The 144,179-nt window shown below is 38.5% G+C and overlaps 2 protein-coding genes, 2 long non-coding RNA genes and 2 pseudogenes across 11 annotated transcripts; 5 read left to right on the top strand and 1 right to left on the bottom strand.

Moving 5' to 3' along the window:
* The first annotated feature begins 23,834 nt into the window (after positions 1-23,834).
* LOC116569484 lies at positions 23,835-24,565 on the top strand (annotated as a pseudogene).
* A 707-nt stretch (positions 24,566-25,272) lies between these two features.
* LOC116568767 lies at positions 25,273-26,256 on the top strand (annotated as a pseudogene).
* An 8,779-nt stretch (positions 26,257-35,035) lies between these two features.
* LOC116568973 lies at positions 35,036-44,947 on the top strand. Its single transcript, XR_004276802.1, has 3 exons — positions 35,036-35,138; positions 40,227-40,297; positions 44,797-44,947. It is a non-coding gene; the product is annotated as an uncharacterized LOC116568973 (long non-coding RNA).
* Positions 42,064-43,999, top strand: LOC116568971 (actin, cytoplasmic 2-like). The gene has a single exon (XM_032304853.1). The coding sequence runs from the start codon at positions 42,148-42,150 to the stop codon at positions 43,273-43,275; it is 1,128 nt and encodes a 375-aa protein (XP_032160744.1). The 5' UTR covers positions 42,064-42,147; the 3' UTR covers positions 43,276-43,999.
* A 46,201-nt stretch (positions 44,948-91,148) lies between the features above and the next one.
* On the bottom strand, positions 91,149-133,251 carry LOC116568974. Its single transcript, XR_004276803.1, has 3 exons — positions 132,931-133,251; positions 110,148-110,370; positions 91,149-91,310 (listed from the first exon to the last, which is right to left on the bottom strand). It is a non-coding gene; the product is annotated as an uncharacterized LOC116568974 (long non-coding RNA).
* On the top strand, positions 133,178-141,732 carry TAC1 (tachykinin precursor 1). Of its 8 annotated transcripts, XM_032304854.1 has the most exons (8): positions 133,182-133,464; positions 133,850-133,981; positions 134,483-134,527; positions 134,983-135,079; positions 135,588-135,632; positions 136,099-136,122; positions 137,865-137,918; positions 141,157-141,732. In XM_032304854.1, the coding sequence occupies exons 2-8, from the start codon at positions 133,859-133,861 to the stop codon at positions 141,204-141,206; spliced, it is 438 nt and encodes a 145-aa protein (XP_032160745.1). In that variant the 5' UTR covers positions 133,182-133,464; positions 133,850-133,858; the 3' UTR covers positions 141,207-141,732. The 8 variants fall into 8 exon arrangements, with proteins under 8 accessions (XP_032160751.1, XP_032160748.1, XP_032160747.1 ...); XM_032304857.1 differs by lacking the exon at positions 137,865-137,918 and having other exon boundaries at positions 133,179-133,464; XM_032304856.1 differs by lacking the exon at positions 135,588-135,632 and having other exon boundaries at positions 133,181-133,464.
* The last annotated feature ends 2,447 nt before the right edge of the window (positions 141,733-144,179 follow it).

Below are 144,179 nucleotides of genomic sequence, written 5' to 3'. Positions count from 1 at the left end.
TTGAATGGAGACCCCCCCATTAGGCTCCCTGCCCAGCAGGAATCCTGCTTTTCCTTCTCCCACTCCCCTACTCTTCCCTCTCTTGCTCTCTCTCTGTCAAATATATAAATAAAATCTTAAAAAAAAAAGAAAAAAGAAAAAAAGAAAGTGAACAGGAAGCTCCATCTCAGGTGTGGCATGGCCTCTCTACTTTATCTTTATTCCTCTGCAGACTGACTTTTTTAATGTCCACTATAGACACGGCTACTTCAGTACTTTCATGTTATTCTTTCAATTCCACTACTGAAGGAAATGGATTAGAATCTAACTCCTAACACTCTGGAGAAAGCATCTGATTGGCTCAGTTTGTTCCATGTGTCCTTGGGTGTCCTGAGGTCCAATGAGCAATGGCCAGTGCTTAGGAGGTGGCCAGGAGTTGGGCTTTCTAGCTCGGCCAGAGGCATAGTTGTACTGGAAAGAAATATACACAGGACAGGCAATGTGACCAATATAAATGACTCATCAAAAGAAGATGCCAGAAAGGCATGCTATGGACAAAGGGCAAGAGGGGATGGTGATTACAATGTATGTAACACCTACAAACAATGATAATAAAAATAATAGTAAGAAAGAAGAGAAGAGTATTACTTTCTTTTTAAAAAAAAATTTATTTATTTGAAAGAGAATGAGAGAGTTGGAGGAGAAGAAAGATTAGCAGACTCTGTGCTGAGCCTGACATGGGGTCTGACACCACAACACTGAGATCATAACCTGAGCCAAAATCAAGAGTCAGATACTTAATGGACTAAGCCACCCAGGTGACCCCAGAAGAGCATTACTTTCTTAATCTCAATTAACTTCTACCATAATAATTTATTTTAAATAAAAATAAAACCAGTCTCTTCCTATGTTAGTTGATTCGGGGATTTATAAATATTAATCTAGTAAGATATAATTGTGTTTATTTACATTTCAGTTCTGAGTTAGAGTCTGGGGCATGAGGTGAGTGGTGGTACAGATGTGTATATGAAAAAATACATAAAATAGCCCTTGTGTGCAAAATGCTTAGTTTTATTGGGGAAATAAAACTTTCCAAGGTGAAACAAGTATAGAAAAACACATTTGTAAGTTACCTATATCATATATTATCTATATTAGTTGATAGAAACTGTAAGATCTATATGAAAATTAAAGAGATCATGAGCCTTCTGCTTATATTAATGGAAAGAGAGAATTCAAACCAGCACTCGAACAGATGACATTTTAAAAAAATGAACACAATTCTTAAAAAATACATGTTGTCATCATAAAAATACGGATATACTGAAGAATTCTCAGGCCAAGATTTAAGAGAAAATGAGAAAACAGAGACATATGCATTTGGAACTGTTTTCCAGGAACATCTATTGATTCTGAAAGAGGCTGCTTCATCAGACTTACTTAGCTTGGCATACAGAAGAAAAAGCAGTGTCTCCCATAACTGGGGAATCTCTACAACCCTGTGTTTGGGTTGGGACCCAAATGACTTAATCATAGAAGGAAGGACCAGAGGCAAACTGTCCCCTAATAGGCTATAGCCCAATAACAAGTGATCAAATTTGATAAAATTCCGAAGTTGGATTAAGGTAATACCAGGCAAGAGATTACCCTGACCACAAGTGCACAGCAGAAACCAACAAAAATACTTTTTGATTGGAAGTTAACATTAGCTAGGCCTCAAATTATTTCTATAAGAAGTTTTTCCAAGTGTCTGGTACACAATAAGTGATTAGCAGGCAATGATAATGCAACCAATGACAACACAGAGACAGAAAAATGTGTATGGACCCACAAAACAATAGTTAGTGAGACCCTCTGAGGCTGGTTCATGTATGTGAGCTAAGGAACACAGAATTTAAATAGACTTTAAAACAAAAACATTGGTTATATTCATCAAGATAATGATGTGATTGAAAATTTCAACAGAAAACTGGAACACAAACACAAAACTGAAATACTTGAAAAGGAACAAAATAGAAATTTTAGAGCTAAAGATTCTAACAATTAAAATCAAGAACTCAGTAGATGAGTATAATCACTGATTAGGTACAGCTAAAAAGAATCTATGAACTGGGGAGGTAGACCAAGAGACACTATGCAGAGTAAAAACAGGGAGATAAATGAATGTTGCATGCCAAAGAGGGGGTAAGAGACATGGATAATACAAACATGTATTCATTTCCTTTCTCAGAAGAAGAGAGAATGCGGCAGAAGCAATATTTAAAAAAATAACGGCTGTGAATTTTCCAAAACGGATGAAATACATCATCCACAGATTTAAGAAGTCCAAGCATGAAAAATACAGAAATCCACACCTAACATATCATAGCAAAATTTCAGACAACCAAATTTAAAAAGACAATCTTAAAAGAAGCCAGAGATTAATTAAGATCGGACTTCTTACCCCCCCCAAATACATATATAGTGAAATTTTCAATATCTGAAAGATATTGAAAGATATTGACTGAAAGAAAAAATTGGTTTTTATGCTACTGAAAGTATTGTTCAGATTTAAGCTGACGTGATATCTATCCTCAGGCTAAAAAAGAATTAGAGAATTCATCATCAATGAAACTACAAAGGAAATAATAAAGAATACTCTCCACGCAGAAGGACATGATCCTAGGTAAATCTTACAAATGCAAAATGAAGTGAAAACTAATGAAAATTGTAAATATGTGGGTAAACTAAATTAAAATTAGCCACATAAAACTGTTATAATAATATCTTACGGGGTTTAATACATGGGTGCGCGCATGCACGCACACACACACACACACACACACACACACACACACACACCCCTGTTCTGGAATGATCTGTAAGTCTGAACCTGGCTCACTGGTTATTCTTACAAACAATGTACTAAAAAGAGATGGCAGGAGTGTTTTTATTTTGAAGCTTATGAAGTTTGTTAATAAAATGCTTCCTTCCCCACCCCCTTTACCCACCCTTCCACAAGAAACAGAAGGAAGTTGTCCAAAGCAGTCAAAGCTGCGACTGACATGTCTCACTATTCCAAATGCATGTATGAACCTAACATCCAGGGAAATGGGGCTAGGACCTCCAGCTTGCTTCACTGCGCAGCAGGGAGGAAGTTACAGTGAGAGAGTGGCTGGTAGGAACCTCTGACTGTATCCTGAATCATGAACCCCCAATCATGCAGTGACCACCCAGGTTGGTCAGGACACAATTCTCACACAAATAAGAGTCTTAAAAAAGCACCAGAAAGAAAGAATATAGCATTGTCTTTAGCAACTGAAAATGGACTTATAAATGATTCTCTGGGAGCATTTATGATCTTAGAAGAGAAAATATACATATGTACATAAGTTGAGAAACTTTGTTTACAGATCACCAAAACAAGATTGGTTTTTAAATCATATTTTACGTGGCTCAGGCAAAACATAAATTCTCCATGTCACAATACACTTATCATAAAACCACAAAGTAGTCCATTTGCAAAGGAACAATGGTTGAAACTGGGCTTCTGCTACTTTCTTCTCTCAAAAACCTCATTTTTTAAAACAAGTTACTACAATTGTTATGGTGAAAACATAAATAGAAAAATACAAACACATATTTGAACCTACAGCTCTTAACCATCTTTCCGACTCGTTCCTCTCCCTTTTAAATCATTCCTCCCTTTTAAAAATTGGATTAATGCAATCATTTTCAAAGGGACATGATGGGGAATACTCAAAGTTACAAAGAATATTGTGATTGTTTAATTGGAGTTTATAGATGCTGAATATTAAATTATAGGTGACACAATGAGCATAACTTTTCAGAAATATTTCACTATAATTTTGGCCTAATTCATGCTTCCACATGAATAAATTCACATGTTTTCACATAAATAGACTAATATAAAAATAGATTGTATTTTTAAATTTGTCAAATGCGTGTGTAGATAACCCATGTAGATAAATTTTGTTGAATTCTAGATAACAAGTAGAGAAAACACCTTTTATCTAAGAAATATTGTTATAGAAAAACTGAGGAGGGGATGCCTGGGTGGCTCAGTCGGTTAAGTATCTACCTTTGGCTCAGGTCATGATCCCAGGGTCCTCAGATCAAGTCTTCCTCTGCTTGCCACTCCCTCTGCTTGAGTTTACTCTCTCTCTCTCTCTGACAAATAAACAAAAAATCTTTTAAAAAAAGAAAAACTGAGGAGACAAAGGGGCTAATAGTACATAAAATGCTCTATTTCAGTGAATGCTACATTTCTGTAAAGAATATTAGGGTTTAAAATGATGATAATTATTTTCCCCTGGGGAAATATTTATTGAAATATTTAATATTTTCTGAAGAAGAACACAAAAATGTGGTTGCTGAAGAGAGCCAATAAAGACAATTTCATTCTTCAACTACTGAATTTTAGATTCCTCTTGATCATCTATAGACTTCATCATCACTGAGAAAACAGGATTAGGCACTTTGAATCAGACAAAGACTTCCGCAGAGTTCTCAATGACAGGGACAATGTTAGAGATTGCAGAAAAGCTCTCATCATATATAACATGTCTCAATTTAAAATTCCAGCACTGACATATTGTAACCATGACAGCAAAGGAGCCCTTTCTCCAGTTGTACAATAAAGAGATAGCATGATATCCATTGAAAAGATTAAGTAATAAAACAGGACACATTTCTGTCACTTCTACTTCCGCCTGCTGTGCAAGTACATGAAGAGAGAAAGAAGACGTCAGGCTGAACAGCATTTTCCAATCTGGAAGCTTTTAGGAAAATTACAGGGCACTGAAGAATTACAGTTCACATTAGAACTGATTGGTGTCATAGTCAAAAAAGGGATAGATTTCTTGTCCTTTTGCAATAGGAATTTGTCATTCATGAGCAAAGATAATCACCTCCTGTATTCACAAAACTAAAGGTACAGCTAATCAAAGAACTCACCCACTGATTTGTGGGTTATTGATTTAGTATGAAATTGATTCTGATTTTCATAAATGACAAGCAGCTTTGACTATGTTGTCAGCATCAGCACAAGTAATAATGTTTTTGGACCAAGTTGTTCCAACATTCTGTCCCGGAAAGATATCTGGCTCCTGTTAATATTGGGAGAAGTTCTGATTCAAAATAAACTAAATTTTTTTTTATTTTCCAGAGTAGCATCATTAGGATGATCACATTAAGCAAGACTGACTTCTCATCCTTCCTAGTCAAGGAAGAAATGTTTGATAAGGGAAGCTGCTTTACTTGGAATCACTAATCATGATTCTTAGCACTGTTTCTTTCTGAATTTTAGCTCAGAGCTAACAGAGAACAGCAAACACAGAACTGTGTTATTCAGCAAAGAAAGGAGAAGAGAAAGTTGGCAATTTAATGATTTAACAATACCTAAATCAATTGTTTACTGAGGACAAGAGGTTTTAGCAGTGCAAAATCATTTAAGAAAGGCTGGAGGAAATCCAACCAAACTAGAGAAGGCATATTTACACCTAATAAATAAAAATCTGACCAAGCTAGAGAAGGCGTATTTATACCTAATAAATAAAAATACTGGCGTACTTGTCAAGCTGTCCTGCCTAAATTTTATGAAAATGCTAAATGATAAGTACATAAACCTACAGGGATTCTGGGACCTGAAAAGTGAATTCTCTATTACACTTGGTAAAGGAAGAAAAAGAAATCATAGAGAAGTCAAAGTCACAGTTAGAACAAGTCAAAAAGCTGTACAAAATGTATTTGAATGACTAAATTAAATTCCAATTAATATTAGAAATACAGTTATCATTCTAAAGATATCCTCACAAAGAGTAAAACTAAAATGTCTAAAGCAAATCTACACAAATTACTCGATGGAAAATGGTCAAATGATAGCAACTGAGAAATCTGTTTTCAGATGTACTGGCCTAATTTTATTTTGCTTGGGCTTTGTTTTGTTTTGTTTAAGATTTTATTTATTTATTTATTTGACAGACAGAGATCACAAGTAGGCAGAGAGACAGGCAGAGAGAGAGGAGGAAGCAGGCTCCCTGTTGAGCAGAGAGCCCGATGCAGGGCTCGATCCCAGGACCCTGGGATCATGGCCTGAGTCGAAAGCAGAGGCTTTAACCCACTGAGCCACCCAGGCACCCCTATTTTGCTTGTTTTAATAGTAGAAAGGTAAAACTGTTCTATGCAATTAGGAATATTGCAGAAAGACCACAGTGGATCTGTCTTGGTGAGAAACAAAATTGTGTTAACATGGAGTAATTCAAGAGACCTTAATAAAGGGACTATTTACAGAAGTGTGGGCAGAGTTCATAAAAATACTAAGGGATGTTGAAGTACCCAGAAGTAGCGGAGCAGAAGCTATTACCATCCCAACCCGGAAATAAGGAAGTAAATAATGTTATTAGAGCCCAATAAGAGCTGGAGTCGTGGAGGAGAGGTTGCCCAATAGAAGAAGCGAAGGGTTTGAGTGTCCAGAGCGACTGCCAGAACCCTGAAACAAAGCAAGGAAGACATGGTAAAGACATACTTCTATCTCGTCTTCCTTTTTTCATTCCAGTGCTGTCAGTGACTTTCACTGGCCAAGTTCAACAGGTTTATGGTGCTAACAAAGGAATCTGGGCAATGCTGGCCCTAAAAGTCAACTATGCAGGGCAGTAAGTAGGGAATAGAGGGATAGAGAATAAGTGAAGAAGGCAAATATGCAATAACCAATACACAGTGTGTGTCTATTGGTTGTTAAGTTTCATAACATGAGTTGCAAATTGATGAATAGGTATTTTTGCTATTTGTAGTAACTTTAATTTTTCCCACCACCAATCTTTTGTGGCTATAGTTAACTCTTTTTCTATGGTAGGATTAATTTATTTCCAATCTTTTTACTATTATAAGCAATATTGCAGTAAATATTCATTACTGAGAGTTAACAGTTACATGAAAGGTGTTTTTAAAATAACATTGATTGAGGTTTATATACGTATAATAAAAGTATCATATTTTAAGTGTACAGGTTGGTGACATTTGACAACCGTATACAACCTTATAAACACCATACCAACCAAGATATAGAACATTTACACCCCCCCCAAAATGATTCCTCATATCCCTTTGTTGTCAACCTCCCTCAACCATTACTTACTCCTAGCAAGAGTTGATCTGATTTTTATCAATACTAGACTTGCCTATTCCATAAGTTCATAAAATGGCATGGTTAGGCAAATGTCTGTGAAACACAGTCTTGTTGCATGTTACTAGAATTCTGTTAAATTACTTTTGTGTCTTCATCAGCAATCAGTGTATACGTGTAGCTCTATTTTGGTACTCTGTATTCTGTCCCATTGACTTATATATCTATTGTAAGACATACAGTTCAACACTGATAACCATAGTTTCATAGTAAGTCTAAAATCAGTAAATATAATTCCTCCCACTTTGTTTTCTTTTTTAAAAAATTACATTGGCTATCCTCAGTCATTTGCATAACTATGTAATTTTTAGAATTAACTTGTCGATTTCTTAAAAAAAGCTTACTGAAATTTTTATTAGGTTTACATTGTATTTATAGATAAATGTGGGAAGAATATATATCTTAATCTTACTGACCTTGCTTTTTTTGTGGATATCTTCATTGATTCATAGTAACTATGCATTTCCAAAAATTCACAGTATATTAATAATGTTTTTAAACAGAATAATTTCTCAAACTGCTTACTCTGTACTATCTCTTGATAAGGGACATTGATTATGATGGAAATTTTATGGCCAATGGGTTTATGGTAACAAAAAATTAAAAATTTACAACAAAAAATTTAAATGCCAAAAGACAAATGACAAACTAAAAAAAAGTCTGTAATGTCTCTCACAGAAAAAAATTAATATTCTTAAAAATAAAGAGTTCTTAAAAACTGAAAAGAAAAAACAATGGAAATACAGGCTAGAGAAATGAACAAAGATTGCACAAAAGACACAAACAGCTGTTAAGAATAAGAGAAGATATTCAAATTTTTTCATAGTAAGAAACACAAATTAAAACTGCAGTTATATCTTTTTCTCACTTACCAGTTTGATAAAAATCCACATTTTGCAAATATTTTGTTAGCAACACTGTGAAAGAATGACACTCTTGAATTGCTGATTGGGGTTGTAAACTAATTGAACAGAATTACAGGATAGTAATTCTATTACAGAATATTATATTCTGTAAAATTATAGAATATAACTATTATAGAATAGTAATATTCAGAACAACTATTACAGAATAGAATTTAACAACATATAGCAAAATTATATGTGCATTTACCTTCTTAGCAATATTAACTACTTCTGTGAATCTCTCCTAAAGATGTATGACAAAAAGACAAAAATATGTATACAAAAAATACAATGACACATTAGACCATCTATTCTTTGAAATAGTATTTCTAAGAAAGTAAGACCAAATTATGCTTAGCGAAATAAGTCAATCAGAGAAAGACAACTATCATATGATCTCCGTGATATGAGGAAGTGGAGATGCAATGTGGAGAGTTTGGGGGGGAGAAAAAGAGTAAATGAAACAAGATGGGATCGGGAGGGAGACAAACCATAAGTGACTCTTAATCTCACAAAACAAACTGAGGGTTGCTGGGGGGAAAGGGAATCAGGAGAGGGGGGTCTGGTTGTGGACATTGGGGAGGGTATGTGCTACAGTGAGTACTGTGAAGTGCGTAAACCTGGCAACTCACAGACCTGTACCCCTGGGGATAAAAATACATTATATGTTCTCCTCTAGGATTCTGATGGATTCCTGTCTCATGTTGAGGTCTTTTATCCATTTTGAGTTTATCTTTGTGTACGGTGTAAGAGAATGGTCGAGTTTCATTCTTCTACATATAGCTGTCCAGTTTTTCCAGCACCATTTATTGAAGAGACTTTTTTCCGCTGTATATTTTTTCCTGTTTTGTCGAAGATTATTTGACCATAGAGTTGAGGGTCCATATCTGGGCGCTCTACTCTGTTCCACTGGTCTATGTGTCTGCTTTTATGCCAGTACCATACTATCTTGGTGATCACAGCTTTGTAGTAAAGCTTGAAATCAGGTAACGTGATGCCCCCAGTTTTATTTTTGTTTTTCAACATTTCCTTAGCGATTCGGGGTCTCTTCTGATTCCATACAAATTTTTGGATTATTTGCTCCAGCTCTTTGAAGAATACTGGTGGAATCTTGATTGGAATGGCATTAAAAGTATAGATTGCTCTAGGCAGTATAGACATTTTGAAAATGTTTATTCTTCCAATCCAAGAGCATGGAATGGTCTTCCATCTTTTTGTGTCTTCTTCAATTTCTTTCGTGAGTGATCTGTAGTTCCTCGGGTACAGATCCTTTACCTCTTTGGTTAGGTTTATTCCCAGGTATCTTATGGTTCTTGGTGCTATAGTAAATGGAATCAATTCTCTAATTTCCCTTTTTGTATTTTCATTGTTAGTGTATAAGAAAGCCACTGATTTCTGTACATTGACTTTGTATCTTGAAACGTTACTGAATTGCTGTATGAGTTCATCATCACTAGCCATCAGGGAGATTCAAATTAAAACCACATTGAGATACCACCTTAAACCAGTTAGAACAGCCAAAATTAGCAAGACGGGAAACAACATGTGTTGGAGGGGATGTGGAGAAAGGGGAACCCTCTTACACTGTTGGTGGGAATGCAAGTTGGTGCAGCCACTTTGGAGAACAGTGTGGAGATTCCTCAAGAAATTAAAAATAGAGCTTCCCTATGACCCTGCAATTGCACTACTGAGTATTTACCCCAAAGATACAGATGTAGTGAAAAGAAGGGCCATCTGTACCCCAATGTTTATAGCAGCAATGGCCACAGTTGCCAAACTGTGGAAAGAACCAAGATGCCCTTCAACGGACGAATGGTTAAGAAAGATGTGGTCCATATGCACTATGGAGTATTATGCCTCCATCAGGAAGGATGAATACCCAACTATTGTTGCAACATGGACGGGACTGGAAGAGATTATGCTGAGTGAAATAAGTCAAGCAGAGAGAGTCAATTATCATATGGTTTCACTTATTTGTGGAGCATAACAAATAGCATGGAGGACAAGGGGAGTTAGAGAGGAGAAGGGATTTGAGGGAAATTGGAAGGGGAGGTGAACCATGAGAGACTATGGACTCTGAAAAACAATCTGAGGGTTTTGAAGGGGCGGGGGGTGGGAGGTTGGGGGAACCAGGTGGTGGGTATTAGAGAAGGCACAGATTGCATGGAGCTCTGGGTGTGATGCAAAAACAATGAATACTGTTATGCTGAAAATAAATAAATAAATACATTATATGTTTATAATTTTTTTTAATTAATTAAAAAAAACAAAAGAAAGTAAGACCAAAACCAACTCAAATGTCGATTCAATGGAGTTGGCTAAATGAACTTTAGTACATACATTGGGTACAGTGTATGGAACTGTACAAGGAATTGAGACTATGTTTATGAATGTCCTTGGAAGAATTTCCAGAAAGTACAGCTAAGTAAAAAAAGCAAAGTGGGGGAAATATATAATAGTGTATTATACTACTGGCTATGAAAGAAAGGGAGAGGAACACACACATTTGTTTTTACATACATTTTAAACTGAAAGGTAATAAAAAAAATCATTACTTCTAAGGAGTGGGATGAAATATAGTAGAGAGGACAGGGTAGAAGCTACATTTCTCTGGGAGTCAGATGTTCTGCAATATAGCTTGCAGCTTCTTTTCCAACTAAGCATGGAATCACTCATCTAAGACTTAGTTCTTAAAGAAGGAACCACAGTATAGGACAAAGGTCATGCACTTTAGAATTAGTGACACCAGGGTTAGGATATTAGCTCTTCCTCCACTGCCCAGTGGGAGTTTGGACAAGTTACTTAACTTCTCTGAGCTTCAGATTTTTCATGTAAAAAATGGAGATAAAATTAGTACCTACCACATAAGATTGTGCAAATGATTAAATCAAACGAAGTGACTTTACAAAGCAACACTTCTCAATGGGAATATTAGTGCCCATAGTCATGGTCAGTTTGGAGATATGGCTAGAAATATCTTTAAGTATGTGAATAATTTAATTAATGAATTTTTTTAGTATATTGTTTTTTTCTGGAAAGAGTATCACTACTGTACTCAATTGTTCTTTCTTGAGTAGAAGGGAAAGCATTGCAGTTAAGTCCATTGGGACTATGAGCCCACGGCCACAAGTGTGTCAGGTCTATGCATACTCATATGCATACTTGTGTTCAATACAGAGAAAAATGATAAGAGCAGGTGTTTCATAGGCTAGAACTCAGCGAGAAAGAACTGGGAATGCTGGATACTCAATAGCCATCAGAATGGGTCTGTGGATATGCTGTGGTTACCTCAGGATTCTACCCTAAGCATGATAGTCCCCAAAGAAAATGGAAATTCAGTGAAGAAGGAGGGAGAAACATAAGGTTTTAAGGGTTGTCATAAAAACAATTAAACCATATAAGTAATGGTCATGTATTTAGCAAATCGTCTTTCTGTGTGACTTAGGGTAAAGTTTCAAGTTTTTCCTCTATCCTATTGTTTTCATTCCTCTCAAAAACATGAAAACAAGGAAGCTGGATTAGAAGTTTCATAAGATCTCTCTCAGCTCTGCTTCTCCTGAGCTGATTATGTAATAACCCCAAACTTTAAAATTCCCATCTAGCACAGTCTTCAGAATGAAAGGGGAGCAGGCAATACTTAAAAGATAAAGTCATTCCCTTGGCATGTAGAAGTGAGCCTGTGTGATTTGCCATCAGGAGTGAGGTCCTGTGAGTGCAACTGTTACCTAAATTTTTTTGTGCAGAATTATCATTCATGTTTCTGACACATATAATTAATTTTTCTTGGCCTTTAAATTTGATATCATTGGGTTTTTGCTGTGTTTTTACCTGAACAAGAGTCAACCGGTTGTCTTTTCACAGAATCACATAGAGATAAGTAGAAGTACTTAATGTAAACACTTAATATTCCTCCCAAAAAAGAAATATTAAAAAGAAACACAATTTCTCAGTGGTAGCATTACACGTCACCAATTATCAACTTTGTTTTAGGATAAAAGGATGGAGGACATTAAAGAATTTTTTGTGCTAGTTTCATTTAAAAATTTTATAATTGTTTTAGTCATTCAAGTTCCAATCTACTTAATACTGGTTTAGATTACATATAAACATGGCACTGGGTCTTCCTACACAGTCAATGGCACATTTTTCCTTTAAAATCTACAGTAGTGCTTTAAAGAAATATAGGCCAAAGAACTCCAATGAAATCAGCTCTGTAATATGCCATATAGGTCAATCACTCCTAAAGGTTGGGTTCAAATGTCAATACATTGATTTTCAAATGGCTAGGATATTCTGTCCTCTATACAGGAATCAGGAGTCTAGTTGCCACAGGAGTTGGCTAAAAAATAATCTACATTTACCCAGGTGCAGGAGAGTGCCTCAGGGATCTGTGACTCAGGGTGGAGGAGTTTTTGGAAGTGCTCTCTACTGCTAGGGTATCTCTGCCCACACCAATCTCCTCAAACTCACTGGCCCCTCACATCTCTGATATGTTTCCTCTCATCCTAGATTCTACTTGCCAAATTAAGTCCCTGCAAAGGTAGTTGTGTTGTAACTTCTCCCACATCATTCTCCTTAGAATACTTCCTGCAATTTTACAAAGCAAACTGAACTATGGTTCATATTGCCTCCTTTTTAAGACTTACGATATTTCTAAGAAGGCACAGTTCAGGAATTAAGCATATTAAATATAATGACTTTACAGGTTTCCTTTGATAAAGCGAATAATTTACTTATGTAAGCCACAAAACACCTCTCTATTCTAGTTTAAGATATTATTCCATTAGTGCTTAAAATATAAGAACTTTGTGGGAAATTATTCTGCTTTTACTGACAAAATTCTCTATATTCAATTGAATCAGTTGTCCACACTGGCTGGGTGTGCTTTTTTTTTTCCTTCTGCATATGTAACATGTTTCTTGGGCTTGTAAAATTGATATATGTGTATAGGAGAATATCTGAAAACTACGGAAAAGAACAAGTAATAAAAAGTGCTTATAATCCCTCTGCCCAGGGATAATAAATTTTGACATTTCAGTATACCTCTTACTTTAATCGCCTATCATTTACAAGGTTTCACATACATCCTCTAGAGCAATCATTGTTTCCAAAACCTCCCTTGTCAGCTCTCAAATATATATCAGGAGACCAGTACATTTTCCTTGGCTGAAGTGGACTGAGGAGTTGAAGCATCATGAGTGAGAAGAAAGAGAAAAATAGAGCCTCAGAATCTTTGCTTCAGGGGCGCCTGGGTGGCTCATTGGATTAAAGCCTCTGCCTTCAGCTCAGGTCATGATCTCAGGGTCCTGGGATCGAGCTCCACATCGGGCCTCTTTTTTTTTTTTTTTTAATTTATTTTATATCTTTTCAGCATAACAGTATTCATTGTTTTTTGCACCAAACCCTGTGCTCCATGCAATATGTGCCCTCCCTAATACCCTCCACCTGGTTCCCCCAACCTCCCACCCCCTGCCCCTTCAAAACCCTCAGGTTGTTTTCAGAGTCCATAGTCTCTCATGGTTCGCCTCCCCTTCCAATTTCCCTCAACTCCTTTCTCCTCTCCATCTCGCATCGGGCCTCTTTGCTCAACAGGGAGCCTGCTTCCTCCTCTCTCTCTCTGCCTGCCTCTCTGCCTACTTGTGATCTCTCTCTGTCAAATAAATAAAAAAAAAATCTTTAAAAAAAGAATCGCTGCTTCAGTTATGAACTTATTACAGCACAGAATTAACTGGCCTCTTCAAAGTCATTCCCAGAAGCCTCACCTCCCATGACCTCATTATTACCCGATTCTTATCTTAAAGAAGAGAAGAATTATGAGAGTTAACTATTAATACTATTGTCACAGTCAGCACAATTCTTTTTTGTCTTGCATTTGGATAAAATGCCACCTCCCATTTTATTTTGTGGTACCAAGCTAACCCCTCTTTACTTGCCCTGATTCTGAGCCCTCTGGGTATCCTCTCCTTGCCATTCAAATCTTCTCCTACCACAGTGCCTACTTACGTCAGCCTCGGGCAGCCCAGGAGACATGAAATAATATGGACTGGTGCTTGTCAAAAGAATAATTGAATACAAAATATTCTCAAGAGGGAGACTAATCTGAACTATGGGAAAATCTACAGATTTTTAAAGTGTAACCCTAACATAGTTATACACACAGTAAAATGCCATCTATGAGATCCTGCTAAAACCATTTGAATAAGCAGAACAATGTGTATTTGGTATAATTATAGTATATGTAAATAAAAGGTATATCTATGGAACACGTGTTTTCAAGAGGAGTTAAAAATCAAGTTGTATAAGAAATAATATGGTAAATTTTACCATATTAAGTAAACTTATCTTGGTTGTCTTTACTTTCAAACTTGATGAGTCACCCAGTGATTTGTTGTCAGTGAGTTTCCCATCATTTGAAAAATTGGAGTACTGAATGAATTTTCAACTGCCAATGAGCATAGATGTCAACAATTGCCAATTAGATCACGACAAATATTTCATAGTATGTCAAAAAATAGAAAAATATGAACCAATATTTTGTAACTGGTTGTAATTTGCAAAAAAACAAAACAAAACAAAACAAAACAAAAACACCAAAAAACCCATGAACCAGTGTTTTGTATTTTTGAGTAAGTTTTTAAAATAAAAGTTTGGCATAAGAATGTCTTATTTTAAGAACTCAATTTAATAGAAGGTGATAGTGATTATTTGATGCTTTTATCTTATGATAGCAACAAATCAAAAGTTTGCCAATCCTATGTCAGTCTCTCATTTCTATTTCATTTTTTCCAGAAAATTTCCTGGTCTATAAATCCCAAAGTCTGGAAACTACTAGACTATCTGACTTCTTTAATTTCTCTGAATTCTCACAGTATATCATTGCATATATCTAGATATTAATTGTAATGTGGATATTACTTAATTTTTCTGTAAAACCCAATACTATTATAGTAGGCTTAACATTCCTTACAAGTTGTATGCTAAATGGCCAACAGGGAGTCTATGAAAGGTGCTTAAAATCACTAATTATCAGGGAAATGCAAATTAAAACCACAGTGAGATATCACTGAAACCTGTTAGGATGGCTTTCATCAAAATGATAAGAGATAAGTGCTCACAAGGATGTGGAGAACAGGGAACCCTTGTGTTATCCGTAGAATGAACAATGGTGTAGCCACTATAGAAAACAGTATGGAGGATCCTCAAGAAATTAAAAGTAGAACTACCATAGGCCCATAAATCCTACTTCTGGGTATATATCCAAAAGAAATGCAATTACTATCTCTAAGAGATATATGCCTCCATGTTCATTACAGCATTATTCTTAATAGCTGAAATACAAAAACAATCTGGTTGTACATCAATAGATGAATGGATACAGATGTCACACACACACACACACACACACACACACACACACACAGAATATTATTCAGCCAGGAGAAAGAAAGAAATCCTGCAATTTGCAACAACATGGATGTACCTAAAGGACATTATGCTAAATGAAGTAGGTAAGACAGGGAAAGATACATACTGTATGATCTCACTTATATGTAGAATCTAAAAATTTTAAAAAGTCAGGCTCATAGAAACAGAGAATAGAATTGTAGTTACCAGGGGTTGGGGTGTGGGGGAAAATATGCTGGTCAAAGAGTATAAGCCTTTAGTTGTAAGATGACTAAGTTCTGGGGATCTAATGTACAGTTTTGTGACCATAGTAAATAACTGTTTTACACTTGAAATTTACTAGGAGAGTAAATCTTAAGCATTCTTACCACACATACACAAAAGGTAAATCATATCAAATCATCATATATCAAATCATCACATTGTATACTTTAAATATATGTGACCATTTTATCTGTCAATTAGACCTTAATAAAGCTGGAAAAATAAAGCTGTTTTCTTCCACAGTAGTCAAAATTTTTGTCCTGCAATCTGTTTATCCCACTATTTTGTTTATGACACTAACTTGATTAAAACTGTCTTTTTGACTAGTTTGTTTTAACTTCAGAGACCACATCTCTGAAATGTTCATACATCCACTGAAATAGGAGGCTGCAACATACATTATTTTATTTAACCTTATGCTATGAGCTGAGGATTATCACATTTTAGAAGACAGGGCTTAGAAAGGTTAAATAATTTCTGAAGTTCACTGTGGCTTCCCTCAGATGATTCTCATGCTTCTGACACACACATATAAGATTCTATTAATTTAAACACTTTTTATCCATTCCACTGTGCTTAAGTTTTACATAGTGGATTCCAATTATAATACAGAGGAATTATGTCAATGTTTCATGAAATATTCATTACAATTATCTTTTGTTTCTATTTATAAAATGTTTCATTTGTTTTTGAGTACTCTTTGAATACAAAATTGGGCTTTCCCATGTGGCTCACTTATCAATAAAATATTTCAATAAAGTATATTTCAGGACAATTAAAATTATCATAATGCAGTCCATCTTCTGACTCATAAGCAATATGAACTTAAAGAACTTACTCTTTTTCTTAATAACTTTTGCATACCAAAATATTACAAATAACTACAATTGGAGCATACATACATTTTAGCCCATTAACTTTGGTATATTTTTATAGTCTACTAATCTAAACTAAGCTCTTTTCATGTTGGTGAAATACAGTTCTTATTTTCTTTATAACATGATCCATTCCTCCAATTGCAAAATCATCTCCTCCAGAAGCCTACTAAGGGCTTCTTTCCATCCTAATACTCTTTCCTTCTCTTCCAGCACCTCCTCCTGCTATTCTACATCCAAAATACATCCCAGATCAATCCTTTCCTTTCCATCTGACGCAGGAATAGCATCACTCACCCATTAATGCACAATCATCAATGCACAGACTTCCTAACTGGTTTCCCCCATTTCAAGGCAATGCTTCACACTGAACCTAGAGTGATCTTATTGCGATGTGTGTATTGTGATCCTGTCTTTCCTCTGTTTAAATATCTACCATGGTTTCCCACTGTGCTCTTCACCAAATTTAAGGCCTCAAGCCTTCATGCAATAGCCCCTCTTACTACTTCCAACTCTTCAGTTCTCCTCCTTTCTTTTTCCTCTAAACTTCAACTCACTGGGCTTTTGGCTTCTCCACCCCACCAAGGTCATTCCTGACTCAACATCTTTGTCCATGCTGTTCCCTCTGTCTGGAAAGCTTTTCCTTTGCATCTTTATACTGGACTGGCTTTTTCTCATCATTCAGAGCTCAGCTTCCTCAGAAAGTTCTTTTTAGAAACATCCCCACCTTGTTCCTCTGTATAAAACCATGCTTTATTTTCTTATAGCCTTTCCTTTATCGCTGCCTGCAACTATTTTGCTTCTTGAACTGTTTACTAGCTTCCTAATGGTTCCTGCCACCTGCCCACACCCCCAAGGAGAATGAAAGCTCCATGAAAGCATGTCCTTGTCTGCCTTATTAACCATTTTATTTTTCCCCAGTGCCTAAAATAGTCAGAGCCTTATTATGACTATCATGGGCCTGAGGCACTTTTGTCTTCCTGGGCTTCTCTCCGCCAAAAAAAAATATATATATAAATTGGAGATAAAAGACCTGTGCTCCAAAAATATAAAATACTAATGAGAGAAACTGAAGACAATACAATTGGAAAGATATTTCATGCTCCTGGGTTGGAGGAGCCAATATTGCTAAAATATCCAGACTACCCAAAGCAATCTACACATTCAATGCAATCCCCATTAAAGTACCAATGACATATTTCACAAAATTAGAACAAATAATCCTAAAATTTGTATAGAATGACTGAAGACCCCAAAGTAATCTTAAGAGAACAAAGCTGAAGGGATCACAATCCCAGAATGAAAGATATCCTACAAGCTTTAGTAATCAAAATTATATGTCAGTGGCACAAATGTAGACATATAGGTCAAGGAAACAGGATAGAGAGTCCAGAAATAAACTCACACTTATATGGTAATTAATCTATGATGCAGGATGCGATAATATACAATGGGGAAAAGGCAGCCTCTTCAACAAACGGTGTTGGCAAAACTGGACATTTACAAGTAAAAGAATGAAACCAGACCACTTTCTTACAACACATATAAAAATAAACTCAAAATGGATTAAGGATTTAAATGTGAGACGTGTAAACATAAAATTCCTAGAAGAAAACACAGATAGTAATTTCTTTGACATCAGCCTCAGAAACATTTTTCTAGCTATGCCTCCTCAAGCAAGGGAAACAAAAGCAAAATTAAACTATTGGGACTTCACCAAAATAAAAAGCCTTTGCACAGCAAAGGCAACCATCAACAGAACAAAAAGGTGACCTACTGAATGGAAGAAGATATTTGCAAATGATCTATGGATAAGGGGTTAATAATAAAAAATATAAAGAACTCGGGCGCCTGGGTGGCTCAGTGGGTTAAGCCGCTGCCTTCGGCTCAGGTCATGATCTCAGGGTCCTGGGATCGAGTCCCGCATCGGGCTCTTTGCTCAGCAGGGAGCCTGCTTCCCTCTCTCTCTCTCTGCCTGCCTCTCTGACTACTTGTGATTTCTCTCTGTCAAATAAATAAATAAAATCTTTAAAAAAAAAAATATAAAGAACTTATACAACTCAACACCAAAAAAAAAGGAATTCAATTCAAAATGGGCAGATGATATGAACAGACATTTTTCCCAAAGAAGACATAAAGGTGGCCAACAGACACATGAAAAGAAACATCAGCTTTTACTCATCAAGGAGAAATGCAAATTAAAACCACAGTGAGGTATTACCTTCTATCTGTCAGAATGGCTAGTAACAAAAAGACAAAAAAATAACAAGTGTTGGAGAGGATCTGGAGAAAAAGAAGCCATTGTGTCCTATTATTAGGAATACAAATTGGTGCAGCCACTGTGGAAAACAATATGGATGTTCCTACAAACAAACAAACAAACAAACAGAAAAACCCCAGTAAAAATAGAAACACCATATGACATAGTAATTCCACTATTGGGTATTTATCTAACACTAATTCAAAAAATATATGTACCCTTATGTTTATGCAGTTATTATTTATTATAACTTATGGTGTATATATAGATAATGGAATATTACTCCAACCTAAGAAAGAATAAAATCTTGCCATTTCAACAATGTGTATGATCCTAGAGGGTATAATGCTAAGTGAAATATGTCAGCCAGAGAAAGACAAATACCACATGAGTTCACTCATCTATGGAATTTAAGAAACAAAACAAATCAACAAAGAAAAAAAGAGACAAAAAGACTCTGAAGTACAGTGAAAAAACTGGTTGCCAGAGAGGAGATGTGTGTGGGAGATGGGTAAAATAGATAAAGGTAATTAACAATACACTTGTCTTGATGAGCAATGAGAAACATACAGAATTGTAGAATTATTATATTGTATACCTGAGACTAATATTATACTATATGTTAATCATACTTGAATAAAAAAAATAAAAATTTGAAACAAAAAGAATGAAATTGGCATGAGACAGATTAACAGGAAAAAATAAAATTTAATTATATACATGGAAGCAGTCCACATTAACATGAGAGATTCCAAAGATAATTTGACAAAATAAGATATATATGCCCTCCTAAACTAAGGAGAAGAGCATAAAAGTCTGGAACTTCAAAGGAAAGTAAAGCAATTCACAAAAAGGTGAAAAAGGGTAAATGTTTGGTAAACAAATGTTTGCTGGGCCTTGCCTGTATGGGACATAGAGAGGACTTCAATCAAACAGATCTTGCCGGCTCTCGCCTGTCTACTATGTTCATATTCTATGATTTTTATATTATACGACAGGCATATGGTGATGGCTCCTTTCCTGGAATAGGTCCTCTAATTCCTTTAGGCAATTAGAGGGAAGAAAAAAAAAAAGAGAGCCTTCTGTTTCTCAAAAATAATCAGCCTAAAACAATCCACATGCCAAAGAGATACATTTTGAGGTGGCAAATAAAAATTATTAAAAATTATAATTTATTACTGCATTGGTATTAAGACAAATATATTAATAGCATATATGAAAACTTTTCTTGAACCTAAAATCTAGGGATTTTTTCCCCTCTGATTAGAAAGAAATTAAAACTTGTTTGTGAGCCCGGGGCACTCTGTCTCTTAATGGAGAAGTCATCGTGAGAACAGTGTCCTGGGAAGGAGAGCTGCTCAAGTACTGAGTGGATTAAATGGATGGCATGGAATCTAGGACAGTGGGATTCTGCCTCACTTCCACTTAACTGGTTAATAATCATCATAAGCTCTGTATTTATAAACCAAGAGGGTAAAATCAGTTGTGTTTCCTTTTGCTTTCTCAACTCCTCTGAAATTCAATGACAGTTACGGTCTGTGCCATAACATTTCACCTTTTATTACACACATCCTCTATGTTTTATTGCTTTTGTGATTGAAGTATTAGTCTTACCTCTCTGCCTAGATTATAGAGTTCTTCAGGGCTGGGGATTTTATTGTACCCTTCCTTATAATTTTCCGAAAGTCTATGGCACAGCATATGTGATTAACATTTCCTGGATATTTGTCTGATTGCATTTTTAGGTTATTAAATACATAAAAAGTAGAAAAAAGGATAAAATTAATTGATACATAGATACATAGTTAAGCACTGGATCAAGAGAGAAATGGCTTGAAAGGAGGTAGTGCATATTGGAAGTAAGACTCCTAAGTCTTATTCAAGTGAGGTCCTGGTACCATAGGAAATGGCCCCATTTGCAAGGACTTGGCTAAATGAATAAGGCTGCCAGAGGTGACTCAGACCCAAGCACCCATGCAGGATATGAATGTCTCCATGCAACTGTACCATTTTTATGCAGTTGGGAAGGAAAAATAATTTCCCTTTCTACCTTCTAGGATTTTGACTGAGATCCCTCTATAATAGAAGATAGATTAATAGGAGAAAAAGACAAACACAAGTTTAATAACATACATACCTCCTGTATACATGGGAGAGACTTAGGAAAAAACTTAGTAACTCTTAAATGGCCCAAACTACCATTGCCTTAAATGGAGATTTAAGGAAAATCTCCATTTCTAGGGGTGTCCCCCTCTCTTGGAGCAGGAAAAGAAGAATGACTACATTTCTAGAAATTCTTATCAGTGGAGAAAGCAGCTGACTTAAATTTGTATAACTACTTAACTGTTGTTAACTGTGCCTTGCCTGATAACTGACTCCCCACCCCTCTTGTCAACTTCTTTTGTCTCTAGCTGGAAATGATAGTGGAGGTGGTAGCATATCTTGAAGTGGCAAATTCTGCTCCCCTGGAGTGGCATAACTACTGGAAAGCCTTTTCTGAGATCTGTGGTAATTGCTGATGTAGAATTATTAACTAATCTCCAGTGGTATACCAGATATGTCTCCTATGGCTTGGTGAGAGCCTTTTGCTAAATTGTTGGGAATTTTGCCAGACCATCGTTAAATAGAGCCATTGTTAAAAATTAAACTATATAAAATTATAAATAAATTGTATTAAAAACAAAGGTAATAAATTCTCAAATCCTCACATTTTACCATTTTACTATTGTACACTCCTTCCTTTCTTTGTCTTTCTTTCCTTTTCTTACGTAGGCTGGGAACCCAGTGTAGAGCTTGAACTCATGACCCCAAGATTGAGACCTGAACTAAAATCAAGAGTCAGACATTTAACCAACTGAGCCCGAGCACCCTAATTTCTTATATTTTATTGTTAACTATGTTTTTGAAGTTATTTATGCCTATTATATGTGTATGATGGAAACAATATAATATTGTGCTACTACTCAGGCCCTTCCAATTCTGTGCTCAATAATGTCAAATTGGTAGCCTGAAATTGGCCATTATCCCAGGGAAATCAGAAAATGCTGAAAATCAGGGCTTTTTCTTTCTACAGAAAGAAAAGAGCTGTGTGTTAAGTATCTATCACCACAATACGTTCCTTATCCCTCCCTTCTTACACTGAAGGTGTTCAGAACAAGTCTTCCCAAAATGTAAACCATTTTGAGCTGAAGCCAGTCAAGAGCCAGCAGACTCAGGAATAACTTTTACCTCTCCTTGAAACTACTTAAAAGAATTTAGGTAGAGGCCTGGCACAGAAAGAAAGCTATTACCAAGAGATAACATTTTTATCTGAATGACCTATCTGTATGACAGGACAAAAATATAATTACCATACATCCTCTCTCCTTATCGTCCTGTGAATCATCCTCCTCTCCTTCAAAACCCCAGGTCCCTTTTCCATTCTGTAATTCAAGATGGCATACAAACCTCAACTACCCAGCTTGTCCTTGGGTCTCATAATCTTATGGGTCACCCATATATACATAATTAAATTTTTTTGGTCTTGTTAATATTTTATGTTAATTTGATTAGTAGAACAAAGAACTTAGAGTTAAAATTTTTTCCTCTCCAGTGCATGCTCACATATGCACACAAACACATGTACCCACAACAGGTCTAGATCGAGGACAAAGAACTAGGAAGGTAGAGTTAAAATTTGTTCCTCTCCAATGCATGCTCACATGTGCACACAAACACATGTACCCACAACAGGTCTAGATCGAGGACAAAGAACTAGGAAGGTAGAGTTAAAATTTGTTCCTCTCCAATGCATGCTCACATGTGCACACAAATACATGTACCCACAACAGGTCTAGATCGAGGACAAAGAACTAGGAAGGTAGAGTTAACATTTTTTCCTCTCCAATGCATGCTCACATGTGCACACAAACACATGTACCCACAACAGGTCTAGATCGAGGACAAAGAACTAGGAAGGTAGAGTTAAAATTTTTTCCTCTCCAATGCATGCTCACATGTGCACACAAACACATGTACCTACAACAGGTCTAGATCGAGGACATTCTGAGGAGCTATGCAAACTGGTAGTCAACAAGAAATGTTAGTAAATGTCATAGGCTCTAAGACACTGGAGTGATCCTCTGGGCCAATGAGCAGAGGCTAAGAAAGCACCTTCAATTCAGTCTTCAACTTGGCTACATTCCACTGCAGACATACTGATTCCTATCCCCCAATTCTCTACACCTCCAGCTAAAACTGTAGTGTTGTTCTTAGGTCCTTGGAACCCTGTTTGGTGACTAATCTGGTGAACTAATTTATGCTTTGTGGTTAACAGTGCTTCAACATATTACTTCTCCTAAACAACACATGTTTGTGTCCATAAGACTCTTCATGCCCTACCTCCTGTGAACCAGTGAGAAGAAGCTTATTTAACTTCATATAAACCATATAGTGTTTTGTCTATTGATTTCAAAATATCTAAAAGTTTTGAAATTTTGTCATAATGTTAACAACAGAAAGGAGTGATTGCTTACCCACAGTGAAATGGGGCAGTGAGGAGAAGCTATAAAGTAGTAGATGCCCATGAGGATGGGTCTTGCCACTAGCAGTTCATCATGTGGACTAGCTTAATACTTACCCTCTTTAGTTGTTATCCACACCCTTATTTCATAGTTAAGAAGGCCAAGACTCCTAGGAATCAAGTGACTTGCTGAAGATCACAAGATGCTAATCCTAAATTACTACTGCATTGTAACAATTCACTTTATAATTTCGTGGCATAAAACAATCATGTTATTGTATGGAGTTGGTATTTGAGAAAGGTTCAGTTGGGCCATTGTCTCTTAGGGTCCTTTATAAGGCTGTGGTTAGATAGCAGCTAAATTGAAACACTTAAGAGCTAGAGCAGCTAAAAGCTGGTCTCCCTTTTTCTCTCAAGATACACTGATATCAGGGTATCTGTTTATAGCTCTTTTCTGGCTGGAACCATAGAGATTATGGAAGAGAAGAGAAAGAAGATTCCTGCTTTGCCAGAAACCTTTAAGGAGAAGCAAAGGAATTTCACAAAGTTGTAGATAAAGCATCAAGAGAAAGAAGTTTGCCCAAAAGGTGCTTCAAAAGGAGGACGCTTACTGATGAAAAAGCTAAGCATTGTCACAAGGAAGGTGTACAGAACTGAGATTCAAACAGTTAGGATAGCAAGAAAAGCTGGCAACTTCTATGTACCTATGGAACCCAGACTGGATTGGTCATCAGAATAAGGTATCAATGGTGTCAGCCCAAGTGTTTCAAAGGTATTACAGCTTCTTCGGCTTTGCCAAAAATTCCATAGCACTTTGTTAAGCTCAATAAGGCTTCAGTTAACATGCTAAGGATTATGGTATATATAGCATGGGGGGTACCCAAACCTGAAACCTGTGAATAAATTGATCTACAAGGGTGGTTATGGCAAAATCAACTAGAAGCAAACTACCTGAAAGACAACACACTGATCGCTTGATCTCTTGGTAAATATGGCAGCATCTGCAGGGAGGTGGCTCTGATTCAGGTCTATACTGTTGGAAAACATTTCAAAGAGGCAAACAACTTCTGAGGACCCTTCAAATTATCTTTTCCAAGATGGGGAAGGAAGATGACGACCTCCCATTTTGTGCAAGGTGGAGATGCTGGCAAGGTAGAAGTTCAGATCAATAGGCTTATCAGAAGGATGAACTAAGGTATCTACCATGATTATTTTTGTCATCTGGTCAGTTAATAGACTAATAGATTATTTCTGTCATCTGGTCAGTTAACTTGACTACTTTTAAGTTTATCTACCCACCTAACCCACTTACCTACTTATCTAGAGAGAGAGAGAGAGAGAGAGTCTCAGAGCTTCTCCATGTGAGCTAGTTTGGGCTTCCTCATAGCATGGCAGCCTCAGCACACTTGGACTGGTTTACACAGTGACTCGGATTTTCAACACAAGTGTCTTGCAAGCAAGGGGAGCTACATGACCTGTTCTGACCTAGCTTTTGAGTCACACAGTGTATTTCTATCACATTCTTGGTTTCAGGAAAGTCACAATCTACCCATTTTCAACTAGAGGATAATTCAGTTACACCTCCTGATGTGAGAATGGGAAGGTTCTAGAAGGTCACGTGGGATGACAGACATTGTGTTCATTCTTGAAAATTATCTGACATAGGTAGTTATGTGACCAATCAGAATTCTCAGTGTGGGCTATTTTGTGTCAAACTCTGCTCACCCCGCCACACTATATACCATTATCAAAGCTCCACATGTGTGTTCATGCAGTAATTGTCCAATGAAGCAGGTTTCTCAGAAGAGAGTAAATGAGGGGAAAAGAAGTGCACAGAAGGGTCAAACCACCTTGCCCACCAGCCCTCATTGCACGCCTTGGTTTGGGGGGACCCCACAACCATGCCTCCTCCCCTGGCTCCAAGCTGCAATGCCTGTCCCCACCCACCACATAGAGGTGTGGTATGGAGCCCTTGGCCTCCACCCCATGGGAAGCTGCAGTACCTGGGGCAGATCCAGCACATCCTTCACTGAAGGTTCCAGAAGGATGAGAGCACTGGCACCAGCATGCTGGGGTGTTTGGCATGCAGGTGCACTACAGCCTGAGAGATGAATTTCCTCTGCTGATTAACAACACATATTCTGAAAGAGTGTTTTGGAGGAGTTACAGTGTTTTATCAAGGGCTTTACAAATGCTAAGGAACTGTCTCCTAAGGGAGTGAAAATCTGGGAAGTCAATGCCTCCTGAGACTTCTTGGACAACCTGGGATTTTCCAACAGAGAAAAGAGGATTTAGATCCAATTTATGGTTCTCAGTGGAGAAGGCATTTTGGGGCAGAATACAAAGATGAGGATTCAGATTATTCAAGTTAAGGAGTAGACTAACTGCAAAAGATGTTTCGCACAGTTGAAATCAAACTCAAGGACAGAAGAATTATCTTGTGTGGTTGGAATCCCAAAGCACTTCCTTTTATGGCCCTATCTCCCTGCCATACCTTTCCCAGATCTCCATGGTGAGCGGTGAACTGTCCTGCCAGCTGTACTGGAGGGAAGGAGACATGGTTTTGGCTGTGTCCTTCAACTTGGCCCTCCACACCTGGCCCTCTATATGATCACACACATCACAGGCCTGAAGGCAGGTGACTTCATACATATTTTGAAGATACACATATTTGCCTGAATTATGTTGAACCTCTAAAAGTGCAGCTTCAGTGAGAACCAGCACCTTTCCTGAAGCTCAAAATCCTTCAAAAAGGTGTGACCATCCATGACTTCAAGGCTGAAGACTTTCAGATCAGAGGGTACAGTATTCACCCAACTATTAAAATGGAAATGGATGTCTCAAGTGCCTTTAAAGGAGGTGTTCCAAGGAGATGCAGTCTTTAAGGGTTGGATGGAATGCCCAGGGCAAGTTCATTTGCCCTAAAGGAAGAAGGGATTAGGTAAAAATTCTATAGGTGACCGGCAGTCATTGTTCATTAAATTTTAAGGATGTTTCCTCTGGCAAACATAACCTTGATTTCTTTTAGTAACAAAAGGTCCTGAGTTTGGCTAGCTTACCAAGGACATGTGAAAATGCTGAGATTGGGAATAAAGTCAGAGAGTGAAAGTTTATATACTCTTAAAAACATACACATGCATTTCAATCCCATATTTTTATGAAGGCCAGTGAATTTCTAGAATTATATATAAACTATACCCCTAAATTTGAGCAAGCTGTTTAACACCAGTTATACTAACATACAGTTGTGTTTATAAAATAAACATTTAAAGTTATGTTTGCTTTATATATTGCTATAATAAGGGAATGTTCTAGAAAAAAAAAGTCTAAATGATTCACAAGGGTTAGTTATTAGAATTAAATTTTAATTACTCTTCCCTAAAGAACTGGTAAAAACTTGAATCTAATATGAAAAAGATAATTTTTTTTTTGTTTCTTTTATGAATTTCTCTGCTGTGGGTCTTCAGCTGTCTTACCTAAAGCTATACTGTGATGGAATCTCGTTTTCCTCAAATTGATGATTTCATTGTTGCAAGAAAATGCTTAGTTTTTCCAATGCATGTGTTCAAGGTTCACCTTCAGTTCTGCAAAGAAGGTATGTCTTCCCTGGACAACACTTTGCAAAATCTCTACTACTAGCATTTATTAATGGAGAATTTAACCCTTCTCTATTTGTTTGTCCATCCAATTTGGTTCCCTATGTCTGTATCTATGACCTGGTTCAACGCTGTTGTTCTTCCTCTTTGCAAAGGGGAGATTTTATAGTATGTGCCTTTATTGGGTAAAGTAACCTCCTGTTGGGAACTTAACTGAACAAGAACCCTACTTAGCAAAAACTAAGATGTCATGTCACCTCCTATTAATACTGCTCACACCCTGCCAACACGCACACATCATGCACTATAGCTAAATGGCAGTTTAATAACTTCTTACCTAAAGATATGCAGAAGGCTTGTACCTCATCTAAGAACATTTAGAATACCAAGTGAGGTACTGGAAGAAAAACTTAGATATAGGAGCAAGGCCCAAGAATGGGTCTTTATTTAGCACATCTTATGATCCAGGCATGGCTCTAAGTATATTCCATATATTAACTAACTTAAATCTCACAACAGCCCTTTGAGGCAGGTTCTATTTTTGTCCTTATTTTGTATGTGAGTAAACTGAGGCACACAGAGGGCAAGTGAATTCCCAGACTCCCTCAGCTACTAAGTGACAGAACCTGGCTTACACAATACACAGCGCTCACCACAACACATACTCTCCCCAGTCTTCATCACCTAGTCACTCCATGCCTCCCACCTCCCTCCACTCCAGCAACCCTCAGTTTATTTTGTGAGATTAGAGTCTCTTACAGTTTGTCTCCCTCTCTGGTTTCTTCTTGTTTCATTTTTTCTTCTTTTCCTTTACAACCCTCTGCCTTGTTTCTCAAATTCCACATATCAGTGAAATCATGTAATTGTCTTTCTCTGACTGACTTATTTTGCTTAGCATAATACCTTCTAGTTCCATCCAAGTCATTGCACATGGTAGGACAGGTTTTGATGGTTGCATAATATTCCATTGTGTATAAATACCACATCTTCTTTATCCATTCATCTGTCGGTGGACATCTAGACTCTTTCCATAGTTGGGCTATTGTGGACATTGCTGCTATGAACATTGGGGTGAAGGTGCCCCTTCGGATCACTATATTTGTATCTTTAGGGTAAATATCCAGTAGTGCGGTTACTAGATCAGAGGGTAGCTCTGTTTTTCAACTTTTTGAGGAACCTCCATACTGCTCTCCAGAGTGGCTGCACAAGCTTACATTCCCACCGACAGTATAGAAGGGTTCCCCCATCCCTGAAAAAAAGGATTTTAAAGATGCTCAATTTACCACATTCCTGCTGGCCCTGGTAAGAATCATTAATACACAAAACCAAATTTTATATATATAATTGGTGTCAAGAAAAACACATTAAAACAGCAAGCTTATTGTTACCCATATATACATATATGTTCATACATATATTGAACTGATATATTGTTACCCATATATATGGGTAACAATAAGCTTGCTTATATTAATCATTAATACACAAAAACAAATATATATATATTTTTTTTCTTGACACTAATTAATTCTTTTATTTGTGAAAAACATATTTCTTGAACACCTATTGTTCTTAGGATATATCTGTGGGCAAAATAGGTAAGGAATGATATGTCAGTTTCTAATTCTAGTCAAGTATTTTTATTGGAAATACCATTGTGGCAGCTTGTGGAAGGCAAACCAGTGAGAGGGGAGAAATATTTGAGGAGGGGAGGACAGGTTCAAACACTATCTTAATGGAATGAATAAGATAAATATTCAGCAACTGAGTCATTTGAATAAGGGCACAATGAGGTACATAGAATATAAAGTATCACAAGCTCCATGAGTTACTTAGATCTTTAGTTCTGGTGGAATTTCCTTAGGAGGAAGATAGCACCAAAGTCCCCAACCCAGGGAGTTACATTTGATGAGAACATTTTAGGTAGAAGCAAGAGATTTTCAAAGCTCATCTTCACACTCACTTCTCTTCAAAATTCTCAAGACTGTGGCCATTGGGTTGTCATGTTGTATAACTCCAAACAGAGGTAGCATTTCAAGCAGGAGTGACGTGGTTCTGATCAGAGATGTTGATTTGGGTTTGGGTAGCATAAGAATAAAAGTGAGACAGCTCTGTCTCACGGCTCCCCCGGGGGGGGGGAGGGGATGGTCATCCATCGTTCCATTTCTGGCTACAGCGTAAGCATCATACAGCCAGATGGTTTGTTCTAGAGTATGGCTGTCACACAATTAAGTGCTACTTAAATTATATGGTAACACAATTGATTATTGTCATTGTAGAGAGTGGACAGTGATGAAACCAATCATAGTCTGTTTCCAGAGACCAGTCATGTTTTAAGACAAAACTAGCTTGCCAAAGAGAAGATGTTCTTATTCCAAGATCATGCTTGCTGGATTTATATATACACACACACGTATATGTATACATGTGTATATATACGTGTATGTGTGTGTGTGTATACACATTTTTTTTTTAGTTCAATCCCTGGTGCAATGTAAAGGCTCAATAAATATGCACCACTTTTGTAATATTAAAAAAAAAAAAGAGTGAAAAAGTCTAAGATAGGTCAGTTACCAGAATAGAGACACTGCTAGGTAAGAAGAGGGGCCACAGTTCACAAAATGACATTCGAGTTCAAAGGTCACCCCAGTCTCACTCACAGTGAGTAGAACCCAATGGCTTTACCACTGGAACAACACAGAAAGGGAAAAGAGATAAAGACTGTGAGATTAGGTACTTAGAACAAAATGAGCCTGGGTCAGTTCATTTCTGTGGGCCATGTTTATCATCTAAAAAAAAAAAAAATGGGTAAAAATAACTATAATTGTTAGAGTATAGAAAGCAATTTTTCAGGACTACTTTGGCAATAACTGGAACATAATCGGCATTTCTTTCTTATTTCTCCTTTACTTCTCCTCTGTCTTCTCTTAGGATGGATCTAAGAAATGGGCTACAATTGAGCCTGTGGTTGGGGATTAACAGGCTCGGGTATAAGACATTGGGCAGGCAGAAGGGGGGCTGACATATTCAGCTAATCCAGAAGGGTAGATGGGGGATGACAGCAGCTTAAAGTGGCAGGTAAACTGGTAGACATTTTTTAACAGATATGACTGCAAAATTATATAAAGACATGTGTAAGGATGATCATTGTGGCATTGATTTTAATACAGTACTTACAAACTGGAAACATTTTATACGTGTCTTAATAAGGACGCTGGTTAAAAAATTATAATGTATCCACATGATGGAATGATATGTATCGTTTAAAAAGAAGAAGGTCAAGCTGTATGTGCTAATTGAAATATCTCTAAGATATGTTGTTAAATGAACAAGCAAACCAACAGAATGTGGTTTGATTGAATTTGAGTGTTTGTGTGTATTGTGTGTTTATGTTAAGAATATCTATGATGGGGTATATGCATGGATAATTACCAGGTAATGAGGTTGGGTTTTGTGGAATGGAGTAGATGTGAAGGATGTGCAGAGAGGAAGTTTTTTACTTAAACTCCTTCAATCTCTTACTTGGTTTAAAAAAATTAAGCATGTACTTATTTTGCAATAAAAATAAAATAAATTTTAAATGTTCCTTAAAACTACTTAGCAGAGAGAGGGGGAACAATAAAAAATAGCCCCATGATAGCAAGTGATGGTTAAGAAATTAAAATTCCTATGGAGCATTTTCTGCTCACTTGCGGCAGAGGGTCTCTAGGATATGTTCATGCTGAACACAGGCAGGATATAGGATAATGAAAATCATGTAGTGACCTGAAGGAACCCACTGGTAGGCTATTTAAAGAAAATGTCTAGAGGTTTGCTCATACTCATTTTATTGGTTCAATCCTGGTTGCTCATTAGAATCACCTGGGAAGTTTTAAAAATCTACCAAAACTTACTGGCAGAGATGCTGATTTAATTGTTCTAGGGAAGGACCAAGGGTATGTTTTAAAACAACCCCAGGCAATTTTTGTAGCCAGGGTAGAAAACCACTCTTCTAACACTGCTTATTACTATAGGATAACCAACATGCAATTCTTGACCATCTACTGCCCACCAGGTTCTGTGCTAGGCATGAACTGTACAAATATGAAGTGATTAAAAAACATTTGGGAATGGACTAAAAAACTGAATGGACATTTTTCCAAGGAAGATATACAGATGGCCAACAGACACATGAAAAGATGTTCTTCATCACTAATGATCAGAAAAGTGCTGATCAAACTACAATGAGCTTTCCCCAGACATCTGTTAGAATGGCTAAGAGATAACGACTGAGTATTTGACAAGATATGGAGAAAAGAGATCCCTTGTGTACTGTTGGTTGGGATTGGTGCAGCCTCTACAGAAAACATTTTGGAGGTTTCTTTAAGAAGGAAAGAAAGAAAGAAAGAAAGAAAGGTAAAAGAAAGAAAGAAACAAACAAACAAACAAACAAACAAAACTACCATATGATTCAGCAGTTCCACTTCTAGGTATATATCCAAAGGAAATGAAATTACTATCTCAAATCTGCACTCTCATGTTTATTTCCAGCATTATTCATAACAGCCAATATACAAAAACAACCTAAGTGTCTATTGATGGAAAAACAAAGAAAGAAAATATGGTATAAATATATAACTAAATATTTTCAGCCACGATAGAGAAGGAAATCCTGCTATTTGCGACAACATAGATAGACCTTGACAGTATTATGCTAAGCGAAGTAAGTCAGACAAAGACAAATACAGTGTGATCTCACTTACATATGGAACCTAAAAAGCTTAATTCATAGAAGCAGAGTGTGGTTAACCAGGGCCTGACGGGTGGGGAAAATGGAGAGATATTGGTCAAAGAATATAAATGTTCAATTATAAGATGAATAGGCCCTGGGGATCTAACGTACAGCATGATGATTACAGTTAACAGATTTGTATTGCATACTTAAAAGTTGCTAAGAGAGTAAACCTTAAATGTTCTCACCACACAGGTGCACAAAATGATAATTACATGACATAACTGAAGGTGTTAACTAATGCTATGGTGGTAATCATTTTGTCATATATCATATCTCAATAAAGCTGGATAAAAATCAATCAGTCAATCATTCAATCAATTGAAGGACACCCCCCCACCACCACCAAATATTTAACTGACAAGGATATTTGGATTTGGTACATCTTAGTGTTTCTGTAACTGTGCAATTTGTGGATGACAAATAGAAAATAATTTTAAAATAAGGAATGGCATATAAAATAATGTGTTCTATTTTTAATAGTAGGTAACTGAATAAAGTAGGTTCAGAGGTATGTGTACCAATTTAAAAGAAAACTACCTTGTATACGATAATAAGTATCCCAAGAACTTGCCTAGTACATGAGCCATTTTACTCCAAGTGCAGTCCATGCACCAGCAACATTATCACTATTGTTGAGAGCTTGTTTGAAATGCAGAAGCTCCAGCTTCAAGCAAACCTACTAAATCAGAATCACCATCAAACAAAATCTCCAGGTGGTTCACAGGCACATTTAAGTTGAGAAGCATTGTGTTAGTTCTTTGAAGATTTTAAAATATTTTAGAGCTCCTTGACCAAATCCTATTTTACTGACATTAACTACAGATTTGACTATCCTGAAATTGAATGGGTTGCTTTATGGAGAATCAGAAATGGTATACATCCCAACCACTTCTAAAACAACAATGACATTAATAGTTTGACTTTTTTTTTAAGCAGCTACTACATCCTGGGCACAATAGATGCTTTATAAATACGGTTTTCATAAATACTCTAAAGAGGTAGGTATTATTTTTCCCCATTTATTGATGAATCAATTGAGATTCAGAAAGATTAAAGTCTCACAGCTGATAAATGGTAAAACTAAAATTTAAATTTAAATCTGATTTAAAAACTCAGTTGTCTCACTATACTCCACTGGCTTTTCAATGTTGATCATAATTGTGATGCCATAGCAGAGTATTTACTAGACTTCCCAAAAATTATGAAAATTTACTTCTAAATTATTTCAAAAAATAATTTAAGTGATCTCTAATTAGTTTAAAGTTATAGGCATTGCAGGACTATACAATAAAAAAGGGAGTAGGTTAGATCATAACCCACAAATTGGCCAGTTATATATTATATTTTATTTCACACACACACATGCACAATATTACTTTGCATAGTAATTTGATCTATCAAATTCAGTGTATTCACTGATCTATCAGTGTATTCAGAAACCTCGCAGTGAAAATACTCAGGACCCGAAATGCAGGCAAGAGGAACATTTTGTTCAAATTGCAATTAAACATTAATAAAAATAGATTTCTATAAAAACAAGGATGGAGCTTTTCAATACAGAAAATGTGCAAATGTATATAGACTAGCTTCTAAGTGGATCTTATCTTTCCTGAAAAAATGCCAAAGTAGAAAATCTGTCTGAGATGAAAAAGGTCTTGTCATCATCTATCATAAAAAGATGACATTTAATCCATTTCCTTACTTTGAAGACTGATTAAACTTCAGATGGAATTCAGTTAATAAATGCATATTAGCACAATACATCCCCAAGGCTATCTCTCATAGTAACAAAGCTTCTCCCCACTAATCTGTGTTAGTCCCTACCTTGGACTTAGGACTTGAACAACTTTTGTGGCAAACAGGTGTTGTTCTAGCCAGGAAAATTCAGTCTTTTCTTATTGCTACTAAAAAAAAAAGCAATAGAAGGAAGAGGACTCATTGGCTGTAGAAGTTATATATTTTCAGCATGGTTGGACCTATCTGGATATACATATGAATATGTCCAGTCATGCTAAACATATTCAAAACAGGGAACTGTACACCAAGGTGATATGAAGAATTTAATTCAACATGAGCCCTTTAAAGCCTCTCTTACACTCTGCTTCTGTGGTTCATGGTGAATGTTGAAGAACTGATTGAATATGGCATTGTGCTCAACTAGTCACCACATCTTTTAAGTTCTGTGTGTGGCTGAGAGGGAAAATTAATTAAAAACTGAATAAGAAAAAATGTAAAAATAATAAATAGATCTATATGACAAGGGAGATTTTTTTTTTAAAAAGGCCAAATGTGTGACAATTCCCAGTGACTAGTAAGACCATTACTCATCTAAGTGTATAAACTGTCAAAATTTCATCCAATATTAATAATCCCATACAAACAAACATGGTAACTTAAATTTCAAACATCTGAGAAACACCTGATTTTCTGTTTTAGAAAAGAGGGTGAAATTAATGAATAACTGATGTGGGTATTCAAGGGAAATACAATTAAAAACAAATCTCCGAACCGAGAAAATCTCTCCCTGATGTAGAGAAAGCAAACAGTTTTATTACTGAATATGCATTAAACCAGAAAGTGATACCCATCACAAACAATCCTCCAAGTGACTGCAGTGATGAAAAGGAATCTCACCATTTTGTATAAAGTCAAGCAGATACAACCCATTGTATGCGTGCTCTCAGGATAATCAAGAGTTCTTGAGTGAGAGGACATGAGGACACCATTTGTCACATAGAGTACATCCTAACTTTACCTACTAATTTGGGTAACCATCTGTGTTAGTGTAGTGAGTACGAACCTTTAATAAATAAAGTGTAATAAATAAATGAATAAATAAATAAATAATATGTAGTAAGTGCAAACCCCTACTAAATGAAAAACAGGAACAAATTGCAAACTAACCACATAGCAAGTAAGCCTAGACCATATGCGTGTAGTGATAACAAACTAGCCTCATAGCAAATACCACATAGCAAGTAAGCCTAGACCATATGCGTGTAGTGATAAGATTAGTGCAGAGTAACAAGTTGCAAATATTTTTAATTTGTTCGAAATATCGTAGACCAAAACATGTTTGCGACGTGTGTATGTTTTTGGTGTGTAAGCATAAGAAAAATAAGTGATGTAATATGTTTATGAAGGAGACTTAGCACAGTATATAAAGAGGCATCGGGTTGGACTGAGGTGAAGCGAGTTCCCTGTCGGGAGAACATCATTGCCGGTGTTACCGACGCCCCAGCAGTTTCGGTGCCAACCACTCGCTGGTTCTCAGTCTCAACTTCTGCAGTGACCTCTCTGTCTAGATTGTGAGGCGACCTCTCCTTCTCCGTGACAACGTCAGCGGACGGTGACCGGGCCACGATAGTGGTGCGGACCTCGTCCCAATAAAGATCAAGTGAGTTACATCATATCCATCTCTCTATCTCTTCTTTACACGTTGCGACCTCCTGGCGGGACACAGGGGTTTTGCTCGCGACAGTTAGTTTATTGGCTTTATCCAGAAGAACAAACTCATACATTCATGACAGGAGGTAGTTTTGCAACTAGAAGTAAGGCAACAACCAAAGTGAGGCTCCTACAGTCTCCCCTAGAACTGGGAGATAGGGATGTTATCTCCCTTGGTGTTTACATTTCAAAGAGATGGCACCAAGGTCTTTTGACTTTGTTCTGTCTTAAAGCCAAGAAAAGACCTAGTTTTCAAAAAGATTTATATACATGTCAAAAGATTTATATACATTTCAAAAAGAGAAAGTATGTATGATGACAGATTTTCTAAAACATTAAAAAGTTTTTATTTCAATTCCAGTTAGTTAGCATACAGTGTTGTATTTATTTCAGGTGTACAATAGAGTGATTCAACAATTCAGTACATTACTCAGTGCTCATTCCACACACCCTTCCCCTTCCCCTCTGGTAATCATTTGTTCTCCCTAGGAATCTGTTTTATGATTTGCCTCTCTCTTTTGCTTTCCCTTTGTTCATTTGTTTCTTAAATTCCACATAAGTGAAGTCATATGGTATTTGTCTTTCTCTGACTTCTTTCACTTAACATTATACTCTCTAGATCCATCCATGTTGTTGCAAATGGTAAGAATTCATTCTTCTTATGGCTGAATAATATTCCATTATATATCTAGATAGGGAGATAGATAGATACATACCACTTCTTTATCCATTTTTCAATCCATGGACACTTTGGATACTTCCATAATTTGGCTATTGTAAATAATGCTCCTCTAAACATTGGGGTGCACATATCCCTTTGAATTAATTTTTTGTATTCTTTGCATAATTATGCAACTACTGAATCATAAGGTAGTTTCTGTTTTAACTTTTTGAGGAAAGTCCATACTGTCTTCCACAGTGGCTACACTAGTTTGCATACCCATCAATAGTGCACCTGTGTTCCTTTTGTTCCCTATCTTCATCAACACCTGTCATTTCTTGTGTCATTGTTAGCCACTCTGACAGGTGTGAAGTGATAGCTCACTATAGTTTTGATTTCCGTGATGATCAGTGATGATGAACATCTTCTCATGTGTCTGTTGGCCATCTGGATGTCTTCTTTGGAGAAATGTCTGTTCATGTCTTCTGCCCATTTTTTTTAAATTGGATTATTTTCGTTTTGAGTGTTGATTTTTATAAGTTCTTTATATATTTGGGACATTAGGACTTTATCAGGTAGGTCATTAGCAAATATCTTCTCATTCAGTAATTAATTCTCATTCAGCCCATTAATTTTGTTGACTGTTTCCTTTGCTGTGAAGAAGTTTTTATTTTGATATATTCCCAAATAGTTTATTTTTGCTTTTCTTTCCCTTGCCTCAGGAGACATATTTAGAAAAAAACTTGCTATGGCTGATGTCACAGAGGATATTGCCTTTGTTCTTTTCTAGGATTTTTGTGGCATCAGGTCTTGGACTTGGTCTGTAGTCTATTTTGGACTTATTTTTGTGTATGGTAGAAGAAAGCAGTCCGATTTCTTTTTTTGCATGTTGCTGTCCAGTATTCTCAACATCATTTGTTGAAGATGCTGTTCTTTTCCCATTGACTATTCTTTCCTGCTTTGTTGAGGATTAATCAGCCATATACTTATGGGTTCATTTCTGGGTTTTTTATTCTGTTCCACTGATCTATATGCTTATTTTCAGTACCATACTGTTTTGATTACTACAGATATGCAACATAGCTTGAAGTCTGAAATTGTGATGCCTCCAGCTTTGCTTTTCTTTTTCAAGACTGCTTGGACTATTCAGAGTCTTTTGTGGTTCCATACAAATATATGAATTGTTTCTTCTAGTTCTGTGAAAAATGCTGTTGGTATTTTGATAAAGATTGCATTCAACATAGATCGCTTTGTATAGTATAACCTTTTTAACAATATTTGTTCTTCCAATCCACAAGCATGGAATGTCTTTCCATTTCTTTGTGTCATCTTCAATTTCTTTCATCAGTGTGTTATAGTTTTCAGAGTACAGGTCTTTTACTTTTTTGATAGGTTTTCCCCTAGGCTTCTTATTATTTTTGCCGTAGTTGTAAATGGGATTGTTTTCCTAATTTTTCCTTCTGCTGCTTCACTGTTGATGTATAGAAATGCAACAGATTTGTGTATATTGAAGTTATACCCTATGACTTTACTGAAGTCATTCAATTATTATAGTTTTTTGGTGGATTCCTTCAGGTTTTCTATATATAGTACAATGTCATCTGCAGAGTAGAAGTTTTATTTCTTCCTTACAGATCTGGATGCCTTTTCTTTTTGTGTCTGATTGTTGTGGCTAGGATTTTCAGTACTACATCAAATACAAGTTGTGAAAGTGGACATCTTGTCTTGCTCCTGACCTTAGAGGAAAGTTCTCAGTTTTTCCCCATTAAGGATGATATTAGTTGTGGGTGTTTTATATGTGGCCTTTATTATGTTGAAGCATGTTCCCTCTAAACTTACCTTGTTGGAGATTCTGGTCATGAATTGGTGTTGTACTTTGACAAATGCTTTTTCTGCACCTATTGAAATGATCATATAACTCTTATCCTTCCTGTTATTGATGTGATGTATCACACTGATTGACTTGTAAACACTGAACCATCCTTGTATCCCAGGGACAAATCCCACTTGATTGTGGTGAGAGATTTTTAAAAAAACATATTGTTGAAGTTGGTTTGCAGTATTTTACTGCAGATTTTTGCATCTATGTTCATTAAGGATAATGGTCTATAGTTCTCATTCTTAGTGGTGTCTTTATCCAGTTTGGGTATCAGAATAATGCTGGCCTCACAGAATGAATTTGGAAGTATTCCTACATTTTCTGTTTTTTAAAATGGTTTGAGAAGAATTAGTTATTAACTCGTCTTTAAATGTTTGGTAGAAATCACTTGTGAAGCCATCGGGTCCTGGACTTTTGTTTGTTGGGAGTTTTTGATTACTGATTTAATTTCTTTGCTGGTTATCATTCTGTTCAAATTTTCTATATTCCTGTTTCAGTTTTGGTAGGGTATATATTTCTAGGAATTTACCCCTTTCTTCTTGGTGGTCCAATTTGTTGGCATATAGTTTTTCATAATATTTTTTTTCATAATATTCTCTTATAATTGTTCGTATTTCTGGGGTGTTGGTTGTTACTTCTCCTCTCTCATTTGTGATTTTATTTGGGTCTTTCCCCTTTTTTAAAAGTTTTCTGAAGTATTTCTAAAGTAAATACTCTGAGAAAATGAGGAGGTCTCATCCCTTGTTTTCATCTAAAAGAATAAAGCCTCTTGCTTTTAATTTGTGTTTGTCCTTATAGGTAGCATAACAGACACAGAAAGTCCACTTTTCCCACCCACCCAAAGGAACAGTAAGGACACCTGATGAAGAGATGAACAATCTCTGTGAGGCCATAGCAAATCTCTGGCTTTGTAAGTTGGATCAAATCACTTAGATTTTCTGGTCCTTAATTTTCTATACATAAAGTGAGGAGGATATTAATTCCTACCTCATAGCCCTGCCACAGAGATTAGATTAAATATAAAACATTGAGTGCACATGAAGTGCTTCATAAACCACAAGGCCCTATACCGGTAAGCAGTTTCCGTTTATGTGTGCCCCCAGCAAGTCTAGGTCCGTGTCCTTACCAAACCCTCTGGTTATTTCCTGTTATACAAAATCCCACTACCAGAGACTTATTTTTTATCCCCTGAAAATGCAGATGCTCTCAGACAACTAACACATTAGTATCACGTTCAAGTCAATGAGAGTGTGTTTACCCTCTATAAGCTCCAGAGAGCAGGCTATGTGGAGTTCAAAGCCACAGTGGGCTGCTGGGTCTTTTAGCTGGAGAGAGGAATGGGGAGTTGTGTCAAAAATATCACAAGGACTGTAGTCCTTCCCCAAAGAGCCTAAAGAAAAATGAGTGGGAGTTAAAAACTTCCATCACTCTGGCAGATTATTTCCTCTTCTGAGGGGAAGACCCAGGAATACATATTTCAAAACATTCCCACTGTTCAAATTATCTCTATCCAAATTATAAAGTTTTCTATTTCCATTGTTTCTGAATCCTGAAATTAGAGTTCATTAAGAGTGGTGTAATTATAATATCATGTATGAAAGGGAACCAAAAGATTCTCCAATGCTCAGGAAAGGATGTTGTTGTTGTTTTATTTGGCTTGAGAAGAACATACATAGTTTTCACAGATGTGTGGCTTTAATAAGAGTCTGTTTCTCAGAAAAGCTAAGAAATTACTCTGGGCACCACAGTATGACTTTCCTTTTAAAAACCCTGAATACATCCCATAAAAGTAAAGCATTAGTGTAGAGCTGAATAGTTCAAAGAAGAAGGTAAATTTAGAGCAAGGTGGTTCTGGCATAGGGCTCTATTCCAAAACACACCAGAAGGTTTGCCAACATGTGGAAAACTTGTCAAATGGAAACAGAGGGAAGTACTCAACGACATAGAAATCCAATTTCTATATGTTCTATTAGATAAGGGGCTATGGGAATCAAGTTTTACAAATATAACTTATTGCATCATTCTATCTAACATGGAGCATACTACATGCACACATGTGCTCACACATACTAATACCCAAGGTAGAAAAGAGAAAAGTGTAAATAGTCCTGATTGGTAACCACTACAAAGAGATACATGTGGTTGAACTTTAAAATAACAAGCCAACAATAGCTGACATTTATAGATGTCTAAAGATCAGGCACTATTCCATGGGCTTTACATATATTAATTCATTTCATCCTTACAGCAATCCTCTAAAGTGAGCACTATTATAACTCTATTTTAAGGAGAAGGAAGTGAAACAGAAAGGTCAAGTACTTTCCTGAGTTTGCACAGCCAGTTAGGGTAGAGTTGAGACTCTGACTCAGGCAGTCTGGCTGCAGAGTCCAGGGTTCTTTAGCACAACAATGCATTTCTTCTCAGAAATCTTACAAACAGAACTTTCTGTGCAAATTTAGTACTTATGTTCTAATTCACATCTTCGTTTTCTGTTCTAGGTGGTTCAGAGCATAAGCCTCTTCTGTTCCACACACAGCCTGTTCACTCGGTAAAAATATACATCTAATCAGTAAGTTGCTTTATCTGCATAGTAGAATATAAGATAATTTCATTTTTTTAGTTACCAAACTAAAGTTATTAATTTACTCTAATATAGTTTTTGTAATTTCAGTGTTTTTTTTTAAGATTTTATTTATTCACTTGACAGAGAGAGATCACAAGTAAGCAGAGAGGCAGGCAGAGAGAGAGGAAGGGAAGCAGGCTCCCTGCTGAGCAGAGAGCCCCATGTGGGACTTGATCCCAGGACCCTGAGATCAGGACCCGAGCCGAAGGCAGCGGCTTAACCCACTGAGCCACCCAGGCGCCCCTGTAATTTCATTTTTATGTGCTTTTGATACTGCCAAAATATCACCAAACTTCTTTAAATAAATTGACTAAATTAACAATTTAGGCTAAAGGCAACTATTTATCTTTTATCAAATTAGCTCATTCCTAAATGATGCTAAGGACAAGCAATAATTAAAATCGTAGTGATTTCAGCATCATTAATGTGCTTATTTTAAACTTTTTATATTAAATAATATCACTGAGTAAACATGTATTTTACAATTTATTCCACTTTGACTTTCAATCCCCTATTCTATTCCTGGGTCAATATAATACTGGCTCAAATTTAAAGGGGAAAAACGAGGCACCTGGGTGGCTCCGTCAGCTAAGTGTCTGCCTTTAGCTCAGGTCATGATCCTGGGGTCCTGTCTGAGTCCTGCATGAGGCTCTCTACTTGGCGGGGAGTCTGCTTCTCCCTTTCCCCTGCCCTGCTCATGCTCTCTCTTGCTGTCCCCCCACCCTTTTAAATAAGTAAATGACTTATTTCGCTAAGCATGATATAAGTCAAGCAGAGAAAGACAACTATCATATGATCTCCCTGATATGAGGAAGTGGTGATGCAACATGGGGGCTTAAGTGGGTAGGAGAAGAATAAATGAAACAAGATGGGATTGGGAGGGAGACAAACCATAAGTGACTTTTAATCTCACAAAACAAACTGAGGGTTGCTGGGGGGAGGGGGTTTGGGAGAAGGGGGTGGGATTATGGACATTGGGGAGGGTATGTGCTTTGGTGAGTGCTGTGAAGTGTGTAAACCTGGTGATTCACAGACCTGTACCCCTGGGGATAGAGTATTATGCCTCCATCAGAAAGGATGAATACCCAACTTTTGTAGCAACATGGACGGGACTGGAAGAGATTATGCTGAGTGAAATAAGTCAAGCAGAGAGAGTCAATTATCATATGGTTTCACTTATTTGTGGAGCATAACAAATAGCATGGAGGACATGGGGACTTAGAGTGGAGAAGGGAGTTGGGGGAAATTGGAAGGGAAGGTGAACCATGAGAGACTATGGACTCTGAAAAACAATCTGAGGGTTTTGAAGGGACGGGGGGTGGGAGGTTGGGGTACCAGGTGGTGGGTATTATAGAGGGCACGGATTGCATGGAGCACGGGGTGTGGTGCAAAAATAATGAATACTGTTATGCTGGAAATAAAAAATAAAATAAATAAATAAATAAATAAATAAATGAAATCTTTTTAAAAAATTAAAAAAAAAAAAAGGAGAAAAAAACATTCACTCTTCTGAATGGAGATATAAAAATCTCCATTCTTTTTTTTTTTATAAGTAGGTTCCATGCTGGTCTTGAACCCAAGTCTTTAAGATCAAGACCTGAGCCGAGATCAAGAGTCAGACACTTGGACTATGTCACCCAGGTGCCCCTGTAAATCTCCATTTTGTAATATTCAACTTTCATTCATGGTTAAAAATAATAAGTAAGTCAGGGTCTCACTCGCCGCCGCCGGCCCGTGCTCCGCGCTCTCCTCCCGCTCGTCCTTCGCGTCCACCGCCGCCACCTCCGCCGACCGCAATGGAAGAGGAGATCGCCGCGCTCGTCATCGACAACGGCTCCGGCATGTGCAAGGCGGGCTTCGCTGGGGACGACGCCCCCCGGGCCGTGTTCCCGTCCATCGTCGGGCGACCCCGGCACCAGGGCGTGATGGTGGGCATGGGCCAGAAGGACTCCTACGTGGGCGACGAGGCCCAGAGCAAGCGGGGCATCCTGACCCTGAAGTACCCCATCGAGCACGGCATCGTCACCAACTGGGACGACATGGAGAAGATCTGGCACCACACCTTCTACAACGAGATGCGCGTGGCCCCCGAGGAGCACCCCGTGCTGCTGACCGAGGCCCCCCTGAACCCCAAAGCCAACCGCGAGAAGATGACCCAGATCATGTTCGAGACCTTCAACACCCCAGCCATGTACGTGGCCATCCAGGCTGTGCTGTCCCTGTACGCCTCTGGCCGCACCACTGGTATTGTCATGGACTCTGGGGACGGGGTCACCCACACTGTGCCCATCTACGAGGGGTACGCCCTGCCCCACGCCATCCTGCGTCTGGACCTGGCTGGCCGGGACCTGACGGGCTACCTCACGAAGATCCTTACCGAGCGCGGCTACAGCTTCACCACCACCGCCGAGCGGGAAATCGTGCGTGACATCAAGGAGAAGCTCTGCTACGTCGCCCTGGACTTCGAGCAGGAGATGGCCACGGCCGCGTCCTCCTCCTCCCTGGAGAAGAGCTACGAGCTGCCCGACGGGCAGGTCATCACCATCGGCAACGAGCGGTTCCGCTGCCCGGAGGCGCTGTTCCAGCCTTCCTTCCTGGGCATGGAGTCCTGCGGCATCCACGAGACCACCTTCAACTCCATCATGAAGTGTGACGTCGACATCCGGAAGGATCTCTACGCCAACACGGTGCTGTCCGGCGGGACCACCATGTACCCCGGCATCGCTGACCGGATGCAGAAGGAGATCACCGCTCTGGCGCCCAGCACGATGAAGATCAAGATCATCGCGCCCCCTGAGCGCAAGTACTCGGTGTGGATCGGGGGCTCCATCCTGGCCTCGCTGTCCACCTTCCAGCAGATGTGGATCAGCAAGCAGGAGTACGACGAGTCGGGCCCCTCCATTGTCCACCGCAAATGCTTCTAAACGGACTGCGGGCAGATGCGTAGCACCTGCTGCATGAGCGAACCCGGAGTAGCAGTTGCCCCGGCAGATGTGCACACCTCATGCCGGCCTCGTGAAACTGGAATCAGCCTTTGAAAAGAAATTTGTCCTTGAAGCTTGTATCTGATATCAGCACTGGATTGTAGAACTTGTTGCTGATCTTGACCTTGTATCCAAGTTAACTGTTCCCTTGGTATATGTTTAATACCCTGTACATATCTTTGATTTAAGCCCTTAGCACATGTGGCTCGGTCAGTTCGTGGCTGAGGTTGAGAACACGTTTCTGGAAGAGAAATCCATTGATTGGAGAATCCGCAAGGCCGTGAGGTTCTTGATCTGTGCAGGGTATTAATGTGTAGGAGCTGCCTATTCCAGGATTTCTCTAGAGGCTGGCAAGAGTCCTGAACGAGTTGTCATTTCTGTCTTGCCGGTCTAACAGGGTTGGGAAGGTCCGAGCCTTAGGACCCACTTTCCTTTCTTACCCGATGTTTTCCTGCCAGAACACCGTGGGTTAATTGCCTTGAGTTGGAAAACGGTTTGCATTTACAACTGTAAATTTATTCATCCTTTTAATTTATGTAAGGTTTTTGTACACAATTCTCAATTCTTTAAGAGATGACAACAAATTTTTGGTTTTCTACTGTCATGTGAGAACATTAGGCCCCAGCAACGCGTCATTGTGTGAGGAAAATAAAAAAGTGCTGCAATGAAAAAAAAAAAAAAAAAAAAAAAAAAAGTAAGTCAGGAATATAAGGCATTATCTTTAGTCAGATAAGAAGCATTTACTGTTGTTCTGAAGGTCCAAGGCAATGAACAGGAAAAGAAAAAATAATGAGAGAAATAATCCTGGGAAAGAAAAAGACAAAAATCATCACCTTCAAATAATATGATTTTCTTCCTATACAGTCCAAGACTAGCAATTTCCTTATTTTTCATCATTGTCTTGGTAGTGTTGTTTCTAATTTCTTAGAGGTTTCCTCAATTTTATCTTCCATCATTGTTTTAATTTCCAGGAGCTTTTCTTCTTCTCTAATGTTTCCCCTTTTGCCCTTGCCCTGCTTCTTTTTAAAAACTCAATCTCCTCTCATATCTTTGTCAATATTAAAACAGTTGGAGTTTTTCTAATATTTTTTTATGTTCCTTGGATTTTTCTATTTCCTATGAATTTCCCTCTGCCTTGCCCTTCCCACTTTGCTCTGGGCCTGTGTTTTTCATTCTAAAGACTCTCCTCAAATGCCTGGTGATCTTGATGGATCCGTTCATATTTAAAAACCACAATGGAAAGCTCTTGGGTAGGGGCAGAGTTTGTGGATTTCTGCACTTTACTGCAGGCCAACCAAACAAGAAATTCACCATTTTTCTGGGTCACCCACAAGTCACTGAAGATCTTTCTCTTGGGCTCATTTCTTTCTCACATCTTCTATTTAAGTATTAATTTGACTTGTAGAGATACTAATGCCAAGCAGGAAAGAAAATATAATGCATTCTTCATTCAATATGCAGATCTTCACTCAGTGATCTCTTTTCTGGATGTGCTCCCAACCCCGTCTTCAGCTGTGCCCAGTTGCCCTGAGACCATATCCTGCCTGGTTCAACTTCTCTATAGAATAGAAGAATCTGGCTACACAAGGTGAGAGACTTTTATATACTTTCATCTCCCCAAATTTTCTTGACATCTCTTATTTATTATTTTATCCTTTCCATTTTAATCATATCCTGGTTTAAGAAAGGAGTGGATACAAATCCCTTTGTCACTCTGCCATGTTTAACCAGCAATCCATGCTTGAGTATTAGTTCAAGGGGCCAATTTCCAGCTTTATCCTATAGCAATTCCTCCATATGAATGGGTTATGAGTTTTGGATACCAGAAGCTCAAACCCACGTTATTGTGAGGTAACCAAGAATGAAAGATGTAGCACCTAAAAGTGTTAAATTCTGAGACATCACTGCAGCCATTGCAGAAACTCTAGCAAAGTTATCAACAGGAGCAATAATAAGCTTGCTCTCGGAAATAGGCCAAAAGAGGGAATTTCAAGGCCAGGTGTTCTTGAATCTCTGCACCTCAATTAAAGCTCTTTAATTTACCCTTATTTCACTAAATTACAAATTCTTGCCCTAAAGATTAGAAACCAGACAGCATCATCCTACAGAGAAGGATGAGAAATCCAAAATTTTCTCTAAATCTATTATAATAACAGGTTGGTTTGATGACACCCAAAGCCCTATGCTTAGTTTATGTGTTTTGGATAGAGGTAAAAATCTTAAAACTTTAAGGATTCTTAAATAGAGGCCCAGAGATTACCCTAATTCTAGTCAATCACAACTAGATGAAAGGGACTGCTTTAACTATGAGAGAACACAGAGGAGAAAGTAGTTGGGGTTACCAACTTTGTGGAGTAGCACAAAGCTTACAAGTCAATCACAGAAAATCAAAAACACTCCCTGTAGTCATTTTCACCTTCCTTGAATGTGTTATTGGAATTGATACATGGTCATTAGCTTCCGCCATAGAAAAAGTGGCTGGGACCGAGACGATTATTCCTAGATCTCTAGAAGTAAAGTAAGGAGGATTCAGATAATATATAGTTGCACTAAATCAATATTTGTTGGCAGTACATCTAAAATCAAGCTTCCCAGGAGATGAAATTCAGACGGCATAAAAAAGACTAACTGCTACCGAGAAAACCCTTCAAAGTTCTGTACATAATTCAATATGATATTTTAAAACAAAACAGAAGTCACTGCAGGGTTCCTTAAATATCAAATACTCCAGAGTAAATAAGAAAGAATTCAAATTATAAAGCCTGAAGCAAATAGGATTTTACAGTAATCATCTATTTTCACAGGAGTGAATAAGACACTCCTGAAGCTCCTCCTATGGGGAGTTAGGAAAGAAAAAGGAACTGTCCTTTAGTCAGTAAGACAGGACAGAGTAAAACATACCATCAGCAACAGAAAACACCCACAACTGACAGAAACATAAAGCTTACACAAATAAACATTAATCAACACTACATGTTAATTCTATGTGTGAGAAGTGTTGAGGAAGATGATGAGGGCTTCTGTATGATGTATGTGTGCCTTTTGGCCCCCATTTTTAAGATCTGAAAATGAGAGCTTTCCTGGTCTTGTATCCCCCTTCCACTATCAGGTGGTCAACCTACACATAATTCCTCAAGATTAATTCAATCTCAACTGTGGCATATTGGACTCTTGAGTTACTTTTCTCTTTTTCCTGTTCCTGACAGGAAGAAGCTGAGGCTTATCTAGCATTCAGACTGCTACATGATTGCTCCATAGGCCCCTGAAAGTCCTGGAAGAATCTCTGGTTATTACGAACATTGTTGTCTTAGCTGTATGGGTAATAGCAGCAGCCACACAGACCAATTTTAAATGGAATATCGGCAGGATATATAGAGATTATCCTGTCAAAAGTCAACAAAGATACACTGATGTTATTTACCTGTGGAGGAAGGCCATGTTTTTATCTCATTCATTTTCAACTTAATGTAGCCTGGAAAAACCTAATGTGGTGCTTAATAAATAAGATGGGAAGTAGGACTTTCATTAGAAAACAAAACAGAAAGATAGAAAGTAGGATGTATTAAAAAAAACTCTCTGAAATTCTGTTGCAGAAACATTGTAGCCAATGCCTGCTATTCTTTTAGATCCACTTGGTGATATTGCTATCATTTTTCTGATTTATTTTCATATAGTAACAGACATAAATCTGACTTTCATAACAGTTCGTCTTGCTAATAAATGAAACATCTCTCTTCTTTCTCTTTCTTGCACTCTAAGAGGAGGGGAGTTTCTTCCCAAATTTTATGATAATGATAGCTTAAATGAGGTTCTTCCTTAAGCAGACCCTGAGCCAACAATTTGGCTACAAGTGATTTATTCAGGACATGCTATTCAAAGAGAGAGTGAGAAAGAGAGTGAGGAAGAGGATTGGAAAGGGGAACAAGTCAAGCAAAGGTTATGTTACAGGGAGGAAGTCCTAGGCCTGGCCTGATCCTGAGGGTAGATCATAAGCAGAAATTACACCTCCCTATTTCTTAGTCTGGAAATAGACAGGTGAGCTTATGTACTCCATCACCCAGTTGTTGGTTGCTGGTGCCCAGAAGGATGGGAAGCGACACCTCTAGGTTCCTTCACCTCTCTGTTCTAAATACATGAGCAATCCTGTAAAGGTACAGGACTGGATTGTTAGCAAGGTCAAATTGGACAGCTGGAGGATCAATCCAAAGACCTCTGGGCAGAGAACTTTGCATCTTCTGGAAAGGGTATTCATGCCATATTATTTTAACCTGGAACAGAAAGTTTCTCTTCTTCTTACGTTACTATTTATGATCTATATCCTATTCACAATGTCCTTTTGAGGACCCCTACTTTTGAGCTCTGCCACTTGACAGTCTCTAAACTCTAAGTCTTTCTCTTACACTACATCATCTCTGATTCTGCAACAAAAAGGATTTTTATCATCAGCCTGTATCAAAGGACACCAGCCAAGGCATTCCCTAATCTGAGGGTGAGGGGCCAGTTGGGCCACCTGTGAATGAAAGCTCTTTAGATGCTTTACTTGAAGTAGGACTGAGAGGGAAGAAGATGACTGGAGACATGTGCATGCTCTTCAAACTAGCCTAGGGCCAGAAGCACCTAACCTGTGTACTGCTGGGCTTGGAGAGAATCCAGATAGCTTCACGAAGCTCTCAGAGAGACTTCTTTGCCCGACTCCCAGAGTGCTAGCTTAGGGCCCATGTGGGTTCAGGCTTGGCAGGGAAGATAGGACAGAAGGAAGAGAAAGTCTTCCTCCGTAATTACCAAGAACCATAATTCCATCAGGAATGGAAAAGATCCAAGGATGCTGGCCTCTGGGGCACAGTTTGATATTTAATGTCCATATTTCATTCTTTGTTTTTTAAAATGAGTCAAATTATAAGAACCAAATTATATATTTACTTCACTTCAGCTAAGTAGAAAAGTCTTCCCACCCTGCTTTTATTTCCCTTATAAAAATCTTTTAAGAAAAGGTAATGATTATTGTTCTATTATGTGTTTACAAAATCTAGGAAAAACTTACAAATGAAGATAACACTTAAGAATAATGAATTATTTATTAGATCTTTGAACTCTGAAATCTGATCAAAGAAAAACTTCTGATACTTACTCTATTAATTATGAATGGCAAAACTTCATGCTTTCTGCTAAGAGTATTAAATGTCACAAATCAGCCCAATTCCCCTTAATCCTTTTCCTCTACCTGGTGATGGGTGGGGAAACTCTCCTTACTCCGAGTTTAGATCATGCACCTCACAACACTGGTTAAGGTGATGCTCACCTCACCTGGTAAAGGGCTGGCCCAAATTCTTCCCAGCCTTGAGACCAATTGAAATGCACCTCTTTGAAGAACACATCCCAGGTTTTTCCCATTGAAATTAATCTTTCCCTCCAATGATTCTTTGGCATCTCTATGATCTCACCTTTGTACTCTAATCTGTGTAGTTAGCTGTTTTCCCAACTATCACAATAGATTTTAAATTCCTGTTCATTTTGGCATTTCCATTGCACCCAGAGAAAGAATTTACATACAGATCTTAACAGATGTTAAGTTGAATTTGCTTATTGAAAAGAATATTTGGGGGGCACCTGGGTAATCAGGCAGTTGAGCATCCAACTCTTCATCTCAGCTCAGGTCTTGATCACAGGGTCATGAGTTCAAGCTCCACATTGGGGTCCATGCTGGAGCCTACTTAAAAAATAATAATAGGGGCACCTGGTTGGCAGGTGGGTTAAGCCTCTGCCTTCGGCTCAGGTCCTGGTCTTGGGGTCCTGGGATCAAGCCGGTATTGGGCTCTCTGCTCAGTGCGGAGCCTGCTTTCCCCTCTCTCTGCCTGCCTCTCTGCCTATTTGTGATCTCTCTCTCTCTGTCAAATAGATAAATAAAATCTTTAAAAATAATAGTAATAAATAAATATAAATAAATAAATATTTTTAGTCCATACAATGTGCTGGGAAAATGTGTATAAAAAGATGAAAACAACAGTTTTTGAGCTTCTGGTCAAGGTTTAAAGATGACCATTTGAAAAAAATTGCAACAGGTTTTACTATGCTCTACTCAACTACGAAAAAACTACAAAAAGAATTGAGTACAAAGTGCCATGGAGTATCACAACTTCTTATAAGAAGGGTAGAAGGTATACTCTCCATTAAATATAAGGAAGATGAGGTTGATGGTCATCACATGGTACCATGGTGGGTCAGGACTTGAAGAGTGCTCATCAGGCTCCTAGACCAACGCTCTTTCTACTCATGGTGGAAGTTCGACCTTAGACAAGGAATGGAAGGCTTCCCCTTGGATGAGAGAGTACACAACATGGCCCAACACTCAGTTTGCCCAGCATGTGTATAGGAAAACAAGAACCCAGTTTCTGGATGTAGTCAAGCTTAACCTTCAATGTGGCCAGAGTAACCAGTCCTAAAAGATCCCATGAAACAAATTCATGGATGTGAGATCCACTAATATTGATTGCTATGAGTTCCTTTTAATGTGATTCTCTTTTTTAAAAAGGGCAAATACTTGTATTTTTTTAATATAATAAACTAATTTGTACTCAGGTATTCTAACATGGTGTTTTTGTTCTAGTGGAAGAACCATGATATTGATGAAAATCCTAGGTAGTGGGGCGCCTGGGTGGCTCAGTGGGTTAAGCCTCTGCCTTCAGCTCAGATCATGATCCCAGGGTCCTGGGATCGAGCCCTGCATCAGGCTCTCTGCTCAGCGGGGAGCCTGCTTTCTCCTCTCTCTCTGCCTGTCTCTCTGCCTACTTGTGATCTGTCTGTCAAATAAATAAATAAAATTTAAAAAAAAAGAAAAAGAAAATCCTATGTAGTTTGTTTCAAGATTTATGTGAGCAATTAAAAGCCCTGAGAGAATAACAAAATACAGGTCCTAAATATGTTAAGGGAACATAAGGGAACAAATATTCCAAATATTGGAATATTTGGGAAAGCAGAAATATATGGGTAACTTTTAGGACTTCACAGTGAAGAAGAGCAAAGTAAATTATATTAGAAGTAGAAAAATTACACAAAACTAAGACTCTTCCTCTAAACATCGGGATGGAGAAAAGTGAGTAGGGGGAGAAAAATAACTACATAGGAAAAGACGAGTTTGTTCACCATCACTGAGTAGTTTTCCATGAATTCACCTTCAGTAAATGAAGTCGGACTGCTACAGAGCTCATGGCATCAAAGGACCAGTGTTATTCCCTTCATAACTCCTTCCATGGTGTTTCGTTCTACAAACCTTAAGAGGGCTCCTCTTCCTGTTTAAATGGCAGATTATGATTTGGTACCTCTCCCGTGGCAACTTAAGAGAAAAGAGCTGTTACGCAGTACAGACTCACACAAGCACTGATCTACCTCAACCTCCTTGTGAGTCTGAAGAATTAGTCACTGTGGATCTTCATTACAACACAGCTAATGAGTAAATAAAATCAAGAGGGAAAAGGATAATTTGGTTAAATATGCACTGGGGATGGAAAAACAGACAGGGACATTAATCCTACTTACAGGGTTTGGCTTCAAATCAAGTCACATCATGACTAGTTATCAGCTGCTATTAAACATAATCATCAAAGATTTTACTATAAAACTCTTCAGTTTGGTCAGATGCTGGGAGAACCAGGATATAAGTGTATTTAGGTACCAGCGCCAGTTTTTGGTAAAATTCACAGTAATGGGAAGTCCATTATAGGTTTCTCCACAGGCCTTTGTCTAAATAGAAAATCAACCACCATAATCAACAAAGATGGGTTGATCCTATTGCCTACTTCAAAGCTTTTAGTGGATGTTCTTTAGCAACTTCCTCCTGCTTGGTCTAAAGTCAAAGGTCACTTTCTGAGGGCAGATGTGTTCAACAAGAAAAGAGCTGCGTGACACACTCTGTATAGAAAATTCTCGGCAGCATGAGATTCAATGTTTTATAACCCTGAAGTGCAATGAATGCATTCTAGGCAGTGAAGGAACAGTTTATCAGGAATTTCTTTAATACATATTAGCCTTGTAAAAATCTGAGAATACCAAACCAAATCAACACATACTTTTTCTTTTAAAAATGATTCATTTGCTTATTTGAAAGAGAGCGTGCACAAGCAGAGGGAAGGGAAGAGAGAAACAGAAGGAATCTCAAGCAGATTCCCTACTGAGCATGGAGCCAACCCTGGGGCTCAATTCCAAGTTCCTGAGATCATGACCTGAGCCAAAATCAAGAGTTAGATGCTCAACTAACTGAGCCTCCCAGGCACCTCTCAACACATACTTTTCAAATTCTTCTGTAAAAGACATAAACATCAGCTGTCTGCTGTGTTGGACCCAGGAGGAGCTGGCAGTCATGTGGAAAAAGGCAAAATAGAAACATTGGCATGTGTCTTCAAAGCACTGCATTTCTACCCTCTCTTTTCTCCTCAAACTTCTGATCTCATTTCCATCTTCCTTACACTCAGCAGATATCTTGCCTCTGACTTCACAGAGAAAAGAGAAGCCATTAAATAGCCCTCACCTTCCTACGAATAAAGAAAAATCTTTCAAAATCTACCTGCATCTGTGTCTATCCTCCATTTTTCCTCTTTCATACTGGCAAAAATGACCTTCTCCTCTCAAAGGCCCTTTGCTCTCTGTGTTCTCTGGACCCTCCCTTCTCAGCAACCTGTCTAGTGATTCCCTCATGTCTACTCATTTTCAAAGTGAGTTTATCCACTCCCATGACTTCAGTACATTTGTGTCTATGCATGACTTTTCTGAAGTTCTAGATTACTTTTTTGACAGCTCTACTTGAATAAACTACTGAACAGGAGCTAAATGTGTGAACTTTACATGAATACCACTGCCTTACTGGTGTTTCCAACCTCAGCAACCACAGCCCTCCATTCAGCTGCTCAACCCAATTACCCAGAGAACTTGGTCACACTTCCCTGATTCTTGCCTCCATGTCTAACAAATTACCAAGTTCCAAAATATGATTCAGATTTACTCTCTCTGATTCCACTATCATCACCATAGAACCATCCACAACCACTGCTCACTTCGATACCGCAATGGCTTCCTAACTCATCTCCTGTATTCATTTCTGCTCACGCTCTGCAATCCATTCTCCATATAGTAGCTTCTCGCTCCTTTTTTGATACAAAACAAAACAAACCCATCAAGCCACCATTCCTCAACTCAAAACTGCTCAGTGGTTTTTCACTGCTCATGGTGTTGGCATAAGGCACATAGTTCTGCTGAGCTGTATCCATGCACCATTCCAGTCTCTTTTTGATTCCCTCCCAGTTCCCTCAGTGGCTTTCTTTGATCCTTGAATAGGCCTGGTTACTCTCATCAAGCACCTAAGGGAAAATCTCACCCTTACTGTTAACCTAACTCCTATTCCCCTTTAAGATCAAAGTTCAAATGTCTCTTCATCAGACAAAAATACTCCCCAATCCTCATTTCTCCACTCTACTCACCCCCCTTTAAGTTAGATTCTACTCTTAGAATATGTTCAACTTTTTATTCCTTGTGGTCACCATAATTACATTGTCATTTTTGTTCATGACTATTTCTCCTGTATTTATGAGGGCATTGTCTGGCAAAAAGTAGATGCTCACTAAATGTCTGAATGATGATGTGAATGTATGTTATGAATGAAAAGCATTATGTTCCTAAGTACCATTTTTTTAAATTTTATTTTATTATTATTATTTTTTTATTTCCAGCATAACAGTATTCATTATTTTTGCACCACACCCCGTGCTCCATGCAATCCGTGCCCTCCATAATACCCACCACCTGGTACCCCAACCTCCCACCCCCCGTCCCTTCAAAACCCTCAGATTGTTTTTCAGAGTCCATAGTCTCTCATGGTTCACCTCCCCTTCCAATTTCCCCCAACTCCCTTCTCCACTCTAAGTCCCCATGTCCTCCATGCTATTTGTTATGCTCCACAAATAAGTGAAACCATATGATAATTGACTCTCTCTGCTTGACTTATTTCACTCAGCATAATCTCTTCCAGTCCCGTCCATGTTGCTACAAAAGTTGGGTATTCATCCTTTCTGATGGAGGCATAATACTCTATCCCCAGGGGTACAGGTCTGTGAATCACCAGGTTTACACACTTCACAGCATTCACCAAAGCACATACCCTCCCCAATGTCCATAATCCCACCCCCTTCTCCCAAACCCCCTCCCCCCAGCAACCCTCAGTTTGTTTTGTGAGATTAAGAGTCACTTATGGTTTGTCTCCCTCCCAATCCCATCTTGTTTCATTTATTCTTCTCCTACCCACTTAAGCCCCCATGTTGCATCACCACTTCCTCATATCAGGGAGATCATATGATAGTTGTCTTTCTCTGCTTGACTTATTTCGCTAAGCATGATACACTCTAGTTCCATCCATGTTGTCGCAAATGGCAAGATTTCATTTCTTTTGATGGCTGCATCGTATTCCATTGTGTATATATACCACATCTTCTTGATCCATTCATCTGTTGATGGACATCTAGGTTATTTCCATAGTTTGGCTATTGTGGACATTGCTGCTATAAACATTCGGGTGCACGTGCCCCTTTGGATCACTACGTTTGTATCTTTAGGGTAAATACCCAGTAGTGCAATTGCTGGGTCATAGGGCAGTTCTATTTTCAACATTTTGAGGAACCTCCATGCTGTTTTCCAGAGTGGCTGCACCAGCTTGCATTCCCACCAACAGTGTAGGAGGGTTCCCCTTTCTCCGCATCCTCGCCAGCATCTGTCATTTCCTGACTTGTTGATTTTAGCCATTCTGACTGGTGTGAGGTGATATCTCATTGTGGTTTTGATTTGTATTTCCCTGATGCCGAGTGATATGGAGCACTTTTTCATGTGTCTGTTGGCCATCTGGATGTCTTCTTTGCAGAAATGTCTGTTCATGTCCTCTGCCCATTTCTTGATTGGATTATTTGTTCTTTGGGTGTTGAGTTTGCTAAGTTCTTTATAGATTCTGGACACTAGTCCTTTATCTGATATGTCGCTTGCAAATATCTTCTCCCATTCTGTCAGTTGTCTTTTGGTTTTGTTAACTGTTTCCTTTGCTGTGCAAAAGCTTTTGATCTCGATGAAATCCCAATAGTTCATTTTTGCCCTTGTTTCCCTTGCCTTTTGCGTTGTTCCTAGGAAGATGTTGCTGCGGCTGAGGTCAAAGAGGTTGCTGCCTGTGTTCTCCTCAAGGATTTTGATGGATTCCTTTCGCACATTGAGGTCCTTCATCCATTTTGAGTCTATTTTTGTGTGTGGTGTAAGGAAATGGTCCAATTTCATTTTTCTGCATGTGGCTGTCCAATTTTCCCAACACCATTTATTGAAGAGGCTGTCTTTTTTCCATTGGACATTCTTTCCTGCTTTGTCGAAGATTAGTTGACCATAGAGTTGAGGGTCTATTTCTGGGCTCTCTATTCTGTTCCATTGATCTATGTGTCTGTTTTTGTGCCAGTACCATGCTGTCTTGATGACGACAGCTTTGTAATAGAGCTTGAAGTCCGGAATTGTGATGCCACCAACGTTGGCTTTCTTTTTCAATATCCCTTTGGCTATTCGAGGTCTTTTCTGGTTCCATATAAATTTTAGCATTATTTGTTCCATTTCTTTGAAAAAGATGGATGGTACTTTGATAGGAATTGCATTAAATGTGTAGATTGCTTTAGGTAGCATAGACATTTTCACAATATTTATTCTTCCAATCCAGGAGCATGGAACATTTTTCCATTTCTTTGTGTCTTCCTCAATTTCTTTCATGAGTACTTTATAGTTTTCTGAGTATAGATTCTGTGTCTCTTTGGTTAGGTTTATTCCTAGGTATCTTATGGTTTTGGATGCAATTGTAAATGGGATTGACTCCTTAATTTCTCTTTCTTCTGTCTTGCTGTTGGTGTAGAGAAGTGCAACTGATTTCTGTGCATTGATTTTATATCCTGACACTTTACTGAATTCCTGTATAAGTTCTAGCAGTTTTGGAGTGAGTCTTTTGGGTTTTCCACTTATAGTATCATATCATCTGCGAAGAGTGATAATTTGACTTCTTCTTTGCCAATTTGGATGCCTTTAATTTCCTTTTGTTGTCTGATTGCTGAGGCTAGGACCTCTAGTACTATGTTGAATAGCAGTGGTGATAATGGACATCCCTGCCGTGTTCCTGACCTTAGCGGAAAAGCTTTCAGTTTTTCTCCATTGAGAATGATATTTGCGGTGGGTTTTTCATAGATGGCTTTGATGATATTGAGGTATGTGCCCTCTATCCCTACACTTTGAAGAGTTTTGATCAGGAAGGGATGCTGTACTTTGTCAAATGCTTTTTCAGCATCTATTGAGAGTATCATATGGTTCTTGTTCTTTCTTTTATTGATGTGTTGTATCACACTGACTGATTTGTGGATGTTGAACCAACCTTGCAGCCCTGGAATAAATCCCACTTGGTCGTGGTGAATAATCTTTTTAATGTACTGTTGAATCCTATTGGCTAGTATTTTGTTGAGTATTTTCGCATCTGTGTTCATCAAGGATATCGGTCTATAGCTCTCTTTTTTGGTGGGATCCTTGTCTGGTTTTAGGATCAAGGTGATGCTGGCCTCATAAAATGAGTTTGGAAGTTTTCCTTCCATTTCTATTTTTTGGAACAGTTTCAGGAGAATAGGAATTAGTTCTTCTTTAAATGTTTGGTAGAATTCCCCCGGGAAGCCGTCTGGCCCTGGGCTTTTGTTTGTTTGGAGATTTTTAATGACTGTTTCAATCTCCTTACTGGTTATGGGTCTGTTCAGGCTTTCTATTTCTTCCTGGTTCAGTTGTGGTAGTTTATATGTTTCTAGGAATGCATCCATTTCTTCCAGATTGTCAAATTTATTGGCGTAGAGTTGCTCATAGTATGTTCTTATAATAGTTTGTATTTCTTTGGTGTTAGTTGTGATCTCTCCTCTTTCATTCATGATTTTATTTATTTGGGTCCTTTCTCTTTTCTTTTTGATAAGTCGGGCCAGGGGTTTATCAATTTTATTAATTCTTTCAAAGAACCAGCTCCTAGTTTTGTTGATTTGTTCTATTGTTTTTTTGGTTTCTATTTCATTGATTTCTGCTCTGATCTTTATGATTTCTCTTCTCCTGCTGGGCTTAGGGTTTCTTTCTTGTTCTTTCTCCAGCTCCTTTAGGTGTAGGGTTAGGTTGTGTACCTGAGACCTTTCTTGTTTCTTGAGAAAGGCTTGTACCGCTATGTATTTTCCTCTCAGGACTGCCTTTGTTGTGTCCCACAGATTTTGAACCATTGTATTTTCATTATCATTTGTTTCCATGATTTTTTTCAATTCTTCTTTAATTTCCCGGTTGACCCATTCATTCTTTAGAAGGATGCTGTTTAGTCTCCATGTATTTCGGTTCTTTCCAAACTTCCTTTTGTGGTTGAGTTCTAGCTTTAGAGCATTGTGGTCTGAAAATATGCAGGGAATGATCCCAATCTTTTGATACCGGTTGAGTCCTGATTTAGGACCGAGGATGTGATCTATTCTGGAGAATGTTCCATGTGCACTAGAGAAGAATGTGTATTCTGTTGCTTTGGGATGAAATGTTCTGAATATATCTGTGATGTCCATCTGGTCCAGTGTGTCGTTTAAGGCCTTTATTTCCTTGCTGATCTTTTGCTTGGATGATCTGTCCATTTCAGTGAGGGGAGTGTTAAAGTCCCCTACTATTATTGTATTATTGTTTATGTGTTTCTTTGATTTTGTTATTAATTGGTTTATATAGTTGGCTGCTCCCACGTTGGGGGCATAGATATTTAAAATTGTTAAATCTTCTTGTTGGACAGACCCTTTGAGTATGATATAGTGTCCTTCCTCATCTCTTATTATAGTCTTTGGCTTAAAATCTAATTGATCTGATATAAGGATTGCCACTCCTGCTTTCTTCTGATGTCCAATAGCATGGTAAATTCTTTTCCACCCCCTCACTTTAAATCTGGAGGTGTCTTCGGGCTTAAAATGAGTTTCTTGGAGGCAACATATAGATGGGGTTTGTTTTTTTATCCATTCTGATACCCTGTGTCTTTTGACAGGGGCATTTAGCCCATTAACATTCAGGGTAACTATTGAGAGATATGAATTTAGTGCCATTGTATTGCCTGTAAGGTGACTGTTACTGTATATGGTCTCTGTTTCTTTCTGATCTACCACTTGTAGGCTCTCTCTTTGCTTAGAGGACCCCTTTCAATATTTCCTGTAGAGCTGGTTTGGTATTTGCAAATTCTTTCAGTTTTTGTTTGTCCTGGAAGCTTTTAATCTCTCCTTCTATTTTCAATGATAGCCTAGCTGGATATAGTATTCTTGGCTGCATGTTTTTCTCATGCCAGCTCTTTCTGGCCTGCCAGGTCTCTGTGGATAAGTCAGCTGCCAATCTAATATTTTTACCATTGTATGTTACAGACTTCTTTTCCCGGGCTGCTTTCAGGATTTTCTCTTTGTCACTGAGACTTGTAAATTTTACTATTAGGTGACGGGTTGTGGGCCTATTCTTATTGATTTTGAGGGGCGTTCTCTGAACCTCCTGAATTTTGATGCTCGTTCCCTTTGCCATATTGGGGAAATTCTCCCCAATAATTCTCTCCAGTATACCTTCTGCTCCCCTCTCTCTTTCTTCTTCTTTTGGAATCCCAATTATTCTAATGTTGTTTCGTCTTATGGTGTCACTTATCTCTCGAATTCTCCCCTCGTGGTCCAGTAGCTGTTTGTCCCTCTTTTGCTCAGCTTCTTTATTCTCTGTCATTTGGTCTTCTATATCACTAATTCTTTCTTCTGCCTCATTTATCCTAGCAGTGAGAGCCTCCATTTTTGATTGCACTTCATTAATAGCTTTTTTGATTTCAACTTGGTTAGATTTTAGTTCTTTTATTTCTCCAGAAAGGGCTTTTATATCTCTCAAGAGGGTTTCTCTAATATCTTCCATGCCTTTTTCGAGCCCGGCTAGAACCTTGAGAATTGTCATTCTGAACTCTAGATCTGACATATTAGCAATGTCTGTATTGATTAGGTCCCTAGCCTTCGGTACTGCCTCTTGTTCTTTTTTTTGTGTTGAATTTTTCCGTCTTGTCATTTTGTCCAGATAAGAGTATATGAAGGGGCAAGTAAAATACTAAAAGGGTGGCAACAACCCCAGGAAAAAATGCTTTAACCAAATTAGAAGAGATCCCAAATCGTGAGGGGGGAGAAAGGGGATAAAAAGAGGTTCAAAAAGGAAGAAAGAAAAAAAAAGAAAAAAGAAAAAAAAAAAAAGAAAAGAAAAGAATTAAAAAAAAAAAAGGAAAACACCTAAGAAAAATATAAAAAAGAAAAAATATATATATTAGATAAACTAGTAAAAAATCGTTACAAAAGAAAAAGGTAACAGTTAAAAAAAAAAAATTTTACCCGAAGGCGAGAAAAAAAAACAAAAAATGAAAAAGAAAAAAATTAAATTAACTGCAAGACTAAAAAAAAATCACAGGGAAAAAGCCATGAGCTCCGTGCTTGGCTTTCTCCTCCTCTGGAATTCTGCTGCTCTCCTTGGTATTGAAACCGCACTCCTTGGTAGGTGAACTTGGTCTCGGCTGGATTTCTTGTTGATCTTCTGGGGGAGGGGCCTGTTGTAGTGATTCTCAAGTGTCTTTGCCCCAGGCGGAATTACACCGCCCTTACCCGGGGCCGGGGTGAGTAATCCGCTCGGGTTTGCTTTCAGGAGCTTTTGTTCCCTGAGCGCTTTCCGTAGAGTTCCGGAGGACGGGAATACAAATGGCGGCCTCCTGGTCTCCGGCACGGAGGAGCCGAGAGCCCAGGGCCGCACTCCTCAGTGCGCCCTCAGAGAACAGAGCCCAGTTACTCCCGTCTGCCTGACCTCCGGCCGCGCTCCGAGCTCTCCGAGCCTGCGACCAGTTCAAGGTAACACCGAGCTGTGAGCTTACTGTCGGCTCTGTCTCTGTAGCCGGCTTTCCCGTTCCAATACCCGCAAGGTCTGCGACACTCAGACACCCCTGATCCTTCTGTGACCCTGCGGGACCTGAGGCCACGCTGAACCCGCGTGGGCTTCGCCCCGGTTTAGCTTCTGGAGCGATGTCCCTCAGCAGAACAGACTTTTAAAAGTCCTGATTTTGTGCACCGTTGCTCTGCTGCTTGCCGGGAGCCGGCCCCTCCCCCCGGGGTCTATCTTCCCGTCGCTTTGGATTCACTTCTCCGCCGGTCCTACCTTTCAGAAAGTGGTTGTTTTTCTGTTTCTAGAATTGCTGTTCTTCTTCTCTTCGATCTGCCGATGGATTTTCAGGTGTTTGCAATCTTTAGATAAGCTATCTAGCTGATCTCCGGCTAGCTGAAGCGGTCTCAGCCTGCTACTTCTCCGCCATCTTCAAACACAAACCCCTAAGTACCATTTTTATAAAATTTTTCCTTTGCTTTTTTTTTTTGAGAGAGAGTGCATATGTGCCCTGGTAAAAGGGGGGCATCAAGGGGGAGAGAAGGAGAATCTTAAACAGGATCCATCCCTAGCACAGAGCTTGATGCAGGGCTTGATCCCATGATCCTGAGATCATGGTCTGAACTGAAATCAAGAGTTGGACACTTAACAGACTGAGCCACCTAGGCACCCCCATTTTTATAATTTTTATAATCAAGTAGGAATTCACTCAAAAAAACCTCAAATAGTGATTTGAAATAGGAGCTAAAGTATATGTGTGTGTGTATATAAATACACATACATATATATACACACAAATAAAGAATATATGTATATGTACATATGTGTATATATCTGCATATATGTATGTGTACATTATATATGTTATATTATATATATGTATATGATGTATAATATATGTATATATGTAGATATACACATATATGTATATATGTGTATAATGTATAATATATGTATATATGTGTATGTGTGTATATATACATATATATATCTGTATCCATCCTATTCTTCTTAAGAACCATTCTTTTTATTAAGCCCATGCCAAGTTGCATCAGAAATTAGTGGTGTGAGCAGCAAAGTGAAGTTCTGCATTTCCTGGTAGAGATAGAGAGCTTAGGGCTTCCTATCAGGTGATAAACATACTGGGAATTTCCCTTACTCAGTAACTAAATGCCTGCATTGTGTGCCAGTCCATATGAGATAGCAAACAATGCCTTGTGTGGTTCTGGGAAACTGCTTTTTCTTCCTGTGATCAGCCTTTTGATCAATCAAAAATAAAGACAGTCTCTATCAAATACTTTCCCTGCCTTAAAGGGTAGAAAGAACATTGGTGGATTTCTCTAATTCATCATAGCAATTTATCTCAATGTGTGGACCCCAGACCACCTGCCTCAAAATAACAGGTAAAGCAGGTATAAAAGGAAGTTCTCACATTCCTCCAAACATCTATAACCGTTTGTGGAATCTTAACAAATTTGCAAGTGATTCTATGCCTTTAGAAATTTGAGAGTAAGTGACCTAGAGATTGTCAGTCCCTGCAGAAAGGGATATACAAATTTTTGTTTCAGTTGAACAGCTTCTCAGTTCTGATTCACAGACCTGTACCCCTGGGGATAAAAATATATGTTTATAAAAAATAAAAAATTAATTAAATAAATAAATAAATGTGAAAAAAATAAAAATAAACAAACAAACAAACAAACAAAATCTTTTAAGAACCACAGAGGACACACCTACAGCAAATTCTTGCTAAACATGTCTCCAAAGGCAAGGGGAAAAAAGCAAAAATGAACTATTAGAATTTCATTAGGACAAAAAGCTTTTGCACAGCAAAGGGAACAGTCAAAAAAACTGAAAGCAACCTATGGAATGGGAGAAGATATTTGCAAATGTCTTATATAAGGGGCTAGTATCCATAAAGAACTTAATCAAACTCAACAATCCAAAAAACAAAAAACTCTAGTCAAAAAATGGGCAGAAGATATGAACAGAAATTTCTTCAAAGAAGACGTATGAATGGCTACAGACATATGAAAAAATCTTCAACATCACTCATCATTAGGGAAATAAAAATCAAAACCACAATGAAATACCACCTCATACCAGTCAGAATGGCTAAAACTATCAACTCTGGAAACAATAGATATTGACAAGGATGTGGAGAAAGGGGAACCATCTTACACTGTTGGTGGGAATGCAAACTGGTACAGCCACTCTGGAGAACAGTATGGAGGTTCCTCAAGAAGTTAAAAATAGAGCTACCCTACAATCCAGCAATTGAACTACTAGCTATTTATCCAAAAGATATATTAGAAGGGGCACCTGCACCCCAAGGTTTATAGCAGCAATATCCACAAAGGCCAAAATATGGAAAGAGTCCAGATGTCCATCAACAGATGAATGGATAAAGAAGATGTGGTACACACACACACACACACACACACACACACACACACACACAGAGGAATATTACTCAGCCATCAAAAAAGAATGAAATCTTGCTATTTGCAACAATGTGGATAGAACTAGAGGGTATTATGTTGAGCGACACGAGTCAGTCAGAGAAAGACAAATACCATATGATTTCACTCCTATGTGGAACATAAGAAACAAAACAGATGAACATAGGGGAAGGGAAGGGAAAAAATAAGGTAAGATTAAAACAGAGAGGGAGACAAACCATGAGAAACTCTTAACTATGGGAAACAAACTGAAAGTTGCTGGAGGAGAGGTGAGTAGGGCTATGGGGTAACTGGGTGATAGGCATTAAGGAGGGCACATGATGTGATGAGCACTGGGTGTTATATGTAACTGATGAATCACTAAATTCTACTCCTGGAACTAATAATACAGTATATGCTAACTAATTAGAATTTAAATAAATTTTATAAAAAGAACCACAGAGCTATAGACAGCAGCTTACTTTAGGTTACAATCTGAGTTTTTTAGAAAGAAAAATATAACATTTTCCACCCACCATGCTCGAACCTAATCCCATTAACTAGAGTATTGAGACGAAAGACAGCGAGCAGCTGGGACATGGGGCTGCACACTACCTGGAGAAGGAAATGTGGTAGCAGGGCACAAAGGAAGTGTAGTTCAGCAGGCAGGATAGAGAACCCTTCATAAATGATAAAACCTTAAGCAACAGGAAGTGATAGAGAAGAATCTATGGTCCCAAGAAGTGGAAAAACTTATGATAGGAAATGGCAAGCAGGAACTATTTGGAGATGCAGATAGAAAAACAGGCAGAGAGGGGCACCTGCATGGCAGAGTCTGTAAACTGTCTGCTCTTGATATTTAGACTCAGGTCAGGATCTCGGGATCCTGGCATCCAGCCCGTGGGTGGGCTCACACTCAGCCCTGAGTCTGCTTGAGGACTCTCTCTTTCCCTCTGTCCCCCTGTCTTCACAGGTGTATAAAAGCTCTCTTTCAATAAAATGAATAAATCTTTAAAAAAAAAAAGAATGGAAGAAAAATGGGCAGGAAGTCAATGCAGGAGGACATGGTGTCACATTATATTTATAAGAGAATCTACTACCAGCCCTTTATCTCAAGCAGCCCTCAAGAACACCTGACCAGAAGCTATAAAAGTTCCGCCTAAGGAGCTAACCTACATGAATTTTATAGAGTAGCAGGCTAATCAACTTACACAAAATGGGTGAGTTCATCAGTGGAGTTGTAGATTATCAAAAGGTGGTTTATTGACAGTTTAAGTAAACATATATTTACCTATAATAAACATAGCCACAGACTGTGCAAGCACATTCAGTATCTTATAACAAATATGTTTATAAGACTTGTATTTATACAAGCTTCATGGTTAAAGGCTACATTCTTATGAAATTAAACATTAATGAATCAACATTAAAGAGAAGAAATAATTCATGATAATCAGAAACAGACCATGAATAGACTTAAACTTGAATAAGACCTTACCCATCTCTCTCCTAAGATGTTCTTTGTTGATGTACTTTAGAGGCCACTGGGACATACACGTCATACCTGTCTGTTCCTTATTTCACTAAAAGTAGTAATAACCATATTTGCTTCCTCAAAGGTCTCTCATCAAATACTGTTGTTACTCACAGTTGTTTTTTCTTCGTTTTTAACCGAACCTGAATCTCAGTTTTAGGTTCAAAATGCACTCACTAATATGCACTCAGTTTTAAAGAAGACTAACAAGACCAAGGCAAGGCCCCCCATTCTTGAATTATATAGGCTCACTAGGCAAGAGGCTGAGCTCACAGGGACAAGACAGGAAATGTAGTAGGAAATTGCTGTTAAGAGGCATACAAAAAGCAAAACCACAGCCCAAAGAAGACAAGGCTCTACTCACCAGAGTGAGAATCAAAGGTAACAGTAGTGCTATGAAAAGAATTTAAGGTTGAGCCCTGAGTGTTAAGCTAGAATTTAAACCCTCCCAATGTCAAGACTAGTCACTGACATGGAGACAAGGACTAACCTTAACAAAAATCAGGCAGATCCTAGCACTGTTCATCTACCTTTCAACTTTTTAACCAAAGGTGGTAAGAAATATAAAATTTTAATAAATTGAGTATGGATGCCATATATATATGCACATAAACACTCGGGCACACATTTCAGGTGACTATGACCAACTGCGATAGATCCTGATCGTGCCCTATCCATCTCAGCCAGTACTGACCACCCATTGATCATATACGGAATGACAAAACAAACTGAGGGTTGCTGGGGGGAGGGGGGTTGGGAGAAGGGGGGGTGGGGTTATGGACATTGGGGAGGGTATGTACTTTGGTGAGTGCTGTGAAGTGTGTAAACCTGGAGATTCACAGACCTGTACCCCTGGGGATAAAAATACATGTTTATAAAAAAATAAAAAATTAAAAAAAAAATCATATAAAAGCCAAGCCAAGGACATGAAAAGGAATTGCCTAAGTCCCTTACTTTCCGTTCAAAATTGTGCTTTGTTCCTGATACCTTTTAAGTTGTGTATTTAGTTTTCAACACTGAAACTGACCTCTGGACCTCTGACCTAATTCTCTGACTTTGACCTGTCATTCTGCCATCTCCTCACACTTCCTTCAGATAAGACACCTAACTCTTTGAAATGTAATCATTTGGTTAGGCCGGCTCTAGCCTTCCATAAAGGAGATTCAGAAAGAGTAGGAGAAGAGACACAGAAAGGAATAGATACAAGATAATGGACTCAAATGGAACCCAAGACCAAGCAGGAGGGAACAGCTGGAGACATAATATAACTTCATATACCAGGAGTCTAGGCAAAGCTATGAGTCCATAACAGGGCTAGCATTCATCATCAGTGAAATATAGAGGCACCAAATGGTTTGGTAAAATGGTGGACCAGGAAATCACACCATCAGTTGGAAGAACAGGTATGAGAAAAAGAAGTAAAACAAAACAAAACAAAACAAAACAAAACAAAAACATGTAAAATGGATGCTTTCCATGCATTAGCTGGCAGGTGCCAGACACCATCCAGTCTTAGAGGCACACTTAGGATTCTGCATCTTACCCTGATGCCAATAGGATGCCAGTGAAGCGTGCTGAACAGGAATGAGGCACTGCTATGGGACACCTGTGTGGCTCAGTCAATTAAAGCATCTGACTCGTGATTTCAACTCAGGTGATGATCTCGGGGAGGGCACCTATCTGCCTGCTCAGCCAGGGGTCTGCTGAAAAGTCTCCCTTTCCCTCTACCCTTCCCCCTGCTCATTCTCTCTCAAATAAATAAATCTTTTAAAAAAATAATAAAAACCACTGATAGGTTTTTTGTTTGTTTGTTTTGGTTTTGGTTTGGTTTGGTTTGGTTTGGTTTTTTGTCAAATCGCAAAGCAGTCAGGACGTTTGTTCCTATGATTTCTCCAAGAGATGGGGAACAGGCTTTACACAGCAAAGGGAGCAGTACAAGAACCAGAAACCATAAGCTACTTCCTACAGTTCCAAAAAGTTGAAAAATGGAGCATACACTTTATTTTTTACACAGAAAAAGTCACTGTCTGCGTGTTATGGGGCCATGGCCACAAAAGACTCAAGTTTCAGGTGCAGGTTTATAATCATTGGCTTTGATTTCACCATTCCTGGTACCTGCCCTGTGGGGAAGGAAGAAGGGTAATATACAAATCTGAACATCGCCACACGCACACGTCTTGAAGAAAAGATGAGGCAGATGTCATTTTCTGGGGGTAGGATACTTCTGGACTTTAGGAAGTTAAATTGAATCCAAGCATTATTTTCTAAATGTCACTTCTCGTTGTCCAGTCCATTTTACTGCTCTAGGCACAGATCATTTTTAATAATGAGTAATATGCAGGGTAAAGGACAATTATAGTCCAGAGGTCTTACAAATCAAAGGAATTACACAGATAAAACCCCTGAAGCGAGTCCATGAATCCATAAGTTATGAAATTCAATTTGCTTAAAATGTCACCAATTCACCATCTCCAGTTTTGGAGTTTAGGAGCTAAGTCACAGCAGCTCTAGAGAGCAGAATTCTCATCCCAGGCACCACTTTACCCAGCCTGCTATTCTGAGACCTTTTCCCTCCAAATCTAGGTTTCACTGTTCTTTAAAGTTCCCTAGGTGCTGCGTAAATGCATTAGTAACAAGGCAACAATTCCCCCCAAACAAAGCTTTGTTTGAAGTGCCACAGACTTCGCTGCTTCAAAGTCTTAAACCAATTTGACTTAATTTCTGGGGCATAAAACAGAAGGAAGCAGGCTCCACTTTTTTACTGCCGAGCAGCCCTTTTCAAGGAGCCTAATGTATCCAACCACAGCCCCTTAGTGCCACGTATTTCCATTATAGTACTTTCTAAATAACACTGTGATGGCCCACAGAGCCATTAAAATGCCCCCTTTTGAAGCAGGTTACTGAAATCCATTACTATAATGTGTTTTTCCCTACCACCCTCCCGGTATAAATTGCTATCCCTTGGGCCAGGATTTAAGATTATTGCATGCACACACAAATAATGCATTAAAAATTCTGACTTAATTAATGAATTAATCTTCCTTTTTAAAGGAAAAGCATTAATGCTATATGTTTTCTAAAATGACATGAAACGATGTTATCTGTTACAATAATACAACCAATGACTATACATTAGATTTTAGAAGTCTTTTTGTATTTCCTAGAACAGGGTATCTGAAAACCCAGCCAGGGCTAGAACTCTTTTTTGTTTGTTTGTTTGTTTTCTCCACTGGTCAATAGCCTAACAGGACACCAACAAGAATCTCATCAATTCAGGGAAACTGTATCCCTATGTTGTGTCCTAATGGTTACTTCCCCATGTTAGGAACACGCACCTCATTAATTGCTTGATGTAGACCTACAGAGTACATCCTAGGGTGTGTGTGTGTGTGTGTGGGTGTGTGTGTGTGTGTGTGTGTGTGTTAAAGATATTTATTTGACAGAGAGAGAGAGAGTGCACAGAGTGGCAGAGGGTTGGACATGGGCTGCGCTTGATCCCAGGACTCTGCGATTAAGACCTGAGCTGAAGGCAGATGCTTAACCGACTGAGCCACCCAGGAACCCCCTAGGATCTGTGTTTCTTAAGCACATGTCAAATGTTTCCTTTATTCCACTTCCATGCTATCCCTGCTTAGGATAACAGATCACCTCTAGACAAACCAAGAGCCCTCCAGTCAATGTTTTGGGATGAATCCTAAAAAAAATCCCATGAAATTAGGGCTTCTAATTGTTTCTCTCAAAATATACAATAGTCATAATTATAAATCACAATCCTAAATCAACTTCAACTTCTAAGGTTGCCCAACAAATGATCCTAAGTGTCAGAAGTTTGGGGATTTTATTTTAGCTTTTTAATTAAATGACAATGTGATTCAGGATACTGAGTCCCTGGAGAAGCAAGAAGGGGAAAGAATTCTGAAGAGGCTCACAAGCGGTTTCAAAGATAATGATTAATGTATTATTTCTTAAACTGGGTACCAGGTACCTGGATATTCACTGTATGACTAATCTTTATTTATAAAGAATATTTTGTATCTATTCAATATTTTATAAAACCAGTTTTGAGCACAAAGCAAAGTGCATGGAAATAATCCCTGTTTCAGTTTCCACACTTGAATTGTTACAGTCTAATTGAAACAAATCAAAGATCAGTGAAATTTGACAAGTTTACTGATACTTTTGCAAGAACCCTATTGGAATAATGTTGTCTCTGAAAAAGCTTATCCCAAGTTGCTATAAGGTAGAATTCTAATAATACCATCATACCTCCTGTAAACATTAGGAGGGAAAAAACTATGCTTCATTTCAAAAATCTCACTTCAGGAGCGCCTGGGTGGCTCAGTGGATTAAAGCCTCTGCCTTCTGCTCAGGTCATGATCCCAGAGTTGTGGGATCGAGCGAGTCAGCGAGTCCCGCATCAGGTTCCCTGCTCAGTGGAGAACCTGCTTCCTCCTGCCTCTCTGCCTACTTGTGATCTGTCTGTCAAATAAATAAATAAAATCTTAAAAAAAAAAATAACACTTCAGGAAAAAACCACCCACTATTTACCCCACACAGCAAATATTTGTTTATTTTACACCTTTCGAGTAGTGACCTTGTACTCCTTTACTGCAAATGCAGAGACAAATACACAGTCTCTGCCTTTAGAGAATTTACGGTTTTACTGGATAGGAAAGACTGACAAACAACTCAGCTCATGCAAGATAACATTAAAGAAGTGCTGAACAGGGGTGAAAATAGCAGGCTATGGAGTTGCCCGAGGCCTCTCTCGGCAAACAGAGCCATGATTAATTCACACTGGTCTAGGGTCAGCCCTTCACCCTTGCAGCTTCAGAATTTGATTTTATCAATGCCCTGGAGCTGATCAGATTCAGAGACATGACTCATACTCACCGACTCCCAAAAGTCAAAAGAATATAAATCAAAACGCCAATTTATAAATTTGCAATAAGAATTATCACTGCTAGGAAGAACAGATGTTCTTCATGCCAACCAGCACACATCTCTCCCTGTGCACAATCTAAATGGCAAGCCCTATACTTGGGAAACAAGTTCGTGATCCAAGAAGTCAGAAAAGTCAGCTTACTAGCTGTTTTTAAAAAGTGTTACTTTGGTAACTTGGCGTGTCCAGCCACACAAAAGGGCCATGCATCAGGAAGACTGCCCATACCTGTAGTCCTAACAAGAGACTTTCTCCTCTAGACTGGACCAGGATGAACATGGCCAAAGTCTGCTTTCCTGCCCCTCTTTTTGTATGATTCTTGTGTTCTAAAGTTGTGATCTTTTTTTGGTTATGTGAGAACTATTAATCAGGTTAGAGTCAAATATTCTAGTGGGGAACTCCTCAGCATCTTTGCATAGCTGTACCCTCTCCCAAAATTTAGTTTATGAGGTAATTCTCAAAGTGCTCTTTGAGATGGCTCATGAGAATGGCTGGCTGTAGGGTCCATGCAGAGCTGCCACAGGAGATGGGACCGCTATGGAAATCTGGGGTAGATCACAAGTTCCTTCAGTATCTTGAGTACTATTCTAAAGAATGGCAAGCCTTTGAAAAGTTTCAGGAAGGGCTATGAGTTTTTCACCCTAAAATGAAACAATCTTTACAAATTCCTTTGGGGGGTACCTGGGTGGTGCGGTTGCTTAAGCGTCGGACTCTTGGTATTGGCACAGGGTTGTGAGATCGAGCCCTGCATCTGGCTCCATGCTTAGCACAGAGTCTGCTTAAGATTCTCTTTGCCCCTCCCTGCTGTGCACACAGCAGTGCTCTCTCTCCGTCCCTCTCTTTCTCAGATAAATAAATATATCTCTTTAAAAAAAAAATTCCATTTGAAAACCATTTTATGGGAAAATATTTCATAATGCTGGTGACATTTCAGGTGTACTTCATTTAAGTTGTACATCATTTAATAAGAACAAGCTCAAAGGATATCATTTCTTCTCAAGGAAGAGCTAACACACAGAAAACACAACGAAATTATTTTAAACACCGCTTAGAATATTAATGCATCTCTTAGATTTGTTTCATTTAGGTCTGATGACTAAACTTTGGTTTTGGGACCAAAGCTGTCCAGTAGATCTATAATGCAAGCCATATATATAATTTAAAATTTTCCAGGAGTCCCATTAAGAAGTGCCAAAAGTAATGTGAAATTATTTTTAACTGTAAATTATATTTAATCCAATGTATCCAAAATATTATCTACACATATAATCCATACAAAAATTTGTGAATGAGATTTTTTTCATATCAAGTTTTTAAAAGTCAATGAACATTTTATGCTTCTAAAACATCTCAGTTCAGACTAGCTGTATTTAAATGCTCAGTTGCTACATAAAACTAATGGTTACTATATTGGATAACATAGCTCTAAGCTATCTACTGTCAACCCCAGGGCTCCTCATTGGGCATTAGGTTGAGTTTAGAGAGACTTAAGATTGTTTATGGCTACTGAGAACTGAGCGGTTGAGGCACCTGGGTGGCTTTGTCAGTTAAGTGTCTGCCTTCAGCTCAGGTCATGATCCCAGGGTATGGGGATGGAACCCCACATCAGGCTCCTTGCTTGGTGGGGAACCTGCTTCTCCCTCTCCCTCTAACTGCTGCTCCCCCTACTTGTGCTCTCTCTCTCTTGCTACCTCTTTCCCTGTCAAATGAATAAATAAAATCTTTTTAAAAAGTCTTTTAAAAAAAGAACTGAGGTGTTTTAACTTTGAATATAGCATATTATACAGTATTTACTATTTGAGGAAGAGAGAGGGAGGAAAAAAAACACGAGAATTGCTTTGAGTGGCTAACTGGTTCACTTGTAGCTAATTAGGAAAACCAGATCTCTAGAAATTATTTTTCCCTTTGGAAGAGGTTTGAAAACACAAAGGACTTCGTTCTTTGTCTGGATTTTTATAACTCCACTTGGGACATCCACGCCCAGAAGGTAACCTCTGCATGTTGAATTAGCCCCAAACTGCTAACTGAAAAATGCCCACTGCAAAAAAGATCCCACTCTTCCATTACCTTCCGAACAACCTGACTGCATGTGTATCCTGATACAGATGGGCCTCTCAGATAAAATACATCTTTGCTAATAACCCTCATTCTGGGAAAGACCCCAATTTAGATTCTTCTATGTAGTTAAGGGAAGGGCAAAAGTTTCTCTTGAGACTGGGGTCTCAAATGCCTTCAGCTCAGAATAATCTGAAGTGACGCATCTTGGGGCAGCTTTCCCTTGGTGCCTAGAAAGGAGAGAGAGTTAGGGTGAAAGATGACTCACCCTATTGTTTGTTTCTCTATCTGGATCATCATCAGTGAGTAGGCAATGAGGTGTCACCAATATCTGTTATCGTGGAGATGGACGGTCTTTAAAAATGACCTTCCCAGCCTTTGATGAAGGGGTTTAGATAACTGTTCTGAAATCACACAGGACACATGGTTGGGGGGCATTCAGGCAGGAGAGAAAGGAAGGGAAAGATAAAGAATTTATTTTTTCTCCTCATTCACTGACTCTATGGGGAGGAAAAATACTTTTCCTCCTCTGCCTTTTCAGGTTCTTGGCTGAGACCCCACCCCCTGCAATTAAGAGATAGATGAAAAAGAAAAACAAACAGTTTTTCAATAACAAGTTAGTTCAATGACTGTATGCCTCCTACATACATGGGAGAAACCCAGGAAAACTGAGTAACTCCAAAATGGCTCAAGTTACCACTTTAAATAACATCTCCAAGACAGAAGAAAGATGTGGAGGGGCAGGGAGGGCAGAGTATGGAAAAGCACGATACACAAGGGTAAGGTTGTTGTGCAGATTAAAGTCATTGCCTCCCTCAATGAGCAGGGGTTTAGTCAGCCTTCTCTTCCTGATACAGAAGGGGAGACACCTCTACAAAGGGGGATTTCCCTTATAAGTGTAAACATGCCTTACAAAAGGGTTAACTTCTACTTGGTTTTCAGGGCTTTTCTTGTTTCTTCAGTTTCTTAAAAAATAACCAGTTCAAGAGAATCCTTATCACAAAGGGCATATTTTGGGGTGACAATTCTGCTCCCCTTCAACTCCTTCTCCCTTACTTCTCAAAACCCTCTTCCTTAATCCTTTCCCTTTGTTGCCTCCCACCCAGCCCCATTTCATGGTCTTCGGGATTCCCCCTTCCTACTGAATTTTCTGGTTCACAGTCACCTTAAGGCTTGATAATTTCATACACTTTGGACCCCCCAGATGTCACTGGGGTTTTTTGTTTTCTGCTTTTTTTTTTTTTTTCCTCTTCTGCTTGCTCACCACCACTCTTTCTTGGTGTCTACTGGCTCTCTTTGGGTGACAGAAAGGAGAGAACTCTGGCTATATGGATGTGTTGATGGAGTGGAGTCGGGGGATGTTCCATTCTAGACTTGGGCTAGTTTTATGCCAATGGAGCACTAAAGGCAACAAAATTTACCATTACAAGACTGAATTATCTCTCCCATATCTCCAGATGGTGTACATGAGAAATGCATCCTCTTTCTATTAACATATTTGACTCCAGTTCTTCTCTTATTATGCTAAGAGTAGTCACTGCTTTGCTGCCCTGAATTATATAACAAGTCTGTGCATTTTTCTTCCAATCCACTTTGCCAAGTGACTTCTCTAATAGCTAGGTTTCTCCCCTTTTGTTGGTTTGCAAAGCTTGGAGATTTTCAGTTCACCCTGCCACACTTCAGAAAAAAAAAAAAAAAAAAAAATCAAAGAAGAAGGAGGAGAAGGAGAAGGAAGAAAGAAAAAGAAAAAAAAATCTTTTTACTTGAGATAATTTTAATATATATCTGATCCTATAATTAAGAGAGGCCTAACTAGAATAATCTGTATTAAAATCCCCTCATTTTTCTTTCTTCTAGGAAATATCCATTACAGACATATTATTGACTTTCAAAGCCACATAATAAAGTAACAGAAGAGTCAAATATGATCTTTTGAAATTTTTGTAGGTACAGAGTCATGGCCAAATAAAGGACGGTAATACTTGATTTATCCAATATTATGTAGAATTAGTTTTCCAGGTAGCTGTCACTTACCCTGAACCAATAAAACCTTGCTGCTTTTTTTTTTTAAAGAATTTCATCTTTTTTTCTTTTTGTTAAAGATTTTATTAATTTATTTGACAGAGAGAGTTCACAAGTAGGCAGAGAGGCAGGCAGAGAGAGAGGAGGAAGCAGGCTCCCTGCTGAGCAGAGAGACTGATGTGGGGCTCAATCCCTGGACCCTGAGACATGGCTTGAGCTGAAGGCAGAGGCTTAACCCATTGAGCCACCCAGGTGCCCCCAAACCTTGTTTTTTTTTATTTAAATTTTTATTTTTTATAAACATATATTTTTATCGCCAGGGGTACAGGTCTGTGAATCGCCAGGTTTACACACTTCACAGCACTCACCAAAGCACATACCCTCCCCAATGTCCATAATCCCACCCCCTTCTCCCAACCCCCTCCCCCCAGCAACCCTCAATTTGTTTTGTGAGATTAAGAGTCACTTATGGTGAGTGCTGTGGGGTGTGTGGACCTGGCGATTCATAGACCTGTACCCCTAGGGATAAAAATATATGTTTATAAAAAATTAAAAATTTAAAAAAAAAAGAGTCACTTATGGTTTGTCTCCCTCCCAATCCCATCTTGTTTCATTTATTCTTCTCCTACCCCCTTAACTCCCCATGTTGCATCTCCACTTCCTCATATCAGGGAGATCATATGACAGTTGTCTTTCTCCGCTTGACTTATTTTGCTAAGCATGATACCCTCTAGTTCCATCCACGTCATCGCAAATGGCAAGATTTCATTTCTTTTGATGGCTACATAGTATTCCATTGTGTATACATACCACATCTTCTTTATCCATCCATCTGTTGATGGACATCTAGGTTATTTCCATAGTTTGGCTATTGTGGACATTGCTGCTATAAACATGCGGGTGCACGTGCCCCTTTGGATCACTACGTTTGTATCTTTAGGGTAAATACCCAGTAGTGCTATTGCTGGGTCATAGGGTAGTTCTATTTTCAACATTTTGAGGAACCTCCATGCTGTTTTCCAGAGTGGTTGCACCAGCTTGCATCCCCACCAACAGTGTAGGAGGGTTCCCCTTTCTCCACATCTTCGCCAGCATCTGTCATTTCCTGACTTGTTAATTTTAGCCATTCTGACTGGTGTGAGGTGATATCTCATTGTGGCTTTGATTTGTATTTCCCTGATGCCGAGTGATATGGAGCACTTTTTCATGTGCCTGTTGGCCATCTGGATGTCTTCTTTGCAGAAATGTCTGTTCATGTCCTCTGCCCATTTCTTGATTGGATTATTTGTTCTTTGGGTGTTGAGTTTGCTAAGTTCTTTATAGATTTTGGACACTAGTTCTTTATCTGATACATCATTTGCAAATATCTTCTCCCATTCTGTCAGTTGTCTTTTGGTTTTGTTAACTGTTTCCTTTGCTGTGCAAAAGTTTTGATCTTGATAAAATCCCAATAGTTCATTTTTGCCCTTGTTTCCCTTGCCTTTGGCGATGTTCCTAGGAAGATGTTGCTGCGGCTGAGGTCAAAGAGGTTGCTGCCTGTGTTCTCCTCAAGGATTTGGATGGATTCCTTTCTCACATTGAGGTCCTTCATCCATTTTGAGTCTATTTTCGTGTGCGGTGTAAGGAAATGGTCCAATTTCATTTTTCTGCATGTGGCTGTCCAATTTTCCCAACACCATTTATTGAAGAGGCTGTCTTTTTTCCATTGGACATTCTTTCCTGCTTTGTCGAAGATTAGTTGACCATAGAGTTGAGGGTCTATTTCTGGGCTCTCTATTCTGTTCCATTGATTTATGTGTTTTTGTGCCAGTACCATGCTGTCTTGATGATGACAGCTTTGTAATAGAACTTGAAGTCCGGAATTGTGATGCCACCAACTTTGGCTTTCTTTTTCAATATTCCTTTGGCTCTTCGAGGAAAACCTTGCTTTTTAAACATAAAATCTGTATCACACTCTAATCTAGTAATACCTGAAGGGGCTGGAAAAGTGAACACATTGGATGTTTTTGCAGCCTTGAGTCTGACTTTTTCAAGTGTTTCTGTGTCCTACTCACTGTCAAGCTATGACATACCTCATCTTGTGGCCATCAGAACTCTTGTTTTTACACATACATGCTTTTGCCACCCAACATACATTTCATAGCCTCTCATTTGTGCTATGTGAAAGAGCCCTACACCCAAATTGTTTGGAGTTCTGTATGAATTAAGAGAACTAGTTTTTGAGATTGAGGGACTCACCTGTGAATAAACCACATGAGCTTGGAGAATGTGACCTTTTTCTGATATCAGAGCTTTGTGGCACCTACTTTGGCCTATAAGGATTTTTTGCTTTGTTTTAAGTCTTTTCTAGATAGTGAAAATTACTACATAGAGATCTCAAATAAATAGAATGTTGCTATTATTATTCAGCAAAAATCACCTTTGTCATTTTACTCTATCTAAAGATGCTAAATCTGTCACCGATTTAAAACTGCCAGAAATACTTTGGGGATATCTGGGGGGTGGGGCGGGATATAGGTATTAATGAGGCTGAGTCATTCACAATTCTGAATGATATATCCTAACAAGGAAAAAGAAAGCTGTCACATAGTTCACGTAGTTCAAGTAGTTTATTCTAGTTAATTTATATAACGGACTACACATTTTCTTACCATAATAAAGAGAGCAGAATAGGGATAGCAACATTTGATGACCAAAGATATTTTATTGGAAACATTAGCTCTAATGACACAGGGGATGGCTGTGTATTGGCATCACATGTCCTGGAGGCTGTGAGGAAAACATTAAAATAAGTCCCTTCCAACAGTTGACCTATTATTTATATAGTTTTCCTGAGAAGTATTTGCTCATTCTGCTTTTTGTTACCAGTTATTTTGGTTCAAACAAATCAAGGTCATCATGCAACATAAAACAAACTTGTATATTCCCGAGGTGCCATGGAAGGTAGAGTGAATCCTCTTGCTAGATACAAACTAAAGTTAAACAAAGTCTACTTTTGGGGGCACCTGGCTGGTTCAGTTGGTAGAGCATGTGACTCTTGATTTCAGGGTCATGAGTTTGAGCCTTACTTTGGGTACAGAGATTAAACAACAAACAAACAAAACCCCTAAGGTCTACTTTTATGTACCAATTTAAGAAAGAGCAGGATTTAAGAAAGAGACAGAAATTAATCACCCTACCAATAAACTCTCTAATATATACCCAGTGGGGTGAGAGAATCTAATTACATTGGTGTCCCCAAATTTTATCAGCTTAAATACACACATTAAGAAAACTTTAAAAAAAGCTTCTTTTCTAATGAAAACAGTAAAACATGGTTATTATTAAAAACATTCACAAAAGAAAAATTTTAGAAAAAAATATATATTTATTATTTTATACCACCAAGTATTCTATCACAAAATATTGATTTCCAAAGTGAGATGCTACAATTGATGAACAGAAGAACAGAACATGTCTAATTATGTTTATTAATGTTACTGACACATTTCAGCATTTGGTTTAGTTAACTATAGATCATTAAAAGAAGTCAATTTTTAGTTAAGGCATCTGATTTGGGGTGAGGGTGGAGGAGGCTATAACAGATTCTATTTTCCAAAAATGGTTGCCATAATAGATCCCTGGTTTCAATCCTCTCAGCTAGCCTTGCTGCTTTCTCATCAAAAAGTAAAACCTATTTCTAAATCACTTCAAAACTGACTGAATCAACGTTTTTTCAGAAAATAGAATTTTGTGGAAATGACAGGTAGAACTTACTTCTTAAGTCAAGATAGAAAATGTGGTACAGCTCTGCCTGGTTTACGCCCTTGAGACTCTCACGCTGAAAAGAGCCACCATGTTGTAAGGAAGTTTAAACTACAAAGAGAAGCTACATGAAGGTGTCTTGGCTGGGACATGAGTATCAACCATGAGTGTGAACAAATCTGCAGATGATTCCAGCCCCCAACTAGTTAGTCCCCTTCAGCCTTTGATTCTTCCAGCTCAGTCAGCAGGTTTTGTAGAGACAAAGCATTCTTGCTGTGTCCTGCCCAAATTCCTGATCCATAGACCCCATGAGCCTAATAAGTGATTGTTACATGCTACTAAGTTTTGAGATACCTTGCTATACAACAGTAGGTAATCAGAACAGAAGGATGGAGGAGAAAACCAAATCTTTGCATCATAACTAAGGCTGAATTTTCTTACAAATAATCAGGATCCCAATATATTCACATTTTTTCCTCCATATTAAATTAAAATTTCTTAAACTCCCATTGTCAGATGGGCAAGAAGTACAGGAATGCCCTACTCCCTTGGTTTTCTAAACCATGTTTGTCTAAAATTAGCTAAATTCCAAAACTATGAGGATAGTGTTGGTGTCTCATACATTCCCTGATGTTTTCTTATTGCCAAGTCCTATTGCTGTCACATCTGGAGGCCTGTTCCCGGTGATGTCTCAATAGCTCAACTCTCAGAAAACAGACAGAAGCTTTAAGAGGGACTAATATGCAGATAAGTCCATGCCCTCAGGGCCACAGCGAAACAGAGGGCCCCATGGAATTTTCCAGAGTTGCACAGTCCCATATATCACCATTCCTCCCCAAGACTCCTGCTACCCTAGAGGTTCTGGATCCTGATTACTTCAGGATCTGTGTGTCACATACAGAACAATAAGTGCTACCACTAGTCCTAGGAATCCATTCAGAAATTGGGTTTCTTTTTTCAGTCCTTGAAATGGAAGGGTTTACTCCCCTCCCCATGCAGACAGTGGAGGTCTAAACTGATTGCTAGTTGGACTGCCTTCGGTAGCCCCATACCTCTGCCACTTTCCCTTTTTCTCATTCTTGACTACAAAAACTGAGTACTTCCCTCAGTCAACAGACAGCTTCAAGAACCCCAGATCCTCACAATAAAGTAGCAATTTACGCCATTTACAAGTTTCAAAGTCACAATTATTTTAAAGTTTTTATTACCCAAATACAGAAAAATCAAACCCTATACTAGTGTTAAATCAGTAATCCAAAGTGTAAGTAAGCATTGTTATAAAATTCAAGACACCTAAATTGAATTTTATAATAAGCAATAGAGTGATAGGAAGAAAGACATTTTCTGCTCAAAGAAATTTATTTTTTTTAAGATTTTATTTATTTATTTTGATTGAGAGAGAGAGATAGCATGCGCGCGCACAAGTGGTAGGAGGGGCAGAAGGAGAGGACCTCAAGCAGATGTCCTGCTGAGCAGAAGCACCATTAAGGGCTCCATCTCAGGACCTTGAGATCATGATCTGAGCTGAAACCAAGAGTAGACCACTCAATTGACTGAGCCACTCAGGTGCCTCTTATAAGTTATTTTAAATTTTGCAAAACAAAAACAAAAGCAACCCCCCCACACACACACAACTTATTCCTCCTATTAAATCTCAGTTAAAATGTTAGGACTTTTTGAAGCACATTTTGTTTTCAAGCTCTCCTGACAAAATGAGATCAAGTAAGTTATAAAATAACCTTATGGCACTTCAGTTTATCTTTTTTATTTTATTTTTCCCAAGTGAATTTTAGATTTTTTTGAATCTAAACATGTAACTCTTGGAAGCTTTGGAAATAAATAGCTACCTCTGGAGCAGATATTTGAAATTATTGCCTTAAAAAGAAATTTCTCAAACTCAGTTGGGTAAATATCTAAGACAAATCATCATGCCTACATAGGCATGCAATTTTGGAAGTGACTCATGGGGCACACTATTGTTGCTCACAATAAAATGACCTACATGGGGACATTATTAAGGCATTTCTATCTCTGCTGTAGTCACAAAGGCTTGGACAGTTTTCCAGAACCAAATCATCCATTTCATAGTGAGAATTCTAGAAACTTTATCAAATACTGGACAAAGGCTAACCCAAAGCACATTCAAAGATGTTTCTTGATAGAAGTTCCTATTTCTATTTGCTGGGTCCCCTGCAGCTTAATTCTGGAAGTGGGATTGTTTATGTGATCAAAAACATCGGTATTCTTCTTAACTTCCAAAACAGAACATCCATGGGTCTTTTGATTTAGGTCATGTTATGGAAAAAGTTGGGGTTGGGTCCTTCTCAAGGGTGAACAGGCCATAAGCTGTAAACATTTATCAATTTTATCATCTTAAATGTTTGGCTACTAACTAAAAATACTCGGCTAAGGAAAACCATTTTGGTACTTGTGAGCTCTATGCTTGGATTAACTTTTATTGTCAATGAGATGTATAAATTTCCACTTTGAGTGAATCATAGTTTTGACTTTTGGCAAGAATACATAGAAGAAACAGGAAGGAAGTTCTCAGTAAAGTTGACAAGTAACACAACCATGGTGTTATTTAGTCATTGTGCATAATACCGTAATGGAAACATAGATGGGGTCCCCCAAGGATGGGGTCCTCCTCCATTATTAGGTCTCCCATGTACTAAAAAAAGAGAGGTTAAATACTATTCCAGTTAATATAATTGGTTATCAGCTAGGAAACCAAAAGTAAACAGCCCAGTTGCTCTTTTGAAGATGAAGCAGAAATAATCCTCTAACTTAATAAACCAGGCACATTCTATTAGAACTCAGCAATCATTAAGCTCCATGCACAGGCAGTTCTAGAAATGGCACATAACAGAGACAGCGTAGGTCACAGAAGGGCCTGCATTAAAAATAGAAGAACTACACTTTTCCACTGTGACTCCGATTAATTATTAGCAAATAAAAATAAAATCACACCACAGAGTCCCACATAAACAAAAGACAGTCCATGGTGTTTCTCCAACATCAGTCTTTCTGTTTGGAAGTGGAGATCAGAAATATATACAACGAGAAGGTCCTCAGCAAGAGTATGACCAAAAAAAAAAGAATTTCAAATCCTGAAATACCGCAAGTAACCGAAAAAATATTGTTTCAGTTCTATTTAGCCTCAATGCCCCCAAAATGATTTTAAAAACAAAATGGAAGCTGCTTCACTTTCCTGGCTCTCCTTACCTCTTTGGTAACCAGGCAATAGCTAGTGGACTTTCTTCTGATGTTTAAAAGTCAACTTGGGATAAAGTAAAGACTGCTTTAAGATAAGCTTCCCATCTCCCTGTCATCACACCGTATTAAACCTAAATCTTTTAAAACAATTTATCAGTGATTATTTGAATAGTACAACCTATATATAGCTCTGTTTCCACCTTCCTTCCCCCCCCCCACATGTGGTAGTGTCATATCCTTAAATATTTTAATAAAATGGGTCACTGTTTGTTCGCTCTCTAGTTTTGCACGTCAGTCCAGCCAACGTCTTGCGTATACACTCTGTGTCAGATGTGCTGTGTGTGGCAGACAAATTAGGCACAGAAACTTACAAGCAAGTGAGAGAGGCAGACATACATCTTGGATAATTTTAATATAATGTGGAAAAGACTGTGAATGGGTTGTCTGAGTGCCTTGAAGAAATGTAGAAGAGACATTTGGCCTGGTCTGGCATTCAAAGAAGACTCTCTGTACTTCACAAACATCAAATTAAATCTTGAAGGGAGAGTAAAAGCCAACCAGGAAAAGATATTCTGAGCAGTGGTAAAAATACACGAAATTGTGGTGATGATTACTGGAACACATCATCATCTGCTAAACATGAAAATATCACTTAAATTGAGAAAGACCTGAAGGGACAGAAGATATATACCGTGTGTTTTCATCACTATATATACACTTGTCCTAATCAAACGGTATTGCCATTTAGGAACCAAATCTCAAAGTCCGGAGATGCTAGGGGACTAATTCACAGTCATTTAGCCAGACTTCAAAAAGGAATCTACTACATGACAAAACCCCACCAGTCCCTCACCTGTGAAATGGGACAGAGGGGAGGAACCTGGGGTGCTTGGTTTTCCACAAGCATGGTTGAGGGCTGGATAGTCAAAGGAAAAGAGATGGAAGAAGCAAGTACAGAGGGGGTCTTGTATGGTATGCTAAGGGATTCAAATTTTATTTAGAGCCATTATTTTTGTTTTTTTTTTAAAGCAGAAGAGCAAAATGGTGAGATATTTAGAGAAATCATGATACCTTCAATGTGGAAGATTTTCATCTATTATCAAACATGTCTGTAGCACACACTCTGGTTGTGCTGGGCCCTGAACATCCTTGTGAGGCGAGGCATGCTTTTAGAGGGAGTTAGACTAGTGCTAAGAAGATCCTTCGGAACTACAGTCAATGATACTGTAACAGTGTCCTGTGGTAACAGCTGGTACCTATCTTTGAGGTCAGGACAGCATAACACAGAGAGAACACCTGATTTTAATAGAACATTGTGTGTCAGCTATATTCAAATAAAAATATTTAATTAAATCAAGTTAAAAAATAAAAACAAGCAGCAGAAACAAAAGAAGTCAGGTTTGAAGACTGCAACATTTTTGCAGCTTCAATCTGAAAAAGCTGCATGATTTTCTCCAGCAGCTGATTCATCTTCCTACATTTGGGAATTGAGAAGGTAAATAATGGGTTAGATCCAGGTTTAGTTCTATTCGGTCAGATGATGGAAAAAGAGGAAGATAAGGCAAAGTTTTTTTGAGGGTGCAGGTGGGTGGTGGACGAGGTATTAAACTATGAGCTTAGATCTGACTGGGTTGGTAAGGGCAGGAGATTGATTAGAAGGAGATCAAAGGACGAAAGGACTAGAAAACAGCTGGAAGTCAAAGTAGGTGAGATAGGAACATAGGTATGAGCGCACTGGAAAGACAGAAGCTGACTGCAGTGTTATACTGGAGTTAAAGATTGTTGAAACAGAGAAAGGTTGGTATTGACCCATTTCAGGATATGTTCGTGGGTGTGGGAACTAAAGAAGACTGGAAAGAAAGAAAAGGAACTGTGAGATGTCTGGCAAATGTTGACCATATTTGTGTAGGGAAGAGACTCAATCTTGAAAGTCTCATTTCACAAACAGAAGAAAGTACTTCCCAGAATAGGTCTATATTCATTCATTCCTTTTCTCTATTTCTCCCTTCTCTCCTCACCCATTTCTCTTTTCCCCATCTCCACTTCTTCCTATCACTATATTAGTACTGAAATATATAACTCTGGTCACCAGTAATAAAGTCAGTTATTTTGTCAACAAGCCACTAAGTAATTATTCAAGGACTTGGAAAGTACCCAAATAGTACCAAGTAGTTTGAGAGAAAGAAGAAATAAAATAGATTCTCTCTTCCCTCAAGGAGATAGCACTGTAGCTAGGCTGTTACATCGCATATACATCTAACAAATCCTGGATAGGAATAAATTTTGTATAAAACAAAGCACTCTGTGAGAAAGAGAGACCATAATGACATTTGTAACAGTTATGTGTGGTTTCACTGAGAGGAGGGTGATTTCAGTTTGGGATTTGAATTTAAGGAGTGAAGCAGCAAGGAAAGGAGACTAAGATGTCCAACATATTTAATTTTTTTCTTTTGCTCCCAACATTTCCCTTTATTACAGTGTCCTTTCTCTCTACTGAAAGGCTATTATAATCATGGAAGGCTCTCCATCTGACCACAGTCATAGCATTAGGGTCTATTATTCCCGTGTTCCTTTCAGCCATAACCAGAAAGAAACAAGCTTTCATGTGGTTACTTGAGGTAGAAAGTCAACTTAGTAAATTCAAACAGTACAAATTACTGCTTATGTAGCTTTTAAATATTAACTCTAGGGTTGCCCAGGTGGCTCACTTGGTTAAGCATATTCATTTGAGCTCAGGTCATGATCTCAGTGTGGTGAGATCAAGCCCCACATTGGGCTCTGCACTGGGAGTAGAGCCTACTTAGGATTCTCTCTCCTTCTTCTCCCTCTGCCCCTCCCCACTGGTGCTCTCTCTAAAAAAAACAAAACAAAAATGAAAAACTATACTTTTTATATATATATATATATATATATATATATATATATATATCAACTTTATATATATCAACTTTAAATTGTTTGGCATGAAATGCCAACATTCATACAGATTTTATAGTCCCTCAGTTTTTCCATGAAAGTCATACATATCATGTTATTGACCTACAGTAGATTTTTTTTTCTGTTAGTACAAATATAAAAACTATTGAATGGACTCTCATTATTTGAGGGATATTAAAAAGCGTAATTTCTAATCTCATTACTTGCTATTAAAACTCACCTAATTTTATGCTTTCTCTGAAAGACTGCTCTTGAAGAATTGCCTTTGAGAAACACAGAATATATATTAGCCCATCTTTGTAATGAAGCAACTTATTCTTCATTACAAAGAATTTTGGGGTTAGGATTTGTTCTAGGAAAAGACAAAGCATTCAGATACATGGCCAGGTGTATTGTTCTTTCCATCCGGTAAATTATGACAGATCAGCATGCACATTAAAAATAAGACAAAATTATCCTAACAAGCCAAATACATAAGCTGTTTAATTTTCTCACAAATACTGCCTGAAATGAAAAGTTTTCTTTTCAAGATCTGTTAGGAAAATAATATATGGATTAAATTTTACTAGATGGCAGGATTTTAAGGGCAAAGACATTGTCTTATTTATCTTTTTATTCTTACTACCTGGCTTAAAGTAGGTATTCAATAAATGACAAATAGAATGAATAATTTTCTAGTTTCTACTTCTATTTCGTCCTTCTATTTCCCAAAGTGATATTGCACAACACTAATTCAAAGAAATTTTAAGTGTTAGAAGAAAATACTATTAGGGGTGTTCAATTTTTATAATGCTGGATTTTTTAAAAAGTGATACATTATTTTTTACCATTCAATTTCTCAAATCCATAAGCTGCAAGAAGGAAGCAAATACTAAAATTTCTCAAATTTGGCTACAGGACATTATTTCCCCTCACAGGGTAATTACTATGGGCAAATGGTACAATGTCTTTGGCTGAATTTCCCCAGAAGATCCCAAGACAAGGATAAACAGTTTATTTGAGAGATAATTCCAGAATACAGCAGTGGAGGATTAGAGTGGGTTGGGGAAGGGAAGGGAACCAGTGAAAAGTAAATTACCAAGTGGGTTTTCCACCTGGGAAATTGGGTTGAATCCTGGTAGTGAACTCTAGAAAGCTATATATGTCATACCTCAGTTATGCCAACTGTGGAGCTAGGGTTATTTATCCACCAGTTCCCAATAGTCATTGGTTGAAGACCTCTTCTGGAGGATTTTAACTGCCCCAGAACTTCTGGTCTTCCCTGCCTATGGGCTGAGCTCGGACCAAAGGTCTGAGAACCCTTCAGGCCAGAGTTGTTCATGCTTACATGAGAAGCCAAAAGGTCAGCATGCATAGGGGAAGTACTCAGGACACATCAGGGTTCTGACAGCATCTGCTGCAGGCAAACTCTTAGACGACATTATTTATGAGCCCTACTGAAATCACACAATATTCACATAAAAAGGTACTGATTGCCTATCAACTCTCTACTTCTTAAGGGAGTGAAGAGTATAGTTAAAATCTAAAATAAACTTTAGAATTGACATATACAATAATTTTAAATTCTTCCTACTTAACACTTCTCTCCTTTTAAAGAATATCACAAATTAACACCATACACATATTTAAGTTTCATTATTTTTTATCTGTTTAACCAACACCCCAATGAAGAAATTAACATGGCAAATATTAAAGAGATAAAAGATAAATAAACAAGATTAACTGATGATATTCTTTTCTTTTACTATTTTTCTCTGTTTTAGAATTAAGGTTCTAGCCTTGTAAAATGATTTGGTGAGTCACCTCAATCTTGCTATTCCTTGTTTTTTGCAGAAGAGAGGAATTATCAATTTCTTGACTATGTAAGTATAGCCTATATTAGTTCATAACCTATAAAACTTTCTAAATCGCTATTTGCTTTGGCAAGATATATATTCAACTCTTCATTTAATTTATTTAATGATTATAGATCTAATCTGATTCACTTCTTTTAGGGTCAGTTTTGTTCAGGCAGATTTTGCTCAAAAGAAGATCATTTTGTCTAAGTTTCAAATGTATTTGCATAAAGTTTTCCATTGTATTCTTTTGTTATTTTCCATTCGTAGCTGTATTTGACTTTTTACCTTTTTCATTTCTAATAATGTTTATTAGAATCTTCTTTAGTCTTAACTTTCCCAGTTTGGATCATTATTTATTCTTTCAAAGAACTAACATTTTGTTACATTATTTCTTGGCTTTATATTGTCCTCAGTTGTCTTTTTGTTGTCATTGTCTTATTAAATCTTAGTTGTTTTAATTTTTTCAGACCTTAATATAATTACATTAACCTTTTCTAGTAATTGCGTACTTGGTTTATCCTTTCTCATTCTCCAAAAACAAAGACGAAAAAACTCCTTGATCTTCTATTTTGGGATTTTTCTATGTTTTTGTTTGATTCCGCTTTATCATGATTTGCCTTTTTGTTTATTTTCATTTCCAAATTTCTTCTAGATTGACCAAGTCTTTATCCCATCCCTCTCTACTGGTTAATGTTATAGATTCAATTTTTTCTTTTAGTAAATATTCTTAAAATTCCTCATGTAAAATTGCTTAGAGTCTAAATTTTATCAACATCTTTACTCTCAATCAAAAGTATTTGAGGGCCTTGGAGCTTTAATTTAGATCGTCTCCTTGTCTGCAGTATTATTATTGTTCAATATTTTGTTCTACCCTGTTTTGACATTTCAATCATTAGTCATTATTGTTATTGCTAATTTACTCAATCAGTGCTTATTTTACTTACATAGATATCGATTTATATTAATATTCTTTCTTGCATTTTAATCCTTCCTTTTGAGATTTTATTTCCATTTTCTTCTTTAGTTTTGCCATTAGTAAGAGTATGCAACTGATACAAGCTTTTTTTTTTGTTTTGTCTGTATTCCATAATATTTTAGTTTGACATTTTATATAGAATTTTAGATTAACATTTATTAATCTTTCAACAAATATTTGAAAGAATATTCAATGGGAAAAGACCATCTTTTCAACAAATGGTGCTGGGAAAACTGGACAGCAACATGTCAACAAAAGAAACCAAACCACTTTCTTATACCATTCACCAAAATAAATTCAAAATGGTCTAAAAACCTAAACGTGAGACCCAAAAGCATAAAAATGTTAGAGGCAAACACAGGTAGTAACCTCTTCCACATTGCCATAGCAACTTCTTTCCAGGTTTGTCTCCTAAGGCAAATGAAACAGAAGCAAAAATAAACTGGGTGCCTGGGTGGCTCCGTGGGTTAAACCCCTGCCTTAGGCTCAGGTCATGATCTCAGGGTCCTGGGATCGAGTCCCACATCGGGCTCTCTGCTCAGCAGGGAGCCTGCTTCCCTCTCTCTCTCTCTCTGCCTGCCTCTCTGTCTACTTGTGATCTCTCTCTGTAAAATAAATAAATAAAATCTTAAAAAAAAAAAAAACTACTGGTCGTCAATTATCATATGGTTTCACTTACTTGTGGAGCATAAGGAGTAACATGGAGGACACTGGGAGATGGAGAGGAGAATGGCCATGAAGGGAAGAAGCAGAACTTAATGTGGACAGCTGACTCCAAATATGTGAATCCAGTTTCCACATGTTAACTCATCAACTCCCAATGGTATCAGTGCAGAAATAGGACTGCTGAAGAACAGAGAATCACCAATATTACTGTAAACCAAATTTAAATGTTCAACCTTTTAGTACCTGAATGACTGTTAAAGAGAAGTGCTCAACAGTATTTTGAAGAGACTCTATTGCACCCCTCACCCTGAGCTAATTGTAATGCCAGAAATTCTAATTCTATTCAACAATCTCTTGCATAACCTTTGATGTGGGGAATACCTAGGCCATGTTTCATTATTATGTGCCCATTTGTCCCCCCAAAACTAGAGAATTCTAAGCATAGGTTGTATTTCATCTTTCAAGATTATACACATTTATAATAATTATAATATCTATAGACATTTTCCTGCTCTTACATCAGTTGAAAACTGATGAGCAAGTGGAGAGAACTGCAAACAGCAGGACCAAATGTTACTGAATGACCTACAAACAGCTGTACCAGAATGTAGAGAGGAGAATAGAGTCTCATTTGTAATGTCTGAAATTGAGTTTTCTCTTTAAGGGACAAAGCAATTTAATTCTGAAAAATATTGAAATTTTATGATGTCAGAAAAAAACCTCTGTTTTAACAGGTTCATTGAATATTATTTCTTCATTTTTTTTGTACTCACTTTTCCACTTGTGGGTGGAATTTATTATGGTTACCAGTTTTATACTGAATGAGACAAAATCTCTATGATTTATTTCAATAAAATTTTGAATTCCTTGTCATTTACACAAAAATGTATATACTTTTTCTATTAAAGCCATGCTTTATTGTTTAAATCCTTAGTCTTCCCTCCTCCTTCCTCAACCTGGGGTACTATTACTTTAGTTTCTGAAATAAAACCAATGAACCCATAAACATAGGCTGTGGGTAATGTGGATACCCCATGCAAATAATAAAATAAGAGTTCAAATTTGCTTTTGAGCTTCTTTAGTGACTAAAAATAAACATATAAACAAACAAACTACTGGGACTTCATCAAAATAAAAAGCTTCTGCACAATGAAGGAAACAACCAACAAAACTAAAAGGCAACCTACTGAATGGGAGAAGATAGTCACAAATGACATATCTGATAAGGGGTTAGTATCCAAAATACATAAAGAACTTATGAAACTCAACACTCTAAAAACAAATAATCCAAATAAAAAATGGGTAGAAGACATGAATGAACATTTCTCCTAAGAACACATACAATGGCCAACAAACACATGAAAATATGTTCATCATCACTGATCATCATGGAAATGCACATCAAAACTATAATGAGACATCATCTCATACCTGTCAGAGTGGCTAAAATCAACAACACAAGAAATGACAGGTGTTGGTGAAGATATGGAGAAAGAAGAACCCTTGTACACTGTTAGTGGGAATGCAAACTGGTACAGCTCTGTACTACTCTGGGAAATGGTATAAAGATCCCTCAAAAAGTTAAAAATAGAACTAACCCATGATCCAACAATTGCATACTAGGTATTTACCCAAAGAATACAAAAGTATTAATCAAAGGGATACATGTACCACTAGGTTTATAACAGCATTATCTAAAACAGCCAAATTATGGAAGCTGCCCAATGTCCATCAGTAGATGAATGGATAAAGATGTGATATATATATATATCCAATAGAATATTTTTCAGCCACAACAAGGAATGAAATATTGCCATTTGCAACAACATAGATGGATCTAGAGTGTATAATACCAATGGAAGAAAGTTGGAGAAACACAAATACCACATGATTTGCTTCATATGTGGAATTTAAGAAACAACAGACGAGCAAAAGGGGAAAAAAAGAGAGGAAACCCAAGAAACAGATTCTTAACATAAAGAACAAATTGATGGTTGCCAGAGGGGAAGGGAGTAGGGATGGGTTAATTGGGTGATGGAGATTAAGGAGTACACTTGTGATGAGCACCAGGTGTTGTGTGGAAGTACTGAATCACTTATATCGTACACCTGAAACTAATACATTGTATGTTAATTGGAATTTAAATAAAAACTTTTTAAAAAGTTAAAAAATTTCCTTTAACATCAGAGAGGGAAGATGATACTTGCTGCACAATCTCTATTCAACATTTTTCTGGTTTAGTATCATAAGAAATAAAATATTTAAGAATTAGAAAGAAAGAGGGGTGCCTGGGTGGCTTAGTCAGTTAAGCATCTGCCTTCAGTTCAGGTCATGATCCCAGGGTCCTGGGATTGAGCCCCACATGGGGGCTCCCAGCTCAGTGGGAAGCTGCTTCTCCTTCTCCCATTCACCCTACTTGTGTTCCCTCTCTCACTGTATCTCTGTCAAATAAATAAAATAAAATCTTTTAAAGAATTAGAAAGAAAGAGATCAAATTTTATTATTCACAAATGGCATGAATATTTATGTAAATATGTAAGAAAATTTATAAGAATAAGTATTAGAAAAAATTTTAAAGTTCTGAACAAATCATGGACCTAGGTGTAAAAATTAAACTTTAAAATTTTAGAAGATAACACTGGGGAATATACTAATGACCTAAAAATAGAGATAATTTTCTAGAACAAAACACTATGAACCCAAACCATAAAGGAAAAGATTGTAAGTATTTAGGCTGCAGTGAAATTTTAAACTTCTTTACAAGAAAAATATCATAAACAAAAAGATAAGCCACATCATGATTTTCATAATCTTGTAATAGATAACAATCAGAATATATAAAGAATAACTACAAAGCAATAAGTAAATATATAATAAGCAACTCCAGACAAAATGAGCAAAGATTATGAACCAGCAATTCACAGAAGATCAAACCAAATGACCAATAAATGTGTTGGTGACAATTCTTCCCTCCCCTGCAGTAGTTATGTGCCTATGCCATAGTCTCACAAGGGAGGAGTATTCCCAACTCATTTTGGATGTCAGATTCAGGTAAGGGCTTTGCTTTGGTCAAGGGACATAAGCAGAGTGTCCCAAGCAAAACCTGAAATGCTTTGACTAATGGATTTTGCACTCCAGTGCTCCTGACTTTGGTGCAAGAAGAGAATCACTAGCTGGCTCACTGGCCCAAGGAGGATAAGAGACACATGGAACAAATGTGGAGCCACAGACCTAGTCCTGAAGCAGAGCCGTACCAGGTGGCCTGCAGACCCACAGAAATAAATGACTGCCTCTGAGTTCTGGCTTGGTTGGTTGCCCAATATTGTTTCAGCAATAGTCAATGGATAAATATCTATCTATATCTATATCTATCTACCTATATATATATATAGAGAGAGAGATAATCAACTTTACAGTTAATATGGGAAATACAGATGAAAGAAACATGATCTAGCCATCAGATTACATTACGTAACACTGCTGTTAGAATTATGTAACACTGCTGTACAGCGCTGTGGAGAGTCATTTGACAATACTGCATAATGTTGAAACATTACAACTTCTAAATATAGAATCAACAAATCTATGCATTTGTGCATGAGAAGACACATACCAAAAACATTTATTACTAAAGCATGGCTTATGATAGTCCTTTTTCTAAAATCTAAATATACCTCAAAAGGAAAACATTGCAATATATTTTACCATATGAATAAACCATAGCTATGTACTTCAGCATTAAGAAAATCTCAAAAACAGTGATGTGAAATGTGTAAACCTGGCGATTCACAGACCTGTACCCCTGGGAATAAAAATACATTATATGTTTATAAAAAAAATTTAAAAATTAATAACAATAAAAAAGAAAATCTCAAAAACAATGGTAGGCAATAAAAAGCTTCAGAAGAATATAAAAAGTAAGATACTACTTAGATACTGTTCTAACCAATGTCAAACAACCATATACTATAAAGAGAAGTAGTATCTATGCATCTTCTCATAACAATAGCAAATTTAGAAGTCAGTATGAGAAATATTATAGTATAAATTATACAAGGGGCTTTATTGAATCTGGCTGTTTCTTCAAAAAAAATAAAGGAAGTCTAACAAAAAGGGTAAGATTTGACAAAACTGGGTGGATACATAAGTGTGGGTCAGGTTATTCTCTGGGCTTTTCACTGTGGCTTAACATTTCATAATTTAAAAGAAAGAGCTTTGAATTACGAGGTAAAAATCTTTTGTCTGACACCAGCTCTGCCATTAACAGGCTACATGACCCCTGGCAAAACGTAAAGCCTTCCTGGACATTTGTTTTCTCATCTGCAAAATAAATGTGTTGAACTAAGAGACCTTTAAATTTCCTTGCACCATTAAAATTGCAGATTACATTAATTTTTCAAACCTTGAATTAACTGCCTATTTTGATCCATTACTCTGGGCAGAATTCACAGTAACTATTTGGACATGCAAAACCATCAATAGAGTCCTGTGACCTCAGACAATTAGCTAGGTTTAAGGAATACAGGCTGAACTATGGGAGGAACAGGGCCTCATTCCAAGATTGTGAAGTCTCTGAAAGTAAGAACGTTCTAAAAGGTCTTCATGAAGGTCTTCGTGACTAGGAAACTGTTCACGTTGCTCTAAAAGTTAAAGAACAACAAAAATAAAGCAAACAAAAAAGTTATCCTACAGAAAAGAATGAGAGCAACATCCTTATGAATGTTTTATGGAAAGCTGTATATATCCTTAACAGGACGCAACCCACGGCCCAATCTTCTACTCCACCGTGACACAATTGATGGACAACTGTGATAATTCAAAAAATGTGACAGGCGGGGGTTGGCAAAGTACAGAGCTAAATTAATGTCATTTTTCTACTGTAGAAACAGAAAAGTTTCACTCTTGATAAACAGGACTAAACTGAAGTTTCCTAATAGATTTGTGAATTCAGTAGCAACAAAGTACCATTCTTTCTTGCCTCTAGGTGCATTCTGTGTTCTTAACTCTTTGGTTTCAAATTATTGGGAGAAAACAGAGTTCTTTGGCTACTGAATATATTATGCCTAGCAGTTTCCATATACAGTATATTAACAACAAAGCTATTTCAATGAACATCTTGGCTTTCTGACCTTCTGAAATACAGCACTGACATTCCAAAATGTGTATTATGCTTTAAATTTCCTGCAAATTTGGCTATGAAGCCAAGGAGACAGGATTTTGGGGGATTAACTTTCAGTGGTTTCCTGGAGACAACTATCTGCAAACACCTAACCATGGGCACCTGATGAAAATAGCATCGCATGCCGTAGCCATGTAATAAAATGTTCTCATGGTTAATAAATACATTTAATAAGAGATGCCAGACTTAAATTCTTATTATTCAAAAAGGGCATCATTTACATTCATCTTGGTCACAGTAGCTGAAAAATCTTGAAGGTATTTGATCATTGGTCCCCTCCCTGTGCCTTTAAGAGTTGAAGCTCCTTCTGCTTTAAGAGCTCTGACCCATTAAGATCAACCAAGAGCTTTACTTACGAGAGGAACACTGTGTGGTGAGGACACTGTGCTCTTCCCTTCACAGCACACCATCCTATTCCAGAAAGCATTTCTGTGGTGAGCAATGCAAATACATAGGATCCTACAGCACCTGACAAGAATGGGAAGGGAGGGAACAGAATAAACAGCTGATGCACCCCCATTTCCTCCATTTGGTAACAATCATTTATCATGGTACAATAGCACTCTGTCTCTCAAAGCTTTTTGAAACTTCCCATCTTCTGTCACATGCCCTCTCACCGTGGAGCACTGAAGACCTTCAAACCACAGTCATGGAACTGACCTCTCTCATGCCCAAGTTTGTTTTTAACAAGGGTATGCCTTCAGTCCATATTTGTCACCAGAACATTTATCCTCTTCTAACATGTAAGTGCTCACTAAGTATCTGAATTGTGTTACAGAAGAGATGAAGTTAATAGATATGAAAGATAAAGCAGTAAACCTTTCCTCTTGTTGCCACCTACCCCTCTCAGCAGACCCCAAACCTCCACTCCCTCCAATGACTATTACACTTCCTAAAGAAGGAAGACACAGCTCAACAAAGAGACTTCTACTCTGTCTGTTGGAAGTGTATATAAGAACCTCAGGAGAGAGACCAAAGATAGAAATACAAGCCTAGGAGTGATCTACCTGGGGATCATCACTGAAGTTCTAAGAGAAGAAAACCATTCCTTTTATTTGGCTTCCATAAAGGATTATATCCATGACTGTGCTGATTCATGAGACTGAAGGATGCTTCAGTTAGCGTCTCATGTTCAGGTCAGGGCATATTCTATCAAAACAAAAACCAGAACATGTGACTGGTGCCTGCCTTCGAATGGATCCTAGTGCATTGCTAAATTTCTTCCACCAAGTGTATGTCAGAAATAAAAGCTAAGGGACACCTGGACGTCAGTTAAGCATCTGCCTTCAGTTCAGGTCATGATCCCAGGGTCGTAGGATAGGGTCTGGCATTGGGCTCTCTACTAAGCAGGGAGCTTGCTTTTCCCCCTGCCTGCCTCTCCCCATGCTTGTGCTTGCATATGCTTTCTCTCTGATAAATAAATAAATAAATAAAATCTTAAAAAAAGAAAAGAAAAGAAATAAAAAGCTAAACCCATTTTACAGACTTGGGCCGAGAGAGTGCACTTCCGTGCTAGAGTACGACTAGAAGAAGTATCAGCCTGTTTTGGCTCAATGAGGGGCAGAGAATCATATGCCTGCTGCCTGATTCACTCAGTGGTGGTTGACTTAGTGCCTTGTGTACAGAAGATGCCAAAAAGAATGATGGATCTGAAGTATACTTGGTCTTCAGAGTCATCTCATGAATTTTAAAAGTGCATTTCAATGATAAATAAGATAAATTATCTTCAGAGTTTTATTCTCAAACACTATCAATATAGGACAGACAAACAACAATGCTAGAATATGTTAGGAAGAGGTCTTTTATAACAAACATAGTCTTTTTTTCCATACGACTTGAAAGTTTGATTGCTTGACCTAAAAAAAGGTTGTTTGGGTAAATAATAATTCTGCTGTACTGGGTTTTCAAAAAGAACATTCTAATTCTCTTAAACTCTCATCAGAAATGTATCTCTCAGGGGCACCTGGGTGGCTCAGTGGGTTAAGCCTCTGCCTTCGGCTCAGGTCATGATCTAAGGGTCCTGGGATCTAGCCTCACATCGGGCTCTCTGCTCAGTGGGGAGCCTGCTTCTCCCTCTCTCTCTGCCTGCTGCTCTGCCTGCTTGTGATTCTATCTCTCTCTCTGTCAGATAAATAAAATAAAATCTTTAAAAAAAAAAAAAAAGAAATGTATCTCTCTTCCCAATAGGTCACATTGTATTTATGCATGTGAAATATTAATCACAATATTGGATCTGAGAACATAAATATTAATGAAGTAATACAGAAACAATTTTATTGATTTAAAGTTATCTTCCCTTCTGAGGATATATTCAGGACTATCATTATGCCTCTTTAAATAACTACTATCATAACTGACACCACAAAGCAGAATTTTAAATTTTGAAATCATGTCTATACCCAAAGCAACAGACTGTGAATGAAGTTGTCAGCATCTGACTTAGAGCAAGTACATTTGTGGCCTTGTTTTGTCACTCCATTAGACTTTACGTTATTTTTAACACTTCCCTATTGCCTCCTGCTATACAAAGGCAGCTATCTCCCAAATGTGTTCAACTTCACAGTTATGTTGTACTTTTGTCTAAGAAAAAAAAAGAGATGCAAATAAAACATAGGGAAAGAAATCCTGGTTTTGTATATAATATTTATATAATCAGTTAGAAGTGAAAATAAATATGAATTATAAAAAACTAAATACAGAGGAGTCAAGATGGCGGAGAAGTAGCAGGCTGAGACTACTTCAGCTAGCCGGAGATCAGCTAGATAGCTTATCTAAAGATTGCAAACACCTGAAAATCCATCGGCAGATCGAAGAGAAGAAGAACAGCAATTCTAGAAACAGAAAAACAACCACTTTCTGAAAGGTAGGACTGGTGGAGAAGTGAATCCAAAGCGACGGGAAGATAGACCCCGGGGGGAGGGGCCGGCTCCCAGCAAGCGGCGGAGCAATGGCGCACAAAATCAGGACTTTTAAAAGTCTGTTCCGCTGAGGGACATCGCTCCAGAGGCTAAACCGGGGCGAAGCCCACGCGGGGTCAGCGTGGCCTCAGGTTCCGCAGGGTCACAGAAGGATCGGGGGTTTCTGAGTGTCGAAGAGCTTGCGGGTACTGGAACGGGAAAGCCGGCTACAGAGACAGAGCCGACAGTAAGCTCACAGCTCCGGGTTACCTTGAACCGGTCGCAGGCTCGGTGAGCTCGGAGCGCGGCTGGAGGTCAGGCAGACGGGAGTAACTGGGCGCTGTTCTCTGAGGGCGCACTGAGGAGTGGGGCCCTGGGCTCTCAGCTCCTCGGGCCGGAGACCAGGAGGCCGCCATTTGTATTCCCGTCCTCCAGAACTCTACGGAAAGCGCCCAGGGAACAAAAGCTCCTGAAAGCAAACCCGAGCGGATTACTCACCCCGGCCCCTGGTAAGGGCGGTGCAATTCCGCCTGCGGCAAAGACACTTGAGAATCACTACAACAGGCCCCTCCCCCAGAAGATCAACAAGAAATCCAGCCGAGACCAAGTTCACCTACCAAGGAGTGCGCTTTCAATACCAAGGAGAGCAGCAGAATTCCAGAGGAGGAGAAAGCAAAGCATGGAACTCATGGCTTTTTCCCTGTGATTTTTTTTAGTCTTGCAGTTAATTTAATTTTTTTCTTTTTCATTATTTGTTTTTTTTTTCTCGCCTTCTGGTTAAATTTTTTTTTTAACTTTTACCTTTTTCTTTTTTAACGTTTTTTAACTAGTTAATCTAATATATATATTTTTTCTTTTTTATATTTTTCTTATTTGTTTACTTTTTTTAAAAATTCTTTTCTTTTCTTTTTTCTTTTTTCTTTTTTTTCTTTCTTCCTTTTTGAACCTCTTTTTATCCCCTTTCTCCCCCCTCACGATTTGGGATCTCTTCTAATTTGGTTAAAGCATATTTTCCTGGGGTTGTTGCCACCCTTTTAGTATTTTACTTGCTCCTTCATATACTCTTATCTGGACAAAATGACAAGACGGAAAAATTCAACACAAAAAAAAGAACAAGAGGCAGTACCGAAGGCTAGGGACCTAATCAATACAGACATTGGTAATATGTCAGATCTAGAGTTCAGAATGACAATTCTCAAGGTTCTAGCCGGGCTCGAAAAAGGCATGGAAGATATTAGAGAAACCCTCTCGAGAGATATAAAAGCCCTTTCTGGAGAAATAAAAGAACTAAAATCTAACCAAGTTGAAATAAAAAAAGCTATTAATGAAGTGCAATCAAAAATGGAGGCTCTCACTGCTAGGATAAATGAGGCAGAAGAAAGAATTAGTGATATAGAAGACCAAATGACAGAGAATAAAGAAGCTGAGCAAAAGAGGGACAAACAGCTACTGGACCATGAGGGGAGAATTCGAGAGATAAGTGACACCATAAGATGAAACAACATTAGAATAATTGGGATTCCAAAAGAAGAAGAAAGAGAGAGGGGAGCAGAAGGTATACTGGAGAGAATTATTGGGGAGAATTTCCCCAATATGGCAAAGGGAACGAGCATCAAAATTCAGGAGGTTCAGAGAACGCCCCTCAAAATCAATAAGAATAGGCCCACAACCCGTCACCTAATAGTAAAATTTACAAGTCTCAGTGACAAAGAGAAAATCCTGAAAGCAGCCCGGGAAAAGAAGTCTGTAACATACAATGGTAAAAATATTAGATTGGCAGCTGACTTATCCACAGAGACCTGGCAGGCCAGAAAGAGCTGGCATGATATATTCAGAGCACTAAACAAGAAAAATATGCAGCCAAGAATATTATATCCAGCTAGGCTATCATTGAAAATAGAAGGAGAGATTAAAAGCTTCAGGACAAATAAAAACTGAAAGAATTTGCAAACACCAAACCAGCTCTACAGGAAATATTGAAAGGGGTCCTCTAAGCAAAGAGAGAGGCTACAAGTGGTAGATCAGAAAGAAACAGAGACAATATACAGTAACAGTCACCTTACAGGCAATACAATGGCACTAAATTCATATCTCTCAATAGTTACCCTGAATGTTAATGGGCTAAATGCCCCAATCAAAAGACACAGGGTATCAGAATGAATAAAAAAACAAAACCCATCTATATGTTGCCTACAAGAAACTCATTTTAAGCCTGAAGAAACCTCCAGATTTAAAGTGAGGGGGGTGGAAAAGAATTTACCATGCTAATGGACATCAGAAGAAAGCAGGAGTGGCAATCCTTATATCAGATCAATTAGATTTTAAGCCAAAGACTATAATAAGAGATGAGGAAGGACACTATATAATACTCAAAGGATCTGTCCAACAAGAAAATCTAACAATTTTAAATATCTATGCCCCCAATGTGGGAGCAGCCAACTATATAAAGCAATTAATAACAAAATCAAAGAAACACATAAACAATAATACAATAATAGTAGGGGACTTTAACACTCCCCTCACTGAAATGGACAGATCATCCAAGCAAAAGATCAGCAAGGAAATAAAGGCCTTAAACGACACACTGGACCAGATGGACATCACAGATATATTCAGAACATTTCATCCCAAAGCAACAGAATACACATTCTTCTCTAGTGCACATGGAACATTCTCCAGAATAGATCACATCCTCGGTCCTAAATCAGGACTCAACCGGTATCAAAAGATTGGGATCATTCCCTGCATATTTTCAGACCACAATGCTCTAAAGCTAGAACTCAACCACAAAAGGAAGTTTGGAAAGAACCCAAATACATGGAGACTAAACAGCATCCTTCTAAAGAATGAATGGGTCAACCGGGAAATTAAAGAAGAATTGAAAAAAATCATGGAAACAAATGATAATGAAAATACAACGGTTCAAAATCTGTGGGACACAACAAAGGCAGTCCTGAGAGAAAAATATATAGCGGTACAAGCCTTTCTCAAGAAACAAGAAAGGTCTCAGGTACACAACCTAACCCTACACCTAAAGGAGCTGGAGAAAGAACAAGAAAGAAACCCTAAGCCCAGCAGGAGAAGAGAAATCATAAAGATCAGAGCAGAAATCAATGAAATAGAAACCAAAAAAACAATAGAACAAATCAACGAAACTAGGAGCTGGTTCTTTGAAAGAATTAATAAAATTGATAACCCCCTGGCCCGACTTATCAAAAAGAAAAGAGAAAGGACCCAAATAAATAAAATCATGAATGAAAGAGGAGAGATCACAACTAACACCAAAGAAATACAAACTATTATAAGAATATACTATGAGCAACTCTACGCCAATAAATTTGACAATCTGGAAGAAATGGATGCATTCCTAGAAACATATAAACTACCACAACTGAACCAGGAAGAAATAGAAAGCCTGAACAGACCCATAACCAGTAAGGAGATTGAAACAGTCATTAAAAATCTCCAAACAAACAAAAGCCCAGGGCCAGACGGCTTCCCGGGGGAATTCTACCAAACATTTAAAGAAGAACTAATTCCTATTCTCCAGAAACTGTTCCAAAAAATAGAAATGGAAGGAAAACTTCCAAACTCATTTTATGAGGCCAGCATCACCTTGATCCCAAAACCAGACAAGGATCCCATCAAAAAAGAGAGCTATAGACCAATATCCTTGATGAACACAGATGCGAAAATACTCAACAAAATACTAGCCAATAGGATTGAACAGTACATTAAAAGGATTATTCACCAGGACCAAGTGGGATTTATTCCAGGGCTGCAAGGTTGGTTCAACATCCGCAAATCAGTCAATGTGATACAACACATCAATAAAAGAAAGAACAAGAACCATATGATACTCTCAATAGATGCTGAAAAAGCATTTGACAAAGTACAGCATCCCTTCCTGATCAAAATTCTTCAAAGTGTAGGGATAGAGGGCACATACCTCAATATCATCAAAGCCATCTATGAAAAACTCACCACAAGTATCATTCTCAATGGAGAAAAACTGAAAGCTTTTCCGCTAAGGTCAGGAACACGGCAGGGATGTCCATTATCACCACTGCTATTCAACATAGTACTAGAGGTCCTAGCCTCAGCAATCAGACAACAAAAGGAAATTAAAGGCATCCAAATCGGCAAAGAAGAAGTCAAATTATCACTCTTTGCAGATGATATGATACTATATGTGGAAAACCCAAAAGACTCCACTCCAAAACTGCTAGAACTTATACAGGAATTCAGTAAGGTGTCAGGATATAAAATCAATGCACAGAAATCAGTTGCACTTCTCTACACCAACAGCAAGACAGAAGAAAGAGAAATTAAGGAGTCAATCCCATTTACAATTGCACCCAAAACCATAAGATACCTAGGAATAAACCTAACCAAAGAGGCACAGAATCTATACTCAGAAAACTATAAAGTACTCATGAAAGAAATTGAGGAAGACACAAAGAAATGGAAAAATGTTCCATGCTCCTGGATTGGAAGAATAAATATTGTGAAAATGTCTATGCTACCTAAAGCAATCTACACATTTAATGCAATTCCTATCAAAGTACCATCCATCTTTTTCAAAGAAATGGAACAAATAATTCTAAAATTTATATGGAACCAGAAAAGACCTCGAATAGCCAAAGGGATATTGAAAAAGAAAGCCAACGTTGGTGGCATCACAATTCCGGACTTCATGCTCTATTACAAAGCTGTCATCATCAAGACAGCATGGTACTGGCACAAAAACAGACACATAGATCAATGAACAGAATAGAGAGCCCAGAAATAGACCCTCAACTCTACAGTCAACTAATCTTCGACAAAGCAGGAAAGAATGTCCAATGGAAAAAAGACAGCCTCTTCAATAAATGGTGTTTGGAAAATTGGACAGCCACATGCAGAAAAATGAAATTGGACCATTTCCTTACACCACACACAAAAATAGACTCAAAATGGATGAAGGACCTCAATGTGCGAAAGGAATCCATCAAAATCCTTGAGGAGAACACAGGCAGCAACCTCTTTGACCTCAGCCGCAGCAACATCTTCCTAGGAACAACGCCAAAGGCAAGGGAAGCAAGGGCAAAAATGAACTATTGGGATTTCATCGAGATCAAAAGCTTTTGCACAGCAAAGGAAACAGTTAACAAAACCAAAAGACAACTGACAGAATGGGAGAAGATATTTGCAAGCGACATATCAGATAAAGGACTAGTGTCCAGAATCTATAAAGAACTTAGCAAACTCAACACCCAAAGAACAAATAATCCAATCAAGAAATGGGCAGAGGACATGAACAGACATTTCTGCAAAGAAGACATCCAGATGGCCAACAGGCACATGAAAAAGTGCTCCATATCACTCGGCATCAGGGAAATACAAATCAAAACCACAATGAGATATCACCTCACACCAGTCAGAATGGCTAAAATCAACAAGTCAGGAAATGACAGATGCTGGCAAGGATGCGGAGAAAGGGGAACCCTCCTACACTGTTGGTGGGAATGCAAGCTGGTGCAGCCACTCTGGAAAACAGCATGGAGGTTCCTCAAAATGTTGAAAATAGAACTGCCCTATGACCCAGCAATTGCACTACTGGGTATTTACCCTAAAGATACAAACATAGTGATCCAAAGGGGCACGTGCACCCGAATGTTTATAGCAGCAATGTCCACAATAGCCAAACTATGGAAAGAACCTAGATGTCCATCAACAGATGAATGGATCAAGAAGATGTGGTATATATACACAATGGAATACTATGCAGCCATCAAAAGAAATGAAATCTTGCCAATTGCGACAACATGGATGGAACTAGAGCGTATCATGCTTAGCGAAATAAGTCAAGCAGAGAAAGACAACTATCATATGATCTCCCTGATATGAGGAAGTGGTGATGCAACATGGGGGCTTAAGTGGGTAGGAGAAGAATCAATGAGACAAGATGGGATTGGGAGGGAGACAAACCATAAGTGACTCTTAATCTCACAAAACAAACTGAGGGTTGCTGGGGGGAGGGGGTTTGGGAGAAGGGGGTGGGATTATGGACATTGGGGAGGGTATGTGCTTTGGTGAGTGCTGTGAAGTGTGTAAACCTGGTGATTCACACACCTGTACCCCTGGGGATAAAAATATATGTTTATAAAAAATAAAAAATTAAAAAAAAAAAAACTAAATACAAGCACACAACTTAGTCTTATCAACAAGCATAGTGATTGAAGTAAGTTATCTAAGTTACCTGTAAAACAAAGACAATCCATGAAAAATCACTGTATTATAAGATTCTTAGTTGTTAAAAAAAAAAAGGCAAAAAAAAAAACAGAAGCCAACTCCATCTAGTTGAAGCAGAAAAGAAAAAAATACTTTTATTTTATTTTTTTTTAAATATTTTATTTATTTATTTGAGAGAGAGACAGTGAGAGAGAGCATGAGCGAGGAGAAGGTCAGAGAGTGAAGCAGACTCCCCATGGAGCTGGGAGCCTGATGTGGGACTCGATCCCGGGACTCCGGGATCATGACCTGAGCCGAAGGCAGTCGTCCAACCAACTGAGCCACCCAGGCGTCCCAAAAATACTTTTATTTTTTAAGTGACTACATGAACTATAAGAAAACCAGAACAAGCACCACAGAGGCCCTCTAGTCAGAGGCAGGGCCCCGCGTCAGACTGGAAAGCAGCCCGGGGCCCCACGGCCATTCCCACTGCTCTGCAGCACCGTGCTTGCACTCAATCAGAATTGCTCGCTGGGCACAGGAAGCGCTCATTGGAGACTCTGTCACTGCTACCTCTGAGAAACCGGGTATATATCCTATCATCCAAACCAGAAAGGATATTGTCGGATCTCTTCTTCTAGCACAGCTAGCTTCAAAGACCGGCAGGAGTGCACCCCACTGGCCACCCCTGGGACACCTATCTGTACCTGGCTACGGTGAAGTGGGAGAAATGAGTTTCTGCTTTCCACAAGGAGAGGCCTGCTCATTGAGTTGCAATGACCCTAAACTTAAAAAGGATGTAAAGAAAAAAAGACAGAGAAGGCAAAAAGAATGGAAAATATCCATCACAGTCCATTCCTTTGTTGTCTCAACTGTCTCATACATTCCTCCTCCTTGTATAGAAACTTTCAAGCAATCCAGCTCTAAGTCAGGATCTCTGGGATAAGTTTATTCCTCCTTTACTTTACAGTCTCATAGCAAATAAGATATAAACTGTGTATTACAAAAATTTCCATCACCATAACTCTCTATACAATACAGGGCACCAGAGGAAAGCATGTATCCTTAAATACATGTATTTTACACATCAGTCTATTTTTTTCTCTGAGTCCCAAAACTATAGGTGATACTTATGATTTTTCTTTTACAATGTACATTGCACATTTTTGTTCCTAAGCCAGTAACACAACTTGCTGTTGTCTTCATCTGAGGAGAGGTCACGAAACCGTCCCTGAGGGATCTGAGTCCTGCCTGAATGAAGCTATGCCAGCCAGCCGTCACCAGTTACCACTGTGCATGGGAGGACTTCAAGGCACACCACAGGATGCTTGGTTACACCCATTCTCTGTCCTTTCCCCTCTGCCTTCAGTGATTAATGGCAACCCTATTGCCCTCAGGTAATCCAAACCAATTAGCCCTGCTATAATATAATATATAGTTTGTCTATTAGCACACTAGCAGGAAAGATAAGTGTTGTGTTGGTTTTTTCCAAGTAAAGAAACCACAGCTGAAGCAGCAGCTTCAATGAACATCATTATCTAATTAAGTGTATAATAATCTACTCACATTCTTAAAATTCACTAGTCCTCTGCTAGGCCCAATAGGTGAACTGAATGGCAATATGATGGAATAATTGCTTGGTCAGCTGCAAGTTATCAATGAGGGCACTCATGTCTGTGGTCCTTCAGAAATGTGAAATTACTTTCTATTGTGTTATGGGTTCTAGGGACTTCTGCTTATCCTTTCCTACAATGTTAGCTCTCACCCCATAGGTCAATAAGCCACTATAGTATTCTGCTAATTGCTGAATATTTCTATTCCAGATCTGGCTTCTGAACCTGGGAAATTAACCAACAGGTAGGTTTATGGATTCACTGGACCCATGTGAGATCCAAAATGTCATTAATTACCCAAGCTCCAATAGCCACTACTGAAGAACCACCGTGGTAGAGAACAGCCACTACAAAGCCCTTGAAGGATCCGGTTTTCCCCACATGGACATATTTTCAAAGCCTTGGTGCATGGCAAAGGAGTCATAGTTAAGGGGTATCTGAGCAGTGTGTACACAATAATTCCTATCCCCCAAAGCTTTTGCATGCCTTTCCCTACAGTCCACGGAGGATGTTCTGGCATCCCATTTTCATTTAATGGGTGAAACTGTTGGATCTACCTTTCAGTCAAAGAGCCAAGCAGGTTTTTAAGGCCACACGTGCTGCTGAAGTTAATACACTGACACCAGAGTTTCTAGTTGGTACATGCATGTCAATACATTCAGACTAGACCAACCCAGTATTCTTTCCACATTGGCCTACCAAAGTTAGGATTCATTTCCATACATATTATTTATGTTTCAGCCAATACAAATTTTCAAAATCTTGCAACTTGATATCTATGGTGCTCCTCTCGGATCATTTTTGAACCTCTCTTCTTGGAACCAGTTTATATTAAATTCTGTTACAGGTTTACAAACTCAGAGATAGGGAAGGTGAGTTGAGAACAATCTGCATTTCTCTAGAAGACCTAAGAATTCTTTATGGATTCTTCAAGTAAGGGAAGGCTAACTTCCTCGGACAAGAGAAAAAGGATATTTCTTCCAGGAAGAAAGGCTCAGAAGAATTTGAAATAAGACCAGATGTCCTCATCTCAATCTTCCAGGTTCCACTCTCTCCCAGTTAATGTGCCAACTTAAAATGCATTATCTTATGAGGCTATGAACTCCATTCATGTTGTGATTCAGCCATCTGCAGGATCTAGACCATGTGGTACACAAGAAAGATTTCTTTCAAGGCAGTCAAGAAAGGCTTTTTTCTCTATCCAAGACTTAACCTGTAATATAAGGCACCAATCTCATCATTTTCTTTGTCTAAGTTCTTCAGCATACTTGGAAGCAACAAACTCACTCATCAATCTTATACTCTTTGTTCCTACTAGAATTCTCTGTTGCAGCAACTACCTGTCACCCTTCCTTATTGTCTGTCAAGAGTTGGCTCCAGGTGAACAGAGGTTGATCACTTAAGTACCTATCTGGCTGCACTCAGTTATGGACTACCAGACCCCCATTTATCACTGACAGTGAAGCTATTAATGCATTTAAATCTACTCAGAGCCAAGAACCAATTCCAGATTCCTATGAAATTGTTTGTCAGTGAAGCAGAACCATGATAAGGGGTGTAGCAGTTTTAAAATAGGAATCATGGCTTACATGGAGATGCTAGGAATGAAGTTCTGGAAAGGGGAATTTAGAGGATGAGAGAGTCACTAATAGCTTGAGTGCAAAGTACTGGCATGGAAGAAAAGCCAAAGATGAGGGCAGGGAGAGTCTAAGGAACCTCATGTGTCCAGACCCAGAAGGGCTTGCCAGGCAGGAACTGTGGAGAGATCGTGAAGTCCATAGCCACTGCGGTGTTGGGGTTCAGAATGATGTCTGTGGCATCCCCCACGACTTGTGCAGAGCTCAGTATCAGCTGTGATATCTGCAGAAACCAACTGCACTGACCGACCTATGGCATTTCATCACCTTACAATCTTCAAGGAATAATCAGTTCTACTCATCCCCTCATCCAAAACTTTTCCACGTTTTTCTCATTGGTAAACTTGAATTTAGAAGTTAGAAGGGACTGGTGACATTGGTGCCAAACTGACAACAACCAATACAGCACAACAGGGAAAAAATCCTGTCTCAACAGTGGTCCTGGGAGAATTTGTAATCACAAGCCAAGCATTACATGCATCTTTTCCTAAATTTACACTACTGGTATTGGCTACAAGCCTTCTAGTTGGAAATCTGATTTAATATAATCTCGAAGTAATAACATTCAGAGAACTCAATAGAAGTACTCCAAACTCAAGCTATAATTCTTCATGACCCATCAGTCTCCAGTATTGGCCAGACAAGTGAGATAACTGAAGATATTCTTAGCACCACTGTTCCTCCATCTTTCAAGTCTTTAAGGCAACAATAGTTTCTACAGTTCTCCATAGAGATGTGCTATTCCTTTAGGTTTCTATTTCTGGAGGAAGGGGAAACTCTAATAATTTCCACTTGGCCCCTAATATTCTCCATACTCCACAAATCTCTGTACCAGTCTGAGAATTCTGCTTGTTGCTGAAAAAAAAGTGGGGCTCTACTCAAGGTCCCAGACTTGCTTGGTGTACAGCATCCTGGTTGGCAGAGTAATTTTTACAATATCTTTAGACCAAGAGAAATACCTAACAGTTCTATGGATTAAGTAGTTAAGTTTAAACAATTTAATTAACATTTAGGTCCTAACAAATTAGTAGCTGTTTAGAAAAATATATATATATTGTTGAAAGAAAAATTAATTTTACTTTATTCTTGAATAGACAAACCATTTACTAATGGGAAATATGCATCTATGGGGCACCACACAAGCTCTCAAATCTTGGAATCAGGTTAGGAAATGACAGTCTCATTTCCTTTTTCACATGGTACTTGCTTTTTACCACTGCCAAATATCCAGCTTGGCAAATATATTACATTTTCAAAGAATACAGCCCAAACTAATGAAACTGTGAACTACTCTTAGCTAGTAGTGGTCATGTTGTCTAACAGATGCCATGTATCACAGCATTTCCCTCAAAATTTTAAAACATCCTGCCACACCCTTTCTTGTGCTTGGAACAAAGGTTAGGAACTATAGGTATTAACTTAAATAGGCAAGTCTCATGGGTGTAAACACAACTCCATCTTATTTTCTCTCACTGATTCATTTGAAATTGACTTTCTGGAGAAATTTTACCCCATTACTAGAGTTTACTAGGACTCAGACACCATTCTAAGCATGTTACAAATATTAACTGAGTCAATCTTTATAATTCAAGGTAGTAGTGACTCTTATTCCCAATTTACAGAGGATGAAACTGGATCCAGGAGCAGTTAGGTGGCCCAAGAACAACAAAGCTGCCAAGTGGCCAATATGGGATTCAATCCCATGCAGTCATTTGGTTCCAAATTCTAACACTTTTTTTTTTTTTTTTAAGATTTTATTTGAGAGAGAGCAAGTGAGTGAGAACATGAGCCAGGGTATGGGCTGAGAAGCAGAATCCCCCACTGGGCAGGGAGCCTGACACGGGACTTGATCCCAGGATCCTGGCCAAAGACAGATGCTTAACCGACTGGGCCACCCAGGTACCCACAGGGTCTAATACTTTTAATCACTACATCATGCAGCCCCTTGAATGTGAAGTCACTCCATTTACCCCCATTAAGCAGGAAGAGCAAAGCCAGCACCACACTGGGCACTGAAAGCCCTGGGATATGCAGAGGTGGCAATATCTACTAACATACAAGCAGAATGAATTTTCTTTGGCACTTTTTGTTTCATCACTACCTTCTGATGGGGAGAGCCCAAGTACAATGGTCAAATCCCTGAACTCCAGTGAAATGGAGGAACGGAGAAAGATTTCTCTTTCTATAGTGGGAGGTGGAGGCTCATTGGAGTTAGAATTCATGAAATATAAGAAGAGCACAAGTGTCCAGGAAGAATGGCAAAAGTCTTCTATACAGCACATAACACTGTCTTGCATGTATGTAGAGATACACATGAAATACTAGCAGTAATGGTCATTCCCAGCAGTTAAATTAAGCAAGGAAAGTGTGTTCTAAAGAAGTATCTAAATCTTACTCTGATGAATCTACATTTATTTATGCCCTTAACTTCACAAAATAGGTCTACTGTCCATATTTTTACTAACACATAGAAATACGTGTGTTTCATTAACATTCACCAATCCACCAAGCCAACACTGTCATAGACAAAAAAAGAAAAAAGATAAAAATACATCAACCCACATGCCTTTTGAACAAGAAAAAAGGATTCTCTCTCTTTCCCGTGGTGATTCCATCTTCTCCACGCTTCTCAGATTCTCAGAATGTTGGTCTAAATTTAGGTTTAAATGACTTCCCAGGGCGCAATGTATTACATTCCAAAATATTATCCACATGTTCATGTTCTCTTCAAATCTATATTAATAGAAATAGGCCTCAAATTAAGGTTTTTAGACACAGACAACCCCAAATTAAGGTTTTTAGACTTTACGTTTTAACACCTTTGCAATTGGTGAATAAAGTCATAGGGAAAAATCACACTTCACAAGAAATAACAGAAAAACCAAAATGTTTAGATGTGTTTACCAGTAAATATATGCACATTAGAGAAACCCAAAACACAAAAATGGGAAAATTCTTGTTTTATTATAAGGCTTCATAGGGGCGCCTGGGTGGCTCAGTGGGTTAGGCCGCTGCCTTCGGCTCAGGTCATGATCTCAGGGTCCTGGGATCGAGTCCCACATCGGGCTCTCTGCTCAGCAGGGAGCCTGCTTCCTTCTCTCTCTCTCTGCCTGCCTCTCTGCCTACTTGTGATCTCTCTGTCAAATAAATAAATAAAATCTTTAAAAAAAAAAAAAAAAAAAAGAATGCTACTGAATCAGACCAACTTGGTACTCTGCCTCAAAAGGAGCAGCAAGGGTTTCCTCTAGGACATGGTCAATTTCCGTACCCACTTGAATTTTACAGACGTTACATTAAAAAGCAGGTAGTGTATTATCTATAAGAAAATGTTTTCATACCCATTCCAAAATCACTAATTAATTTAAAACTCAAGGGATTATCAAAACACTAAAACAGGACTCCCAAGTCACTGAGAGCATCATGTGACTCAAGAAACAACACTTGGATACCCTGAGAACATCCCCATTACTGCTTATCAGTCTGCCTCCTCTAGGAGGGATGAGGGGGCAGCCTAAATAATTTCAGGGGAGCACTTAAAGAGGCAAGAAGTACATTCATTTTCTGTCTTCCTGGGAGAGCAGCTCTGTACATAGCTGCTTCCCACCTCCCAGACACACTGCTCATGTAAAAATGATGACCTCAGCAGAACAGGATGTGCCACCAATTCTTTTCACATCTTGCTTCTCACCACTTTCTTCTATCTCCAGCCTCCCCTTCTCCTAACTTCATCCCACATGATACCCTTGACCTACTCAGATCCTTCCTCCTAGGTTCCACCTTAGATCCTGACTCACCTGCTCCCTTGTCAGCTCCTCTAGAAACACTCTTCCCTTCTCTTTCTGTATTTTTTATTTTATTTTATTTTTTTTTAGGATTTTACTTATTTATCTGAGAGAGAGAGAGAGCACACACTTGTGCACTAGCTAGATGGAGGGGCAAAGGGAAAATGACAAGCAGACTCCCTACTGAACAAGAAGCCCTATGTGGGGTTCAATTCCAAGCCCCTGAGATCATGACCTGTGCTGAAATCAAGAGTCAGACCCTCAACCAAATGAACCACCCAGGTGCCCCCCCAACTTTCTGTTTTTAGAACTGCTCCCTTTGGGCATTTCTCTCTGCTCTTCTAGAACAGTGGGTAAAATAATACATTAATGAGAGATCAATTATTTGTCACAAATAATGCTCTAGTAAATTACTTCTCTAGGATAGCTGCATCTGAAAAGGAAATGCCTAAATTTCTATATGGTCTTCCTTTATTCCTCAGGATGAACTTTTTCCATTTATTATCTTTATTATCTCACTTGAAAGTGACATTTTTTTATCTTATGTTATAAAATTTATGAACATGTCAATCTCCATTCTCAGATTATAAAATATGGGAGGGAAGCCACCACAAATTTGATATCCCCCAAACATCCTGCATTGACTCACTGAATTGTATCAGTTCTATGAATAAAGCCTGGTGGGGCTAGCAGGTTCTTCAGAGTACCCTCTAGCTTCCTGCACAAAAACCACTCTGGAATTAGGCAGTGAGTGGAATTATATTTGGACACCCTGGCCTCTCCCACAAGCAGTAAAGTTCCTCTTCTCCACCTGGCAGACAGGCATCTCAACATTGGGGTGACGTGGGTGGGGAGACAGCAAGGAAAAGAATGAACAAATGACAAAGTGGAAAAACAAGTGCTATAGAAAGTACCAAATTATTCCTCACCATTTCTGTTACCTAGCAAGACCATATCCAAGAGACTACTGAATCATGGTTTTCCTGGTTGTGGAAAATTATATGATAAGAAATTACTGCCAAAGAGTAGATCACTTAACTTGGGAAAATAAAATCCCCAAGATTCCAACAGCATAGCATATGGTATCATGTTACCACACAGAAGAGACTACATTTGAAAAAAATCCCACTCCTAAGAAATATGCTAATTTCAATCCAGACATGTGTCTTTGGGGGAAATATGTACATTCTAAAATTAAAGCTACCAGACCCAATGACAAGATAAAGGTAGTTAATTGTACAAAGAAGAAAGGAGAGAACTGGGAGTCAGGGGAGGAGGAGGGAAATAAAAGAGGAGAAAAGGAAGAGGAAAGAAAGACCCTAGAGTATCTTCAAGCATTTAAAATATTTAGAGGATCAAGAATTCCTATGTTTTAGACATACATCTGTCATATTAATAATTATTTTGAACTGGTTGAATTGTCCCTGAAAAAGGCTACAAATTTTTCAAATACAAGTTGCACCTGTAGTGATGGCAAACCTCCTGCTTTGGAAAAGCTGAAAAAGGGTCAGGTTTTCCGCTACATCAAGGAGCACTGAAAATGTAGCACTCCATCCAGAGAGGTCTAGCATTCCAGAAAACTTGGAAATGGGAGACATTAAAAAAAAAAAATTAGCAAAGCTCTGTAGTTGAAAGGCAATGAATACAACTTGATGTTTGAAATAATCTAGAGTTGGGGGAGAGCCTTTGATTCACTTATCCATTAATTCATGTAACCTTCTCTTCACTCATTCAACAAGTATTTATTGAACGCCTTCTACGTGCCAGGTCCTGGAAATACTGTGCTGAATAAAGCAAACAGAGTTGACAGGATATATATTTTTCATTGTATAGTAGGATTTTGCTTTTGCTCCAGGAGAGATTATGGAGAGATAATATATCTTGGTTTTGTCATTAGATGGCAGAATACGGCATTTATTTCTTGATGAACCCCTCAGGGATGTTAATTGGACTTTGTGTCACTAGGAATGTGACAAATTGATGTAATAGAGTATACTGCCATTAATTATAACTTGCCTCTCTCATAAATATTTCAGAAACCATTCTTTAGTGGGAAAAGGAGAAAAAAGGAACAGAATTTTGGAAATCAAAATTTTTTAAACTAAAAGATGTATAAAAGGACTCATTTTCTATTCGGTCTCAAGCAAATCATTCACATGAATGTTAATGGTGACAAAGAATTACCAAACTTTGCTCTCTGTCTCTAAGGATTTTACATTTTAAATGTTGGGCTTCAAACTAAGTGGAAACCTGAGGAAGTCTTTTAAAAGTCCTAAATAAGCAAAAACAAGAATATGCTTTACAAATACTCGGGTTGTCATGTCATCCTTTACCTACTGCTTTTCACCACACTTCCTCTCAAACTGATTTTCAGTCTCATACACCTCTTTTAAGTTTTATTGAGAGTTTATTGCCATAAAATTCAATGAACCTAACCCCCAGATCATTCTGTCTGCCAAGTGAAGCTTAAAATCTAAAACCAGATAGTGCTCATTGGTGCTTCTTTACTCAGAAATTCCAGCAGTGAAAACAAATGCAGTATCTGTATAAACACTCTCACTCCTAGCTTTAGTTGGTTTCCAGTCATCTATCCAACCAGTTTTCACAGCCATAACATGGTACTTTGTCATTCATTACATAGGTTTCCCCTCTCCCCACCTCTTCATCTTTTCCCATGTTCCTCCCAGCATTTGGAGAGAGCTACCCCTCCCTCTCCACACATCCCATGTCACCTCTTCCTTCAAGGTCTAACTCAAACACTTCTCCCCATGGACCCAGGATCTGAGGCCTGGTCAGGTTAACAATGGTTCCTCTTTGAACTCCAAGAGCATTTTTGTTTGTACTCCACATTTTGATCCTTGGCCAAATATTGACAGCCTCTATTCTCTGAAGACCAGCAACTGTTTTAATCGGTTGCTAAAATGTTATAGCACAGAAACACTTCACCCAACACATGCCTAAGTTTTAGAAGGAAAGTGAGTCCCCAACCGGTTAAAACACAAGGAAATACAGAACCTAAAAGGTGAAGGGTCCGCTATCCTCCCTTGTTCAAGGTCATCTGTCCTTGTTCTAAGCAGGATCTAGCTTAATTACTGAATTATTCAAACTAAACTCACCCTCAGAAATTATGAAATAAACAAAACTTGCCTGCAATACATCTTACCTTTCCTTTTTCACCCGGACTTTAAGTTACTTTTTCTTCCCAGTGATGTCAAAGTAGAACAAATATCTGATGTCAAAATCAGGGAAACTAATTCACTCTCCTGAATGTAGTCTTGAGCCAAGGATCAGGAGAGACCCCCTTCTCTTTGCCAGACCCCAAGTTAATTAGCAATTTTTTTTTCTGGATAATGGTGAATAAATGTTCATATCTTCATTGCAGTGACCTTAGGAAGAATATTTCCAATAAAATCACTATTTCTTATTGAAGGTAACATTAAAGAACAATAATAGATAAGATTATTTAAACCTTTGCATTTGATAGCTCATTTAGTCCTCCTGACCCTTATATGCAAATCATACTTTCAATATCTTTCCACTCTAGCCCCACACAACCCCAGGCTGTTCACAGCACAACAACCAGAGTGACTTTTTAATATCCTAAGTGAGACTGTCACCGCTCTGTTCAAAACCCTTAGTGGTACTTAGTCTCTCTGCTAATGAAAGCCAAAATGTTTACAATGGTCTTCAAGATCCTCCAGGCTCTGGCACACCCTTCTCTAACTTCATTTCCTACTACTTTTTGTTTCCCTGCTCCATTCCAACCATCTGTGCCTTTTGGCCCATCTTCAAACACAGCAAGCACCTCTCCCTCCCAGGTCCTTGCTTTATTGCATAGGCTCCAGTGACCTCTTCCCAAAGAGACCATCCTTTTGAAATTGCAACAGTGTTGGAGAGGAGGCGGAGAAAGGGGAACCCTCTTACACTGTTGGTGGGAATGCAAGTTGATGCAGCCACTTTGGAAAACAGTGTGGAGATTCCTTAAGAAATTAAAAATAGAGCTACCCTATGACCCTGGAATTGCACTACTAGGTATTTGCCCCAAAGATACAGATGTAGTGAAAAGAAGGGCCATCTGTACCCCAATGTTCATAGCAGCAATGGCCACAGTTGCCAAACTGTGAAAAGAATCAAGACGTCCTTCAATAGACAAATGGATAAGGAAGATGTGGTCCATATATACAATGGAGTATATTATGCCTCCATCAGAAAGGATGAATACTCAACTTTTTGTATCAACATGGACAGGACTAGAAGAGATTATGCTGAGTGAAATAAGTCAAGTGGAGAGAGTGAATTGTCATATGGTTTCACTTACTTGTGGAGCATAAGGAATAACATGGAGGACATTAGGAGAAGGAAAAGAAAAGTCAACTAGGGGAAATCAGAGGGGGAGATGAACCATGAGATACTGTGGACTCTGAGAAACAAACTGAGGATTTTGGAGGGGAGAGGGGGATGGGAGGTTGCATGAGTCTGGTGGTGGGTATTAAGGAGGGCACATATTGCAGGGAGCACTGGGTGTGGTACATAAACAATGAATCTTGGAACATTGAAAAAGTTAAATTAAATTTTAAAAATATAAAATTTAAAAATTTAAAAAATAAAAAGTAATTGCAACACCCATTTCTACCCCTACAGTATTCTCTATTTCCTTAATTCTCCTTGGTTTTTTTACCCTAGAAGTTATCAATATCTTAGACACTGTATTAATTTTTTGTTTGTGGGCTTGCTTCTTTTTTTTTTTTTAAAGATTTTATTTATTTATTTGACAGATCACAAGTAGGCAGAGAGGCAGGCAGAGAGAGAGAGAGAGGCAGACTCCCTGCTGAGCAGAGAGCCCGATGCGGGGCTCAATCCCAGGACCCTGGGATCATGACCTGAGCCGAAGGCAGAGGCTTTAACCCACTGAGCCACCCAGGTGCCCCTTGGGCTTGCTTCTTTATTGGGTTTTGTTTATTGTTTTGTCTCCCTCACTCTGGAATTTAAGCTCTTCCAGGATCAGTGTTTTTGTGTTTTGTTCCCTTGAACTCCTAATGTTAGAACAGTGCCTGGAACATAGTAGACACCAAGTAAATATTCACTGAATGACTGTATGGAAGAAAATGACATACAGAGAGGTTAAAAAATTTGTTTAAGGACATACAGTGGAAAGAAGTGGGAATTAAACCATCTCTGCCTAATCTACCTCTGAATAATAGAGGAGTATCTAAGGCTGAGTTCCTCAGAAGCAGACCCTGACACCAAGATGTATATGCAAGTATTATATTAGGGAAATTTTCCCAGGAGGAATCCATCAGGGAGTGGGGGAACTGGCAGGAAAGAGGAGGGAGTCAAGAAGGTGTGATGTCAGGCAGTCCTGAAGAGTATAGCTTCTGCCTGGTCCCACAGGGGACCTCTGGAATATAAGTCACACCTTAACTCAGAGGAGTTCTAGGAGACTCAAAGCAAGGATCTGGGCTTAATGGTCCATCATTAATAACTGCCTAAACAGTTATTAATCAGGGGCTGGGAGTTGGGAGAATGTGTACAGTCTGAAGTGCTTCCTTCCAATTCTCTGTGCATAATGGCAAAGAAGTTGTTCCAATAGCCTAGTTACAGTTAGGGCTTAGAGGGGGAAAGCACACCGTAAGGTACGAAGCCTTTGGAGTGGAGGGAGAGCACTAACATGTGTACTACTGTGGTCCTTCCATGATTCCCTTACTGCCTAAAATCATGCCCAACTCCATGTCATGGCCTAAGACTCCACATAATTTGGCCTCTGTTGACAATGCAATCCACATTTTATACCACTATTCCCTTGCTTCCTATGAACTAGCAGCTCACTAACCACAGGGCCTTTGCACCTGCTACCTTTTCTTCTAGAACATTCTTCATTTAACTCTTCACACACATTTTCCTTTCAACTTTTCACAGGCCAGCCTAAATATCCTCAAGGAAACGTTACTTGAATACTGAATCATCCCAAAGCTTTTTATTTCCTAAAACAAAACAAAACACCTTATCACAATTTGTAATCATTTTTGTTTCTTTAGTTTATCTATATTCATATTGTTTCCCCACTAAAATACAAGCCCCATCAAGATAATGGCAAATCTGTTTGCCCACTTGTAATATCCCTAGCACCTGGCCATTACAGGAACTCAAATTATCCCTTGAGTGAAAAGAAACACAGAGAGAAATCAAAAGAGCATGCAAAATCACAGCTGCATCTACCTACCCAAATCTGTTTGGGTAGATCTTCAAAAGCTTAAATTAGTTATCCAAATTACAAATACACCTGGAAAGTTAAGGGCATACTCTCATACTAGTTTGGTTAGTACTGCAACTTCTAAACCAGATAATTTTAGCTACAGATAGACCCAGCCACTCTTCACCCTCAGAGAAGTCACCAATTTACACTACATAAGACTAGAGGCTAAGATGGAAGACTAATAATACAAAGGCTTCATTAGCCCATAATTTCGCTACATTAGTTAAAATTACCCGGGGACTTCAAGCAGAAGCCGCCCAGAAAAAGTAAAGAAACTGCCCCCTACTCTGTAATCTCCATTAACTTTCCCCTTTCTGTCTTTTGTGAATTAGAAGAGAGTGCACCAAATGGAAAGTAGAAGAACAGTTTTATCTTTTCTTGTCTCGACCATGGAATAAAAGCCACTTTCCTCTCCCAAATAAAAGGAAATAGTCATTTCTTATCTCGAAAATTCTGCTTCGACACACACAAATTTTACAACAGACACAAACAGGAACACTGAATATCAATTTTAAGAACTCTGAGGTCAAAACAAACTTCCAGCTTGTTTTGATTACAGAAGCTTCAGAGACTTATTAATGTGCTGATTTGCCACCGAGGACAAAAGCTTTCCGCCTATGTAGGCTACAAACATTTCCAATTTCTGAATTTTAAATATTTCTGGTAAGAATGATCTTCACAATTTCTTTGGAAGGAACCTATATTATTTAATAACATGACTAAGAAAAAAAAATTAACATGACTAAGAATTCTTGTACCTAAATTTAAATTTTTCTCTTGTTAATCCTAATAATAAACTGCACATGTTAACCAGGCTTCCATCATTTATCTATATACACACAATAAAACATACAATAAAACTAGAACAGGGTTAATTAGACCCTTTTTTCAAGGCCAAGCTCAACTAGCATCTCTTCTAGGTAAACTTTCCCCTTCCCACACTCCCAAGTAATCCACGGATACCCTTCTTAAAATTTCAAAAATTACTCCCCCTGGGCCTTCTGGTACCTACCTCCTTGTGCCATCTATGTTCCTGATTATTTAAGTGAATCAAACCGCTGCCCTCCCCTGTGTGGGGTTTGGATATAAGAAGTACTCTGGGGCTACAGTGCCCAGCCTCCCTGACCCACCAGCAACACGTGCGCGTATGAATCTTTCCGTGAGCGGCGTAAGGAACGTAATTTTCTTTAACTCAACTTAAGCTCTGTTTCAGTTCCTCATTCCATCTGATTCAGAAGTGATCTAATCAATTCCAGGTTTTCTCAATCAATTTGGGGCTCTCCGCCTCCCCCTCCAGAATACGACTGCTTTGCATCTATGTTGGGGGAGGGTGGTGGGGTTGCCAGTAGTTGTAACCACACTTCCCGACTCCTCCTCCACCGCATATTCTAAGAAATAATTCAACTCATCTCCTATTCCAGGTGCTGGTCCTGCTGGTGCAAGCTGAGCCCCTCCCTCCAACTCAGCAGCCCCCACCCTCCTCACCACACCTCCAGATATGGCGGCCCTCAGCGTTGTTGAGAGTCTCTTCTGGCTCTCTGAAGTCAAAGTGGCATTGTCCTGGTCATTTTGGTATCATCATTTTAAAAAATGACAACCTTGCTCCTCTTATGCATACTTAGACAAACACTCTCTTTCCAAGCCCATATATACTAAAAACACCACCAGCGAAAACAAAAAAACAACAACAAAAAACAGGTGTGGAGGAATTTAAAGGAATATAACTAGAGAATGTTTTCTACAGCATTTCTTTTTCAATGCTAACTTTTGAGATCTGTTTATCAAAGCCATACATGCAGTCACGCTAGTCCCCAGCCCTAGCCGCTTCTGCCACCAGACTCAACCTCTGACTGTTTGTTCCCATTCTCCTGATAGTTCTCCAGCCAAGATATTCCAGGAGCTCCTCACCCACTCCTGACATTTCCCATGAACTTCACTATTAACCTCACTCCACAGTACCCACCACCCACCCTGCCTTCTCTCATTGTTCCAGTTTGCAAGTCTTTCTTTTATCTTTATTGCCTACTGATACGACCTGGACTCCTTGTTCTATCCACCGTACAGAACGTTGTTTACTTGCCCTTTAGTATGTTAAGCTGTTGGCTTAACATACTAAACTCTCCCCCACCCCACCTTCACCATCTTCTGTCATCCATAGCTTAACTGAGTATGAGAAAATTGATAGCATGGATGCTGCTCTGTAACCATCATCTGGTCTTCCATGTTCTGTCAATACATTGTTCTAGAAGGCACAAAATCCAAGAGTTTATACTATTATAACTAGATACATAGTTTTCCAATGCAGAACAATTCTTAAGATAACATTTCTTTTCTGGTTCTTTTCTGTTTATCCTAGAGTTGATTTGCTTTATTGTTTGCTCTTTTTTTTTTTTTTTAAGAAAAATATCTTCATTTAAAAAAGAAAATCCATTTCGAGTTTATCTTTGTGTATGGTGTAAGAGAATGGTCCAGTTTCATTCTTCTACACATAGCTTTCTAATTTTTCCAGCACCATTTATTGAAGAGACTGTCTTTTTTTCATTGCATATTTTTTCCTGCTTTGTTGAAGATTATTTGACCATAGAGTTGAGGGTCTATATCTGGGCTCTCTACTCTGTTCCACTGGTCTATGTGTCTCTTTTTGTGCCAGTACCATGCTGTCTTGGTGATCACAGCTTTGTAGTAAAGCTTGAAATCAGGCAACGTGATAACCCCAGTTTTGTTTTTCTTTTTCAACGTGAGGCAAGAATCTATGAAAATCCTAGAGGAGAACATAGGCAGTAACCTCCTCGACATTGGCCACAGCAACTTCTTTCAAGATATGTCTCCAAAGGCAAAGGAGACAAAAGCAAAAATGAACTTTTAGGACTTCATCAAGATCAAAAGCTTCTGCACAGCAAAGGAAACAGTCAACAAAACAAAGAGGCAACCCATGGAATGGGAGAAGATATTTTTAAATGACACTATAGACAAAGGGCTGATAGCCAAGATCTATAAAGAACTCCTCAAACTCAATACACACAAAACAGATAATCACATCAAAAAATGGGCAGAAGACATGAACAGACACTTGTCCAAAGAAGATATAAAAAAGGCTAACAGACACATGAAAAAATGCTCATCATCATTAGCCATCAGGGAGATTCAAATCAAAACCACACTGAGATACCACCCTACACCCGTTAGAATGGCCAAAATTAACAAGACAGTAAACAACAAATGTTGGAGAGGTTGTGGAGAAAGGGGAACCCTCTTAACTGTTGGTGGGAATGCAGGTTGGTGCAGCCACTTTGGAAAACAGTGTGGAGATCCCTAAAGAAATTAAAAATAGAGGGGCAGCTGGGTGGCTCAGTGGGTTAAAGCCTCTGCTTTCGGCTCAGGTCATGATCCCAGAGTCCTGGGATCGAGCCCCGCATCAGGCTCTCTGCTTGGCAGGAAGCCTGCTTCCCTTCCTCTCTCTCTGCCTGCCTCTCTGCCTACTTGTGATCTCTGTCAAATAAATAAATTAATTTTAAAACAAAGAAATTAAAAATAGGGCTACCCTATGACCCTGCAATTGCACTACTGGGTATCCCAAAGATACAGATGTACCCCATCTGTACCCCAATATTCATAGCAGCAATGGCCACAGTTGCCAAACTGTGGAAAGAAACAAGATGCCCTTCAATGGAAGAATGGATAAAGAAGATATATGGTCCATATATACAGTGGAGTATTATGCCTCCATCAGAAAGGATGAATACCCAACTTTTGTATCAACACGGACGGGACTGGAAGAGATTATGCTGAGTGAAATAAGCAGAGAGAGTTAAGTATCATATGGTTTCACTTACTTGTGGAGTATAAGGAATAACATGGAAGACATTGGGAGATGGAGAGGAGAAGTGAGTTGGGGGAAATCGGAGGGGGAGACAAACCATGAGAGACTGTGGACTCTGAAAAACAAACTGAGGGTTTGGGAGCAGTAGAGGGTGGGAGATTGGGTGAGCCTAGTGGTGGGTATTACGGAGGACATGTATTGCAGGGAGCACTGCATGTGGTTCATAACAAATGAATTTGGGAACACTGAAAAAAATTAAATTAAATTGTAAAATAAATAAATAAATGGGGGGGGGGATATCTTCCTTTGTCATATGAGATTGTAAGTGCCCTTGAAGTTTTTTTTTTCTTTCACAGGAAAGACTATTCATACATTTATTTTGGATTTTAATGTTACTAACTTTGTTTTTGGTTTTGTTTTTTGTTTTTTTTCCCCTTTCAGTCTTATTGAGGTATGTACTTAACACTATATAAGTTTAAGGGGTACAGCATAAGGGCTTGCTTTTGAGTGTTGCTTTTTAATCACCAAAGCCCAGGAGGTTAGGATTCAATGCCACCTTTCCTCTTTGGTATCTGCCTATCTGAACTGGGGATAAGTGGAGGGGACTGCTGATCCTGGGCCATGCAGAAGATCTGCTAACCATGTTTCTATTAGTCATGCTCCAGGCTGAGAACAAAAGTACATGCTCTCGACTTTGTGACTGAGAAGTATTGGTTGGGCTAAAAACCCCCACTATGAATGTGACAATCAAGAGATGAGCAAGTGTTAAGAAAAAGAAAACAAAGATCATTATTCAACAACATATTCCTGCCTCACCACGTACAGAGTCAGGACATATCAGTAAGGAAGGCAGTAAATGTCTTAAACAGCCAATGTCTTACAGCCAATGTCTTAAACAGCCGAAGATTGCTTATATCTATTCTCTCCAGTTTTTCAGCTGGACAGCAAGAGCTTAAAGGTCAAACAGGAATCACCAACTAGACTCTGCTCACCTAGTCCGTCTCCTCCACTTCCTCTGCAACCACATCTGACAAACCCAATCATGATAAGACTGAGAAATTCAATAAGCCAAAACTGAAGGCAGAAATCCAAGAGTTAAGTCCAGCATCTTCCAAGGGAGCAGTTGAACTAAATAAGTGAACACAGGAATCCAAGAAACACATGTGGCCAATACACACTGAACATTCCACAAGTGTTGTCTACTTTTAACCAGTTCACTTTGTTAAGATGCAAAGAGGTTGGGTCAGATTTTAAAGGATGGGGCCACTCCTTTCCACATCAAAGAATCAAAAACTACTGACAAGGCAGGCCTGTCTCTTCCAGGCAGGTCTGGCTGGCAGAGTAGGAAGTACTTGAATGTTGGTTTAGCAGGAGCTGGGTGGGACCACAGTGAATTTCAAGTAGAAACCAAGCTGGTCCAAGGTGTCCTGCAGCCTATAAAATGCAATTTAATCTGGCTACCATTTGTTGTTGGTTCAAATGATTTTAATTATTGAAATGTTTTTTTTTTTTCAATTTTAAAGATTTTATTTATTTATCCCAGAGAGAGAGATCACAAGCAGTGGGGAGGGGTAGAGGGAGAAGCAGACATCCCGGGGAGCCGTGAGCCCAATGAGGGATTGGATCCCAGGACCCTGGGATTATGATCTGAGCCAACAGCAGACACTTAACTGATTTGAGCCACCCAGGCAACCTGGAATGCTTTATTTTTAAATATGCAACTAAAACAGGAATAAAAGTTTAAAACATGAATGGGTGCCTGGGTGGCTCAGTTAGTTAAGCATCTGTCTTCCGCTCAGGTCATGATCTCAGGGTCCTGGGATCAAGCTCATGTCCTCCACTCAGTACAGAGTCTGCTTGTCCCTCTGACCCTCCCCCCGCTCATGCTCACTCTCTCTCTCTCTCTCTCTCTCTCTCCCCCCCTCTCTCAAATTAATAAATAAGATCTCTTTTTTAAAAGTTTGAAGAAAAAGTCAACCCCAGCTTCACATCTGTGCATCACTACTTCACGCTTCAGCATTCCTCAAAGGATTGATATTGATGCAAAGATAAATCATTATTGATAAGATTACAGAACAGGTGTGGCCGTGGTTCCAGAGTCCGAGAAGATCCTGCCTTATAAATGCATAAAAGGATTCTAGATGGAGCCTATCTCCCTAACCCACTGTCTTTGTGAGCTTTGGTCAAATTAATCTCTCAAAGCCTCAGTTGCCTTGTCAACAAGACACAGATAATGACAGTATTCATGTCACAGAGGTACTGCAATAATTAAAAGAAATAAAACACTTAACACAAATCTGGCAGTTGGTAAGCACACAGTAAAAAAGCACTATCATCATTCTCACTGTTCTTTATATTCTTATACGGTCCAGCCTTCCTGGGCTGTCATCTTTAAATCCTGGTGTGCTTAAAGTGAGCGATGCCTTAATTATATTATCTAAACTCATGAAGGCTGTGTTTATAAAATACAGACTAGTGCTGTAGGCTTAGATATGGAATAAGAAAAATAAAGATACACCGATTGTATTTACATAAAGTGAGTGTTGAGTAAGCTGATTTCATTTATATGTACAGAGCTATCTGCTCCCCGGAAATATTCTTCATAACAAGACACATCTCTCAGTGAAGTATTATGTTTCCCTTAAAACACCTGAATACTATATTTAGAGTGCATAATAATCATATAATCATATTTGTAATTTACTGTCTACAATCTCCCAAGCACTACACTATGTGTTTTCCAAACCTTATGATGTAAGCATATTAAACACACACGCATACACACACAGACAATCCTGTATTAAATTATATGCCCCAAATCAAACAGCTAGAATATGATAAAAACCAGACTATAAGGCAGGTCCGTCTTACTGTAATATCTATGTTTCATTTTATTATCTGTGTTCTTATAAACTCTAATTGAATCTAAGTATATGTGTATTAGTCACCTCTGAATCTCAAAATTTTAAAATAGCTGCGCATCGCAGGGCTTAAAGTAATAAAACCCTATTAAACTAGAATGGATGGAGTAATTTAAATGATTTTTCTTTGTAGGTTTAGCACATACTTAAGAAACATTGATAGAGCAAAGTTAAAGTGACTCTGCTACTGTAACAAAAATAAAAAATTACTGGACTTCCTTCCCCTCCATGAAATCTGCTAACTGATAAAGTACCTTACAAAGATGATAGCAGAATCAAAAATGAAGTAAGTGGAAAAGGGACGGACAATAAACTTTTAAATGTCTCTCTAAATCCCTAGTTACTGATAATGCTATTTGCTAATTTTAGAAGAATCAATTCCAAATCTCTTATATTCAGTTGGCTAGAAGAGAGGAAGGGAAATTATTGGGCCTCAGCTTAAATTACTTCCTTATAATTAAAAATTCATTTATCCATAATTCTATTGATTCTTGTGGCTAATAAAGACATAGAATAATAAATTATTATTTTATATACAATTGTTAATCCAGGTAATAGCATCCAGGATAACTCTATTACTGGGAAAGCTTTATGACAGATTTTTACGTGTCACTAACAATGATTCATGGCCTATATAAAGCAGACAAAATGCAGGCTGCAGGCCTTTGTACTTTCTGTTTACAGAATGAGCATCTAGGCTGAAATACCAGACTTCTCCATGGCTAATGCTTTACTGGTTTCGGGTTTTCCTTAAACTCCAAAGCTGATCGCAACCAAATAGTGCTAACAATTTCCTTTAAATCCTGTTAAAGACTATGAAAACCACTGTCCAAGTTTAGTGACGACTCCCAGGCTTTCTTCCAGATTATGAACCAGATCTCCCCTAATATTCAAGATTTGGGGCAAAACTCCTTCCCACGAATAACTTGAGCACCTCCTGTCCTTCAATTCAACTTTTTCCTGAAGTTTTCACCAGTTACTTTACCAGGGTATCTTGATATACCATCCTTTGAGTATTCCTTGCTCTTGGTTCCTTTCAGATGTATCTACTAAAAACATCATGGAGCTGGACTCAGATTTCACAACTAATCAATCAATTAATTAGGCTTATAAATGGTTCTCAAACATCAAAACTGTCAGTGTAAATAGGGACACATGATTTTAGAACAATTAAGCCTCTCGGGAGTCTTCCGGTGAACATGATCTGATCATGAAATTTCATTACTAAAGGCATGCTCTATTACAGAATTTGTGTATATATGTAAATTTATAATATGTTAACATATAGTGTATTTTATCTCTACTTGTAATATAGGTAATATACATTAGGACATTTATCTATACATGTATTTCTTATTGTTTTAAAGATTGGATGTTTCTGTGCTCTTTAACAAGAAAATCATCTCTAAGCAAATATAGTTTGTATGGCTTTGACCAGAAATTCTCCATTGTTTTTCTTCTATCAGTTACTTTATTTTAATTTTGATATAACTGTTCAATAAGGGAAGTGTCTTTCTGAACTTCCACTTTATTCTCCTCAGGTAAATGCATTGTCGCAACAATTGAAGACAAACTAAAGACTTAAGGACTATTGTCTGATCTCACCCATGAGACTAGATTAAATCACAGACACAGTACACAAGGCAGTTATATACGAAAGGTATTTTCAGTGAAAGATAAATTAGGAAAGAGGCTGCTTAAAAGATCTCACAAAAGACACTAAGGAAAAGGAATATGATTTTTAAAAACGAAAGTGGGAAATAGGACTGTTCATTCATTTGTTCAGCTAACATTTATTACCTACTATGATCAGGTATTATTTTAGGAACTGATTATAAAGTGAAGAACAAAACTGATGTGTTTTCTCAAGAAATTTTTATCTTAATTAAAGATACAGTTATAGGCAAACAATACATAAACACAACTTTGTGGTGGGTGTAATGGCATCATAAAGTTGGTACAATAATAGAAATTTAGGAGATAACCTGCTTAGAAATGGTGATCAGGATAGCCTGATATTTGAGAATTGTACAAAGAGAAAAGAGTAGCTAAGCAAAGTGCAGGGAGACGAATACTTTAGCCTGGAGGTCAACAAACATTTTGTAATGGGACAAAGAGTAAATATTTCATGTTTTGAGGGCCATTTGTTCTCTGTTGCAACTACTCAACCCTGCCATTGACAATACCAAAACAAATGGGCACAGTTGTGTTCCAATAAAACTTTATTGACAAAAACAGGCTGTGGGACAGATTTGGCTGATGGGCTATAATTTGCCAACTCCTGCTCTAGTCACACATAAGACCTGGGCAAAGACAGAAGAGGTATTGCTGTGCTGTGTTCAAGGAATTTATAGGACACTGGTATAACTAACGTAGAATAACTGGGAGAAAAGTGGCATGAAATGAGCTTGAAGGGATAAGCAGGGCCCAGGTCATGCACAGCTTTGGAGGCCAGGATTGGATTTTATTTAAGCAACTTACAGTTTTAAGCAGGGTGATAACATAGTGCTCTTTGTGTTTTAAAAGCTTGTTATAATTCCTGTAAGGAGAATGGACTGGAAGATCAGGTCATGATCCCAGGGTCCTGAGATTGAATCCCACATCTGGCTCCTTGCTAATGGGGAGCTTGCATCTCTCTCTGGCTTCTATTTTCCCTGTCTGTGCTCTCTCTTTCTGACAGACAAATAAATAAAATCTCTAACAGTGAGGATCTTAACTGATGGATTGTACTGGGGTGGGGACACGATGATTAAAGAGAGGGGAAAATTAAGTTTGATGTTCAAGTTTTAGGTTACGGCTCTCGGATTGACCACAGGCAGTCAAGCTGAGCTAAATTATAAGTTTCAAAAGGAAGACTAGAGAGAGAAAAGTGTTGCAAGATAAGTTTAAGCCATATTATGGAGTATTTTAAGTAATGAGCTAGAGATCACTTTTGTCTTAGTAAAAAATAGAAAGTTACTAAAGAATTTTGAAGAGCAGAATAACATAAGTAGTGGTGCACTATAAACTGTGTTGCTTTGGACAAAGTAGAGAGGTATTTCAGAAGCTGGGGGAAATTGTCAATAAATTTTTGAAGTCATATAAAAAGAGGTAATAAAGGGTCAGTCCAGAGTTATATTAGTATTAGAAATGGAAGAAATGGAAAAAAAAAAAGGTTGAAAAAGTAAACTCAATGGGTCTTTTGGTTAGAGATACATATTTTATTTATTTATCTTTATATTTAAGTAAATATAGTCTATATATATGTAATTTGAGACTATTTACAGTAAATAAATAATATAAACAATATAAAATACTCTTAAACATTAAAACATAAAAATAAGAGCCACGTTTTTAAGGGAAATGTTGAGTAATTAGGCTAGACTGGAAGTTAGTACAACTGAGTCCAAAGATTAACTCTAAATTTTCTGATAGCCACGATAAGTAGAATGAAAAAAATGGAAAGAGGTGAAAAGGTTGGATTACATAGTTTCCAACTGAATAAGGAGACATATCAGTTTTCCAGGGGAGATACACTGAATATACATGTATAAAATCATAACCTTGAATTATAAAATATATTTCCCAGGCTTTTATGTAAAGAACAATTAAAGACTGATAGAAGCTGTGCCATAATAGCTACTTAATAAAAATACATATTCTTTGTAAGCAATTCTTCATAACAAAACCTTAAATCTTACATCCAGACACCTAATTAAGTTTGAGGACATTATTATACTGTACACCTGTCATGGTATTTTCTACAGAACGTAGGAGCAATGGAATTCAAATAATGAGTTTCACAGTGATTTGATTAAAAAATAAAGCTTGGAAAATATGAGGAGATGGTTAGCAGTTCCCTGAGACATCCCCCACTCAAACACGAAGTAACTTAGTGACATCAACTCTACAGCAGTACAGACAACATGGTGGGTAAGAGTTAGTGGCATGGACTGTGGAACCAGACAGCCTGAGTTCAAAACCCATTTACCAGACACATTAATGGAAGCAGTGTCATCAGAGTGACTATTGATACCAAGTGGTAAGGTGTTCACAGGACTGGAAAAGTTCCAGTACGGATTGTACTTTCAGCTGGCAAAGAGTTCAAAGTCAATTGTCTGCTATATTAACTATTAAACTACTGCCTGGGGGAAGAAATGAATAAGGTATGGCTCCACAACTGGATTTCTCAGTTTGACTTTGAAAAATATACTTCCCTGTTTCAGGGTGTCCGATGAATCTAAATGTGAATATTTTCATTATGAATCAGTCTAAAACAATTTATTTCTTGATTTTGAACTAGTGTTTCTATGATGTCTTAGAACTTATCATTCTGCTAAGACAATTGAGCTGGCTGCACCTAATTTTAACTGAATTTTTGACCTTTCAGGATCAAGGTTAGTCAAACTGGTTAGGAGTATTTTCAGGAGACTTCTTAGTCTGGCTTGTTTTAAGAGCATAGAGTCAAGTTGAAAAAGGAGATTATCTTCAGTCTTTTGGCAAGTGTATTCAATGTGAATTTCTTAATTGCACCCAGAGGCAATGGAAGGAAAACACATTTATTAAATAAAGATTGATATTTTGACTATATGTCAGTAGTTCAAAAAACCACCATCTCCTATTCTTTTGATTCTAGAACCACCAGGGACTAGGAGTTTATTAGGTGAAAAACAACAGCTGTGACTTTTGTACTTCTTCCAGAACAAGCTCTCTTTTTTTGCCAGTAGAATTTGCTGATATTTAGATTGAACAAAGGGTTAATGTCAGTTGACTTCATCTTGTTTTAGCCCTTCCAATCCCTGCCCCCCTCCAACATTTGCTATCTTGATTCTTGGCTTCTCCATGGACATCCAATGAATATTCTTAACTTTCTGCCTCTGCTGGAGGTGTTCTCTTTCTAGACAAGGGTTTCCCTACCCACCCTCTCCAATCTGAGAAAATTTTACTTCATGTCTCATAATGAAGTGTTCACTCCTCTGTTATAGCCTCTATTATAAACCCTTCCTTCCTTTCTTGAGCCCTGCTGGGGCAAAAAGTGTGACTCATTCATCTCTGTATTCCTAGCATTGTATTTGTTTGGTGGATAGCAAACATTAAATACATCTTTATTGAATTAATTCTCCTTATGACACAAAAAGAAGGTTGGAGGGTTGAAACGATATGTCTTTCTTCCAGTAGCATGCCTACTTTTGACTTCACTATACCAGGAACTAAAATTAGTGTGCCATAAGGAGTGGCTTTCTACACAAAGGGACAGCAGCACAAAGACTAAGCTCTAAAACAAGGAGCATCATGAAACATAGAAGTTAACAATAGAATCAGACAGAGGGGATTAGGGTTCCCTGGTAAAACCACGATTATATTAGCTGGTCTGAAGCAGAACTGCTTAAAATCCCTTCTATCTTACCTCAGATGGTGCAGAACCTTATAACCCTACCTTTGCCTCTATAGTGGTGTCTCTTCTCATTCAGTGGCCAATGCTTAATAACTCAGAGCCTGGTAACTGTAGACTGGAAGGATTCTAAAGAGTGATTATATGAGTGTTCTCAAATAAAAATATTTGACTAAAATTAATAAAGCAATTTAGAACTCGCACAAGGCAATATGAAAAGAGAAGTGATCATGACAGCAAGATTTCCCAGTAAATAACATGTAGAAAGTAAGCGAATGCTCAGATAGAAGAGAAGGACCTTTCCCTGCAGATAACAGATTCTTCCAATGTAACACCTGCAGGAACAGCTGTGTTTCAGAGGATTTTCCAAAGTACTGGAGTCTGGGGCAACAAAACAGCAAAGAACTGACACATCCACTGGGTGTAAGACAATACTCAACAACTCCACAAACGCTAGTTAGATAATATGAACGCGTACTATTCTAGACTTACTCTAACACCTACAAAATAAAGTGAGAATTGTTAATTCCTGGAAAAGAAAGAAAAATCCACCCTCAACAATCAAACAAACCAAGAGTCGCAATCTAATTATTATAGTATCTTCAAGAATCTCTAGGCAGTGAAAGAGACTGAAAATTCTGGAGCAAATCAGAGCCACACAGCCCCCTTCCTTCTTACCTCACCAACATCTCCCCAGTGTTGGTAAAATGACAAAATTCTGAGAATTCTCAATGATGCAATGCATGGAGAAAGGAAAACTGAGTGAGCAGATCATTATTTTCTTCCAAAATGTGTGGCATTCAAGTGGCTGAGAGAAATTGAAGCCAAGTAAGAGAACAACAGAGTTGACTCTTCAAGAGGAGTGCTGCCCGGAGGTTCTTGAGTCAAACGGAGATCAAAATCCAGGAGGATTCCTCACAAAAGAGGAACAGACCCTCCAACCAGGGAACTGACGTAGAATAAGACACTACACAAAGTCTCAGGGGAAAGAGCCATGTAGGTATTCAGACTGCACTCCACCTTACCTAAGCTCCCCATCCTTTGTCGTTCCCTCGGACTAAGAGAAGTGAGCAGAACAAAAAATTCCTAGTCCTCAGCAGGACAGATATCTGCAATAGTAGAAGAACAGAGTTAAGAAGTCACTCCACTTTCACTTTGTCTGCCCCAAGCCACCCAAACAACATCAAAAGGGAGAGAATGCCCCAGAAACTGCAAATATATTATACACTATTTTTGGATTCTCTAGAGAAACAGAACTAATAGGAGGTGGCGGATGGGGTGGAGTATGTGCTCATGGGGAGGAGAGGAGAAAGAGACAGAGAGATTAATTTTAAAGAATCAATTAAGGATTTTAAGGAATTAGCTCACATAATTGTGGGGGTTGGCAAATCTGAAATCTGCAAGGTAGCGTGGCAGGCTGGAAATACAGCAAGAAATTGATGTCTCGAGTCCAAATGGAGGCAAGAATTCCTGCCTCCTTGGGGGTCTCAGGCTTTTTCTTTTAAAACCATCAACTGCTTGGATGAAGCCCACCCATGTAATGGAGACTGTACTGGTTATACCCAAGGCTTACAGATTTAAATGTTAATCACACCTAAAAATACCTTCATGGCAACATCTGAAGTGGTGTTTGACCAAACAACTGTGCAACATAGCCTGGCAAAGTTGAAACACAAAATTAACTATCACTAAACACATACACACACACACACACACACACACACACACACACACACACACACATACACACATACACAGCCACCTAGAATACTACTAGTAGTTAATATTCATTGCATATGTATTAGACACTGGTCTTTACAGCTGACATGTATTTACTCATTTACTTCCCACATCAACCTTATGAGTTAAGCACTATTTATTATCCTATTTGACAGACTAGCAAATTGAGGGAGTGTGCTTAAGTTAACTTGTCCGAGGCCACATGGCTAGCAAGGGGGCTAAGCCAGCATTAAAATTGGTAGCACTCACTCAAAACCCATGCATTGTGTCACTGAAGTAGAAGAAAATTTAACTCAGGACACAAAAGGATATTCCCTCAATTACTTTATACTAAGAACATCTTTATAAGAAGTTGAATACAATAGGGGCACCTGGGTGGCTCAGTGGGTTAAGCCGCTGCCTTCGGCTCAGGTCATGATCCCAGGGTCCTGGGATCGAGTCCCGCATGGGGCTCTCTGCTGAGCAGAGAGCCTGCTTTCCTCTCTCTCTCTCTCTCTCTCTCTCTCTGCCTGCCTCTCTGCCTACCTGTGATCTCTCTCTGTCAAGTAAATAAATAAAATATTAAAAAAAAAAAAAAGAAGTTGAATACAATAAAATAAGAGCATACCCATAAAATAATAAAGCCATCAAATGACATGAAAAAGGAAACTACTAGTCCCTGAGAAGAAACTGGAGTCTACACAACATAATTATGGAAATAGTAAGTAAATTAGAAACAGCAAGTACAGAGTAGACAAAAGTGAACTACTGGCACAAAGAAGAAAGGGTTAAGATAATCTAAGTGAATGCAGATGAAAAGGGCAAAGAATTAAAGAAATTTGGAGGAACGGTAAAGGCATGAAATATTATTCATATTATAATATTATATAAATATATATCAGGATGCAAAGAAAAAAACCGCATAATATTCTTGGAGTGGAATCTCCATTTCAACAATATATTCAAAGAGATAATAGAATTTCCCTAAAATGAAGAAAGAGAATAATCTGCAAAACAAAATCAGTTCACGACACCCCAAGAAAATTAGATGTAAGATCATCAACAAGACATATCCTAATTGAACTATTGAATGTCAGGTATAAAGAAAAGAATCCCTCAGATATTCAAGCAAAAAAGCAAAATACATACAAGTAAGGGGAAAAACTGTCCTATCTCAGTAATCTCCATAACATCAAATTCCACAAAACGGTGGCACACTGTCCACAAAGTCCTGGGAAAATAAAATGTAATTTTAAAACATTGTAACTAATCAAGACATCATTCGAGCTTAGAAGCCCCTGCCAGACATTCACCGCATGAAAGAACTCAGGAAATGCAGTATGTTTTATTTCTTCCTGAGGGAAAAAAATGTGTTTGACAATGATATCCAGCCAATAAGAGATGACTAAAAATAAACTTGAGAATGGCAAAGGTAGGTTAAAAGGCTGGTGGTGAACAATGAATTTGCTTAAGTATAGAATGAACAGTAGACACTAATGAAAGCATGGTAGTAAAACTAAATGAGAATGTTATAAACCTCAAAAATGTTCAAAAAATTATATAACTACAAAAAATGGGAAGTAGCCAGGAAGGGGATATGGCAGGAAGTTTATTATCCTTATCTTTCAAAACAAAGAATAAATAGACATTGTCTAAGTATCTATTGTTTTAAATGTTATATGCTAGTCTCTAATGTTTATTCCTAAAATTTGTTCTTTAACAATAGGTACTTTTATAGAAAAAATATCTTGTGGTGAAGAAATACTTTTCACTTTTCTTTTTACTTCTACTGAAGTCAAATAAAATACAAATAAACTAACTTTCATTAAAAATACTTCCAGAGCGCCAGGTGGCTCAGTGGGTTAAGCCTCTGTCTTTGGCTCAGGTCTTGATCTCAGGGTCCTGGGATAGAGTCCCATATTGGGCTCTCTGCTCAGTAGGGAGTCTGCTTCCCACTTTCTCTCCCTCTGCCTGCCTCTCTGCCTACTTGTGATCTCTGTCTGTCAAATAAATAAACAAAATCTTTATTTAAAAAAAATACTTCCAAGGTTCTCATCCTATTTTCATAATTATTATTTTTCTGCTATTGCTCTTTTCTTCTAACAATAAAATATGCATAGAAAGATATTCACAATGATGTTCGTTTAATGCTCAGGGTGGCAATGTCTAAGTTCAGAGTAATTTTTTTTAAAATATATTATTGAACCTTTCTTCATTGCTTTATTTCTTATAAAGAATATATCTTATTTTATATAAACAAGCAGGTGACTTTCTTCCCCTTAAAAATTGTAAGCAGCATATGAAGATGTCAACAATGGTTTATTCTATTCTGGGTTATGATAAAATGGATGATTGTAATTTTTTCTTTGTACTTCCTTGCAAGTTTTTAATGTACAAACACAAATAAACATTAACTACTTACTTTTTCACCATTCTACTTCCCATACATATATATTTTACTTGTATGTGCATTTTCACAAATCTGATATTCTGGGAAATAAAACAAAGAGCATAGATATCCCAAATAAAACAAAGAAGAAAAATATCTGAAACCCTGCAATGCTCAAAGAGAAAGTGTGTCAGTAAGTGCATGACCTGACTAGGAACACTAAGTTAGCAATTAATGAATGACATAGAAAAAGTGGGAAATGAATTATTTGACCAATTGTTTATCTCATTATTGCTTGCTATTCAATCCTATAAAAGAGCCAACGAGAAAGAAATTGTGAAATAGCTGAGTTTATTGTTACCTCATACAGCACATCAGCAACCAAGAAACAAAAATTAATCTTAATGCTCCACTTTAGGTACAGAGTTTTACAACTTGGAGAAGGATATAAATACATATTGGTTTATATTAAAGGAATACCATAACAATAATAATAGAAGGATAAGCTAAGAACCTAAAAAACAATAGTGACGAGAGAGAAGAAAAGAGAGGGACAGGGAATGACACTACATTGCTTGGAATACATTATGTTTTGAATGTTTTGCATTTGGAACTCTATGGTACATGATGTGAAAGTTAAATTAAATATCAAAATCAATCCCTAAAACTCAAGAGCAAAATGAGCAAATGAACCATGTGTATAAAAGTTGGTAGTGTAACCATACAGAAAAAAAAATTTAAGTGACTTAAAACACAGTAAGTTGACGATGAGACCTAATGTGGTACATCCTAAAGACCAAAAAAAAAAAAAAAAAAATTGCAAATAGAATCTCTTAATCTGTTTCTAATAACTGTGTTGCTAATTATGTTGGCATTGTGTATTGAGATAAAGCAAATGAGTAATCATGTTGATGTCACCAGGAACTGGGATTTTTTGGCATGGAAGAAAAGGAGCAAAACAGAAGGACAGGTACAAGGTGAAGATCATACTGTGTCCTGATTTGAATAGAAAGTGTCAGTATACATTCATTCACAATTTTATACACACCCACACACTCATACACATTTTCAGCTCTATTCATTGGAAAGGTCTTGAAACAATGAAGAACTCAGTGGCAATACGCACCCACAATGCCCAGATTATAATCTCTAATTATCATTTCTAATTCAAAAGAAACAAAATTTCCTAAAATGCAAATTGCAGGTCTGAGAAAGAATATATACAACTTAAACCTGAAATATCTTGTCAGACCAAAAAACAAGAAAGTCATTAAAGCCCATTTAAATCATATAAAAAATTTCAGGAACCAGTTTGAAAAGTCACCTGAACAAACTGAGCAACAATTAGAAAGCTTCCTTCTATCCTTCTCTGAGGAGTAAAATACTTCAAATGTAATTCAATCTATGAGGTCATAAAAATCCTAAATTTGGGGAGAGGAGCCCATATTTGAATGTGCTAACTTAAAAATCATTATTTTAAAAATTGGTAAAGGGAGGTAACCAAGCAGTTATCCTATCTTTCCTAAATTGACTATGTTTTGGAATAACTAAACAGCTGTTGAGAAAAAAGTTTCTCTTTATATGGAAGAAATAGTCTAGCTAATAAAGAATAAATGACAAAATCAGAATAACACTATTTTGAAAGTCCTAATGAATTAGTGGATCCAGAAAATGATCATCAACATCTGCTAACATCTCAAAAGGAGAGACAATCAGGTATCATGCACTTCATAACAACTTATGGTCTTGTCAGAAAAACTGAACCTACATGGGACCAAGCTTCTAGGTACAACTATCAATTAACGGAACAAGACAGGGAAAAGGTAAAGAAACCATTAGGAAGCAATCAGCAAACTCTAGAATGTAGTACACTTTACTGATCAGTTTTATCCATAAACTTCAAGAGGGCAGGGAGGAGAGAGAGGGAAGAACTGTGGATTAGGGAACATCTAAGAAATATATGAACCTGGCTGGCTCCATTGTTAAGTGCCCGACTCTTGGTTTGGGCTCAGGTCATGATCTTGGGTTCTGAGATCAAGCCCCAGGTGGGGTTCTGTGCTCAGCATGGAATCTGCTTCAGATTCTCTCTTCCTCTCCTGACTGCTCACTCTCTCATTCTCTCCCCTCACCTCAAAAAAATAAAATCTAAAAAGGAGGAGGAGGAGAAGAAGAAAAAGAAGAAGAGGAAGAGGAAGAAGGAGAAGAAGAAGAAAAGAAATATATGAACCAGTGAAGGGTATCGACTTCATTACAATTCTGATTTCAACTATTAAACTCTGTGATGGAGGGGTTTATGAAACAACGAGGAGTATTTGAAGATGAAGTGGATAGCTAATATTGTAAGGACTTATTTTATGTTGTTTTTAGGTGTAATAATGACATGGTTCTGTTTTTATTTTTTAAAATCCTTCCCATTTATATAGACGACAAAAATATTTACAGTTGAAATGATATCTAGGATTTGCTTCTCAAAATAATCTGAGTGGGGGGAAAATAGGAAGGGTTTATAGTAAAACTTGCACGTTGTTTCAAGTGAACAAGTCTCTCTACTTTTGTATTTAATTTTCCACATAAAAAGTTAGAAAAACAAAAATGGAATGCCTCACCTTGTAAGACGGGGCCTAAATAAATGAGATAGAGATGTAGGCATTTCAAAATTCAGGATTGTTTAAGAAACAACAGATATTAGAGCAAAAATTTACTAGTTTAACTGAATTGTAAAAAACACAAAACACTTTTTTTCCTTTATGCAGTACGCTAAAAACATCAGAATTGAAAAATATAGTACTTACTTAGTAAAGAGAAGAAAACAACTGTACTCAAGATAAGTCATCTAATTCATTTACAGATGAAAGAAATGTGTCTGCAAGGTGAAACCATGGGCTCATGCAAAGCTCTGATTTCTGTACAGATGCTATTTGTCTAATAGTTTCAAATTGTCAATGACCGTCCAGGTAGCATCTTCACTATACTTATTTTCATTGACAGGAGAAATCTATGAATGATCTGTAAAGTCCTTTATGACAGCCAGGAAGGATCCTGTACACTGTCTTGCCACTTTCTTAGTCTTCAGGGAGAAAGGGTTGGAGAGAAGAGAAAACGTCCTCTTCCAACCCCTGCTCCTGGAATGGAGAAGGAAGACGATTTTGTTAGCTTGCAACAAAAGATACCCTAGAATGGCACTGGTATAAAAGTTCTACGCGTATTGCCACGTTTAAATTCTCCTTCCTCCAAAATGTAAAATAAATCTGCTCCCATCGTCTGAAATGCTATAGGACTGAAAATCCTTTTGCAATTCGGAGAAACGCCAGGTATTGTAGTTGATTTGGGAGAACGATCCTCTGCTCATAGAAGATACTGTATCTCAAAAACACTTAAAGACACTCTGCAGATGAAATAGAAAGGGAGAGAAAAGCACCCCCCTTTTGCAAATGATCTTCTTAGCATGATTATCGACGACAATATCTTAATACCTGAAGTCATTTGGCCATCCTTAAAAGTGCAATTTATCCTGACGTCTCAAGGGACGAAAAAGTTGCGGAAGTCCGAGGAATGAGTCACTTTGTTCAATTTTGATGAGTAATTTCAGGTGTCATGGAACCGCGTTCGGAAGAAGGAGAGGGGAGGGGGCGTCAGATCAGCACACGGAAGAAGACTGGACGCTCGGGATTGGATGGAGAGATCTTCATTTTCCTAAAATTGCGTCATTTCAAACCCAATTGGGTCCAGATGTTTTGGGCACCGACGGGTTACCGTCTCGGAAACTCTCAATCAGACGCAAGCGAAAGGAGAAGAGGCGGTTAATTAAATATTGAGCAGAAAGTCGCGTGGGGAGCGTGTCACGTGGTCCTTGAGGCTCGTCGAGCCTTGGATAAATACCGCGCGGCACCGAGCCGGCAAAAGAGCGCGCCGCAACCGCTCCCTCCACCGCCGCGGCCACCTCGAGTACTGAGCGCCCCGCGTGCGCTCAGAGCTGCCGGAGGAACCCTGCGGGCCTGCCCGCCGCAGTAAGTGCCTGCACGGACCATCGCTCCGAGGTGGCGGCTGGCCGCTGGGGCGAGGGACATTGGGAGGACAGCGGAGGGACACTGGGGAGACGGGTATCCCAAATGCCAATGTCCCTCTTTGTTTCCCACCTGCAGAGCCTCCCGGCTTGAAGGTGTAGACCGCTGGGTTGGAGGCTGAGGGAGCTGGGATCCAGGGAGAAGGGGCTTTGAGAAGCTTGGGGGCATGATTTTCTTTCCTAAAGGGTACAAGGTATGCTTTGGGTTTGTTATCCCTTAGGCTTTTTATCTTGGCTCAATCGGCCCCGCCTTGCGTTGTGGGACCAAAAAATATGCTGCCCCAACTCTTGGATAGCCATCCCCAATGTCTCTTCCCTGTTCTTCCCAGAAATCCAGCATGAAAATCCTCGTTGCCTTGGCCGTCTTTTTTCTCGTTTCCACTCAACTGTTTGCCGAAGAAATCGGAACCAGCGATGATCTGAATTATTGGTCCGACTGGTCGGACAGCGACCAGATCAAGGTGAGACCCAGCCCGCGCCGTTCTTCCAGGCCCTGGGAGCTGTCACTTCCCCTACGATAGCATTCTAGTTAGCCTGTCAGGCACCGCGACCGCGACCAGAGGCGGTGGAGGAGCGCGGAGTGGGGGTGGGGGGTGCGGATGTAAAGGAACGCCATTCCCTGGGTCCCCTCACGAGATCTTGTGCCCATGATCCAAGTTTCCTCCCCGGGGCTGCACCGTCGGGTCTCGGGAACTCCCTGGAGGAATGATGCCCTCCCTGATGAGCCCGAGGTCCTCACAAGGCTGGAAATCTCACAAGGTTTCACCCCGGGATAAGGTGGATTTCGGAGACTCCAGTCTAGTTGCAAGGACCGGGCATTTGGAAACGCTGGGCAGGGGCAGAAGGGGGCGCGCCGGACGCTGGTAGAAGCAGGGTAGAGGGCAAGCTGCTGGGGGCTTCGAGGGGCGAGGTGGGTGGGAAGCTAACTTCCTGCCTTGACTTTTATTTTACTCCTTTACAAGGCTCTCAGGCTATTGGCCCAAGGGAGCGCGCCTCGAGGGAACAGTGTAAGTGGCGCGGTGCAGGTCCCTAGTAAAAGCATTCCTTCCCCACTCGCGACACACAGCTGTGTGCATTTAGGGCGGCGAGGCGTCTCCAATGCCCGCGCCAGAATCGAGAGAAAGTCAGGTGGCGGCGCGGCAGAGCAGGGGGGTGGGGGGCGGGGGTCTCCAGGCTCTGCCAAGAACGGAGAGCGCCCGGGGCTGGGGGACGCCGCGTCTCCCGCTAACTCGCGAAAGCGGAGCCCGGGGACACGAGTTCTTCTGGGAGGGGTGGAAGAAGAGAGTTCCAGGGCTAGGACCCCACTCAGCCCTCGCGTTGGGAAACCCGGCTTTCTCCCGCCTCCCTGTCGGACGGGTTGTCCGGCCCTGGCACCAACACCGCCCGCCTCTGAGCTTCGCCCAGGGCTGGCGCCGCGTGCTGATGGCCTACACGCCCGTCTGTCTGTGCGTCTGTCCCCCAGGAGGAGCTGCCGGAGCCTTTTGAGCATCTTCTGCAGAGAATCGCCCGGAGACCCAAGCCTCAGCAGTTCTTCGGATTAATGGGCAAAAGGGATGCTGGTGAGATGGGCAGCCATCCCTCCCTCTCTCTCTCTGAGCAACCTGCCCAGTGTCCTCACTCACTGCTTCTCAGAGCGCCCAGTCTCTTTTGCTCTTTGAGTAGAAATTTCCATCCTAAAATGGATATACCCCCGGGGAGCGACTCTGGCCCTCACCCCACTAACAAACGCACATGCCGGCTGAGGGAGGGTGAGCTCTTCTGTGCCAGCCCCACACAATTAGAATGACCCCAGTCAAGAGCAGGAAGCAACCTTAGCTGAGTGCTCCCTTGATGCAAGATCCAAACTGACAAAGGGGGGGGGGAGGGGGGAAGGCGTGGGGCCTCCAGGGGTAGTACTCAGAATGGTCTAAGCGCCTGCAGAAATCCATTTTAGACCTTCGGGGTTAGATTAGATTTAGATTAGATTTAGCTCCCTACTGTCTCATGATAGAAATACTCAATTTCCTTGAATTCATCACACCATCAATGGAATGTGTAAACAGTTAATACCAATTCATCTTTTGTCAGATTCCTCAATTGAAAAACAAGTGGCCCTGTTAAAGGCTCTTTATGGTAAACATTTCTATAAATCTTTATTTTACTACTGTGAATGCACATGTAGGAAAAGTGAAGAAAGTCTTTTATGAGCTGAAAGACAGATTCTTGATAATGCCTCTTTAGTAAAAGTAGATTTGCATCTCTCTCTCCTGGGGGTCCAGCTTGGAGATGTGTTTCTTGTAAGAAAACAGGTGGAGTGGCCTAACAGTTACTATGTTAGGCCTCAGGGGTCTCAAAGTCCTGAGTTTAAATTTGTGGCCCATAGAAAGCACTTAAAAATATTCCTTTTGGTTGCTATTTTGTTTTTATCATTAATAATTTGGTTAGCATTTATGGTTTTGCTATATTCCTCGGGATAGTACATGAATGGGAAATGTTACATGTGTTAAAAATCAACTTATTTTATAATTCTCTTCTGAAAATATAGTATAGCATCTTTAAAATAAATCTATTGCCCTTACTAACTTTTTCTTTCTTCTAGGACACGGCCAGATCTCTCATAAAAGTAAGTTTCAAATTATTTTGGCATTTACCAAATGCAAATTAGATTGAATTTCATTTTCTATCTTCTTTTCCGTTGTAACTCGGGACTTAACATGTTTAATTAAGGCAGTATAAGAATGGAGGAAACTCATATTAATCACATCCAGAGCATGTTTTTTAAAACTCTGTTTCTTAGAGCTAGATACTTACCAAATGATGCATTATGTTAAAAATCCTTTAATTCCTAGCTAAACAGTTGCTGAATTCCTGACCCACAGAAACTGTGAGATAATAAATATTTGTTGTTTTAAGCTGTGAAAGAAAGCCAGAAGAAATCCTTTAACTCCTACAAACTGTTAGTTTTAGATAAGAATTTCAGTCCAGGGGTCAAAATCCAACCGGAGATTCCTCTCCTTTTTCACCCCTCATCCTCTCCTACCCCCCACCACTTCCACTCGAAAAATAAAAACAAAACAAACAAAAACCAAGCATTTATAGGCATCTCTTCACATTTCAGTGCCAGATCTCATAACAATATCTAGGATAATCCAGCAGCCAGTTAAGAAGATTAAGTAAATGAGTACAGAATCCATAGTAGAGGTAAAGATAGATAGAAATGCAGTTTTTTTGATCCCATCATTGAATGGGGACCCTCAATCTATTAAAGTACAATGAAACACTTCTTTGGGCAGTAGAGATGGCAGAGTTATGGCACTTGACGTTCATTAGAACCCAGTATCCCAGTTAATGGAACTCAGATTCATGGGAAGTCCCACGAGTCCATGCATATGTTTACCCATATGCATTTACCCCAGGGTCCACCCACAACTCCACTTAGATTTTGGTCCACTGGTTGGCAAAGAAGGTCATACTCAAACAGCAGTCCAATTCTCAAATAATACAGTATAAAGCAAGGGACCTTTCCCCCCTAGAGTTCAAATAGTAACCTTTCTCATAAGGCTTCATCTTTGAAAATATATAAATCTTATTTATATTTATGTTCTAAAGATTTTATTTCCAAGATTATATATAGCAAACTTCTATGTAATGAAAATAAATGCACTCTATTAATGTCTAAATTAACACACCTTTCTGGTAATATTAAAAATGCAGTAAAATTAAGGGGCACCTGGGTGGCTCAGTGGGTTAATGCCTCTGCCTTCAGCTCAGGTCATGATCTCAGGGTCCTGGGATCGAGCCCCGCATCGGGCTCTCTGCTCAGTGGGGAGCCTGCTTCCTCATCTCTCTCTGCCTACTTGTAATCTCTGTCTGTCAAATAAATAAATAAAATCTTTTTTAAAAATGCAGTAAAATTAAAATAGTTACCTGTTAGAAGTTTATAATCATCAGGTGCCCAGATCTGATTTAACTAAGGTTCAGTTCCTGAGAAATACAACATAGTACACAAGGACATACACTGGATATTTCTGTCACCCAACTGTGAAACTGACTCCCTAAAAACCAAAACTAGCATAAATAGCAGCAATATTTAAAGCATTGTATATAAACAGGTAAAATGTAATAAACTATACTTGCTAATATTTAGATATAGAATTAAGAAAATTGCTTTCATTGTATTGTTTTAATGTCAAATGTAAGACTTATTAGAAATCTTCATTTCTTCAGGCTCACCAAAACTTGAAATGGTTATATATTTATTATGTAGGCATATATTCGAAAGCTTGCTTTTCTTCGGTACTAGTTATAACAGTTTATTTCCTCAAAGACATACATATTAAAATACCCCTAAATGTATTTTTCCAGGGCATAAAACAGATTCCTTTGTTGGACTAATGGGCAAAAGAGCTTTAAATTCTGGTATGTATAAAACCACGACTGAAAATAGACAGTTTCTTAAATATCTTATTTTCTTTCTAAGGCATAGTTTTCAAAGTACTAAAAAGGAATGATAAACTTAAAATGAGTACTTACGGTGAAAAAAAAAATCTAATTGCAATAAACAAATCCAAGAATGAATTTGTAACTGATTAAGCTAATCTCACCCAGGATGCACCTTTCTTTCTCAAACCAGCAGCCCTACCAGTGTCTGCCTGTTTAATCATTACCTAACCTGAATCCATGGGCTAGTCTAGTACTTTTTCCCTTATATTTGTTACAGAAGCCACACTGAATTTTCCAGAACTAAGCAGGGAGGGATATGTGGGAAATAAGACCAATTTTCACTTACTACCAAGATCATTCGAAAAGCTTATATGACATTATATCTGGCAGTCTCCCAGCACAAAAGTAAACAAAACTAATAAATGCGTTTATACTTTATGAAGTTATAAAAGCTCAAACTCAAAACATCCTGATGGATGAGAGTATGGGAATAACCCAGTGCATGCCAGTGCTTTCAGAAAGGAACAGGATCAAGTCATCCTGGGGGATTATGATCAGTTCTGGCTGTAAACCCTCACAGAGAAGGGGCGGGGGGCAAAAGCCTCATAACCCATCTTAATCTTCAACAAGTCCTTCCCTGGCCTAAAGCCTGCCTATTTCCTTTCCTCTCTGTAGTTCCCATCTTGTGTAAAAATGCCACATACCTATATCTGAAAACCCATTCATCATACCATTTTCAAGGTTAAATAACCCCTGTATCATTTTCACAGAGACTGATTTTTTCTGTAAAGCACATTCAGGCCTTTATAGCAATTAGCTTGGGTTCCTCAGGAAAGCTATTCAAACTCTATTTTACCTTTAGTGAAAATAGAATTACAGTATTAATCAAGTAACTAATTAGAAAGTAACTAGCTGCCTTATCTGTTTAGGGTATTTCAAGTTTCTAGAAAATCTGTAATTAAGAAGTGCTGGCTTAATTATCTGGAAAATTCATGCAAAAAATGATGTATCCTATCATTGTCCCTCTACGTTCCAAATTTAGACACTACGTTTGTATTTCTTTTTCAGTAACTTGGGACTGCTCAAGTATAAAATATTTTTTTCAAGTTGAAATTTTAAAAAAGTTACCAGTGCGTCTTATGAAATCTTTAAATTATTTTATTAATATGTATAATCCTCCAGCTTTTAGAAATGGAATGTAAATTTAAACCACACTGGTTTTACTTGTAGCAGAAGGGTGCAACTAGCCTTCTATAACTGTGGTTTTCTTGATAATCACGTTAGTCATCAACCTTTTATTTCCAGAACTGATACAGGTTTCAGAACATGGCTAACTTTACAAATAATCCAGATACTGTGCAATTTATACAGATTAAATGCCATTAATGTGTGACAAGCCATAATGTAGTTCTAAATAGAATCACTATAATGAATCGGGATCCGTTTATAACACAATCTTCACTCCTCCGTTTTAAGAAAATATAAAAGGAAAAAACTGGACAAACACTGAGTCACAGGATCAACGGAGGCAATGGAACGATTGTGTCCTGCAGCCATCTGGTTTAACTTTTTGTGGCCACAGGCCCCTTTGACGGTCTGAGAAATCTAGAAACCTGCTTTGTAGAGAACCCCTCATTGGTTTTATAAACACAAAAACGTACGTACAGTTTCAGATGGTTCAGGGACCCGATAACCAAACTCTACTTCCCGTGAAAAGGATATTCTGTTCCAGCTAACAGGAATCCCACTGTGGTTACTGTACATTCTCATTCACCTCACTTCTCTGGGGAACGGAATCATGTTAAGCGAAAGCTGGTCAGGAACTGAGCTTGTGCTAGTCGTCCTCCTCCTGAGACAAACAGAACAGGATGAGAAATGGACTGTTTCCCTCCTTGGGAACCGCCCGCTTTGGGGCTCAGGCAGTTCAACCGCGGAAGCGCATGGGTGATTGACGTAAAGCATTCAGTGTGTCCTGAACCCAGTGTTGGACGCTAACGGGGCTCAGGACGGGAAAGGGAGAGCGAGCACCCTACGGCCCTCACCTACCTCCTCTCTCAACAGATCGTTCCCACTGAGAAAACTGTTTAGAGAGGCATCTATGATTCCTACATACTTTCCACAGTGCTTTCTACTCTTTCTGTTAAATTCAGTATTTTATACAGGATATAGGAATTTTTAAAAGCCGCATCGTTTCGCTAAAATGTAAATCTAAGTATATAAATTAACTAAAATGATGAGTAATATACTTAAGTATTCTGATCACAGTGGTCTGATCCTTACCCTTTTGTGGTTATATACCTCTTCGAAATTGCATATTATAATATAATATAATATAATATAATATAATATAATATAATACAATATAATATAATTTTGGCTTTTTTAAACATTCCAGACAGTCAAAGCACTTAAATTACTTGTTAGCTATATGTTAAGTGCTTTTACAGGCAGTGATTAATCTTTCACTGGCCATTAGGGTGCTGGGAGGTAAGTTATACTGTCGTATGTGGATGGCACAATTGCCCTACCTACTGAAAATGAAGTTGTTTTTAGCTTCAATGACAATCCATTATTGCAAGGTATCCCCAAGATAGGAGGAGACCCCTACACCATTCGGGACTCCTATAACAGGAACCAGCCAGATAACAAATATTTTGGATTTTGTGAGCCATGCCGTCTCTCTACATAACCATAGACAATACATAAATGAATGGGTATGGCCACATTCCAATAAAACATTAGATTTTCAAGAAAAGGTGGTGGACTGGATTTGGCCCATGGTCTGTAGTCTATTGACTCTGTCTTAGAATAAAATTTTCACATTTTGCCTTCATCCTACTACTATTAGTACTCCTATACTTCAGGCATTATCCTTTCTATAAATCACCATGAGGGTGAGGGGTTAGGGTTTCTGCCACTGCTTGAGAAAATTGTGAAAAAATTAACACTGCAGTAGATTGTGGAACTATGCTTTGGGGGGCCCAAGTATCTGGCAGGTGGCCTCAGTAACCAAGGATTCTGTGGTTAGATCACTTCCAGTCAGGACAGAGATAGGCAAGACTGGAGGGTATGCAAAGAAAAATCTTAGAAATACTTCAGTGGAGGTGGAAAGAGTCATTCACGAGTTTTTAATAAATTACAGTGTGTCTTGAAGCTTATTTAACTCTCTCAGTGAGTCCTCTTAAGAACCCCTCTGCCTTCTCTTTGTTCTCAGTGGCTTATGACAGGAGCGCGATGCAGAATTACGAACGAAGACGCAAATAAATCACCTCATGTGTAATTTATTGAGCCTCATGTGGGTCAGTGGCCAATGAAAGGTAACATGACACCTGCACCATGAGGAATAATTATTTATTTAATAATCATTGTTTTGAGTGGAAAACTCAAAAAAACTTTATTTTTCATATTGTGCCAATACGTGCTGTGAAAATATGTTATAATTCTAATATGACCCCCTCAGACGTAGAAATCAGTGGTCATTTCTCAACAAAGCACAGTGTTCAGTGAAACAGAAATATGCTCTTCAAAGAAAGAAATCATCTTCGTTTCCTGGAAGCAGTTGCGTCAGCCACAGCTGAAGGAGAGGAACCTCACAGACAGGGTTGTGCTTTCTCTGTTTTTGTGGTGGAAATGTGCTAAGATTTGGTGTCAGAGGGTATCCCTGCAGCATGTGTCACGTGTTGTGACTTATATACAGATGTTCTACAAGTTTTCACGTGATTCTATGGTCTTCATTTCATTGTATAATGTGTTGTGATAGTTAACATTTTAAATAAAAGAAAAAATATCTTGAGAATTGGGTGTTATTCGTTCATTAATATTTCTGTCACACCAACACACGTTCTTTTAGTAGGTGAAATATGTTCGAAGCTATTTTGGCTGCTTAACAGTGAAACAGAGCTACTAAATTTCTCCTTCTTAAGGAAAATGACTACAGTGGAATCTCAGTTCCTTTTTCTCTCTCTCTCTCTACACACACACACACACACACACACACTTTTGGGGCTGGCGGGGTCAGTCATTTTGCATGAGATCCTTCATGAGGAAAACAATTACATTTTGGAATCCCAAGAAGAGAGGGTAAGTTCTGTTGATGCATGCCCAAGATTCCCTTTTACAAATAGGATAATAATCGGTCATAGAGATGCATTCGCCTGGTTATTGTTGGATAAAACATCAGTGCACTACAATTGAAGCCCTGCTTGGAGCCCAGGTATAAATGCTCCTGTGTGTGATTCACACTAGATTTAAGATACCAAACTCTCACAAAAGATGATGCAGATAACGCCTTATTGTTAATAGGGCGTCACCCCTATAATGAAGACAAGAGTGCTTTTCTAGCATTTCTAAGGAGGCCTGTGAATTGTTAACACCCATTGCTCCCCAGCTGAAGCATGTGCTTCAGGAATAAATACAGAACAATCGGGGAGGCTTTCATTTATTTGTTTAAGGAGAAGGATTGATAAGTGTCCTTGGAAATGTTTTGGGGTTACATAGAGGGTGTGGAACACTGACAAGTGCTACAAAGGCTCAGGACAAATATTGTCTAATGAACTAAAACTCCGTGACCTTAGCCTGGATTGGTTGATTATTGTTGATCAATAGTTTGATCAATATGTTGATCAGCAGTGGTTGAAACCACTGTGGAACAGAATTGCTCAAGCATATTTTAAGCTTTATATTTCTAAATAGTTTAAAAAAAAAATCTAACCAGTGTACATGGCTGGTGTAGTTGAAGGACTGTCTCTTAATCTTGGGGTTGTGAGTTTGAGCCTTACAGTGGGTGTAAAAATTACTTTAAAAATAAACCTTAAAGATGGGGCGCCTGGGTGGCTCAGTGGGTTAAGCCGCTGCCTTCAGCTCAGGTCATGATCTCAGGGTCTTGGGATCGAGCCCCGCATCGGGCTCTCTGCTCAGCAGGGAGCCTGCTTCCTCCTCTCTCTGTGCCTGCCTCTCTGCCTGCTTGTCATCTCTCTCTGTCAAATAAATAAATAAAATCTTTAAAAAAAAAAAAAATAAACCTTAAAGAATAAAACCTCTAACAATCTCATTTCCTTATTATACAATACATTGAAATGTTACAAATTATAAATGATAAGCAAAATGGAGAAAGTCAGAGTCATCTAGAGCCCCACTCCCTAATAGTAATGCTTAATACTCTATTTAAGAAGAATAATAATTGTGGGGCGCCTGGGTGGCTCAGTGGGTTGGGCCGCTGCCTTCAGCTCTGGTCGTGGTCTCACGGTCCTGGGATCAAGCCCCACATTGGGCTCTCTGCTCGGCGGGAAGCCTGCTTCCTCCTCTCTCTCTGCCTGCCTCTCTACCTGCTTGTGATCTCTCTCTGTCGGGTAGATAAATAAAGTCTTTAAAGAAAAAAAAAGAATAATAATAATTGCAATATATCAACTATATAATTTAATAAACGAGTATCAGAAGTTCTAACGCAAGTATGTGAGAGGAGTCAATACAGAAAGAGATTATTGGGGGAAATAGCAGAACAAATTAATATCTAACAATAAGATTGATTAAGCAAACTGGCCTACTGATACAATTGAATATTTTGCCATCATTTAAAATAGCATTATGTGTTTAGTGACATACAACAACATGTATAGTGTGTCGTTAGGCACAAAGCAATATTCCTACAGTATATATACGTATATATTTCTGCATAGGTGTTATAACAAGAAGAAACAATGTAATGGATGAGTGTGGGGTTCAGAGTCGACTTGCATGGATTTGAATCCTGGCTCCATCACTTGAACCGCCATGTGATGAAGGGCAATTCCCTTAACTTCTTTCTTTCTTATTATCCTCATCCGTAAAGTGGATTAATGATAGTAGTCACCACGGCCCTACGCTACCATGGAGGGGATCCACTACGGAGCCTAGCTGAGGGCTGCGGACCATGATACATGTAAAGCTTGGGGATGAGTCCCCAGCACACAGCCAGTACTCAGTGAATGTTCCCTTCGCCATTGCCAGCTACTCTCCCAAACACCCGTGAGAAAATCAGCACTGTTTTTTAGCAACTGGAATCTTTTTTAATAAGCACACTGAAGAAACAGCAGCATGGGGTGGTTTTTATATAGTTGCTACACAAATTAAATCTAGGCTTGTATGACAAACGGTTATGTTCTGCGCCGGGCGCTGCTGCTTTAGAGAGTCCCCGCGGTCCCTTCTGTCTTGGAGATTTTATAAATTTCTGCCGCAAGAGCCCACAGTGCTGCATTAACA

Source organism: Mustela erminea, chromosome 11, assembly GCF_009829155.1.
Source record: "Mustela erminea isolate mMusErm1 chromosome 11, mMusErm1.Pri, whole genome shotgun sequence".
Taxonomy (NCBI): Eukaryota; Metazoa; Chordata; class Mammalia; order Carnivora; family Mustelidae; genus Mustela; species Mustela erminea.
This window is presented reverse-complemented; position numbering and strand designations above follow the sequence as displayed.

What these genes read in the sequence shown, in the direction of transcription:
- TAC1 (XM_032304854.1), top strand. Translation starts at nt 133,859, where the DNA reads ATGAAAATCCTCGTTGCCTTGGCCGTCTTTTTTCTCGTTTCCACTCAA. An exon ending in AATGGGCAAAAGGGATGCTG is followed by an intron (nt 135,080 to 135,587) that starts GTGAGATGGGCA and finishes ATCTTTTGTCAG; the next exon opens with ATTCCTCAATTGAAAAACAA. An exon ending in CAAAAGAGCTTTAAATTCTG is followed by an intron (nt 137,919 to 141,156) that starts GTATGTATAAAA and finishes CTTTGTTCTCAG; the next exon opens with TGGCTTATGACAGGAGCGCG.
- LOC116568971 (XM_032304853.1), top strand. Translation starts at nt 42,148, where the DNA reads ATGGAAGAGGAGATCGCCGCGCTCGTCATCGACAACGGCTCCGGCATG.